This window comes from Mesoplodon bidens, assembly GCF_964165515.1.
Source record: "Mesoplodon bidens genome assembly, chromosome: 4".
NCBI lineage: Eukaryota > Metazoa > Chordata > Mammalia > Artiodactyla > Ziphiidae > Mesoplodon > Mesoplodon bidens.
The window spans coordinates 149,773,978-149,888,083 of NC_138160.1; the positions used below are offsets into that span (position 1 = coordinate 149,773,978).

General features: G+C 57.0%; 5 protein-coding genes across 10 annotated transcripts; 1 reads left to right on the forward strand and 4 right to left on the reverse strand.

The window, feature by feature from the left end:
• Positions 1 to 17,634: 17,634 nt before the first annotated feature.
• Positions 17,635 to 88,930, forward strand: NFIC (nuclear factor I C). 5 transcript variants are annotated; one of them, XM_081234037.1, is made up of 11 exons: positions 17,635 to 17,757; positions 33,460 to 33,991; positions 60,594 to 60,665; positions 64,352 to 64,426; positions 65,223 to 65,346; positions 65,980 to 66,104; positions 73,097 to 73,222; positions 75,271 to 75,455; positions 76,039 to 76,186; positions 78,193 to 78,278; positions 82,493 to 88,930. In XM_081234037.1, exons 1-11 carry the CDS (start codon positions 17,755 to 17,757, stop codon positions 82,508 to 82,510), a joined length of 1,494 nt encoding a protein of 497 aa, XP_081090163.1. In that variant the 5' UTR covers positions 17,635 to 17,754; the 3' UTR covers positions 82,511 to 88,930. The 5 variants fall into 5 exon arrangements, with proteins under 5 accessions (XP_081090163.1, XP_081090162.1, XP_081090166.1 ...); XM_081234036.1 differs by lacking the exon at positions 17,635 to 17,757 and adding an exon at positions 24,001 to 24,138; XM_081234040.1 differs by lacking the exons at positions 17,635 to 17,757; positions 78,193 to 78,278 and adding an exon at positions 24,001 to 24,138.
• A 2,120-nt stretch (positions 88,931 to 91,050) lies between these two features.
• SMIM24 (small integral membrane protein 24) lies at positions 91,051 to 93,649 on the reverse strand. The gene is made up of 3 exons (XM_081230782.1): positions 93,497 to 93,649; positions 93,294 to 93,405; positions 91,051 to 92,126 (listed from the first exon to the last, which is right to left on the reverse strand). The coding sequence occupies exons 1-3, from the start codon at positions 93,573 to 93,575 to the stop codon at positions 92,027 to 92,029; spliced, it is 291 nt and encodes a 96-aa protein (XP_081086908.1). The 5' UTR covers positions 93,576 to 93,649; the 3' UTR covers positions 91,051 to 92,026.
• A 1,291-nt stretch (positions 93,650 to 94,940) lies between these two features.
• Positions 94,941 to 97,890, reverse strand: LOC308615387 (small integral membrane protein 24-like). The gene is made up of 4 exons (XM_081230781.1): positions 97,636 to 97,890; positions 96,913 to 97,024; positions 96,586 to 96,651; positions 94,941 to 95,392 (listed from the first exon to the last, which is right to left on the reverse strand). Exons 1-4 carry the CDS (start codon positions 97,700 to 97,702, stop codon positions 95,260 to 95,262), a joined length of 378 nt encoding a protein of 125 aa, XP_081086907.1. The 5' UTR covers positions 97,703 to 97,890; the 3' UTR covers positions 94,941 to 95,259.
• A 1,785-nt stretch (positions 97,891 to 99,675) lies between these two features.
• On the reverse strand, positions 99,676 to 100,619 carry SMIM44 (small integral membrane protein 44). Its single transcript, XM_081232949.1, has 3 exons — positions 100,525 to 100,619; positions 100,121 to 100,331; positions 99,676 to 99,979 (listed from the first exon to the last, which is right to left on the reverse strand). Exons 2-3 carry the CDS (start codon positions 100,320 to 100,322, stop codon positions 99,741 to 99,743), a joined length of 441 nt encoding a protein of 146 aa, XP_081089075.1. The 5' UTR covers positions 100,323 to 100,331; positions 100,525 to 100,619; the 3' UTR covers positions 99,676 to 99,740.
• Positions 100,620 to 103,585: 2,966 nt separating this feature from the next.
• Positions 103,586 to 112,872, reverse strand: DOHH (deoxyhypusine hydroxylase). Of its 2 annotated transcripts, none has more exons than XM_081231163.1 (5): positions 112,572 to 112,872; positions 108,296 to 108,620; positions 106,590 to 106,666; positions 105,216 to 105,456; positions 103,586 to 103,961 (listed from the first exon to the last, which is right to left on the reverse strand). In XM_081231163.1, exons 2-5 carry the CDS (start codon positions 108,567 to 108,569, stop codon positions 103,642 to 103,644), a joined length of 912 nt encoding a protein of 303 aa, XP_081087289.1. In that variant the 5' UTR covers positions 108,570 to 108,620; positions 112,572 to 112,872; the 3' UTR covers positions 103,586 to 103,641. The 2 variants fall into 2 exon arrangements, with proteins under 2 accessions (XP_081087289.1, XP_081087290.1); XM_081231164.1 differs by lacking the exon at positions 112,572 to 112,872 and adding an exon at positions 112,197 to 112,519.
• Between the last annotated feature and the right edge of the window lie 1,234 nt (positions 112,873 to 114,106).

The following is a 114,106-nucleotide window of genomic DNA, read 5'->3' on the forward strand; positions in this document are numbered from 1 at the left end:
TTGGCTTGAGGCATCACCTCTGCAGATATCCGAGGATGCACCTCTGGGCTCTCATATCTCTCTGATGGGCTCATTTGATTATTTTAAACATCTTGCCCCATTGGATGCCGTTGGTGAGGTATGGACACTTACTCTATTTGACAGTTGGGGAAACTGAGGCTCGGGGAAGGGAAGAGAACTCCCAAAGTCATACTGTGGGAGGATGAGGGTACAGTCAGGACCAGAAGCTGGGGCAGGTTGAGTGTTTTCATTGGTTCTGTTTATATATAACCGTTAGTGTAAAGAAGGGGGTTGCAAGTTTTTTCTATAAAGGGGTAGATAATCAATATTTTTAGCTTTGTGGGCCAGTCAGCCTCTGTCATGGCTATTCAACACTGCAGTTCCAGCATAAAAGCACCCATAGATGACATGTAACTAAATGGGATGGCTGTGTGCCAATAAAACTTTATTTATAAAAACAAGTGGTGGGCCGGACTTGGCCCCTGGGCTGTAGTCTGCTGACCACTGGCCTAAATGTTTAGCAAACCGTGCTGGGTGTCAGGCTCTGTTCTGGGCACTGGAGATACAGCAGTGACCAAGACAGATGTGCACAAACACAGAAATGAATAACTTCTAACAATGAGGAGGCTGTGAAACAAAAAACAGGATGATAGGTGGGTAGCAAGTGGGAGGGGAGAAGGGAGGGAAGGCCTCATAAAGAAAGTGTCCTGAAAGATGAGAAGCCAGCCTTGAAGAAATTGGGGAAAGATGTCCCTGGCCAAGAGCACAGCCCATGCAAAGGTCCTGGGGCAGGACTGGGCCTGGAGTTTTGGAGGAACAGTGAGGAGACCCGTGTGGCTGGAACAGAGTGAGCGAGGGGGAGAGAGGGAGGAGGGGAGAGCAGAGAGAGGACGGGGCAGGTCGTGCAGGGCCTTGTGGGCTGTGGGGAGGACAGTGGGATTTTATTCTTAGGGTGATGGGAACCATGAAGAAATCAAGGGCCTTTTTACAGATGGGATGGGGTAGGGGCAGGAGTGAAATCCAGGAAACCAGAAAGGAGCTGCAGCAGCCCCCGTTGGGCAAATGGCTTCACCTTTCAGATTCTCAGTTTCCCCATCTGTAAAATGGGACCCATGAAACCCACTTACTCCACAGCAAAGCAAGAGCCCACGATATGTTCACACGCACAGGTCTTGGAGTCGGATGAAGATCCGAGGTCTAACTTGAGCTGCTAGAAACCACCTAGGCCCGGTCAGTGCCCCACACACAGTAGGCCCGCAGGGATGCTACAGGGTGTGAGCAGTGGAGGAAACTGGGTAAATGCCCAATTTCAGGAAGATAGAGGCACGGGATGGGGGTGCAGGGCAGAGGGTGAAGGGTTGAAGCCGTGCCCTGCTTGGCAAGTCCTCGGGGGCAGAAGCCCTCCTGTCCTCTCCCATTTCACTCTCCTTGGGTCTGTGCCAGTCACGGGGTGGGGGGTTCCCCAGAACTTCCTAGTAGATTCAGTTACTATGATGGGTGTGGTTCCTGAAAAGGCTGGGGACTGGTGGTCGGGATGGGAGGGAGTGGATCATGGGGTAAGCCAGCACAGGGACCACCCTGTGGGACGGCCTGGGCCATATAAGGAGCCTCTACTGCCCCCTCCCTGCCTCCGGGGACATCAGACACCTGCAAGGGGCAGCGGGCAGCCAGCCCGGGAGTTGGGAGGAGCGGGAGCTCCAGCCTCTCCCTCATCCAGTCCAGTTACTGCTGCCAGCCGAGGCCCTGACCTTTCTCCCAGATCCCGGAGCTGAGTAATCGTTACGGGAAAAATAAGTCAGGCAGCTGAGTGGCTGCAGCGCATCCTCCTGGGGTTGGGGTCACTCTGGGTCCCCAGTCTGGTTGCTGGGGACCAGGGTACCATGGCCATGATGTGTATCGGGTCAAGGTTCCTCCTCCCCTCCCCCTGCACTCTCTACCCCCTACTGTGCTCACACTGCCCCCAACACAGGTTCCCCACCACCCCGAAGTGACACTGCCCACCCCTCTCACAGCTCCCTGCAAGGTCTGACAAGTGGGTGCAGAAAAAGGCCCAGGCATCCCTGGCCGCCCCAAGCATTCTTGAGCCTCGGTCCCACAGACGTCTGGATCCAGGAGGAGCAGGGCAGCAACTCGGCTGGGAATCTTGGACATCAAAGGGAGCTGGATTTGAACCTCAGCTCTGTTTTTTCTTTGCAGGGTGACCTTGAGTGGGTGAGCTTGGGCAGTTGACCCTCCCTTTCTGAGCCTCAGTTTCCACCTCCGGGAAATGGGAACAATAAAACAGCCCTTCCTGGTTTTGTGAGGCTCCCGAGGGATGCCCACGTGAGCATCCCAGAACAGAGCATGGTCCTGAGCGGCTATGCAGTACACACGAAGAGCTCCCTAAATGTGTGCAGGGTGCTTCCTGGGTGCCAGGTCCCTGTGGAGCTGGAATTCCAGGGAGAGAGAGAGACCACAAAGGAAGAAGAACACAGTGTTGAGGGACACTGAGTGCCATAAGGAAAACAGAAATGATCGTTAGACTTTACTTTTATTTCAGCTGGTGGTGTTGATAGCCAATGGACAGTATGGACAGCCCATGTTCCACACAAGGCCTCCCAAGGCCTGGGATTATTTAGTGTCAACTGCGTACCATGCTCCAGTCGCGGCTTAACCCTGCAAAACCCATTTCCCAGAAGAGAGTGTGAGGTCTCGGGTTTGTCCAAGGTCACGAGCCAGTTGTGCAGGCAGGGCCTGGGAGCGGACCTGCTGGGCGGCACACTTCCTGGACCTGCCTGCCCTCCTTGGGCAGAGTTGGCATCCTCCCAACTGCACCGGCCCCACCAGCCCTGAGCTTCCCCCAGCAGGGGTCCAGGAAGGCTGGACTGGGGAGGGGCATGGCCAGGGCGGACACTGGGGCAGGGCAGAGAGGGAGCAGGGTGCCACTACTGACCCCCAGGGCTGCCTGGGAAATGCCAACGCCTAATCCTGGCTCCAGAGGACACGTACTAGAGATTATATAAACCAGCCTCTCCATTCGTTGGCTTAATTCTTTCAGGCTTTTCCCCTCATCTGTCATTCTTTAATCGCCCTGTTAACAGAGCTCCCGGCCAGGCCTCTCTCTGCAGCCCGACCCCAGCCACTCATGTCTTTCTCCGTGAAGATCCAAGTGGGAGCCTCTGCCACTCCCCAAGGCCAGGTCGAGGTGGTGGAAGGGGTGCCGGGAGGAGGGGCGGGCATGGCGGATGCACCGTGTGTGAGAGACGGGAGCATAGGGCCCAGAGCAAGGGCACCCAAGTCAGGCTCTGACCCCACTCTCAGTTTCCTCCTCCAGAAAGTAGGTGTCCTGACCTCCAGGTTGCAGAGAAGGCCACGAAAGGAGCGAGCACATAGTAGGTGGTCAGTTAACGCGGGCCAGTCACCATTCTGATGAACCAAGAGGTGGGATGCCCACCCCCACCATGGGGCAGTGGGTACAGGACAGCCCGGGACTGGCCCTGGGACCCCATCCCCATGACCCTGGTGGCCCTCGCCAAGACTCGGTGCATCCCTCTGTGAAGTGGGGAGGCCACCTCCCCTCAGCTAAGCCTGTCAAGAGAGTAAATCCTGAGAGTTCTCATCATAAGGAAAAAATTTTTTTCTATTCCTTTAATTTTGTATCTACATGGAATGATGGATAAATGTATGGTGGTCATCTGAAAAATTAAAATAAATTAAAAAGTCTCTTATCGTTGAGAAAAAAGAAAGTTAGAACCTAGAAATAAGTCAATAAATAAATACGTAAGCCAGGCCCATTGCACAGATGGGCAAACTGAGGCTGGGTTCCCCTGTGCGTCCAGGACAGGGCTGGGAGTTGGCACCCAGTGGAGGGGAGGCTGAGATGGAGAACTGAGCTGAGGGCATCAGTCCCCATGGCCCGATTCCAAGTCATGGCCACACCTGCTCTGAACCTCTGTTTCCCTCCTCCAACAGATGGGCCGGGTGGGTGGCGATGTCAGGGTGCCCGCCCTCCCCACCCTGCTGCTCTGCCCCTTTACGTAACCCAGCAACACAGCCGGAAATCACGGTGCCAACGACTCTCTCCCCCTGTAACCGACTTCCTGCGGTTATGGCCCACCTTGGATGCCAGCTGCCCTCTCCCCACCACCCCCACCCCCGGGGCCGCAGAGCCAGGGAGTCCAGTCCGTATCCAAGACTCCCACTCCCAGGAAGCCAACCCCCTCAAGTGGCATGTCTACCTGGGTGACCGTGGCTGCCAGGGGCCATCACCAGGCTCCTTTTGCTGCTCGCCTGGGAAATCGCTTACTGGCTGCCTCCTAACCCACAGCTGCAGGTCAGAGGGCAAAGGGCAAAGGCCAAGGAGCCCCCTTTTCAGATCTAGAGGAGCAGGCATTGCCTCCTGATTTCTGGAAGGGAAAGAAACCTCCCATTTGGCAGGACTTTTCTGAGCTGCTGGCAGGAGGTGGGAGGGAGCACCCACGGTGGAAAGAGGAGACCCCAGCCCTGTTCAAGGGACATGAAGGGGCATCTGTGGGGACACTCCTCCAGCCAGCAGGGCAGCCTGCAAATAATGGCAACCACGGCCATCATATGACTGTGTCCATTTTACAGATGGGCAAACTGAGGCAAGGATGCCTCCTGCCTGAGGCCACGCCGTCTGTGAGCAGCAATGCTAGGGTCTGAGCCTCCAGACCCTAGCAGTGCCACTCCCGCTCCCATTGTTGCACGGAACTGGATGCTCTCTTCCCTGCAGTGGCCCCTACCAGGCACGTCAGTGAGTTCCTCCGGGACAGATGGGGAAACTGAGGCCCAGAAACCGGAAGCAACTTGTCCGAGTTCCCACGTGACAGTGGGAGACGCCTAAGCTGGTTAGTACTGGGGGCCAGGTGGGCAGTGTCCCCACGCCTGCCCTGGATGGCTCAGCAACTCCCACCCCGTGAGATCCGGCCTCAGTTTCTCCAACTGAAGGAGAGATGCCAGAGAGACATGAGCAGGACCTCGGAGGCTGGGCCCAGGGCCGGCGTGTGTGGGCAGGTTTCAGAGTTCCAGGCAGTGCCCGAGCCTACACCCAGGTACCTAACCTGCGCCAGGCCCTCCGGCAAAGGCGCTGGGTGGAGGCCTTCCCCGATCGCCTCCGTGGAGGGCTGGGCTTGACTCCGGCCGCCACATTCCATGGTCTTCTCACTGTCCCCAAACATGGCAAGCTGCCCCTCCAAGTCACCGGGCAAGCATGTGGCAAAAGCGGGATTCCAACCCAGCTCAGCCCGACTCCAGAGCCAAGGCGTCTGGAGAATTTCAAAGCGTTCAGGGATACAGCTCGCCAGCCAGCCAGGAGTCCCCCTGCCCACAGGCGAGGGCTCACATCTTCTGGAGCCACAGTCTCCCTGCCTCGCCCAGAAGCGTCATCATTCACCTGCTCTTTGCTCCACTTTCAAGGGCGTGAAGTGTGTCCAGAGGGGGAGAAATTTGGGGTAAATTTCCTGTTCCCTGGGTCTCCAAACCCAGGAAGTGCTACCAGGTGTCTAGCCCCAGTCTCTCTTGCTGCTTTGCTTCCCTTCCCTGCTCTTTGGAGGGCTGCAGAGATGAGCCCAGAGAAGCCGGGGGTGGGGGGGGTGCTGCACCCTGAGCAGGTCGACAGCAGCACCTCCCACATTCTGGGAGGGTTGGGGTGAAGGGCTAGGGAGGGCCCAGGTCGGCAGAAACAGGGGTGCAAGTCTGAAGTGACCGGGGAACTTGTATGTCGCATGGGGCCACAGAGCCCTGAAACAGAACTGCTCTTCTCTGGGCCTCAATTGCCCCATCTGTAAAGTGGGGGCAATAGTACTACACCCCCTCATAGGGCGGCTTTGAGAATCCCTGCACTGAGTGTGTAAAAGATTTAGCACAGGATCGGGCCCCCAGCAGGCGCTGGTTGATATCGGCTATTGATATTCCTATTATGATACAAGTGAGCAAGTCTGTCTACACTGCAGGCAGCAGTGCTACCCAAAGCATTTAACGAGTAGCAGAGCCCAGGCTGACTAATAAGAATAGATTTCAGCTATGGACGCTGGGAACAGACCTCTGGATAGGTGAAGAGGAGGCTCTGTGTCCCAGGGAAGCGACCATTGTCGGGGGCGGGAGGGTGAACTGGACCACAGGCCCGCGAATTGTGCGCTCTTGTGAAGCCCAGGGCAGCCTGGAGAAGCAGACCCAGTGGTCACAGGGCAGAGGACAGAGAGCCCAGGACAGGACCAGGGCAGTGAGGCGGAGGGAGCCTGAGCTGGTCTCGGGCTCAGTGTGTGATTGTGGGTAGGTGCCTCGGTTTGCACTCTTGTGAAATGGGTTGAGGAGAAATGGGCCCATCGATGGGGGATGTGTGTGTACAAGATGGAGTCACATGTAGAAGAGGCATGGGAGGTACCTGGCACAGAGTAGGTGCTCGATAAACCTGTCGTGCTTTTGTTGTCCATGCCTCCCATAGCTGTCAGAAGGATCAGTGAAGTCCACCCTGTAAGGGCCTGGCCTGCGGCAGCAGGCAAATACATACTTGTTGAGTAAATCGTGATGTTCAGGCAGCCACTTTCTTACACACAATGTTTTTCAGTTTCCAAAATGCCTAGACCTCTCCTGCAGAGATTCTACCCCCGTGGACCCTGTGGATATTTGGGGTCGCATCGTTCTCTGTGGGGTTGTCCTGGGCACTGTGGGTGATAAACAGCATCCCTCTCCCCCGACCTGTCATGACAACCACAAATGTCCTCAGACATGGTCCAGTGTCCCCTGGGGGGCAGAACCGCCCCCTTGAGAACCTCCATGGCCTCATTAGCACCCTCACGTTCAGAGATCTCCTTTAGCAGAAGAGAGAATTCAGGCTCAGAGAGGGCGCACAGCACGTTAGGGTGGAGCCAGCCCCTGCTGCTGCCCCAGGCGCCCGCGCTGCGCAGGACTCTGGTCCCACCCGGGGAGAGGTGGACAGTCAACGCCACCGGCCATGCCAGGGTTCCAGGAACTGGCAGAAGGAGCCCAAGACATGCCACAGTTGCAAAATCTAAGGGCGGCATGCCTGGGCAGTGCCACTGCCTCGGCCCCGTGGGCACCGCCAGGAAAGAAAAAGCAACTCAGAACTGGGCACCAGCACAAACGGTGGAAACCGAGGCATGTGGATGCGGCGGTGGAGCGGGTGGGGGGGGGAGAAGAAGGGCCCAATCAGAGACTGCACCTTGCTGTGTGGCCTATCAGGACACAGCTGGGTACGTGCTGACCAATGAGAATGTCACAAAGAGTCAGGCCCCATCTCCAAGCGAAGCCCATTGGCCCAATGAAGGGGTGGGGGTGGGTCCATTTGGTCCCCCATATCTAACACTCTGGGTCCCTTACAGACATCCCTTTGCTGGTGCTTCTTAATTTGGGGGCCTCAGGGTTGGTTTGAGGGAGCTCCTTGCTCAGATATGTGCCCCAGGGCTGTTATCACCTTATCAAAGCCAGAATTATACGTAAAAGTTCAGTAATTCATTCACTAAACACTTATTGATCAATTGCCACGTGCTGGGCAGTGAGCAGGTGAAGATGAGCAAGGCAGATGGGGAGGAAAAGCCACACTGAAGGAGAGGAGTCTGAGAAGAGGAACAGCCCGTGCAAAGGCCCTGGGGCAGGACCGGGCCTGGCATGTTGGAGGAACAGCTGGGAGGTCCATGTGTCTGGAGCAGAGTGAGCGAGGGGGAGAGAGGGAAGAGGGGAGGGCAGGGAGGGGACGGAGCAGGTCGTGAAGGGCCTTGTGGGCCGCGGGGAGGACTTTAGCCATCCTGAGGGCAACGGAGCCCTGGAGATCTTTAGACAGTGGGAAGATGTGTTGTGACACCAAAGGACTGGGATTTGGGGTATGGTCCTTCCTTTCTCTGGGCCATAATCTCCTCATTCATCAAATTGGGGAGTGATAATATCTACCTAGGGAGCTGATATGACGGTAAAGGAAGGTTCCAGCAAGGTATCTGGTACATGGTGGGTACACAGCCTTCACCTGATCCAGCCCAGCCCCCATTACCACCCACCTGGACCAGCACATCCCCTCATCCTGGTCCCCAGCTCCCACCCGTGCCCTCAGTCAGTCCTCCACGCAGTAGCCAGAGGGCCCCTGTGAGCACCTGAGTCAGGCCCCACCCCTCCTCTGCCCACAGCCCTCCAGGGCTCCCACCTCCCTCCCAGTAAAGATCCAAGTCCTCCTGGGACACACAAGGCCCTGCACGACCTGTCCCGTCCCCTCCCTGCCCTCCCCTCCTCCCTCTCTCCCCCTCGCTCACTCTGCTCCAGACACATAGGCCTCCCCGCTGTTCCTCCATCGCACAAGGCATGGCCCTGCCCAGGGCCTTTGCATGTGCTGTGCCCTTTGGAACACTCTCCCTCCAGACACCTACATGTCTCCCCCTCCACCTCCTTTAGGTCTCAGCTTATTATATTGCACCCCCAAGCTTGACCCCCCACTTCCCCTCCCCCTCTCTCCCTTTCTTTATTTTTCTCTGTGTTGTCACCACCTGACATCTCCTTCCACATCTTGCTCCCCATCTGTCTCCCCCACTGCACCATCAGCTCCATGAGGGCAGGAATTTTGCCTTTTTTGTTCCCTATGGCAACCTCAGTGCCCAGAACAGCGCCTGGCACACAAGGTACTCTATAAATGTTAACGGATGAATTAATGAAAGAAGACTTTAATTATCTTTACCCCCCTCCCTGCACTGTTCCAGCTCAGCCCCTGTCCATCCCCTCCAGCCCACCCCTTCCCCACCACTGCCAGCCCTGGGGGCGCCCCCGGGGTTCGCTGGGCCGAGAGAGGGAATGGCAGGTGTGGCGAGAAGAACCAGGCAGGGGCCCCCCAGCGCTCCAGAGTCTGGACAGGGCCCCCCATGCGCTGGCAGCAGGGCAGCCCCCTCCAGCAGCCATCAGCCACTTCCGCTGTCCACAGGATTTGCTTTTTGAATTAGAGGAGGGGGAGTAATCGGGGAGGGCCGTGTTTGTGTTTGTGGGAAGGCTTCGTGGCCTGGCGGCCTGGCGCGGCCTTGCTAGGCGGCTGGCTGGGACTCAGTTCTGGCCCGATTCCCGGGAGGGAACCGAGGAAACGGGTCCATGTGGGTGTGTGCAGACGTGTGTAGGGGTCTCGACCCCCCATCCGGCCCAGAAGCCCAGCGTGGCTCATGCTGGGGGGCGCTGAGGCCGGGGCAAGCCCTCTGCTCCTGTATTTGGGCCCACGGTCCCTGCCCCGCAGCTCTAGAATCTCTGCCAAGCAAACCCCGGTGCTGAGGTTTTCGATGATGAACAGATGGTCTCAGGCCTGGCGGGGAGTGGGGTGCTGGGCTGAGCCTTGGAGGGGCACCGCAGCCCCCCTGGAGGGATCGCCGGTGCAGGGAGTGCCTCTGCGTCCGGGGTTTGGGGGGGTGCCATCCTCGGAGGGTCCCCCGGTTTGGCCACGTCATGGTTGGCAGAAGACAGCCTTGTGGGGAGGGTGGAGGCCTGGGCCCGCTGCCACGTCAAATTCCTCCCGGCAGCAGTTGGGGGGTGGGGGGAGGGAGAGGTTTTTTTGTTTTTTGTTTTTTTTCCAACAGAATCCAAAGGAGGAGAGAGAGTTTTTGGCAGGAGGAAGGGATTGGAACTAAGCCTGGGCCCGGCTCACTCTGAATCACGCTCCTGGCCTTGCGCTCGGCAGCTGGAGGGGGCTGGCGGGAAGGGACGATGGCACTTATCCTCTGCCTGCACCACCTTCTCAGAAAAGGGGGTGGCCTCCTCGAAGGACAGCAGACCTGGCCTTCAACCAACCCCCAACCCCGGCGGCTGTCCCATCTCCCACTAACTGCTCAACGGGCTTTGCTGTTTCCACACCTTTACTTAGGCTGTTCCTTCTGCCTGGACGCCCTTCCCATCCATCTCAGGGTCTCCCCAGGCCACCTCGGATCTGGTCTTCTGTCCCCCTGGGCCTAGAGGCCTGAGGTTGGAGCCTGAGGCCAAAAAAAAAAATCAGTAATATCAATCCTGACTTTATTTAAACATGACATTTTGTTTGTCACAGATTTTCTGCAGATGCTTTAACAGATTAGTTTTCTTGATGACTGAGCTTTTGGTGCCCCCTTAAATATTGCACCCCTCTATAAGTGCCTCTACTGGCCTCATCCACATTTCAGCCCTGGGCATCTAGTTTGTGCCAGGCTGAAACCAAGGCCTGGGGATGGAGACAAGGCAAAGAATACAAAGGTCAGGCGTCTGGCCCCCATCACTGGAGACACACACTGAACAGGAGAGAGCCACATAGGCGCTAGCAATAATGGAAAAGCGCCAGCACTGAGAGGCCCACTGGTCACTCAGCTTACCCGCTGTGTGACCCTGGGTAAGTCATTTCCTTCCCTAGGTCTGAATGATGCCTCTTCTATCACACAATCTAATAAGGGTTTTCCTGCCGACCCCGAGGGCTGTTTGTGCGTGAAATAGCATAATAGCCGGAGATGGCTGCCTACAAAATGTAAGCTGTAATTAGGGCTTCAGGGCCACCCTTGGGCCTCAATTTCCTCATCTATAAAATGGGCATAATGATACCTGCTATGGCTAACCTCCCAGGGTCCTGGAGGATTCAAAGGGGAGTAATGATGCTTTGCAGAGGGACCTTGTGAAGGCTGAGAGAGTGGGGACAATCGCTTCTGTTGGGAAGTCTGGACCCCTCGCCCCTCCATTAGAATAACACCTCCTGCAGAAACATTGAAAAGGAGCACTGGCTGTGTGACCTTGGGCAACTCCCTCAACCTCTCTGGGCCTCAGCATCCTCATCTATACTATGGGAATGATGACAGTACCTTCCACTCGGAGCTGTAACAATGAGTTAATGCAGAGATCTGCAAACCACATCCCAGGGGCTAGATTTTTCTGTTCAGCCATTGAGCTAAGAATGTTTAAGTGGTTGAAAGAAATCATAAAGAATAATATTTTGTGACAATTATGTGAAATTCTCATTTTGGTGTTTGTCAATAAAGTTTTATTGGCACCCAGCCATGTCCATCCGTTGACATGTTGTCCAACGCAGCTTTTGAGCTACAGGGGCAGAGCTGAGTGGGTGCAACAGAGACCCTCTGGCCCGCAAGGCTGAAAAGAGTCATTCTATGGCTCTCTGCTGAAAAAGTTTGCAAGCCCTGGCTTCCTTTGAACTTCAGTGGGCACACAATGAGCTTGGTCCAGGTGTGTCCACTACTGTTATTAAATCTGGGCTATTTTTCCCCTGTCAACGTCTAATATCCAGCTTTTTCCCCACACCACTGAGGATTCTTGAAAGTCTGCCTTACTCCCCCATCCTGTGCCATCTCCTCCACAATCCCCTGCGGCTGGGCACTTAGGTTGTTCCTATTTGCTAAGGCAGAGCTGCAGTGGACAGCCTCATGTCTCAAGCTCGTTTGTTTTTATGCAACAAACGCCCTCCATCATTCACTGGGTGCTAGGTTCTATTCTAGGCACTTGGGAAATATAACTTATTTCATCCTCGGTATGACCACTGTGTTCCCCTCCCCCATTTTACAGATGGGCAAACTGAGGCTCAGCAAATATGAGGTGACTTGCCCAGGGTCACACTGCTGGGATTTGAACCCAGGCTAGGTGACTCCTGTCTGTGCCTTGGGCCGCTCTCCTTGTTCCTTGAGGTAGAGACCCAGAAGCCCAGTCCTTGCAGCAGAGGGGACAAGGATTCAAAGATTCCATTGGTTCACTGGCAAACTGTCCTCACTGGATGTATTTGAAGATCACTTAGGGCCAACGTGGCGTTTGATGCTTGAGCCCCACCTAAGGCCTCCCAAAGGCAGGCCCTGGACTCTGAGATTAGCCAGGAGAACTGGCCATTTCTGCCAAGACAGGGAAGTGACAACCCTTGGGTAGAATCCAGGTGTGGATTTGGGGGCCCTGCCCCAAACCAGTAGCTGCTTTTCCCTTGGGCCTGGGAAGGGGGGAGGGGCCAGCAGGGCTCTGCAGAATCCAGCAAGCTTTGGATTTATCCCTCACCTTCCCCGCTCCCCCACCCTGCTGCCATCTGACTGGCACTCTCCCCATCGCTCACCAGGTCTGCAATGATGCATCTGCTCCTCTGTTTGTTCAGTCTTGGCCACCGGATGTGGGGCAACTGAAATTCCCCATCCTTCTAGAGGGCGTGTGAGATGGTGCAACCACATTGGAAAATAGTTTGGCAGGTTCTTAAAAAGTTAAAACACACACCTACCACCGTGGGATCCAGCTTTTACTCCTAAGTCTTTGTCCAAGAGAAATGAAAGCCTATGGCCATGAAAGACTTTGACATAAATGCACTTAGCATACGACTCATTCCACTGCCAGACATTTACCGCCACGAGGAACAAAAGCAAATGTTCCTAAGAAGGCTTGTGCACGGAGGTTCGTAGCAGCTTGATTTGTAATAGTCTGGAACTGGAAACAACTCAGATGTCCCTCAGCAGGTGAACGGATACAAGGTTAACACATCTGGACAAGGGAATACTAGCCAGTGATAAAAAGGCATAAGCTATTGGTACATGGAACAATATGGATGAGCTGCAAAATAATTATGCTGAGTGAAAGAAGCCAGACACAAAAGAATGTTATTGACACTTGACCACGCCCATTGGTTTACTTACTGTCTGTGTCTGCTTTTGTGCTAGACACAGAGCTGAGTAGTAAGTGACTTTGGGTAGCCAGTAAGTAACTCTCTGGGCCTCAGTTCCCACATCTGTAAAAATGGGGCTAAGCATATCACCTACGCACAGGTGTGGCTATCTGTGTGGCTTTCTTCATGTTCTTATGTAAATGTTGGACGCATGTCTTTATCATGTCTTTATCATTCAGCAATTTGGGTTTTCTTTTCTTTTCCTCTGCATAATAAAGGATCTTGGAGATTAGCTCATATCAGTGTGCTGTGGTTGAGGAACACTGGTGCGTGTGTGTTGGTGATTCTTTTAAATATACATTTAACATATACACATATTATATAATGTACAAATATAAATTATATAATATTTAATAATTATACATGTGTTCATAATATATAATACATATTTAGTACACATAAATTTTATGATTCGGGCCTCCCTGGTGGCGCAGTGGTTGAGAGTCCGCCTGCCGATGCAGGGGATACGGGTTCGTGCCCCGGTCCGGGAGGATCCCACATGCCGCGGAGCAGCTGGGCCCGTGAGCCATGGCCGCTGAGCCTGCGCATCCGGAGCCTGTGCTCCGCAACGGGAGAGGCCACAACAGTGAGAGGCCCACGTACCGCAAAAAAAAAAAAAAAAAATTTATGATTCATTTTTATATGTATATAAAGACTTAAGATACACACACATATGATTCTTTTTAAAAATGGGATTTTAAACAGGCGTTGTCCCTCTGAGACTTTCACTTATTCAACAAATATGTATTGAGCACCTACTATGTACCAGGCACTGTTCTCAGTGTCAGGGACACAGCTGTGAACCATACAGACAGCCTCCCCTCCCCTGACATGGAGTTGACAGTGTTCCCAGAACATCCTAATTTTGAGTTCGTGATTTAGCTGTTTATTTGGGCTTTAGATGCTGGCATGAGTTTAATCCCAGTCTGACTCACGACTTGCACTTATCATTGTTCCATTTATTAGTAAATTTAAATGTTTGCTAAAAGAATAAATACCCAAATCCTCAAAATAAATACCACCAGGGTAAACAGAACTTTCACAATAACTCACACCTCAAAGTGCTTCTCCCCCATCCTACTTTCTGGGCTCCTCTCCCCAAAGTTAACCATACTCCTGAATCCTCTCTTTTCTTGAAAATAATTGTATCTCAAATATATATTTCCCCAAAATATTGTCTCATTTTAGTTACTCTGAATTCGTAAAGAGGGACTCATGTAGTGTCCAATATTTGGGAGTTTTTTGTTCCACTCCATGTAATGTTGCTAAGTCTATCCTTACTGTTTGCCTGTGGCTGAGAACACCACTGTGGCTACTGATTAACATGCCACTGGATGAATTTCCCACAATGCACTTCTCCATTCTCTCAGCGATGAGCACATTTGGGTTGTTTCTGGGTGTCCGCCTTCTTCACAGCGCAGTAATGATGATTTTGTGGCATGTTTCCTGGGGCAAAAAGCCAGGGTTTCTTGTGGATATGTAACTAGGCGAGGAAAGGCTATGTTATGTGGCACATGAATGTTCGGTGTTGTCATTAATATCAGTCTGTTTTCCAAAGTGGTTGCACTGTGGAAGAGCCCTGTGTACCCACAGCCTCTCCATCATTTGGTATTGTTGGACGTTTTAAATTTGGGGCAATGATAATGGGGCCTTGATGTGGCTTTGTCATGCATTTCCTTGATCCTTAATGAGGTTGGACATCTCTTCATGCACTTATTGGCCACCCGTGTTTCATTGTTTGCGTGCTTTTTGTACATTTTCTTTTGGGGTAGCTGCCTTTTTCATACTGAAACTTCTTTTTAAAGGATTGTATAATCCCATCAGAAGGCTACACCATTATTTATAGCATGCATTCTCAGCAAGGACAAAAATCAGTTCTTGGGGCGGTGAAAAAAAATCTTACTCTTTTAATGTACAAAACGCAGATACACATACAGTATATAAACAAATATTCAGTATATCTGGGTATTAAAATTTCATAAGGGGTGATTAGGAAAAAAATGTCTAAAACAACTTGGGGGATAATGAAAAAAAGGCTGAGAAACACTGATTTATAGCAACTTTCACAAGTCTATGGCGATTAGGGGCATACATACCTTTTCCCAAGTTCAGGATAGACTCCTGGAAATTGGACCATAAGGTTTGAACTTGGCTTAGGCCTCTGCCATGCCTGCCAAACTGCTTTCCCAGTTCATATACACATTTACCTCCAGGCAATTTATGAAAACGCCTGTTTTACCACATCCTCACCAGCACTGGGTTTTATCAATTTAGAAATCTTTACTGATTTTGATGGCTGCCAAAGCATGGTAGGTTCTCATTGTTCATTGTTCATTATCCTTTCTTTGGTCTCTGTAAGCCTGGACATTTTGACATTTTTTATATGTTTACTAATCAGTCTGTCTTTTGGGAATGTTCTACGGTGGAAGAAATGTAAGCCAACACATCTGGAAGAAAGGGGATCTTTTATATACAGTGGCAGTAACTTAGCAGAGTTGTGTCCTACAGTTATACAGAAAGCAGAACTTGTAAGTGATGAACTTGGATATTTAGCAGAGGGGACTTTCCAGTCAAGTGTCGAAGGTGCAGCCCCGTTTCTTCTGGCTGCTTATAGCAAAATGTGAGAGGAAAGAGATAGATAGATAGAGGGAAGAACCAGGACTTGATAATTTGGGAGATTCTCGCAAAAGAAGCCAAAATCAGGAGATTCACTGTCAGGAAAGTGTCCTCCGGACCATCAATCATCACTTACCGACTGGGTAAAATTGGGCAAGAGTCTAAACCAGTCTGAGCCTCAGTTTCCTCATCTGTGAAATGGGGATACAAAGGTAATAGCAATCAACTACATGCCAATAAAATTTTTTTTAAAAAGGTAATAGCACCACCCACTTCATGGGGCTGCTATGAGGGTAAATGCGTAGCCTCGTGTAAAGCATTTAACTCTATGCCTGCAGGCCCAGGGGTGGCCTTGTGGGGAAAATGATGGGTGGGGGCAGCTTCTGTGCCCCCACTACTGCCATCTGGACCCGAATCCCTGCCTGGCTGACATCAGTCCATCCCCCCGTCCTCGCCTCTCCTCCCAGGTACCTAATTCCCTGAGGCAGGGGAGGAGCTGAGGGTTCAAGCCGGGGATTAACAGAGGCCGATTAGAGTCGAGCTGAGAGCAGGGGGTCTCTATCCTCTTGACCCTTTCTTCTCCGGAGCCAGAGCCGGTGTATCCGCCCTGGCTCCTTTTGGCTTCAGGTTTGTGAGAGGGGAGGCCACCTCCAGAACCTCCCCCTCTCACCTGCAAAGCACCCTGGAAGAGCCGTTAGGATTAGGACCCTTGGGCTTCTGACGTGCTGGTTGAGGAGCTCCCCCTCTCTGGGCCTCACCTTTCTCTTCTTAAAAATGGGGAAAGGAATGTGCAGACGAAGCCGGAAAACCTCAGCGTCCCAGAGCGAACGCTCCCTGGACGCCTGAGATATTGGCTACATACTGAACACCTACTATGTAGGCAGGGCTGCTGTTAACCACCGTTTGCCTGAGATTTTCCGGCCCCCGGGGTGCCCAACAACACACAGAATTAACTTCCAGAAGACCCCCGAGTCAGCCATGGCTTCAGAAGGGCGGTCCAGGGCCTGATTCTGCTCCCGGGGTGCTGCCTGCCCCCGCCCAAAACCCTGGCGTCCTCCCTGGGGGAGCTGAGAACCACCTCCTCAAAGGGGTCCCTGAACCCTGGAGCCCCAGTTGGGGGGAAGTGAGGTCGCAGGCAGGGGGAAACCCAAACAGAAGGATGGCAGCAGAACCTCCTCCACCCCACCAGGTCGTGGCAAGCCCCCCTCCCGTCGTCCCCCAGTTGCGCCAGACGCAGAGCCCGAGAGGGGGCGGGGAGAAGGGGGCGGTGCCTACTCTGCGGCTGCCGGAGGAGGGGGGACTGCGGGAGAGCGCGTGGTGGGGGGCGGGGGCGCTGCGGCACGGCTTCCCAGCCCGCAGCAGCCCGCGCAGCAGGGGCGGGGGCGCTGACCCTCCACGGCCCGGCCCCTCCCCCCGCTGCGGCGGCTTCTCCCTTAATCCCGACCCGGGGAGGGGGCGCCCGCTCCCCCCCACACCTACCGAGCCGCCGCGCGCGCTCCCCGCCCCCCGCCCCGCCTGGAGCCCCTGCGGGACCCCCAGGGAACCCCTGCCCCCCAGGTCTGTCACCCTCAGTGTCCTAGTCTCTGTCTGTGTCCCCATCTGTCCCGTCTCCCCGCTGTGCGTGTTTGTGTCTGTGTATCCGGGACACCTGCACTCAGGGGCCAGGGTGGCTGCTGCGATGGCCTGGGGGAGGGGTCCTGGGGGGGTCGGCGTGTGGCTCAGTCCGCGGTCTGAAATGTCTTTCTACGATTGTCAATCTGTGTGCGTGTCTGAGTGACACCCTGCTGGCTGTGAGTCTGTATGTGACAGCGTGGAGGCTGTGGGTGTCTGGATGACGCCCCAAAGGCTGTGAACATGTGGGTCCCCGTGTGTCTGTCTGGGTGACACCGCAGGTTGTGAGTGTGAGTCTGTGTTCGTGGCATCCTGCAGGAGGTGTGCGTCCAAGAACCGCAGCGGCTGTGAGCGTGGGCCTCGGTGTATCTAGGTGACACCCGCAGACTGTGTGTGTCTGTAACACGCCGCAGGCGCGTCGGTGTGCGTTGTGTGTCGGTGTCGGAGCCGAGGAGGCCCGGGCCGCGAGTGTCCCCAGCTGTCTGCGTGTGTGTGTATCTGTGTGTGTGTGTGTGAGCGCGCGCGCGCCGTGAAGGTGGATCCGCTCCCTCCGCAGCGAGCCCGACCCGGGCCCCACGACCCGCCGCCGCGGCCGTTCGCCTGGCCTCCCCTCGCGCGGGCCGGGCCGGGGATGGAGCCGCAGCCAGAGCCGCCGGAGCCGGGGCCGGGGCGCGGAGCGGCCTGAGGCGCGGGCGGCGCGCGGGACCGGGGGGAGGGCGGGCCGAGGGGAGGGTCCTGGGCCGGGGGGGCGGGCACGGCGCGCCCCCTCCCTCGCGCGCTCGCTCCCTCCCCCGCGCGCCCTCCCTCGCCGCCTCCTCCCGCCGCCTCCGGCCCCCCCTCGCCGGGGACCGAGCGCGCTCGCTCCGGCGCCGGCCTCGCCTCCTCGCAGCAGCGCCATGGTACGTCGCCGCCCCCACTTTCGTTTTCGCCCGGGGAGTTTTTGGGGTGGTGCGTGGGCTCCGGGCGAAAGTTGAGAGGTCTGGGGGGGCAGGGGGCGGGGGCCGCCCGGGGGAGGGGCTCGATGCGGGGACCCCCACACACACCCGCCGCCCCGGGACCCCCGCCCGCCCGCCAATCCAACCCCCCCGCGGCTGGGGGCGGAGCTGGCGCGCGGGGCGCAGCGGGGGACCCCAAGTGGGGGGCCCCTCGCGGGCACCGTGGAGTTGGAGGGGAGGGCGGGGCTCCCGGGAGAGGGTCCCCCCCAGGCCAGGCCTCCGCCCCCTCCCTGGCCCGGCGGGAGAAGGTAGGCGGGAGGGTGCGGCTCCGGGCGCAAGACCCCCAAGCGCGCAGCCGGCTGGGAAGCCGGGCCCAGGGAGGGGGCGCCCGACGGGGCCGTGCGGGGCGGGGGTCGCGGCGGCCCCCGCGGGCTGCCCCGGCCCGGGCGAGCGCGGCGCGCCAGCTAGCGGAAAATGGCCGCTGCGGAGAGGGGCGGAGAGCGCGCAGCGGCCGCCGCCGGGCGCCTTGAACTTGGAGCCGGGAGGGCGGCCGCTCTCAGCACCGCGCAGGGGCAGCCACCCGGCCGTCCCTAGCGCCGCCTGAGCCCCGCCCCCCGGCCGACCCCAGCCCCGCCGCGGTCCCAGCCGGGAGGGGTCACCGGGTCTAGGCCGGGCGCGCCCCAGGCCCGCGAGTGCCGGTAGCTGCACTTGAGGGTTCCGGTGTCCGGTCCGCCGGTGTCAGTGGCATCTTCACTCGAGGGGTGCGTTTGGGGGCCCCTGTGCTCTCAAACGAGTCAACACGGGAATCCGGGGGGTGCATTCGCGGGTCTGTGCAGCTAGGTGGCCCCATGCCTGTCCGTGGGTCCGGGGGTCCCCGGGCGTGGGGTCCTCTCCTTTATGTATCTGTGGCTGCACATCCACGTGGCTGTGTGTGTGTGTTGTGTTGCGTGTTATTAGAGCATTGTGCGGCTATGGGACAGTGTGTGTGTGTGTGTGTTAGGGTAACTGGGCGACTGTGCCACGGGTCCCCGTGGGGCGGTGTTGTGAAGCTGTGTGGCTGAGTTGGATGTCCCGCGGGACGTGATGTCCCTGGATGACCATGGGGGTGTCCACGTATGAGTGTGTGGAGGTTAGGGGATTGCCAGTGAGTGGGGAACTGTGTCGCGTGGCTGCGTCTCAGGGGGACAGTTGGGTGTCGCTGTGTGCGTTTGACGCGCTGAGTGACTATTCCTGGGGATGGGTCTACACTCTCCCCCCCCCCCCCCGCCCATTTCCTTTTTTCCTGTAACCCGGGCTGCCGGATGGGGAACGGGTGCTTCCTCCACCTCGCCAAAGCTCTGTCCTCTCCTCTCACTCCCTACCCCGTCCTCTCCAATTACCCCTGCCTCGGGGTCCCCTATCTGCATGGCCCCAGGTGGTCCCAGCTTGAGGTTCGGGCGCGAGGTGGCGCCGGGACGCGATCACTCGGCGCCGATGTCTCCCGCCAGGGGCTGCGCGTGCGCGTGGCCCAGAGGGGGGCGGGGCGGCGGGGGGGTCCCCCCCTTCCCCCCAGAAGAGGTCTCGAGGGATGGGTGGTTACCGAAGCGCGTGGGTTAAGTCTGGACCAAGGGGGTGGCCAAGGAGACCCCCTCGCCCGGACGGGCAGGGAGACGCGCCCCCAGCCCTACCTCCCAGCGCTTGCCCGGGACCGGGCCAGACCGGGCGGGCACTCAGGGTTGTTTTCTCCCCTCCAGGGGAATCCCCGTCGCGCCCCCATCCCCACCCCAGGAAGCTTTATATAATTTTCTAAATATAAAAGCCCCAAGCCCAGGTGGGAGTCTCTGCCTTCAACTTTCAACCTGCATTCCCTTTTGGGGGGCTGTTTGGGAAGAGGAGAAAAGGGGTCCCACGTTGACAAAGGGATGCATCCATACGCAACACTCAGGGATTCCAGCTCAGGTAAGATCACCCATCCTCACGTTCCTCCGTTCCCCGTGCTCACCCTGCCCTACACCCACTGCCAGTGCTCAGACGCAGCGCTCCCCCACCCCACGCCCGGGCACTGCCCTCCACCACACTGGCCTCTATCCCCACCTGTCACCTGGTGCACAGTCAGCAGCACACGCTCCTGACACGCTCTTAGGCCTATCTGTTCACAGCCACACGTGTACAGAATTCTGCCCCCACACAGGTGCACACACAGAGGCACGCAGACACACTCGTAAACAGGCACCTGCGTTTGTGGGAGGGGGAGGAGCCAAGCCCATCGCGCCCTCCCCCCACCTCCACGTCCGAGCCAGGTCCCTGCAGGATCTGGAAAGCAAAGACCCCAGCTGTGGGCAGCTGGGGCGCATTTGGGGGGAGGACAACCATGAGGGGGAGCAGGAATGCAGGTGCTGTGTGTCACCGTGTGTGTGTATTGTGTGTGTGTGTGCCAGTGTATAAATAGTGGGACGGGTTCTGTCCATGGGTTCGTGTGCTTGTAAGTGTATACTTGTGTTCTGGCGTGTGTGTTATTGTGGCTGGTTGCACGTGTGTTGTGTTTGGGCTGTGCATGACCTCGTGTGGGTCTGTGTGTCTCTGTGTGAGTCTGCATGAGTCTGTGTGTGTCCCCACGGGTCTGGGTGTCTGTATCTGCTGGAGTCTGTGTGACGTGTGAGAATCTGTGTGTCTCCGTGTGGTGTGTTTCTGTGTGTCTTTGTGTCTCTTCGTGGCATGTTGTGTGTGTGTCTCGGTGTTGTGCCTGTACCAGCCCATATGTCATACCCCGTTACTTCTCAAGGCTGAGGACCTTAACATCCCCTTTTGGAGGCTCAATTTCTCATCTGTAAAATGGGAACACACAGGATACCCCACAAGGTTGCAGGAGGGGTGGCAATGTCAGCCGTGCATGCATAGGCCCCCTGGCTGTGTCCTCTATTCGCTGGGTACGGCCGCTGTGGAGTTCCCTGGTGGTCTCAGGCTTTGATCATCCCTCCCTGAGCTGCTCTCACTTTTGAAAGTGCTGCTGTGAATTCCACTCACATGTTTTAAGTTTGCTTTTTAATAACATGAGTGACTCATGAACATCTAAAGAGGATGCAAAAGTACCCAGAGTAAAAATCAAACCTTCCTCATCACCCCCACCCCGCTGGCACCCCCTACTCCAGAAAAGCCCTATTTCATCCAGCTTTGTCTGAGCAACTGCACATGTAACAGATACACATTCTTATAAAGGATACACATATATTCTTATAAAGGATATATGTATATTCTTTTTTAAAAAATCCCAAATGAGATCTTGAGTCTACTTGCTGAGTCTACAGCAAGGGTTCTTAACTGGGGTGGTTCTGTCCCAGGGGATACTGAGTAATGTCCGGGGACACCTGTGGTGGTCACACTGGGGGGCTCCTGGCATCCAGGGGGTGGGGACCAAGGATGCTGCTCCACCCCACAGTGCCCAAGACGGCCCCACCAGGGATGGTCCATAATGCTGAGGGGGGAGGAGTCCTGCGCTGCAGCATGCTTTCCCCTGCGCGTTTCTTGGAGGCATCTCCATGTAGGGGTCCCTTGTTCTTTTGTGGAGCTCCATAGTATTGCAGCCTGTGCCCCCGGGTGGCACTGCTGAACTGGTCCCCACAGATGGACACGGTGGCTGGCTCCAAATTGTTGGCATTAGTGTTACAGGATGACAGTCAACACCCTCATGAGTCCGTATCTGGGACAGTCACAGATACAGTCCGTATCTGAGCCTAAGAGAGAGTGATGGGGAGAGTGCATTTTTAAACTAAAATGAGCTAAACTGTGCGCCAGAGTGCCAGGAGCTAAATCATGCGGCCCCTTTCTGGGATGTTATACACACAGGTCCAATCCAGCAATTGCTTTGTTTAGAAAACACTAGGTGCAGTCCAAACACTGGCTGGTTTACCCACAACAGCCCAGAGGGGTAGCAACTATTATCATCCCATTTCACAGAGCGGGAAGCTGAGGCACAGGGAGTTTTAGCTCTTGGATGGAGAAGACATAGACCCAGGCTGCAACCGTGCACTGCAACTGGCCTGCTTTGGACCTACTGTGTACACTGTAGGGACCCCTCCTGCTGAACTGGATGATATATATATATATATATATATATATATATATATATATATATATGTATATGTATATATATATATGTAACTCTTCACTGATGTTTGTGAACTGGCACCTGCCACCACTAATATATTAACACAGTCTTCCCACACGTTATCTTAAGGATTCCCATCCACCCAGACTTCCAAAATGCGAGATGCGTCTATTGTTGCCATTTTACAGATGTGGAAACTGAGGTCCAGAGACAGAGAGAGAGAAAGAGACAGAGTCTGTGGTCTCCAGACTGTGCCTTCCAGGGTAACCTAAACTGCCTTGAGAAGGCTGCCTGTGGGGCAGGCGTGGGGGCAGTTTGGGGGTCACTGCCACCTGGGAGAATGCTCCGAAGCCAACTTGAACTTGGAAATGTCTGTGAATTGGGGATTCTGCCCTCCAGGTGTTCATGGCGTTTTTTTTTAAATAATAAAATATTGCTTTATGTTACGTCGGCATTTGGATTCCTAGACACGTGCCTCTCCCTTTCTTTCTGGGGTTTAAATGCCCCCCATGGCTGCACAGTGGGTTTTTTTAAAAAACCATTTGTGAAGTGCTATTTGAATGACCGTTACCCACGTGCAGGGGGAGCCGGCGGGACGGAGGGCATATGTGTCCTGTATGAATCCTGCTCACTTCTGGTCCAGCCCCAGGGCCCCAGGTCAGTAGCATCCGTTCCTGGGGCGTCGGTTTCCTCCCCTGTAACACGGGAGAATAACAGAGTTGCTGGCGTCTTCCATGCCCCTGGGCATGGGGCAGCTGCCCGAAGTTGGCGAGAGGTTATCATTTGTACTCGGAACACACGGGGCAAAATGGCCAAGCTTTCTAAGAATGTCTCTGTGCATATTTGACGGAAGGTCAAGGCGCTGCTAAGTGCCAGTATTCTTATGCTGATCAACCCCATGGGGTGGGCACTGTTCGTCCACTTCACAGGGGAGGACACCAATGGGGGAGCATCCTGGTCTGCTAGGTGGCCGAGGCCTCTGAGCGAGCCTGGGAGGATTCTCGGAGTGAACTGGGGGAGGGGTGAGGCTAGTTCGTCAGCGGCAGGTCTGTGCCCATCTATTCCAGAGGGAGAACAACCAAGCTTGCAGAGTGTGGGCCCTGGGGCCAGGTAGCCGGGCTCCAAGCCACTCTGCATGCCTCAGTTTCTGGATCCGTGAAATGGGCACACTGCGGGGGTCAGTAGGAATTACCAGACACCCGGGAAGAGGCTGCGAGGTTTTATCTGGCCAGCCTGAGGTACTGCCTCCTGGGGTACGGGGGCGACATATGGGGGAGGCCGAAGCCCCCCCAACTCCCAGTTCCCCTTTGATGCTGGCTGAGGAGGAGACAGCAGATTTCTGGAGGCTCCCCTGTTGGTTGAGGCCCTTCTGGCCACGGAAGGGCAGCTGTAGCCAAGCTCTTCTGCCTGGGAACTGCAGCCCCTGTCTGGCTCTCGGGAGGAGCAGCGGGAGAGGATGCCGTGGGACCCCTTCTCCCGCCAAGCACCCCGGGTTGTACATCTTTAAGGGGAAAGAGGCGCGCTCGCGCCGGGCCTCTGCACACGTCACTTCTTCGTTCTTTCCCAACCCCCCCACCCCCACCCCGCTCCTTTCTCCAACTTCCCGGCTCGCTCGGGGCGGGTTGGGGGGGTCTTCAGAGTCCACCTATGGACCCCAAATGTCCTGCAGCAGCCCACCCCCTGCCCACTCGACTCGGGCTGGCGGTCCAGGGGGACCCGCTGTGGTCGGGGTGTGCGCGGCCCGTGGGTCTCCGTCCGGTGGCCTGGCCCAGGGCGGCTGGAAATTCGTAATAATAAGCAACGATGGGGGTTCAGGAGGCATGGAGAGGGGGAGCGGCTTTCGTTCCTCGCTCGCGCTCTTTTTTCCCTCGTTTGTTTGAAAGTTGGATGTTGAGAAGTGGGAGGTTCGGGGTGGGAGGGGAGAGAAATTGGGGGAGGGAGAGAGGAGGTTGCCAGAGGGAGGAGAGACAGAGACACAGAGAGAGACAGAGACAGAGGAGGAGGTGGGGGGGGGACAGGAAAGGAGGAGAGAGAGACAGAGAGAGGGAGAGAGAGAGGGAGTCGGGCGCAGGAGGGAGGGAGAGCGCGGGAGGGAGGAGGGAGGGAGACCGAGGGAGGAGGCGGCGAGGAGCGCGCCGGCCGCGGCCGCGGGGGGGGGGGGTTTGGAAAAATGACTCAGTAAGTTCAGCGCGCCCGCTCCGGCCGGCCCTGCGCCTCCCGCCGCGCCCGGGATGTATTCGTCCCCGCTCTGCCTGACCCAGGTACGCCCCCCGCCCGGCCCCCGGCCCGCGCCCCACTGCGCCCCGGCCCCGCGTCCCCCGCAGCCCGGCCCCGGAGTTTGGAAGCCCGAGGAGGCGGGACGAAAAAGGCGCGCGTCCCTCCCGCCGCCGCGGCCGGGATGCCCCCGCCGCCGGCCGGGGTCCGGTGGGGGGTTGGGCTGGGCCGGGGACACCTCCCCCCAACCCGGGACCCTCACCGGGGACTCCCGCCCCGCCCCCCGCGACCTCTCCCCCTGGCTCGCCCTACTGGCTCGCCCTACAGCCTCGCCCTCCCCGGACGCAGGACGCGCTCCTCCACCCCAGCCAGGAAGGTCGGGGGGCGCCCAGGAGAAGGCCAAAGGTGGGGCTCTGCGCGAGCCCCAGGCCTGGACTCAGGCCTGCTCCTAGGAGGAATCGAGGGAGTCCTGGTTGGACCCTGGACGCCCGGGGACTCTTGAGACGAGGACCCCCGGACCGCCCCCCCAAGCTTGTGCGCCGCCACCCAGGCCCTGGGCAGCCTTTCCCCCCATTATTGGCCCACGTGTGCGCGGAGGGGGAGGGGGCCCGCAAAGTTGGAGGCGCCAGGAGTGGGGGGAGGGGGGCCCCCCCGACGTCCCGGCTCGGTCTCCGTCTCCCCCCCTCCCCCCGTCCCTCAACCCCATCCCCATATTTTCGCCGCATCGATTGTGAGTTATTGAGCCGCCGCCGCCGGGAGGAGCCGGGAGGCCTGGCGTTCCGGGGTCTGGTCCGGGCACTGCGGCGCTGCGGACGCCCTCGCCAGCCCGGCACCTGCCCATGCCCCCGCCCGCTGCCTCTCACCCCTGGCCGAGCTCCCAGACTGCCCGGGGCTCGGCCCTTGTGCAATGACCCAGGGGATGTGTGGGAAGGGGGCGGCTGCCCCTATCCCGGGTCGCCCCTGGGGGACCCCTTCCCTCCCCCAGCTCCATGGCAGGGAGGGGGGGCACCCTCCCAGGTTTACTGGTTCCACCCTCCAGCTCTGCCCCCACCCCGGATCCTTGTGTGTCCTTAGGCCATTGGGGTCCCGGCCTCAGTTTCCCCTGAAGTGACACGGAGCTAAGGCAGGTCCCGGAGAGGGGCAGTGTGGCCTCCAAGCTGTGAAGTGCGGGGCACAGGGAGGTGGGAGTCCAGCGGGTGGCTGAGTGTCCTGAGGACCACTGTACAGAGAGCACATGGATGCCAGTCTCCAATGGGGGTCCCCCATTCATGATCCTAGGGTGCCCCTCACTCATGGCAGGCTCCCTCTCACCCGCCCCCTCCAGCTCCTCCAGTTTCTGGCTCCCCATGGGGGAATGTGAGGGCCGGTGCTTAGGGGGTCTCAGGGCCTGTCCTACCCATCATCCCCGGGTGACCTTGGGCACGTCCCTGCCCCTCCCCAGATCTTCCTTCCCCTCCAGAGCAACTTTGGGGGTCCCCCGACGCAGTCATCACTGGCCCCCCTCTGCCTCTTGTCGCCCGAAGCTCCCCCAAGAGCCACGAGGGTCCTAGTCAGGGTTGCCTGGTGACCTTGGGCCTCCCAGTCTCTGGGCTCAGGGGGTGGCCTGGGTGGCCCCGGGGTGCCCCCGCCTCCTCCACCCTTTCCTCGCGCTCGCTCCCAGAGCTGCCCAAGGGGGCTGAGCCCGGGGAGGCTATTCCAGGCGAGGAGGTTGGACGGCAGCCTATTGTCACTGGGCCCTGGAATTCCCCCATCAGGACTCCTCGGGAGACAGGCCTCCGTCCACGTTGCCCAGAGTGGGTGGCAGTGAGAACCAGAGCTGGTGTTCCGCTCCCCGGGCCTGGCTTTCCCTGGGGCGCAGGGCAAGGATCAGCCAGGCGGGCTCTTGGTGGAAACGTGACAATAAAAAATACCTGAGGTTGCTGTGTGCAAGGGACAGGGCGACCAGGAGACAGAGACAGGCAGAGAGAGGACCAGGGAGCTCCCAGGCTAGGATGGGGATGGGGTGGCCCAAGCGCAGGGGGCTCCCCCTCCTCTGCTTTTTCTCCTATGGGTGCCCCCACCCTGGAGGGGAACCCAGGTCCCCCTCCCGGGACCCCCTCAGTGTAATCCGCACAGCTGCTTGCAGGCCCAGCCTAGTCTGCGGTCTCCAGCTGGGGAACCCGGAAGGACCCAGACTACCCGTGCAGGACCCCCACTCCTGGCTACCTCATCGCGCCCTACCCATTTCTCTCTGTCTGCGTCTCTCCCTCTCCTTGTCTCGCTCCTCTCCATCTCTGTCTCTCCCTGTCTCTCCATCTCTGGGCCTCCATCTCCCCCCTTGACTAATTTTACAACCTGAGCCCATCCTAAAATAGCTCCCTTTTAGCCGATCCGACCCGGATCCTGAGCCGAAACCGGCTCGGGGTGTGTGAAGGGGGGTGGGTGGGCTGCTCCCATGCCAGCCCGCCCTGTGCCCCCGGGGTCCTGCCCACCGAGGGGGTGGCAGCCGCGGCCCCGGGTGGCCCTGGAGGATTCTGGGAGCCCCGTCCCTGTTTCAGTGGTGACTCAAGTGCTTTTCACTTTTACTCTGAAGAGGAACTGTGTGGGGCAGCCGTTACTTCCATAAATCCTGCCGCCGGGAAGGCCGGCCTCCCTGCGCTTGCCCCGCTCTGGGCCTCCCTCCCGCCCGCCTCCACCGCCACGTTAGTTATTCCGGGTTTGGGGCCAAATCCCTCTTGGCTGCAGTGCCCAGGATTCCCCGGGGCCGCAAGCTGGGCCTGGGCTGCAGCCACGGCAGTGCGGCCGCCAGGGCCCCCTTCCTCATTCATTCATTCTTTCCTTCATTCCTTCACCTCATTGCCTTGCTGGGCAGCACTCTTTTTACCCCATTTCTCCAGTGGGGAGACTGAGGCTGCGAGAGGGTCCCCAACTTTGGCTTGATTTAATATAATAGATCTTCATTAAGCGCCTCCTATGGGCCAGGTGTCTGTTGCGGGTTTGGGGGGGAAGGCACGAGGGGCCAGCCTGGTGTGGGTTCTGGGAGGCTCTGCTGGGATTGAGGGTCCCCCAGCACCTCAGGGCTGGGACAGGGGCCAAGACAGAGAGGGCTAGGGCCTGCCTGGGGTGGCACAGCATGGCTGGTGGGGCTGGGGATTCGGGGCCACTGCCCACCTGGCTGTTTGGCCAGGCTGGGCAGGTGGGTGCTCCCTGTGGCCCCCCCACCCGTGGTCTGATGGCCTCTGATTGGCTCCTGTATGCACAAGCTCGCCCCACATCTCTCTCCCTCTTTCTGTCTCTCTCCGTGTCCGTGTCTCTCCCCCATCTTTTCTCTGCGGCGGAGGTGCCTCTGTGCGTCAGGGTCGGGCGCCTTGTAAATCACGACGCTGGGATTCTGGCCGAGTCAGCGTTCTCTCCCTCCCTCTCTCCCTCTCTCTTTCTCTCTCCCTCTCTCCCTCCCTCCCTGTCTCCCTCCCATATCTCTCTTCTTTCTCTCTCTCTCTCCAATATCTCTTTCTTTGCCTGAACCTCCTACCTCCCTCACACCAAATGGATGGGACACGTCGAATGTCCTGGGACCTCCTGCCCCACGAAAGCACGTGTTCACAGCGACCCGCACGCGCGTGCACTGCCTCCTCACCTGGGTGTGTGTAGACCCTCGGCACGTAGTGCCTGCACCCCCCCGCTCCCACACGTGTGAGCATGCAGACATGCACACGTACGTGCCCTGACGGGTCACCGGGCAGAGACCCAGGGCGGCCTTGGATCCGCATGCAGATCTCGCCCAGGTGGCTATGTGTCTCTGGGCAGGTGACCTAGCCCTTCTTCAGATGTTTCACCGTTAGCACAGGGCCTGGTATACAGTAGGTGCCAAATAAGCTTGGCTGTGATTGTGGTTGTCTCTAAAGTAATAACTGTATTAAACATCCCATAGGCATTTTCCAACTTGCCCTCCTTTCCTTCTGTCGCTATCTGCTCAGCTTGGGCCGGGTGACAGGGACAGTGGCGACTCCCCCAAACCTTGAGCCCTGACCCCCCAGCCAGGGTTTTTCTCTTGGTCTTTCCTCTCCGCCCGCCCAGCCCTGTCCAGGGTCTCCCTGAGTTTGGCGAGACCCATGTGGGTACCAGCATCCTTTGTCTGTCGGGGTGTGTGCATAGGTAACGGGCAAAGGATGAGATTGCTCCTTTGCTGATCTGGATGCTGAGGACGCAGCAGTGGATGAAACGGATCAAAGCCATGCCCTCGAGGGGCTACAGTGTAGGTGAGGGGCTGTCAGGACCGTGCTGCCGCTTTGGCACGTGACCCAGGGCTGAGCGGGGAAGTGGGCCACATGGGATTCAGAGAGAGCCGGTGGGGTGCAGAACGGGCGTTGCTGGGAAGTCCTGAGGATGGGGCCAGACCCTGTACTCAGGGAGCTGGCAAGTGGGGCCAGGGAGTCAGGAGGCACCCAGGTCCAAGTCCCAGCTCGGCTCCTTCCTGTCTGCGTGACTTTGGGCCGGTGGCTTCAGTGCTCAGTGCCTCAGTCTCTCCCTCTGGGCAGTGGGCACAACAATTGTTCCCATTTTGTAGAGTTGACAGTTCAGTACATGCTCCGCCTCGCTCCCTGTCTGTCTCCCCGACACCGTGGCCTTCTGGCTCAGCCCCCAGCATCCACCCAGGACACCACGGCACGGAGAGGGAAGTCAGGAGACCCAGGGCTCAGACTCGCTCCTCACTTTGTTGGGGACTTTCTACTCCCTGGACTTAGTTTACCCAAAGTCTTCCCAGGGGTCCTTACCTTCCTGCCCTCACCACCTCCACTTTCCCTACTGTTCACTCTGCTCCAGCCTCACCGGCCTCCTCGCTGTTCTCCCCAAACATCAGGCATGGTCCTGCCTCAGGACCTTTGCATGTACTGTGTTCTCCACCTGCAAAGCTCCTACCGTGGAGTGTCATCTTTTAGGTCTTTGTTCAAGTGTCCTCTCCTATGAGAGACCCTCGCTGACACCCCCCAGCTGAAAAAAAACAACCCCCAGCCCCCTCCTCAAACTCCTTTAAATTTCTCCAGAGCATTTTGTTCAACCTGGCATTTTATTCCATGTTTATTAGTTTGTTTAATATCCATCCCTGCCCACGTCAGGATCTGGGTGAGGGCCGAGCCGAGGACACTGCTGGGTCCCCAGCATCATGCATGGAGCTAACACAAAGTACATACTTAGTAAATGTTTGTTGAACAACCAAATGAATCTCTCCCTCATTGGATAAGAGCTGTTCATAAGCTATGATGCTCTGAGCTTGAGGGGAGGAACCACTCTAGGTTAGGAACACTTACTCTGGCACCAGATGGGCCTGCGTTCGAATATGTGCTCTGCTGTTTGACACTTAACTTGGAGGAGGGGACATTGGAACCAGGACTTTGAAGGGTGCCTAGGGGTTTGGGATAAAAGCTTAGGGATGGATAAGAGATTCTCAGTAATGTTTGTTGAATCACTGAGTGAATGAAGGAGAGAGAATCCTTCGTGGAAAACTTTTGGTTTGGGAATTGGAGTTTCACGTCCTGGTTTGCTGCCCTGGACTGTCAGGATGGGAGGGCTACAGGGAGGCCCAGAGTGGGGCACAATCCAGTGTGCAGTTGACCAGTCCATAGTGCCCAGCAGGGGCTTGGACCTCCCAGCTGCTGCTGTCCTCTTTGGCCAGGAAGTCCCAGCAGGGAGAGCAGGCAAGGCTGCCTGAAGGAAAGAACAGTGAAGACAGGGTTTTGAGGGATGTGTAGGAGTTCAGGAGGATTCTTGGCATCTAACTTGCCTTGGCCAAGTGGGGTTTCTGCGAAAGGCCTGGTCTTGCTGCCTCCCCTCACCTTGCAGCTCTGATTACCAGGGCAATGGATAAGCCCCCCCACCAACCCCCAAAAGGGTGCAATGTCCTTTTCTGCCCTTTGTACAGAATGAGAAACAGGCCCAAGGTGGAACAGTGATTTGTTCCTGGATCATACAGAAGGTGAAAATGGAGGCTGTTGTCACCCAAGCTCATTCCCTCAACAAGTCTGCCTGGCAGCGAGTGCCTCAGCCCTGGGCCTCAGGACTGGGGGAGAGCAACTGAGCTGGACTCAGAGACCCCAAGTTGTGTGGTCCAGGCTGGGTCTGGGAGAACCCTGAGGAGAGCAGGAAAGACTGCCTGAGGAAGGAACACTGGAGAGAGGGCCTTGAGGGATGTCTAGGAGTTCAGGAGGATTCTTGGCATCTAGCTTGCCTTGGCTGTCTCCCTTGCCCTGTCAGCCAGTGAGGGCATTGGGAAGTGCTTGGGGAAGAGGCGTTGGTTGTCACAGGTCTTATGGGACAAAGAGAGTGACAGGCCTGCCTCTCCTGGGTTGACCTCCCCAAGAGGATGTGGGAGGCTAGGGCAGCAGGTCCATGACCCAGTTACAGGCTGTTTGTCTTCCTCCAGGACCAGCTGGGGTCACCAGTGACGTGGGCTCCCGCCCCTGCCCGCCTCCCTGGCATCTTTCCCCAGAGAGGGCCCGGGGAGGAGGGGGTAGGGATAAGGCAGGGACATGGGGGCTTGGAGAGGGGAGGAGCCAGAAGAGGAGAGGAGCTCGGAAAAGAGGGAGGGGGCTCAGAGACAAAGGTGTTCAAGGGGAGGAAGAGTCTGGGCCCAAAACAATTGTAACAACAACATCAATAATAATAATAGTGTAATGCAGGCTTTTGAGAGCCGGGCAGATGATGGGGTTCATATGCTAGGAAGAGGTGGCACCCCGTTCAAGAAGGCCTGCTGGCTGACGCTCCAGCTGCCCCTTCCCAGCTACCTCTTATTACCGCCCCAATAAGCTCCAGGCCTCGGGTGGCGGCCACAGCCATTGCCCAGGCCTCCTGCCACCCTGGCGTCCCCTCCACAGGGGACAGTGTCCTGCGCCTCCATCGATTTTCCACCCCAGCTTCTCTGGCCAGACGACCTGGGCTCTGGTCCCAGCTCTGCTGACCGGCTGTGTGACCCTGGGCGAATCGCTCCCCACCCCTGGGGCTGGCATGTCAAGTGACATGGTGACACAGAAAAAGCACCTCTGAGGTTGGATAGGACCTGACAGGGGACTGGCCCCCTCTATCCTCCCTCTGCCTCAGCAGGTCAGCTGGGGCGGGGACGGGATGGGGGAGCGGCGGAGAAGGGCCCTGAGGTCCGGTCCCCACCACAGCTGTTACGGTGACTCCCACGTTGGGGGCCGTTGGCATGGGGGAGCTGGGCTGGCACAAACGGAGCCCCGTTCTGCCCCACCCCGCGAGGGCAGGTGGCTATTTTCAGAGCCTCAGTAATAGGGGAGATGTGAGGTCATCCCCCAGCCCCAGCACCCGATGGCCAGAGGTGGCCCGGGGGAAATGGAGCTCAGGGCAGGGAGGGGCGCTGGGTGGGAGGTACCGTGTGCATCCAGGCCTGGAGGTGGGAGCAAGCCTGGCCACATCCATTTAGAAAAACCAATTCGTGGCCCAGAGCAGCGGTTTCCCTGTCTCCCCGAGAGACCCCGGCCTCACAGAGAGTAGGCTGCTCTGAGAAAGGGGCTGATGGGGTCCTGGGTTCTTGGTCTTACGCCGACTCTGAGACCCTCCAGGACCTTGGCCAGGTCTCTGCCCCTCTCTGAGCTTAGTTTCTCCATCACACAAGGCGTAGTGGAGCCTCGGGCCTTTTCCTGCCCCTGGGAGATTGTAAGCAACCGAAATAATCTTTACAGCAACAACGATGTCAATAATAATAATAATAATAATAGCATAAGGCAGGCTTTTGAGAGCTGGGCGGATAATGAGATTCACATGCTAGGAAAAGACATCACTCCCATTCAAGAAGCCCAGCACAGCCCCCAGACAAGAGCAGGGAGGGGGGACCGAAGTTTCTCTTCTCTGTCTTCCTTTCTACTTGAATTTCTCATCCCTAGAGGCTGAGAAACCAGGTCCTGGATGTTACACAGACTCAGTTTCCCTTGCTGAAAAATGGCGAGAATGAGACAGCCCCCTCCCACCCCTGTAGAAGGGGATGGGGGCCTCCCATGGCCCCACGTTATTCTCTGAGGGGCCTGACGGCGGCTGCCGTAGTTTTCGTGGGGAAGTCAGATGGGTGTGGGTTCCTGTCTCAACTCTGCCCCTCATGATTGGGGCCCCTTATGATTTGGTCCCCTCTTGGGGTCTGTTTCTTCATCCATAAAATGGGTGTTGTGGCCACCCAGCAGCACCACTCAGGCAGAGGGAGGGGGATGTTCAAGTCACAGCTCTGGCCAGGTCGCTGAGCCTCCCAGGCCTCGGTTTTTCCATCTGTGGAATAGGTCTATGGGGGACAGGGTAGGGTGAACTGGCCCCCAGGGGCCTCTCTCTCCAGCTCTAAACCTCCATGGCTGAGCTCCCCTTTCTCTGGTGCATTCTGCTCTCTTGCCTCCTTGGGCCTCAGCTTTCCCCACCCCTGTAATGGGTCTATGCAGGAACCACCCCCTCTATGCAGGAACTGCCTCCACCCCTTCCATCAGCCCCTGACATCCAGGTGGCTCATCTTGGCCTGTGGACCTCAGCCAGTCCTGTCTGTACATCTGGGCTATAGGAATGATGTCTTGTCCTCATTTTTTTCATCACTGCCAAGAGCCGGTGGAGGCAGCCCTTGGACCCTTGTCTGGTGTCAGCTTCCTCTGCTGAGCAGTGTCTGACAGACAAGCCCCAAGTGACCCTCTGAGCCTGGTTGCTCCTGGAATCGTGAGCATCCAGCGTGTGCTCAGCCCTGCTCTGGACATTTGAGCTCACACTCTAGTTCAGTGGTTTGCAAACTATAGTCACAGGGCCCAGTGCCCACCGTCTGTCTTTATAAATAAAGTTTTATTGGAACACTGCCATGCCCATCCCTTACATCTCCTCTGTGGCCAGTCTTGCACTACAGTGCAGAGTGGAGCAGTTGAAATAGACACGAAAATACTCACTATCCGGTTCTTTATGGTACTTTTAAAGTTTGCTGACCACAGTTCTAGAAGGCAGAGAATGGATCCGTGCCACCAGCATTCCACCATCCTCAGTTTTCCCCATCTGTACAAAGGGTCCCCATCAGCCTCCACCTGGGACCCCCGGCTTGTCCTGCCTGTACCTTGGGGTTCAAGACAGTCCTCCATGAATGGCTGCCTTCGCCTGTGCCTCCCACGTGGTCCAAGCCTCAGTTTCCCCATCTGGGCAATGGGTTCTCAAACGACCCAGTGAACCTCTGCTGGGTCCCCCACTGGTCTCCACTTTTTTCCCCAGGATGTGGAGGAGTCTGCAGCAGCCCCCTGCACACCTCTGCCTGACCCTCTTTCTAGCGGGTCTGCCTGGGGCCCCTGCGGCCTCATTCTTACGGGCGGGGCAGTGGGTCCACGGGCCCCAGCGCCTCCTGACCTCTGGTCTCTCCCGCCCCGCAGGATGAGTTCCACCCGTTCATCGAGGCGCTGTTGCCTCACGTCCGCGCCTTCGCCTACACCTGGTTCAACCTGCAGGCGCGGAAGCGCAAGTACTTCAAGAAGCACGAGAAGCGGATGTCGAAGGACGAGGAGCGCGCGGTGAAGGACGAGCTGCTGGGCGAGAAGGCCGAGGTCAAGCAGAAATGGGCGTCGCGGCTGCTGGCCAAGCTGCGCAAGGACATCCGGCCCGAGTGCCGCGAGGACTTCGTGCTGGCCATCACCGGCAAGAAGGCGCCGGGCTGCGTGCTCTCCAACCCCGACCAGAAGGGCAAGATGCGCCGCATCGACTGCCTGCGCCAGGCCGACAAGGTGTGGCGGCTGGACCTGGTCATGGTCATCCTCTTCAAGGGCATCCCGCTGGAGAGCACCGACGGCGAGCGCCTGGTCAAGGCGGCGCAGTGCGGCCACCCGGTGCTCTGCGTGCAGCCGCACCACATCGGCGTGGCAGTCAAGGAGCTCGACCTCTACCTGGCCTACTTCGTGCGGGAGCGAGGTGAGGCGGGGCTTGCGCGTGCACGCGGATCTGGAGGCCCAAAGGGGGTGCGTTGGAAGGTTGTCGAGGGGGGGAGGTGGGCGCACGCTAAGGTAGGAGCCAGGAGGCGGGCCTTAAAGTCCGAGGGCGGGGACAGGTGCAGTGGGAGGATCTGAGCCCTGTGAAGGGCCAAGGGGAAGAGGTACGTTTCAGGTAGAGTCTGGGGTCGGGGGCAGGTGCGTCCTGGGGCTCTGAAGGTAGAGGCAGGCCCTGACCTTGGGGGTGTCAGGGGTCCCAGGGGGTGGCAGGTCTCAGGAGGTGAGACCCTGTCCCAGGAGGTCTGTTGGCAACAGGGGTGAGGATAGGCCAGTGACGGACGCGCGGGGGACAATCTTATCCCTCCTGGGAAAGCTGGAGGAGAGCTGGGGTTTCACTTGGTGACTACTGGTTGATCGACTCTCGGACTCCCCCCAGAGACCTGACAGGTCCCATATTTCGGCAGAGTGGGAAGCTGGGGCACTGTGTGACTTTGGCTAGGTCACCAGTCTCTCTGGTCTCCAGCGGCCCCCACTCTGGCCCTTCGAGCTGGGTGTTTGCTGGCTCTGTGGTCAGATGGCCCACATAGAGACTTAGAGGGTTTGCGAGAATGGGGAAATCCACGGCAGCTTCCCAGAGGAGGGGGCTCCACTGAGCTGAGCTCTGCAGAACGACTGGGCAGTGATGAGTGTGGGAATATCCCAGGAGGTCAGCCGCCTAGACAGAGATGTGGAGGCTGACTGTCAGCAGGTCTTGGTGGCCAAGGGCAGGCCCTGGCTGGGAGGGCAGTAGGGTCTGTCGCCCCGCTGTTCCTGGTGGTGTGGCCAGTGGAGCTGTCAAATGGAGGGTATCAGCATCCTTACCTGGATTGGGCCTGGGGAGACCCTGGATTGGGCCTGGGGAGACTCGCCGAGATCGTGTGTATGTGTGTGTGTGTGTGTGTGTGTGTGTGTGTGTGTGTGTAGCGCGTTGGACTCTGGCCTGCCACGTGGCGAGTGGCAGCTGTGACTGTCTTCATGCGGATGGAATCAGGTGTGCCCGGAGACCCTAACAGGCACATGTCCCATGCCCCACCGTGCCCACCCAGGCTGGTACACACTTGGGTGCAAACCCGCACACACCCGGGGCTGCCTGAGCGTGTCAGGTGGGTGCACTCGGGTTGCAAACCCAGCCCTAAGACCCCGTAGACCCCACAGGAGCCCATGTGATCACAACCAGAAATGACGGAGGAAGACTGGGGGAGGGGTGGTGAGAAGAGAGGGAACTCCGGGGCTGGACTGCAGCCCTGCCATGTGGTGTGCTGGCTGTGTGACTTTGCCTCAGTCCCTGTCCTGTGCCTCAGTTTCCTCCTCTGTACAGTGGGGTTAACAACCATGCCAACTCTTAGCGATGCTCTGAGGATTCCATGAGGTCTCCTGGTCTCCATTGTGTGTGGGAGGGAGAGCTGGGGCAGAGTTTCCCAGTCTTGACCTTGATTCCTTGACCTTGACCCCATCTGCCCCTCCCCCGCCCCCACCAATTAGCACTAAACGCAGGGGGCCAGAGGCAGAGGGGTAGACAATGTGACTGTTTGCTGCGGGCGGGATTGGGGGTGTGGACAGGGGCAGCCTTGGGGGCTGCAGTGCCCATTACCATGCAGGTCCTGGTCTCTCTCACCATATCCATCCTCCTCCTCCACGCTGAGCTGATAAAATTTTGAAGCGAGTTTTCTGCCAGCGTCAGCACAATCTCCGGGCGCCTCCCCTCCCCCATCGGCCCCCTCCCCCCTCAGCTCAGCAGGCAGGCAAGGCCTCTGGGCCTCCCCAGACACCTTCGCATCCAGACTGCCATGCATTTGCTGGCCGGTCTGGTCAGCATCCTCACGTGAGGGCTGGGGAAGGTCAAGGCTGCTGCGCCCTCCCGTGCAGGCTCCATCATCCCAGGGGACCACTGCTGCTCAGACAGGCCCCAGCTGACCCAGCTTCAGCTGGCTGGGAGTGAGGGTCGGGCATGAGGGCCGGGCCAGGAACCCACGCCCAGCTCAGCTGCCTGCCTAACGGCTGGGTGATCCTAAACAAGTCACTTAATCTCTCTGTGCCTGCCTTCTTTGTTTTTAAAATGGGACGCTCAAAAATAGCTGGCTGGTAGGAATGTTGTGTTCTCATGGTAAGCATTCAACAAATAACCCCCATGCGGTCATGAACACAGGTGCCAGGCACAGGGCTAGGGCTTTGTGGACCGTTGTTATCAACGTTACCATCCTCATTAGGATTATGATTTCCCACCTCCATGCCATTGCCCATGCTGTTCCCTCTGCTTAGAATGCTTTTCCCGTCTGGAAGACTCCTACTTATGCTTCAAAACCCCAACTCCCAGCTCCACTTTCTCTCCATCAGGCATTTTTTCTGAGGACTTAGCAATTCTTTTCCATTCTCATGGCAACCCTCCAAGGCAGGGATCATTGTCCCCATTTTACAGATGAGGAAACCAAAACCCAAAGAAGATAACTGCCCGGCACAAGGTCACACAGCTAGGAAAGGGCAGTTAGGGTTTGGGCATGGGCAGGTTCTGTTGCTGACACCCCTGCTAGCCTTCTACGCTCGGTGGCAGAAGGGGATGGAAGTGAATCACAGTGTAGGTTGTGGGTATCCAGTCAACGTGGCTTGACCACCTCTGGGCTGGGTCTGTGTTCTAGGCTCCTACCAGCTAGGGCCTCATCTGGGATTCCCAGGCCAAGGCTGGTCCCCAGAACCCCCCTGCTGAGCTTCAGCTCCCCAACTTCCACCGCAGGACCCCCGTCTTCATCTGGGCCAGAGTTATGTCTCTCTTCTCAGCCAGGTAGTCATCTGACCTCAGAGACAACTGGTCACCTCCCTCTTCTCACCTGGTGGGTCCCAGGGCTGCAGGGGATCCAGGCCAAGGCCAGAGTGCGGTGCCCACTCAAATCAGCCCTGCTAGGAGGCCATGGTATTGATGGGGAGTGAGGGAATGGGCCTCAGTTGGCTTCTGGGGGCGGGTGTCACAGGGTGGATGGTGGGACAGGCACCCGCCATTCGGCTGAAAGGAGGTACCACCTCTAGCGTCAGAAGCGGGGCCGTGGAGTCAACAGAATGACAGTGAGAGAGAGAGACAGAGAGACCCAGAGACATGGGGAGACACAGAGAGACCCACAGACGCATCATACACTCGGCCCTTCCCTGTCCCAAGACAAGGGGACAGAGTCCAGCTCCCCCCATGGCCTCCGTCCTTATCTCTCCCAGAGGGTGTCAGGAGGACTGCTGGAGCCGCACCCCAAAGGGGAATCCCAGGCCTCCATCCTTGGGTTTATTTTGGAGGAGAGAAGGGTGGGGACGAGCCGTGAGGCGGTCCCTTTAGCGCCAGGGCTGCCAGGCTGATCAGAGCCCAGGGCACCGCCTGGGGCCGAATTTGGCTGCTCCAGGCATCCACCTGGCACCGTTGTGGACACAGGGGCCTGATTCCAGGGGTGGACTCTGTGTGTGCCCTGTGGGTGGGCTAGGGGACAGCTGGGGGGCCGTGATGAGGGGGAGACATGAGCTTCACCTTGGGACATTGGGGCTGCCCGCTCAATGCGTGCACTTTAGGGGGAGAGATGTGTGCAGTCAAGCAGGGCATGGGCAACCTGACAATTCGCAGTTAAATTACTAAAAACCTAATGACAGGGAGGGGTGTGGAGAGGGATGGCGGGGCAGGCACTCTGGCCAGGGAGGGCCTGAAAGAAGTGAGGGAGCTGCAGAGGGATTTGAGTGAGAGTGTGCGGGGCAGTGGGGGGACACAGTGAGTGCAAAGGCCCTGGGGCTGGAATGGCCCCGAGCACAGGTGCCAGTTGGGGAGGTGAGGCCCCGTGCCTGGCGATGGGGAGGCCAGGAGCGGGTGAGCCGGCTCTTCTCTCTCCTGCCTCCCATTTGAGAAGGAGTCTGGAGAAAGCAGGGCCCAGAGAGGGAAGCCGCCTGCCCAGCCCCGAAGCCCAGCCAGGCCTCCCCGCCCCCTCTGGCGGCCTGAGAAACCTGAGGCGCGGGCGGGCACCATGCCAGGGCGGGAGGGGGAGGGGCTGCCAGGCCCGCCCGCTCCAGCAGCTGCCAGCCCGCCCCAGCCCCGCCAGCCCAGATGGTGCCCATCTGCTGACGCTGCCGTGGGCTGGCCTCCCGTTCCCGCCTCCTGTTCCCGCCTCCTGTTCCCGCGTTGTTCGGTGCCAGCCTCCCGGAAGGGCGCTGTGGGCAGGGGCTGGCTTGGGAAGCTCGCAGCTGCTAGAGGAGCTGCCCAGGGTGCCCAGGGAGGGGTCAGGAGGAACTGGGGGCAGGGGTCCCCGTCGCCTCCTGGATGGACCTGGGAAACAATAACAACAACAGAGATAATAGTAACAGCAAACACATATCGTGTGCCCGGTGCTGAGCCCATCCTACATCTGGTTTCATTCTCTCCACCACTCTGGGAACGAGGGACTATTACCTTCTCCCCTGTTTCAGATAAGGAAACAGTCCCAGGGATGGTCAGCCACTCGCCAAAGGTCACACAGCTCCTAAGAGGTAGGGCGAAATTAGAACCCACAGATCCTGACTCCTTGAAGCCATCAAAGGAAAAAACCTAAAAACCGCTTTTGAGGTTATCAGATGGAACCCACTCCTTCCTAGTTGTACAGATCATGAAAAGAGCTGGCCCGGAATACACAGTGAACAAATGAATGAATATCAGTGAACGTTTCCGAAGTGCCTACCGTGCCCAAGCCTGGGGGCTGGGGTCTCCATAAAGCGCACCCTGGGCTCGGATGGCAGGAGAAAGGGCCTGGAGCAGGGGGCCTGGAGCAGTCTCAGCTCTGCTCCTGGCTTGCTGTGTGGCTTAGGGCAGAGCCCTGCCCTTTCTGGTCTGGGGTTGGAGGAGAGCCGAGGCCAGGAAGGTAGGGCCTTGTGGGGCCACAGAGAGAAACAAGCCAGACCCTGACTGAGGGTCCTGCCGTCTCCTCCAACCCCTGTTAATCTTCATCCCAACACTGGCCCTGTGCTGGGGAGACAGAGGGCGGATGTGGACAGGAGGGCGTGTGAGGGCACCCGTTGGCTTGTGTAATGGATACAGTTTGTGTCCACACGTGCTCCAGGCTGTGTGAGGTGCATTCCCCTCTCTACGCCTTAGTTTTTCCATCTGGAAAGTGGAGAAAATAAGAACTATGTCCACTGCATTGATGATTGGAGTGATCCCTGGACAGCATACAGGAGGCCCTGGATAAACGCTCAGTCCCTTCCCGGATCCTCTTCTAAGCCCCAGGTGGCAAAGGGGAAGAACCTCAGTTCATCTAGTGAACCAGAGGGGCACCTGTGACCCAGGATGGGCGCCCCCCACCACTGGAAGCCGCCTCTCCAGGTGTCCGGGTGGCGGAGGGGTGAGGGGCTCTTGGCAGCCTGGACTCCCGCGGGGCTGAGCAGCCAGGTGGACCAGCCGTCTGTCTGTGCAGAGGAGGTGGCTGCCTGGGGGGTGAGGTCCAGACACCAGCTGACGATGTATTTATAGCGGCAGCAGGAGGCCTCTGCACTCCTGGTTAGTGGTGCTGAGGGAGCCGCTCACCCAGCAGGTGGGAGCTCAGTGTCCGGAAGAGGTAGGGGTACGATCTGTAGCCAGATGGCCCAGGTTCAAATCCCGCTGCTCGTGAGCTGTGTGACCTTGGGCAGGTGACGTCACTGCTCTGGGCCTCAGTTTCCTTCCCTCTGAAATGGGCATGATACAGATGGTGCCTGCTTCACCGGGCTGGGTAGGGTTAAATGAGTTACTGCGTGAAGAGTGCTAGGACAGGGCCTGGCACACAGTAAGTGCTCAAACATGATTTGGTGCCTTAAAAAGGAAGGCGATTCTGACACCTGCTACACCATGGATGGACCCGGAGAACATGATGCTCGGGGAGAGAATCCAGACACAAAAGGACAAATACTGTTTGTATTTGTGAATTCCACTCACAGGAGGTCCCTAGAGAGTCACAACCACAGAGACAGGAAGTAGATGGTGGGGGCCAGGGGCTGGGGGAGGGGCTGGGGAGTCAGTGTTTCATGGGGACAGAGTTTCAGTTTGGGAAGATGAGAAGGTTCTGGAGATGATGGTGAGGATGGTCGCTGGACAGTGTGAGTGTACTTAATGCCACTGAAGTGCACACTTAAAAATGGTTAAAATGGGGGCCTCCCTGGTGGCGCAGTGGTTGAGAGTCCGCCTGCTGATGCAGGGGACATGGGTTCGTGCCCTGGTCCGGGAGGATCCCACATGCTGCGGAGCGGCTGGGCCCGTGAGCCATGGCCGCTGAGCCTGCGCGTCCGGAGCCTGTGCTCCGCAACGGGAGAGGCCACAACAGTGAGAGGCCCGCGTACCGAAAAACAAACAAACAAACAAACAAAATGGTTAAAATGGTAAAGTTTATGCTACTGATATTTTACCACAATCTAAAATATTATTTGTTGTTGATAATAATAATTTGTAAATCAACTAGACTTCAATTTAAAAATTCAAAAAAACCGATAATAATAGTGAATAATAGTACATCATCTATTATATTGCAATGATAAATAATAAAAATAAAATCAGTGATGGCGATATAATCCTAGTTATTATTACCACTGCCTTTATTATCATCATCATGCCTTTGTTTCTAGCCCCAGCTCTGCCCTCTGGCCAGCTGGGCAACCTTAGGCAAGTTAGTGCCCATCTCTGTGCTTCTGTTTCTTCATCTGCAAATTGAGCAGAGGGAGTGTCCAGCGATTGGAGTTAAGATCAAATCGTATCTATGAGAAAGGAACCTCTTAGCACGATGAGTGCTCAGAAATATTTGGAGTTCTTTCCTGAGTAGCCTGAGTAGGTCCTCCCTCCCCCATGGACACCCCTGCGTGGGCGCCCAGCTTGCACGCCTGCACCTGCCAAGGCAGGGCCGCAGAGGCTCCTGAGGATCTGAGAGGTGTGGAGCCCTCAGAAAATGGGAGGCATCTCGATGCACCTGTGGCGGCCACCCTGGCGTGGCGGGGCTGCAGTTGCCACCCTGGCCCTGTGCCCAGCGAGCCAAGGGGAGGCTGAGGGCAGCTAGGGACATCTCCGGGCCCCCCCACCTTCCGCAGACAGCTGCCAGGCTGGCCCCTCTCCCTCCAGCTGGGTGTGGGCAGGAAGTCACAGATGGTCAGGGTCGGTGAGGGACAAGGGAGGGGGCACGTGGGAACACTGGATGTCTTGTCCAGATCAGGAAACTGAGGCCCAGAGAGGGGCGGGGCATTGCCCAGGGCGGCCCAGTAAGGGACCTTCCTCTGGTCCATTCTGTCCCATCTTCTGTCCCAGGCTGACTTGGATGGGTGCCAGGATGGGGGGCCTGGGTACTTCAGGGTAAATGGCTTGCAAATGGGAAAGGGGTTTCAAGGCCCGGGGCGGGTGGCTGGCAGTGCTCTGGATTGCCAGAGCTGAGGTCTGCTCTAGATCCTCCAAGGGACAAGTTCTGGAATTTCCAAGGCCTGAGTTCTAGACGCTTCAGAGCTGGGATCTTTACCATCTGACAATTCTAGAATTCTCCCGGGTGGGTTCAGAGCAGCACAATTCAGTAGAAATACAACTCAAGCCATACAGATAATTTTTCTGGTATCCACGCTTAAAAGTAGAAACCCTGGGGCTTCCCTGGTGGCGCAGTGGTTGAGAATCTGCCTGCCAATGCAGGGGAAACGGGTTCGAGCCTTGGTCTGGGAAGATCCCACATGCCGCGGAGCAACTAGCCCCGTGAGCCACAATTACTGAGCCTGCGCGTCTGGAGCCTGTGCTCCGCAACAAGAGAGGCCGCGATAGTGAGAGGCCCGCGCACCGCGATGAGGAGTGGCCCCCACTTGCCGCAACTAGAGGAAGCCCTCGCACAGAAATGAAGACCCAACACAGCCATAAATAAATAAATAAAATTAAAAAAAAAAAAGAATCACTAGACTTTGAAATTAAAAAAAAAAAAAAAAGTAGAAACCTACAGGGAAAATTAATTTTAACAGCCTATTCTGTTTAACCCAGGACATCCAAAATATTGTCATTTCGACACATAATCAATATGAAAACATTATTGAGATTTTTCACCTTCTTTTTTGTCCTAAGTCTTTGAGATTCACTGTGTGTTTCGGACCGGCCACATTTCAGGCGCTCAACGCCACACGTGGCCAGTGGATACCGTGTCAGCACTAGAGCATCTGCGTTCCAGAGAATTTCAAGGCAGATCTCAAATCTCCCAAGTTGGGTTCTTGAGAATGTGAGGACAGATTCTAAAACTCCCAAATCAATCATCAATTATCCAATCAAGTATTGGTTTCGTCAATATCCAAGAAGCCCTTTAGTGTATTCATGACCATGGATGATAGTTTCCAGAATTCCACTCGTTGGGTTTTCACAGGGCCGAGGACAAGCTCTAGAATGTTCTCGAGCTGGGTTCTAGAACATCCAGGGCAGGTTCTAGAATTCTCTGAGGCAGGGATCCAGAAAGTTCAGGTCAGAGTCGAGTAAGCCTGTCCTCAGACCCCGGGTGACTGAGCAGAACATTACAGAAAAGATGCCTACAGGGCTTCCCTGGTGGCGCAGTGGTTGAGAGTCCACCTGCTGATGCAGGGGACACGGGTTCGTGCCCCGGTCCAGGAGGATTCCACGTGCCGCGGGGTGGCTGGGCCCGTGAGCCATGGCCGCTGGGCCTGCGCGTCCGGAGCCTGTGCTGCGCGGCGGGAGAGGCCACAACAGTGAGAGGCCCGCCTACCGCAAAAAAAAAAAAAAAAAAGATGCCTACAGAGGGAGAAGGAGGTCGATTTTCATTTTTTTGAGGCTTTTTCCAGACTGGCTGAGTCAGGGGCTGCATGCTTGGGGGCAGCAAGGTGGATGGGGGCCCTGTTGTGGGAAAAGGTTTGGGAGCAGTTTGTGAGGATACATGACTATGAGAACCTGGGACTAGGGGGGCCCAGGAATAAGAATCAGGACTTTGTTTAATCCCCAGTAAATGTCTGTTATTTATTAGATGTTTGGACATGGAACCTTGCGTGTGTTGCCAGAGGCTCTTGTGGGGCTGTTTTGGGAAAGGGCGCTTAGTAGGTCCTCTCTGGAAGGCAGTGGCTATAGTTGGGGATTGTGACATCTGGCAGGAGGCAGGGGTTGTCTGTCTGTGTTTGGGGTGTTGGGGTGCGTTTATGGGGGAACTGCAGGCATATTGAGGGCTTACTAAATTAAATTCTCAGTAAATGTCAGGAATTGTTAGTACCATTTCGTTTCACCTTAATTCCACAAAGGTAGAGATTATCATGAACCGCATTTATCACATGGGAAAATTGAGACCCAGAGAGGTTAAGACACCAACCTGAGGTCACACAGCTAAAAGGTAGCATCTGGATTCAAACCCAGGTCTGAGGGCAGATCTGAGGGCCTACAGCGGTCCCCTGGGAAAGGGCTGTTTGGGGTGTGTCAGGGACCTCCCCCAGAATGTCCCAGGATCCCTCCTTTGGGCCTAGAGGATTTTGGTGCTGGTGAGTGGATGCCAGGTTCAGCTGGATCAAGGAGCACCTTTGGGGGCTGCAGCCTGGCCGGGGCCCGGTGAGGGGGTGGCTAGCCTCAAACCCTCGACATGGGGAAACCAGGAAGGCAAGAGATGCAGCCAAGGTCACGTGTTCACTTTCAGTCTCTGTCTCTGGACCTCTTTTTCCATCTCTTTGTCTCTCTCAGCCCCTGTCTCTGCCCAGTCCCAGTCTCTCCTGGTCTAGGCCAGTCTCCTCCCCTCACCGCCTCCGGGCAGCCTGTGGGCTGCCCGGAGGCGGCAACAGCAGCTGAATGGGCCCCTTGTTCCTGACCACACCCTCCCCTTAGGGTCACCCCAGGACGAGCTCTGGCAGCCTGCTGTCTTAAAGAGCCAGCGCCCAGAGAGAGGGGAAAAGAGGGGGCCGCTTCGCTCCCAAGCCCCACCCGCCAGCCTCCCAAGGATGGAGGAACTGAAGTGCATACATGCGGGGGAGCACCGCACCTGGACATCCCAGACCCATGTGATCAGACGGTGGCCCTGGGGCTATGTGTGCATGGTGGGGCTTGGGTTTCATCTGGGACAAATTCCTTCTCCTGTCTTGGCCGCCGTTTCCCCATCTGTATCTGCAGCTCCTTGTGCCCCCCCACCCCGGGCGGGTCGTTGGGCAGATGGAATAGTATATGGGCCAGGTTTGGTACACAGACGGCGCTCTTCTGTGCCCATCGTGCATTATGTAGCCCCATTTTACAGAGGAGCTGAGCGGTAAGGCTCTGGCCGGGGCTACGCAGCCCAGATTTCACCCAACTCTGCCACCTCCACCCTCCGCTTGGGGCTGTGAAGCTTCAGGTTGCTCGCTTGCCGTCTCTGGGCCTCAGTTTCCCCTTCAGAGCAATGGGAACCGCCCCTGCCCACTTTCAGGCTAGAAGCCTTTCACTTCTCCCGCCCCGAGGATGCTGTGGCTGGGAGTTCTGGGCATCCCCCAGATAGGAGCCAACCCAGAGGGCCTCGAACGGGGCTGCACCCGGTAGCCACTCTGGGCGGCCTCGGCGCTCCTGTGCCCCAGGCCGGCCCCACAGACAGCCCGGGACAGGTTGCTGCCGGATGGACAAGCCTGTTCCCTGCTTCCTTATGTAACCAGGTTATGCAAGGGCAGCTGGCCTGCTTACATAAGGGGAGGCCGGGCCAGCCCCAGCTGGGGAGGGGGAAGCTCTTAAAGGGGCTGGTGTCTCCCAAGTCTCCCCTCCAGGGCCCTTTGCCAACCCACGGAGGGGAGCCTTATAAACTCTGGCCGATTCTGTACTCATCAGTGCCATCATTGCCATCATTATTATTATTGCTGTTGATGTTGTTTATCATCGCTCTGTTCTTTCCCAGGAGGCACAAAGCCCACTCTGCTTCTGATCCTCAGCTAGTCCCTTTTCTCCCTGAGCCTTAGTTTCCCCATCTGGGCAAGGGGGGTGGTGTCAGTGAAGGAAGGCAGTGGGGCGTAACGGGGGTGCTGGCCCCGCCACCTGACCTCAGGCAAATGGCGATCCTCTCTGGGCCTTGGTTTCCCCATCTGTAAAATATGCTTGCCTCTCTAGGTTACTGAGGGGGAACTGAATTCAGACACGCGAAGGGTTAAGACGGCATCGAGCACACATTCAGCCAGTACAACTTCTTGGTAGTCAATAAATATTTATTAAACGCTTACTGTGTGCCAAGCCCTGTACTGCGAACAAGACAGACAAAAATCCAGGCCTTGCGGGGCTCACAGTCTGGTGGGGGAGATGGACAAAGAACAAGTTCGTGATAAGGGCTACTGAGAAAAATTAAGAAAGGCAAGGAATAGAGAGTGGTGGGCTATTTGGGGAGGGACTGTCTGAGGACTTGACATTTGAGCTGAGACCTGAGGGTGAAGAGGAAGCAGTTGTGTGAAGAAGTGGGGAAGGGCACCTTAGGCAGAGGGCACAGCCTATGCAAAGGCCCTGGGGCAGGACCTGGTGTGTTGGAGGAACAGAGTGGCTGGAGCAGAGTGAGGGAGGGGGTAGAGGGACAAGGGGAGGGCAGAGAGGGGACTTGGGCTTTTACACCTAGGGAGGTGGGAGCCCTGGAGGGCTGTGGGCAGAGGAGGGGTGGGGCCTGACTCAGGTGCTCACAGGCGCCCTCTGGCCACTGTGGCGAGGACAGACTGGGGTGGGTGGTGAGGGTAGGAGTTGAGAGACCAGGGCTGAGGCCACTGCACTGGTTCAGGCTTAGGCGGGCGACAGTGGGGGCCAGCCAGGAAGAGGCTGATTCCAGAAGTGTGAGAATTCAGTGGCAGTGGTCAGCCTGGGTGGAGCAGGACAGTGCACGTTGGTCACCTGGATTACGGGGCCCCTTCGGAGGCTGGCGCTGGCCCCCTTGCCTCCTGCTTGGACCTAGGCAGGGAAAGGAGGGGCGGGCAAGCGCAGGGCCCCCGGTCACACCCAGGGCCCCTCCTGGAGTCAGGACGTTGTTTGCGGGCAAGCTGGGGTAGGGCTGTGATGCCTGGGTGGCCCGCGGGGCTCTGGGCGGGCTGCGCGGGCAACTGCCGGGTGCCCAGCCCCAAGCTGGGTGTTCCACCTGCATGGCTACATTGTTCCTGTTTTTATTTCCCATCTCGCCAGGTGAGCTTGGGCTGGCATCTGCCCCGCCCTGCACCTCAGTTTCCTCATCTGTGAAATGGGAATGATCATCTGTAACTGCTCGGTGGGTTCCAGGAGCACTTCAGTGACCAGCAGCAATAGTGCGGGAGGCTTGGGAGTGAGGGAGCCCCCAGCAGGGGAGGCAGGCGTGTGGAAACCCACGATACTCACCGAGGTGGGCCACTGGGCAACTAACTGAGTCCCCGTGACTGAGCCCCTGTTTTGTCCCTGCAGAATGGGACCATGGTCACAGAACCCCTGTGACACCTGGTCAAAGGCCAGCACAGGAGGGCATGCAGGCTGCTATCACACTGTCCCAGCCCCGTGTGACACCTCGAGAAACTGAGATCCAGAGAGAATGGGGGTGCTTAGCCTGGAGTCATACAGCCAATCGGGCAAGGAGATGCCCCTGGAACAGATGGCCTGGCTTCAAGCCATTCAGAGGGCCTCAGTTTCCAAATCCGTGAAACAGGCACACGGCGGGGGTCAGTAGGAATTACTGGACACCCAGGAAGAGGCTGCAAGGATTTATCTGGCCAGTCTAGACACCTTCTTCTTGGGGTACTGGCATGACCTATGGGGGGTCTTTGGTCTCCCCCCATCCCCCTCACCCAGTTCCCCTTAGGTGCTGGCTGAGGAGGAGATTCCTGGAGGCTCCTGGGTTAGCTGGGGCCCTTCTGGCCAAAGAGGGGGCAGTGGGAGCCAAGGCCCCTCTGCCTGGAAACTGCAGCCCTGTCTGGTTGGAGCAGGCCTGTCCTCCTCTGCCCTGTAGAAGGGCTGGAGCTGCACAGTCTGGCCCACCCCAGACAGACAGGGCTGTCTGTCTTTGTTGCATACCTACCATGTGCCTGCCTAGCCTCTGCCAGACCCAGACACGTTCAGTGAGGCAGCAGGTGGTGTGGCCAAGTCTCTCTGCGTGGGTCCAGTACCAGCTTCGTGCACTTGGCCCAATTGCCTAACCTCCCTGAGGCCTCCTCTGCCCCTCTGTAAATCTGTATGTAGCTCCTAGGATTATATGTAGCTCCTGGCAATATAAGCACTCAATAAATGGAAGTTATGATTATTATTATCATTTTCATACACTGTTCTCTCTCCCTACAAGCCCCTTCCATGCCTGGCAAACTCCTACTCAGACATCAAGGCCCCAGCTCCAATGTCCCCTCCTCCAGGAAGTCCTCCTGGGCCCCCAGGCCAGGTTTCTGTTATTTTCTTGGGTTCCTCCTGCCCAGAGGTCCTGCCCTCTGATATCCAGGACATGGAGCAGTTGGGTGGGCTTCCCAAAAGAGGATTTCTGCTGATCCTCAAAGAATGAAGGGGGCCCGAGATAGGCAATGCTTAGGTGATATTCCATACCCCACCCTCGGCTTGTTGTAGAAATCCCTTGTATCACCACTGGTTGGAGTCCACGCCCTTAAACCTGGTCTTTCCCTCTGAATATCCCCCAGTTTTCCCAACATTCCTCAGATTCCTTTGTCTGACAAGCATTTATTTTGCACCTGTTGTATGCCAGGTCCTATCAGGACCATCCCAATTATTCATGCAACAGGCATGTATTGGGTGCTGTGTGCCAGGCTCTGCTGGAATAATCGCACTCACTTGTCTGCAAACATCTGTCGACTGCCAGCTATGTGTAAGCATTGCTTGAGCACCGACTGCATGCCAGGCTCTGGGAAGAAAGGAAGCCCAGGGGAGGAGAAAAGGCTCCCACTAACCTTCCCTCCAGGCTTGGGCCCTCTAGTCTCCACCCTCCTCCTGCATTCCAGGCAGCGGGTTAAAAATGTGGGCGCTGGAACCAGAGTAACTGAGTCCCCATCCGCTTGTCCAATCACTGGCGTGAGACTTGGGGCGAGCCCCTTCCCATCTCTGATCCCCTCTGTAAAACGGAGCGCCCAGCAATCTGCTTGCAGCTCAAAACCTACTTTCTGCAGAGAAGGGAAACTAAGGTAGTAAGCAGGCAGGCTCCCCAGAAACCCCTCCGGGCAACACTGGGAGGGAACCCATCTTAGCCCAGAGAGGGGCAGGGCTGGCCCGAGGGCACACATCTCCGGTTGGGACCCTGCCCTGCTCTGGAGCCCTCCCCTTGGTGCCCGCCTCCCTGGCCTGGCTGCCAGCCTCCGGCCTTCCCCCCACCCCACCCCACCCCACCCCACCCCCGACTCCCGCGGGGCTGCCGCGTTGGTGACGCAGCCGGAGAAACTTCAGAAGGAAGGGAAGCTGGGAGGGGCCGGGCTCCTCAGCAGACCCTGGCTGGCCGGCCGGGTGCCCCCACCCCGTCCCTGGCAGGGGGGATGCTGCGGGCTTCCGCCGCCTCCATCCACCGCGTGGCCGCAGACGGCTTCCGGGGCCGCGTCCCCTCCTGCGGCCACACGTGAGCGCTTAGCCCGTGGGCACATGTGGCTCCCCGGCTCCCACCCCCAACACCGCCCCCCCCCCGCCCCCGGCCGGGCTGCCAGGGAGGCAGGCCGAGGCCTTGGCTTGGCTGCTGGCAAAGCCAAGAATTTGCTCCAAATGTAAACAGCGAGTTATTTTAAGTCTGCCCCCCTCCCCGGGTGGCGCTGACACATTTGACATTGGAGGGGAGGGGGGAGGGGGGCCGAGGTTGCGCGTGTGGGTATTTTTAACCTTGTTTTTCACATCCTTGGTGCCACCCGGAGTCTGGTTTGTGCCGAGCGGCGGTGGTGGTGGGGAGCGCGGGGCTCGGGTGGCAGCGGGCGGGCGCCTCCCCCCGCCTGGCACGGCTGCCGCCCTCCTGGCACAAGTGCCTTTAACCCGCGCAGGCCGCCCCAGCCCCCCCTACCCCCAACCATGGCCGCCCCCCCACCCCACCCCGGGAGGGGAGCCCGGGCTCCAGGCCCCGCCAGCCCGCTCTTCCCGCGCCTACAAAATGGCCGCCAAGGCCAGAGAAGCATCTGGAAGCCGGGAGGGAGCATTGAGAAAATGGCCGCCAGAGCGCTGATGTCATCGGTGGCGTGGCCGCCAAGAGCGGCCGGGGTGGGACGAGTCCCGGCCTGCAGGCCTCAGAGTGGGCCCCGCGGCCTATGGGGCCTCCCCGCCGGCTTTTCGGCCCGGACGCCCCCAAACCACCTGTGCCAAAGCCCCCCTGGAACCCGCCGGACGCCCCAAGTTCAGCCCAAGGCCGCGCGTTCACCGCCCGGGCCTGCGCTGGGGCCGGCGGGGGGCGGTGGACGGCCGCTGCCCTGACCCGCTGGCCCGAGGTGTCCACCAGTGCCCGGCAGGGCCCGCAGCCAGGCCGCGGAGCAGGCGGGGGCGAGAGCCAGGCCGGGTGGGAAGAAAAAAGAAACTTTTCTTTGAAAGTGATTCCGAAGCAGGTTGGCTGGGGCCCAGGCGGCCGGCGGCAGGGCAGAGGGAGATGGAAAGTGTGGTCCAGACTCGAGGAACGCGGCGGGTCAGGAAGGACAAGGCTGGGGAGGCCCGGGCGGGGGCCGGCGTCCGGGAGGTCACTCCGGCCGTGGCCTTCTGCCTCTCGGCCCTGACGCCTTACCCAGATTTCCCCCGGGGGCGGATGAAGGCCGTGAACGTCTAGCATCTTGCTTTTTTCCCTTGGATTTGTCCAAACAGCCCCTGGAAGAGTGTCGCCTGGGGGTTTTAGATCCTGTGTACCAGGATGTGGAGGCTCAGAGAAGGAGCGTACTTTTGCTGAGGTCACACAGCATTGGTGAGACTGACATCCAGTTCTTGGGATTGCTGGCCTTGGGGGCCTGCGGTCTTGAGCCTGCAGGGGCAGGATGAGGCGTCCCCAGTGAGAGTCAGGGTTTGTACTGGAATTGCTTGAAGCTCAGGGCAATTTCGGTTCTGGTCCTCCTGCTACACTACCAGGGAAGTCCAAGTTCAGTCTAGCCCGAAGCCTTCGTGCCGTGACTCAACTCCTGGCCCTCCTCAAGATGACCAGGAGAAAGCCTTGACCATGAACCTCATGCGGCAGAACTTTGTGTCTGTTTTGTTCGTTGCTGTGTCCCTGCATCCTAGGACAGGGCCTGGTACACAGTAGGTGCTCAATACATGTGTTGAGTGAAAGAATCACCGTTTCCCCTTATGTTTGGGTTTGCACAGTCATATGGGATGGGGGTAGAGACTCAGGACACAAAACAGGTTGTAACATAGCTGGACATACACGGGAATCCCTTGTCACACTTCTTAGAAGGGATACGAGGACATGAAACCCAGACTTCCAGAGCGTCAAGCCCAGGTCCTGTGGACACATAATCCCCCCCTTGGCCTCTTGGGCAAGAGAGGGAGCTAGACCAGGCGGGCGTTTGCAGGAAAGGCGTTTCAGGCAGGGAACAGCATGTGCAAAGGCCCTGGGGCAGGACTCTGCCTGGCATATTGGAGGAACAGTGAGGAGGCCCATGTGGCTGGAACAGAGTGAGTCAGGGGGAGAGCGGGAGGAGGGGAGGGCAGGGAGAGGACGGGGCAGGTCGTGTAGGGCCTTGGGGAGGACTTGCGACTTTCATACGTTTAAAGACCCAGACTCAGTCCAGTGTGATGAGAACTAGGACAAGGTTTGCACAAGGGGCCGGGGCGGGGGGGGTGTTCCAGAGAAGGACACATTAGAACCGGGCTTGGAGAGATGGTTGGAGTTTGCCTGAGAGTGAGAGGGGCAGGGAAGGTTCATGGCAAGAGCGAGAAGGATGAAGGCCAGGGTCGCGTGTACGGCGTGGCCTTCCAGGACAGAGAAAGTTGAACCTCAGCTGGCGATGTTTAAAAATGGCCGGTGACACTGGGGAGCTGGGAATTCCAGGGCCTGGCTTTGGTTCTCTCTCTAGCTGGCTGGGGTTGGGAGGTGGACGTGGCAGCAAGGCAGAGCCAGCTACATTTGGAAGCCCGCTAAGGTTGGAAGAGAAATCCTGCGGGCGAGCTCACCGTGGCAGCCGAGGCGGGTCCAGCAGACGCACCGCTGGGCCCCAGTGGGAACCCTAGGCTCTCCTGTATCCCGCCAGGTTTAAACAAGTGCGATTATGGTATCAGCAAGTCCTGTCCTTTGTAAATCCCAAAGATAAATTAAATATGACGCCTCTGTACACCCCAGGCCGTCACCCTGGGCCAGGCTGTTATGCCCACCGGGATGTTTGCCCACCCCTCCCCCCGGACTTCCAGTCTTTGAGAATCCAGAATTCACTCAGCAGCCAGACTTTTTTAATGTGTGTGTGTGTGTGTGCGCGTGCACACGCACTTTATTGTGGTAAAATATATATAATATAAAATCCACCATTTTAACCATTTTTAAGCACACAGCTCGATGGCATTAAGTACATTCACACTGTCATGCAACCATCCCCACCATCCATCTCTAGAACTTGCTCATCCTCCCAAACTGAAACTCTGTCCCCATTAAACACTCCCCAGCCCCTGGCCCCCACCATCTACTTCCTGTCTCTATGGATTTGAGTCCTCTAGGGACCTCCTGTGAGTGGAATCAGTCAGTATTTGTCCTTCTGTGTCTGGTTTATCTCACTGAACATCATGTCTTCAAGGCTCATCCATGCTGTAGCGAGTGTCAGAATTTCCTTCCTTTTTAAGGCTGAGTAATATTCCACTATAGGGATGGACCACATTTTGTGCATCCGTCACCTGCTGATGGATATTTGGGGTGTTTCCACCTTATGGCTACTATGAATCACGCTGCTGTGAACATGGGTGGGCAAGTATCTGTTTTCAATTCTTTTGGGCGTATACGTAGGCGTGGGTCACATTGGTGATTCTATGTTTAACTTTTGGATGGACCGCCAAGCCATTTTCTGCTATGGCTGCACCATTTTACATTCCCGTCAGCCGTGCACGAAGGTTCCAATTTCTCCACACCCTCATCACCAGAGACGTTTTAAAATGTAACATAGATCATCGCCCTTGAGACTAAAACCCAAGCTTCCCACGCATCCCACGGGGCCCTTAGTGGTCTCATGTCTCCCCGCTTTGTATACGTGTTGGGGCCACGTGCTCTCTCTGTTCCCCAAACATCCCATGTTTGTTCCTGCCCCGGGGCCTTTGCACTTGCTGTGCCATCTGCCCTCAGCTCTCCCCATGGCTGGCTCCGTCCCATCCCTAGGCCCTTAGAGAGGTTTCGCCTGACTTTTCCGTCAGAAGTCACCTCCCCCACCCCCAGCCACTGTCTGTCCTCTCACCCAGTTTCATTGCCTCGGTGGAACTTAGAACCACCGAAATTATCTCGGGCTCCTTCTGTCGGCTCGTTTCCTGTCTGTCTCCCCCGCCTTGGCTCCCTGCCATTTCCCCAGTGCCTGGCAAGTGGTAGGTGGTCGGTAAACATCTGGGACATGAATGCCGGGGCGGTGCCTGGATCTCCCAGTTAGGAACTGCGGGAGCCTCAGCAACCAGGATGGAGGGAGTTGTCTGGTGCAAAGGGGGCGGGTGCTCTGGGCCGGGAAGGGCTGGACCGGAGGCCACGGCGGCGCCTTTGTCATGGGCTGGGACAGACCAAATTTGGGCTCGTGGCCACGGACAGGAAAGAACAGTTTGTACACTCCGTCAATGGGATCCAGTTTACATTTCTATTGTCGGTATGGTCATGTGTTTGTTTGAGGGAAAGGCCACAGGCGGTGGTGACGTTCCGGCTGCCTGTGAACACCCGGCGGACCTGGGAAGTCGAGAAAACTGGTCCCAGGCCAAACCAGGGTGTCACTTGAAATACAGCCGCTGTCCGGGGCTAGTCTCACTTATACTAGCATGAGTGTGGTTAGCTGTGCTTCGTGCATCGTGCTGGAGAGCCTTGTGTGTGTCTTGGAAAAAAAGACCTTTCAGGAAGTTCCCGGCGTGAGGGGAGAATGTGAGCCACATACATACAGAAGGAACCGTGTTGTGGGCAGAGGGAACCACATGTGCAAAGGTCCTGGGGCAGGACCAGGCCTGGTGTTTTGGAGGAACAGTGAGGACGCCCATGTGGCTGGAGCATAGTGAGCGAGGGGGAGAGAGGGAGGAGGGGAGGGCAGGAAGGGGACAGGGCAGGTCGTGCAGGTCCCTGTGGGCCACGGGGAGGACTTGGGCTTTTACCCCCAGGGAAGTGGGAGCCCTGGAGGGCTGTGGGCAGAGGAGGGACAAAGTTCGTTTAACTTCTGAGTTTGGAAAAATGCTGTCACCCAAACAGTATTTATCCCTTTGTGATTGGCCCCTCCCCTCCCGGGGCTCCTCTGATTTCAACCTCACACCCGTATAAAGTAAGGCAACAATAGAGAAAGCCCACTTTACAGATGGGGAAAACTGAGGCTCAGAGGGGAGAGAGGCCTGACTAGTCCCAGGTCACACGCCGGGTTGTGCCAGGGCTGGGGCTTCAACCCAGGTTTCAGGGTATGACTCCAGCTTCTAAAAGATGCCCCAAGGTCATACGAGTTTGGAACCTGGAGCCTCTTCTTCACGACCCCAATGCATTTGAAAGACTTTGAGGAGTCCAACAGCTGCCCTGAGAAACCCGCAGCGATGCTCATGCTTTTTGACCATGAACCCCATGCTCGGGTGGAGTCTGCAGACACCCCCGAGGCACGCCCATAAAAAATCCCCCCAAATCCCCTACTCGGCAGCTAAGAGCATGCATTTTGGTTCCATGGTCCTGCTCTGGCCTGTTCATGTTTTCCTCGTGCGGTCGGGAATGTATTCTGAGGAGCACAAAGCACCAAATCGAACGCCTGATGTAAGCAGGGCTGCAGAAAGCCACGTATTCAGGGATGGGCAGTGGGGATCTGGGGGACAGCGACCAGGTCAGGAAAGAACTCATTAACAGGCAAACGTTTTAAAGCCGCTGATCGACATGATATAAAATTCAATAAGACATTCAAGAATATTCCCCCCCTTTTTTTAAAGTAAATCTTATTGGAGTATAGTTGATTTACAGTGTTGCATTAGTTTCAGGTGTACAGCAAAGTGATTCAGTTATACATATACATATATTCATTCTTTTTCAGACTCTTTACCCATATATAGATTATTACAGAATGTTGAGTACAGTTTCCTGTGCTATACAGTAGGTCCTGGTTGGTTATCTATTTTATATATAGTAGTATGTGTATGTTAATCCCAACCTCCTAATTTATCCCTCCCCACCACATTTCCCCTTTGGTAGCCATAAGTTCGTTTTTGAAATCTTTGAGTCTGTTTCTGTTTTGTAAATGAGCTCATTTTTATCATTTTTAAAATTAGATTCCACGTGTGAGTGATAGTGTATGATATTTGTCTTTGTCTGACTTACTTCACTTAGTATGATAATCTCCATCCATGTTGCTACAAATGGCATTATTGCATTCTTTTTTATGGCTGAGTGATATTCCATTGTATAGATGTACCACATCTTCTTTATCCATTCCTCCACTGATGGACATTTAGGTTGCTTCCATGTCCTGGCTACTGTGAATAGTGTTGCAATGAACACTGGGGTGCATGTATCTCTTCGAATTATGGTTTTCATGGATATATTTTTGAGAGGAGCAGATAAAACCTGGTCAGCCCATCAGCTTTCCTTGCTGTGTGGCCTTGGGTAACTTACTTACCCTCTCTGGGTAACCCATGGTTGTCAGCCTCGATCAAGGATTACTGGAGGGTGTTAGACAAAACTGTTAAATACGTAGCCTGACATCTGGTGTTCGGTAAGCTGTCTGTGCTTAGCAGTTGCCATTATTATTGTTGTTATTGTTTATTATTATCATCATCATCATCCCATATCTTCTCACTCTACACCTCAGCTCCCACCTCAGTGAGGTGGATGTGCTCTGAAATTTCCCTGGCCTGTGCATCAGGGTCTGGGGCCGCTGCTCCCATGGACAGTAGGGTCTGGGGGCTCTGCTTCCGTGGGGTGTTTTTCAGCCCAAGTGAAACAGAGATATGCAAACAATTTATCTGCCCCCAGCTGTCCCCAGCACCACAATTAGTGACAGAAGGGACCTTTGGCAAACGCAGAGCAGCAGGGGACCCCCAGCTGGGGCCTTTATCTGACTGGTCAGACAACAGGGTCCAAACACAGGGGGCCACTCCAAACCACTGATAAGAAAGGGGTCCTGCAGTTGGGGCAAGACAAACTGAGCCCCCCTCCAAGGGCCCACTGGACACCTCCTAGTCAAAAGCACAGGACCCAATTGTGAGGCCTTGGGGTGTCTGGGGGTTGATCCCAGGCCCATCGGTGCCACCTGGTGCTGCCTGAGTTTGAATATGTCGCCTGCCTCTCTTTGTGCCTCAGTTTCCCCATCTGGAAAATGGGGATGATAATCGCATATCCCTCTTGGGGGAGTTTCGAAGATTAGATGAGTCAGTGGAGGGAAAACTTGTAGCTCGACATAGTCAAAGGAGTGACTCACCACGTATTAACTATTGGAATGTACCATTTCACACGGTGTGACCTTGACGACCCTCCCAGGAGCTCCAGTCACAGCCCCTCACTCACCAGGGGCTGCCACTCACATCTCTGGGTTGGATGGCCTCCCTTGCACCTAGCACAGCCTGGAATTATACTCCTGGTTTATTTGCTTACTTGTTCATTGCCTGTCACTCCACCATTAGGATGTCAGTGCCACGAAGGCAGGGAATTGTGTCCATCTTGGTTGCTGCTGTGTGTTAGACACATGGCACCCTGGAGGTGCTCAGCAATCAGTTTGTCAAGTGATCAAAGTAGAGAAGTAAACGGTAGTGCAATTCAGCTCTAATTTATGGATGAGGAAATGGAGGCTCAGAGATGTCAAAGTACTTGCACAAGGACACACAGCAGAGGTTGGCAGACTTTCAGTGAAGTGAATGCTTTAGACGTGGTAGGTCACCTACAGTTTCTGTTGCATACTCTTCTTTCTCTTTTGACAGCCCTTTAAAATTGTACAAGACCCTTTTCTTTCATTATTGCCTCCCTCTAAAGAGCCCTTTTAGACAGTTTTTTTCCCTAATCACTGCACCTCATGAAATTTTAATAGCACAGGTATATTATATATGTATATCTATCTATCTATGTTTTATAAATAAAAAGAGCAAAAATTTTTAGCCCCCTCCATTGCCCCAAGAACCAATTTTTGCCCCTACTGAGAATGGATGGATCTGGAACAGAGTCCCTCAGCCTCGGCACTGCTGACACTGGGGGCCGGATGACTCTGTGGGGCTATCCCAGACCAGCCTCCCTGTCCCCGCCCCCTCGATGCCAGAAGCCCCCCAGTTGTGACAAACACAGATGTCCCCAGACATCGCCTTGGGGTGCAGGATCACCCCAGTTAGGAACCTCTGCGCTAGGCAGACCATTTCTTTGAATTGACATCAGCTTTGGGATATAGACTCCCTGAGCTGGTCCTCAGTTTACCAACCTCATCAGTTGGGTAAATTTAATCAGATGGTGCTGTGGAGCTCCTAACACAGTAAAAACTCAGCAAATGAAAGCTGCCCACTTGGGGTCTGGGGCATCTTGGGGCATTGGACATTAGCTGGCCTTTAGCATTATACACTCTAGGTCCATCTGTTCAGACCGAAGGAAGGTCCATTTTAGGACTGGGCCTCTAGATGGGAGGAGGAAGAATTATCGGTGTCTTTTTTTTTTTTTTTCCCTTGATTTTTCATGGAAACATCCAGAGCAGCTCAGTCCGATAGAACTTTGTGTGGCGATGGTGGGCGTATTCGGTGCCGTCCAATTCGGTCGCCACCAGCCACGTGTGCCTGTCGAGTATTGAAAGGTGACTGGTGCGGCTGAAGTCCTGAAAATTTAATTTCAATTTAGCCAATTTAAATTTCAAGTTGCATGTGACTCGGGGCTCCCATACTGGGTTTCCAGGAGCCAAATGACAGGCAGGTGGTCAGCAGGTGGATGAGAAATAGTTCGAGGTTTTAGAGGTGATTAAAGATAAGATTGCAGGGACTTCCCTGGCGGTCCAGCATTAAGACTCCGTGCTCCCACTGCAGGGGGTGGGGTTCAGTCCCTGGTCCGGGAACTAAGATCCCACATGGCCTGCGGCATGGCCAGTAAGATGGCACAATAAAAGGGAAGGACGTTCTGACACCTGCTGCAACATGGATGGACCCTGAGGACACGATGCTCAGTGAGAGAAGCCAGACACAAAAGGACACACAGTGTGTGATTCCACTCACAGGGGGTCCCCAGAGGAGTCACATCCACAGAGACAGGAAGTAGATGGTGGGGGCCAGGGGCCGGGGGAGGGGGTGGGGAGTCAGCGTTTCATGGGGACAGAGTTTCAGTTTGGGAAGATGAGAAAGTTCTGGAGATGATGGTGGGGATGGTCACAAGATACTATGAATGTACTCAGTGCCACTAAACTGTACACTTAGAAATGGTTAAATGGCAAAGTTTATGTTATATATATTTCAACACAATCTAAAAATCAAATTAAAACAATTTTTAATGAGATGGCATATAATTACAGCATCATATTATTTAGAAACGACATTTATTTAAATTTAAAAAGAACTACCAGGAGTATAGGAGAAAAAATAGAGAGAGCTTCTTCAGCCCAATAAAGGGATCTGCAGGAACCACAGCTAACATTATCCTTAGTGGTGACAGACCGAATGGGTTCCCCCTAAGGTCAGAAGCAAGACGAGGACACCTGCTCTCACCACTTCCAGTCAACAGGGTTCTGGAAGTCCTAGCCAGTGCGATAAACCAAGAAAAAGAAATCAGAGGCATACAGATTAGGAAGAAAGAAATAAAACTTGCCCTGTTTGCAAGCAACATGATGGTTTTCGTAGAAAATCCCAAAGAATCTACCAGAAAAAGAAAAAGACTCTTAGAACTAATATGTGAGTTCAGCAAGGTTGCAGAATACAAGATTAACACCCCCAGACTAATCGCATTTCTAAGTGCTAGCAATGATCAATTAGAAACCAAAATTAAAAACACACTCTCATTTACAATTGCTGCCCAAACCTACCATGTATTGAATGTCAACTTGGCACCAACCCTTTTACACTTGTTATTAGCTGACTTGGAGACCCAACAAACCCTGGGAAGTGAGTTTTATTATAGTCCCATTTTACAGATGAGGAAACTGAGGCTCAGACAGGTGATACGGCTGGCCTGAGGTCAAGAGCAGTGAATAAGGGCTCCAGAGTAGAGCCAGCCGTAGCCTAGGGCCATGGCTTTCAAGATACAAAGTAATAGCACCCAAGACAGAAACAGCAAGGAGATAGCAAAAATAGTAATAAAACCCTCTCTCCAGTTGCTGAAGTGCTTACTACATGTCAGCCACTGTTTGGGGCCCTTGATTGCATTCATTGTCACCTTTTCCCTCCTGAACAGCCTCGAGGGAGGTTCTGTAATTGTGCCCATTTCACAGATGCAGGGAGTGAGGCACAGAGAGATGAGGGGTGGCGTCTGAGGCCCACAGCCTGGGCTGCCTGGTTCCAAAGCATAAGCACACAGGCGGCGCTCAAGAAACATCCCCCTTCTCGGGTAGGCCCCTGAGTGCCAGCCAGCCACTGTTGCCCGCTGAGTCTGTGTGGGTGCCGGTTCCGGAAGAGGGTCTGTGCCCAAGGCCTGGAGCCCAACGGCTGGCTGCCCGGGCTGGGCCCTTCCCAACCCAGTGGCCATCCGTGCCCAGCCATGCGGCCATCCAAGCAGGACGGGCCGGCTCCAAGGGGCTGCTGGCTGCCCGAGCCCGGGAGCGGCCACAGGGCGCGGGGCCGAGCCGGGCACAGCCCTCTCACCACTGCCCAGCCTGCCCCGCCTAGTCGGCCACGCGGGGGCTGCGCAGCCCAGCCAAGGAGGGCTGCCTGCATCCGCTCCTATCGTGGATGGGGAAACTGAGGCAGGTGGGGCCGCTCCTGTGCTGTTTACAGCATCCCTGGGTCTTGTCCGCCAGTAGGTGCTCAGCCCACAGCGTGTGTGCAAAGGCAAAAGCGCGATGCCAGGCAGACGGCGAGGGCCCAGTGACTGTTGTGCGAGGTGTCATCATTATTATTATCCCCAAAGCAACCCTGGGTGCACTGAGGCCCCAGCAGGGGAAGTGACCCCCGCCCCCCGGGACCACGTGTCCTTGGAGGTTCCCAGAGCTGGGATGGGAACGCGCGCGTCTCATCGCAGAATCCAGGCGGCTCACGAAAGCGCCTGCTGGATGTCGGGATGTAAGCACTAGCTACCGAATTAAAACAACAAGGGGCCGGGCAATTCCCTGGCGGTCCAGGAGTTAAGACTCTGCCCTTCCACCGCAGCTGGCACGGGTTCGATCCCTGGTCAGGGAACTAAGATCCCGCAAGCGGTGTGGACAAAAAATAAATAAATAAAATAAAATGATACACTACTGTGTAAAAAACAACAGCAAGGGTGTGGGGCGGGGCACTTTTTCGTCATTCTAACCCTCCCTTTTCCTTGTGTACAAAATGGGTACACTAACAATGCCAGATTTGTGGCTCTCTTCATGACTTAAGGGAAAGTGTGAAATGAGAACAAGAAAAAACATCTGTAGTCACGTTAGGGACTTAAAAATAACAGTAATAATAATAATGGGGTAGATGTCACCATGGGTCTAGAGCTCAGTATGCCCTAAGCGCTTCATATGTATCAGCTCCTTGCCACCTCCTGGCAACCCAGCCAGGCCTGTGAGATGCTTTCGCACATTTGAAGGAGAAAACTCTGAGGCTCAGGGAGGTTAAGCAACTTGCCTAAGGTCACACAGCAATTAGCTCTGGGCTTTGGAGTGTGGCAGGTGGGAGGGGCCTGATTCTCTTTCTCTGGCATTTGATGGTGATTCCCACCACCTTTGTCCTTGACCTGAGAGGCAAATGGGGGGGGGCTAGGGGTCCTGTCTGGCTGGGCTTGTCCATTTCCTCCCCCCCGCAGTCTGGGGTGGAGGGTGTGAGGGCTGCAGAGGGGGCTGGCTCTACTCGCCCTCCATCTAGGCCTCCGGAGCCAATAACGCTGAGCTCAGCGTCTGTCTGCTTCACCCGGCTGCCAAGGAGCCTGATTATTTTTAGATAAGATGGAGGGGCGGGCGCCGGGGTGGGAGGGAGCCCCCAAGCCCGGCGGGTGGGGCCGGAAATGTCACAGCTGCAGAAATATGCCCCTCGGCCCCCTCTCCGGGGATCCTGAGTGGCAACCCAAGACCACAGGCTGGGCTCCCAGGACTCGGAAGGCAGAGGCGGTGGGGAGGGGTCCTGAGGGGCCAGGGACTCACCTCTCTGGCCCTCTGTTTTCCTGTCTGTGAAATGGGCATGAGAGTTCCCACCTCATATGGCAGAGGCAGGATTAAATGAGTTAACCTCACTTGACAGATGAGGAAACTGAGGCTCAGAGAGCACTTCCCCACGACTGAGCCAGCCCCTCCACTCGGGTTCTCGCCATGGTTCAGGACACAGGCAGGCTGGCGCTTAGTGACCTCAGACGTCCATGACCCCCTGGGGCAGCAGCCAGGGAGGGGGCCATGCCATGCTCCAGACCACGGCGCTGGCCCAGCCTAGCACTGGGCTGATGTCTCCTCCCCTCATGAGTGGGGGTTCCTGCGACGTCACCAACTCCCCCTCCCTCTCTTTGCAGATGCAGAGCAAAGCGGCAGTCCCCGGGCGGGGATGGGCTCCGACCAGGAGGACAGCAAGCCCATCACACTGGGTGAGTCTGGAGGTGGCGGGGGTGGAGGGCACGGGCTCATCCCCATCTTTTATTTAGGAATCGTTTCCGGAGAGCCCCCTGTGGGTTCTGTGTGGTCCTGTGTGAGCACCTGAGTCACTCCTCCCAGCCATGCTGTGGAATAGGTGCTGCTGTTGTTCCATTTTGCAGAGGCAGGGACTGAGGTCCGGAGAGGAATATGGGCCTTCCCAGGGGCATCCAGGGAGCTGGGGTTGGAACCCCTGACCCTGAGCTCCAGCGTCTGGGCTCTGAGGTGCTCCCGCCATGGGAGAGGCCCTGGTGGGCCCTGCAGTCTCATGGGACATTGAGTGGACAAGTAGGACAACTCAGTTCTGTGTTGCCGGTGTGGGAGCAGAGCCAGTAGGACAGAGAGGATTTGGAAGTTTCAGAGCCCCTGCTTCTGCTCTGGGTCCCTGACTACTCCCTCCCAGTCTGTCCTCCCTGAAGCGGTCAGAGGGTACCCATGAGCACCTGAGTCAGGCCCCGCCCATCCTCTGCCCACAGCCCTCCAGAGCTCCCACCTCCTGGGGGTAAAAGCCCAAGTCCTCCTGCCCTCCCCTCCTCCCCTCCTCCCTCTCCCCCCTCGCTCACTCCGTTCCAGACACACAGGCCTCCTTGCTGTTCCTCCGGCATGCCAGGCACCACCTGTCCCAGAGCCTCTGCACGTGCTGTGCCTGCTATCTGGACAGCTAACTGCTTTCTCTCGCTCCAGATCACCCAGGTCTCAGCTCGAATGCCTCCCTCTCAGAAAGATCTTCCCTGAGCCCCTCAGCTCAAGCAGCCTCAGTCAGTCTCAATCTCAGCCCTCTGTTTTATTTCCTTTCGAGGAAGTTAGTGATTGCATATGTATTTGCTTAGTTGCTTAGTGATTGCAAATGTGTTTGCTTATCTCACCTAGTGGAACATCACCTCCTCAAGGGCAGAGGTGTTTGTTTTGATCACTACTGTGTCCTCAGTACCTAGAACAGGACCTGGTACACACTAGGTGCTCAAAAAACATTTCTAGAAAGCAAAAAAGGAGAGAAGGAAGGATGAAGCAGAGGGAAAAAGAGAAACTAGAGGGATAGTATATTAGGGGCAAGGAAGGAGGAGAGGTGAAAAGGGAGAAAGGAAGAAACAGCCAGCGGGTGAGGGCATCCCCGTTGGAAGGTCCGTCACAGGCATGCACAGGGAGGCTGGATGGTTCCAGGAGGTTCACAGGCCCCCAGGCCACACCTCACTGGCCATCTGTGACCCAAGTCCTCCTTGACCTCCTGTGATCCCCAGGCGCCTCCCTCCAAGCCAGATGTTCAAGGCAGGCGGCGGGGGCCATGGCGCTTGGCCTGGTCCCGTGGGGAGCTCCAGCGTCTGGTAGAGGAAATCACTTCCTCCCCGCCCGCCAGGGAGTCCCCTGGAGATGGAGCTGGGCGAGCACTGCACAAACAGGAAACCCCGGTGGGGGTGGGGCGGAGGGGCGTGCTGACAGCAGTCGGCCAGCTGGGTCAGCAGGAAGTGGCCACGGCCACTTCCCCCTGGACACTGGGAGCCACCGCCCTGTCCTCCTTGGGATGTTGTGGTCCCGAGCCTCCCATCATGGGCCTGGGCAGGTAGTAATTGCTCAATGAATGGTGGACACAAAACTCATAAGCAGGAGGCTCGGGTGGCAGACAGCTGAGGAGCTGGGCACTGCTGTGAGCTCCCTGCGGCTACTGCTGCCCCCTGGGGGCCTGGACAAGAACTGCTCCCACCACCCCCCAAAGCCAAGAGCTGCCATTCTGTGGGTCCCACCTCCACTCTGACCACTCTCTCTGGCTCCTTCAACTCCAGCCCTGTTGCCCTCCGATTTGCCAAGTGCATCCCAACCCCAGGCCCTTTGCACAAGCCATTCCCACTGCCAGGAACATCGTAACCCACAGGGAGGTGGCAAAACGTCGAGTTTAATATCGTCCTCATTGGGGCAGCCAGTTTTCACAAGGCAGTTTCTCTGTGCCTGGCGCTGTCTGGGCACTACCCAAATTTTAACTCACGTGTTCGCCTTATCCACCCCTACCTTGAGATCTAGGTTGAATGTCACCCTCCCAGGGAAGCCTTCTCTGAGCCCTTCGTGTAAAATAGGTCCCCTCCCCAGCAGGCTCTCCCGACCTTGACTGCCTCACCACTGCCTGACACATCTCACATTTAACTGAATCATCTTTAATAACTTTCTTTTTAAATTGTGGTACACATAAAATGTAGAATTTTAACCCTATTAAAATGTACCGTCCAGTGACATTAAGTACATTCACAGAGCTGTGCACCCATCACCTCTGTCTAGTTCCAGAACATTCTCATCAACCCACAAAGCAACCCCATCTCCATTAGTCACTCCCCCTCCCCGAGTGACCAGGAACCCACTCTCTGTCTCAGTGGATTTGCCTGTTCTGGACGTTTCCCATCAATGGAATCACACAGCGTGTGTCCTTCTGTGTCTGGCTTCTCTCACTGAGCATAGTGGTCTCGGGGTCCATCCACGTTGTAGCGAGTGTCAGGGCTTCACCTCTTTTCACGGCTGAGTGACGTTCCCGTGTGTGGAGGGACCACATTTTGTGTATCCATCATGGTTGATGGACATTTGTCTCCAATTTCAGCTACTGTAAATCATGCTGCTGTGAACATTGACGTACAAGCAGGAGCTTTTATGTGGCGTCCTTTGCCCACCCTGGGCTGTGAGTCCAAGAGGGCAGCTGCTCCTGTACGTCTTGTTCCCTACTGTGTCCCCAGTGCCCAGCTCAGGGGGCGGACACTGGAGGTGCCTGGTAACGGGTCCAGCCTGTGAGGGTCTCCGGGTGGGACAGGCCTGCTCCCAGCTGTCTTGGGTTGGCCAGTGCTCCCACCCTCTCGAGGTCAGCCTCAGTTTCCAAATCCATGAAATGGGTCTAAACCACCCCAGCCCAGAGAGGAGGGTCCCTCTTCCTTTGACATTAGGCGGGAATGGGTCCGGGCACACTGGGGATTTTAACTGCTGCCTGTGGACCCTCCATTCACCCCATGGTTCTGAGCCCCTGCCATTTGCCAGCCTCTGGTCCGGGTACTGGGGACACCACAGAGCTCACAGCCTGGAGGCAGAAGGCTAAGAGTCTGCAGCATTGCATGGGGTGATGAGTGAGGCAAAGGAAGCAAGCTGGTCCCTCCTAGGTAGTAGCATTCATAGCTCACAACCACCCAAGATGACAGGGTGTATGGTCCCCACTTTTGAGATCAGGGAGCATCAAAGCTCAGGGAGGTAAAGTGACTTGTCCAAGATCCCACGCCGAGTGGGCAGCTGAGCTGTGAACCCAGGTCTGGCCTCCACTTGTGTGTGCAGCCTGCCACAGCACAGGGGCTCCCAAGGAGGGCTGGGAGGCGGTGTGAAGGCCCAGGCTGGAGAAGGGGAGGCTGACTGAGGCTGCAGTGAGAAGGACAGAGCAGAGACTCAGGAAAGGAGATCCGCTCCAGCTGTGTTAGGGCGGAGGAGTCCCCGTCGGCTTGGAGGGGCTGAGCTGGCCATCCTCCTGCTGCAGGGCTGTGATGGTTGGGGAGGTGGGTAGACAGGGTGACTGGCCAGGCTGGGTCCAGCCCCCGGAGTCTGGGCAGCCTGGAGGTGTCAAGGGGGGGAACAGACCCAGCTCAGCTGGCCGCCTGCTGACCCCCATCCTTCCTCTCTTTTCCAGACACCACCGACTTCCAGGAGAGCTTCGTCACCTCCGGTGTGTTCAGCGTCACTGAGCTCATCCAAGTGTCCCGGAGTAAGTGTCCCCGCCCACCCTGTGCTGGGACCCGAGGTGGGGGGTGGGCTCATACAGGGGAGGACTGTCAGAAAGGAGAAGTGGCTTTGGGATGGGGGCTCTAAGAGGGAAAGGGACTCGGGGAGGGAGGAGGAAGGAGCCCATCACCCTGCCCCACTCCCCCACATCCTCTCCAGCCACCCTTGTCACCAAGCCTAAGTCCCTAGGAAGGGCGGTATCCAGGCCTTTCCCAGAGTCCAAGGTCAGGGTGACATGCTCTTCCCCAGAAAAGACTCCAGATGCTGGGTGGAAGGGCTAAAGAACCTTCTGCCCCAGTATCCCCCATTTCTGGGACCTCCTTCACCCCTCCCAGTAGACCCCAGAGGGCTCCCCCCCCACCTATTTCACCTCTTGTCCTCTTGCCTTACCTATGGACCTGCTGGGGACCCACCCCCATCCCCAGACACCCCCATTTGAATCCTACCCCAGGGACCTCTGGGCACTATCCTGCCTTAACCCTAACCCTTGCCCTCCCCATCCAGATCAGCAGAGCCTGGCCTCTGAGAGTTCTGGGAAGCTTGGCCTCCAGCTCTGGCTATGCTTCTGCCTCACAGTGTGACCTTGGCCTTTCTCAATGGCCTTGTTCTTCTGACCCATAGTATAAGGCCAGTTTCAGCCAAATTAGGAAGCAGGCCAATTTGGGAAGCAGTTCCTTTTCGTTCTGCCAGCCCCCAGATGGCTCTCCTCACCCCTCCAGCACAAAGTGCAGCCCTGGACCTTGTTCCTCCCTCATCCTCCTCTCTGTCGCCCTCCACAGCACCTGTGGTGACTGGAACAGGACCCAACTTCTCCCTGGGGGAGCTGCAGGGACACCTGGCATATGACCTAAATCCAGCCAGCACCGGCATGAGAAGAACGCTACCCAGCACATCCTCCAGCGGGTATGTCCCCGGGGCCCCACCTCTGGGCACCTCACGCCCCCCCCCCACCTCCATCTGGCCCCAGCTGGTTCATTCCTCTCCCTGTTTTTACGTTCTACCTGGGAAACTCTTATTCATCTTTCAAAACCCAGCCCCCAAGTGACTCTTTCCCCAGCCCTGACATCCCACGCTGGGCTCCCACAGCCTCGAGTCCTACAGGCCTAGCCCCTGCGACTCCATGAGAACACAGACATCGGTTCTTGCTGAGATATGCTGTGTGATCGTGAGCCGGTCACATTCTGTTTGCCTCGGTTTCCCCACCTGCTAAGTGGGATCATAATCCTACCAGGTTGTTCTGAGGATTACAGTAGGTCAAGCGATCAGCCAGGTTTTCAGGGCTTTAGTCTCCACTCTGCTAGCTTGCTAGCTTGGCCCTCTGCTGAGTCCCTCCGGGCCTCTGGCCCCAGGTGTCCCACCCAAGTGATGGGCAGGTTAAAGCGGATGTCATCCGAGAAACAGCCGAAAGTCCGCGGCTCGCGTGACGTCTCGCGATAGCACCCTCCTCGCCCTGCCCCCTAAGAACCGGAAGTAGCAAAGCCCGCCGGGCCCGTCTCCGTGGTAACTGGTCTGCTGGCTTCCTTCCTCGCCCCTTAGGAGCAAGCGGCACAAATCGGGCTCGATGGAGGAAGACGTGGACACGAGCCCCGGCGGCGATTACTACACCTCGCCCAGCTCTCCCACGAGTAGCAGCCGCAACTGGACGGAGGACATGGAAGGAGGTGGGGCTGGCGGCGGGGGCTGACTGACCTTCCGGTCTGGGTTACCGCGGCGGTGACTACGTGTTCCGGCAGGCACTGCGCGGGCGCCCCGGGGCAGAGAGTCGGCCTGGAGCCGCGGGGCCTCCTGGGAATTGTAGTCTCGCAGGATGCGCGCGGTTGGAAGTAAAGTCCGGGTTCGCGTTCCCAGAGCTGTTTGGTTCCGCTCTGGCCGGGGAGGATGGAGATTAGCCCTTGCCCGACTTTCCTGCCCTCTGCCTGTTAACGGCCCATCTCTGTGGGGTTCCTGCTATACAGAATTGACTCAGTAGCGATTCCGATCAACAGGGTGCTTCATCCTCGGGTCTGCCGTAGACCCTCAACTAGAGCGTCCTGATACGTGGGTTCCCTTTCCACTGGGGTTCTCCCTGGAGTCCTTTTTTTTTTTTTTTTTTTTGCAAGATTCCCATCTCCATGGGATCTTGCTCTCTGTGAGTCCAGTTCCATAGGAGCCCCGCCTCTTTTCTTATAGCATCCTTTTCCTGGTAGATTTTCTTGTTGCTCCTCTGTCTTCATAGGGTCCTCTCCAGAGTGTCTGTCTCATGGGGCTCCTGTTCTGTAGGGTCAGCAGTTCCGTTGTGAACGCTGGCTCCTGATTCTTTGTTTACTTACCTTCTCCCTAAAGGCATTCTCCAAAGATTTCCCTTTGGAGTTTCCATCTCCATCACCGTTCTCATCTAAAGAATCCCTTTCTGGGAAGTCCCTGGTGGTCCAGTGGTTAGAACTTGGTGCTTTCACCACTGCTGTGGCCTGGGTTCAATCCCTGATAGGGGGACTAAGATCATGCAAGACGCGCCGCGCAGCCAAAAAAAAAAAAAAAAATCCCTTTCACCTTAAGATTCTGCTCTCCAGCGGGCCAACGTTGCACTTAAAGGAAATGGTTTGCAGAGTAGCCTGTGGGGAGGACGCCCCTGGCATTCCTCAGATTCTCAACGGGGTCTGTGCCCCCCAGTTTTAGAAGCATGTCTCTACCCGCTCCCTTATCCTTTAACAAGGGTTCACCCCACTGTATAGCCTAGTGGTTATGAACGTGGACACTCGAGCCCCCCAGCCCTGACAGCTTCCTGGTGACCCCACCTCTCTGGGCCTCGGTTTCTTCATCTATAAAATGGGGGTGTTAATACCTGCAGTACCCACCCCATAGGTTTATTGTGGGGATTAAGTGAATTAATGCATTTGATGTCCCTAAAACAGGCCTGGCACATAATAGGTACCCAGTATACCTTAGGATTTGTTTTCTTCTCTCCCCCTCCTCCTCTTTCCCTCTTCCCTGTAGAGTCTGATTTCTTATAAAGATCTGTCTGTACAAAGTGCCATACCTATAGGATTCTTGAAAAGCAATATAACATTACAATTAAGAGGGCAGGTTCACTATAACAGAAAAGAATCTGATATATATATATATATATATATATATGTACACACACACATATATATACTTATATATATGGAACTGAATCATTTTGCTGTATACCTGAATTATTGTAAATCAACTCTTCTTCAATAAAAGAAAGAAAGAGATAGGGGGCTTCCCTGGTGGCGCAGTGGTTGAGAGTCTGCCTGCCGATGCAGGGGACATGGGTTTGTGCCCCGGTCCGGGAGGATCCCACATGCCGTGGAGCGGCTGGGCCCGTGAGCCATGGCCGCTGAGCCTGCGTGTCCGGAGCCTGTGCTCCGTAAAGGGAGAGGCCACAGCAGTGAGAGGCCCGCGTATCGCAAAAAAAAAAAAAAAAGAGAGGGAGAGAGAGAAAGAAAAAGAGGGCAGGTTCAGGCATCAGAGAGACCAGGGTTCAAATCCCAGCTCTGTCTTTGGCTCACTGTGTGGGCTGTGTAACCTTGGGCAGGTGACTTAACATCTCTGAGCCTCGGTTGCCTCATCTTCAAAGTGGGAGTGATGAGAACCATCATTCTTTTGGAGAGTTGGAAGGAGGACACGGTAGAATGTGACTTAAGCAACCATCTGGCACATAAGTGACCAGGAAACAGGAGAGTTTCTTTGGTGGTCATGTCTTTATAAAATTCCCATCTCTTGGAATTGGTCTCTAACACAGCTGGTTGTGACATTTGAGGTCCCAAGCCTCCTCCCTCTTCCTCAGTGTGGGCTCCCAGGTATCTAATGCTGGGAGGACCTCTCTATTTATTAGGCTTTAATTTATGGGTCAGAGTGTCTGTACGGTTCTATCTCTGTGGGTTCCCTATCTTTCTAAAGTTTGTCTCTGTAAAGACCTGTATTCAATAAGCTTTAAGTCTGATTGTAGATAACAGAAACTACAAAAGGAAGTGCATTTCTCTCACAGATAAATGTCCAGCCATCAGCCGCCCTGGGCAAGTGTGATGTGAGGGACTCAGTCTCCTGCCTTATGCACCACTGAATGTGGTTTTCATTCCTACCTCATGGTCCAAGGTAACTGCTGGAGCTCCAGCCATCATGTCTGCTTTCCAGCCAGCAGGAAAGAAGGGTCAAGTCTGGGCATGTCCTCTCCCTTTAAGAATAATTTTCAGAAGATGCACTTACCCCTTCTGCTTATCTCTGGGCCCCTGAGTTAGTCCTAAGGCCATACTCCGCTGCAAAGGATGCTGGGAAATGTAATCTTATTTGGGTCAATTATGTGCCCATCTCAAATCAAGGGTTCTGTTACTAAGGAAGAAGGATAAAGCAGATATTGGGAGACAGTTAACTTCTGCCCTATCATTTACTGATTGGGAACTCAAAAGCACTTCTCACTAATTCTGTGATTGAAGAGGTTGTCTACATATAAAGTGAATACTATTTAGAGCTGAAAGACAGCCTGTGCTGATGTAGCCACAGCAGCCCTGAGAGGAAAAATTATAGCTTTAATTGGAAAAAGAGAAAGGCTGGAAATAAAGAACCCAGCATTCAACTCAGGATGCTCAAAAAAGAAAAACAAAATTTTAAAAGGAAGGAAATGCTAGAGAGAGTCACTGGGGCTTGATCCAACCTTCCTACACTGAGAATAAAGTGGCCATGATGGGAGAGGACAAGGAGGAAGCCTGTACCAGCTTCTGGTGTGCGATGGGGAAATCACAGAGCTGGAAGGGAATGCCAGAGGGGGTCAGTCCTCCTATAGCTCCCATTGGTTGCCTCAGGTGATGGCAGACTCCCTCCCTCCTGTGGGAGTCTCAGTACAACCCTCTAATGTGTGCCTGCCCCTGCCCTCCGGATGCTCACAGGCTCGTGGGGAGATGAATTCTATCTTTTCCTCCCCCTCCTCTTCTCCCTCCCTCTTCTTCCCCTTCCTGCCCATCCTCCTCCTCCTTTTTCTCCTCTTCCTGGCTTCCTCCGGCTTCCTGTCTAGACAGCCCCCAATTAGATGTTCATTAAGCGGGTTAAGCTGATTAGAGTACTCTCTCCCTTCCTCCGCTGTGGCCGCCATGGGCAGCGCCTAGCTAACCCCCCAGCCCCAGCCTCCTCACTCCGGTGCCCTGGAGGGGCAGAGGCCTGGGTGGGGGGCAGAGGCCTGGGGGAAATCTTGCCAGCCCCGCCCAGGCAAGACCTCTGCAGCCACATCTCTCAGACCCCATACACCAGCTTCCAGCCCTTTGCCCCTTCTGTGCCCGGGCCAGGAGGACCAGGAGTGCCCTTTCTCCTCTGGCCACCTCCTCCCGAGGCCTTCCCTGATTATCCAGCCAAGCGGGGCAGAAAGGGGGTCCCAGAGTGCTTTGCTCTTGCTGCTTCTGTGGCCCTCCCCCAGGGGACATGGGCCTCCCACAAGCAGTTATTATATGGAGTGAAGCAGGGAACTCCCATCTCTCTCCTCTTTGAACTTGGGGGGCAGGAGGGGGTGGCAGAGTGTGGCCTGAGGAGTTATAGAGTTGCCTTTGAATCCCAGCTCCACCACTTCTTGGCTCCCCAGGACCTCACAGAGGGTCAGTTCTGCCCCCAGAGGACACTGGGCGGTGTCCGGGACATCTCTGGCCATCATGACTGGGGGGCTCCTGGCATCCAGTGGGTGGGACCAGGGACGCTGCTCCACACCCCCCAGCGCCCAGGATGGGCCCGCTGAGGATGACCGGTGTCAGCAGTGCTAGGGGTAGTGGGGGAGGTCATCCCACGTGGTAAGTGCCCAGTGAGTGGTGGCCGATCCCAGCAGAACTGCGCTCCGTCCGCCCACGCGTACACTCCGCACACTCTCTGCCCACCCTGTGTTCCGGGCCCTGGAGGCCCAGTGGTTGGATGCAGTGGGCCCCCCAGGGGAGCTGGCACTGCAGGGGGACGGGCTAGTTTGTCAAGCAGATGGGTGGGTGCTCAGATGGGGGATGTACAGGCCCACCTGTTAGATGAAGCGTATGTGCTTAAACGGGGGACAGACAGGCACGTGTGACAGGCAAGTGGAAAGATACTTGGGGGTGGGCACCTACGGGCACGTGCGTCCGTTAAGGTTTGTATCTTTGACGGGGGACGTAGGGATGCTTGATGCTTATGTGGAGATATGTATGTTAAGCAGAAAGATGGCCATGCGGATCGGGGAGGTCAAGGGCACACCTGGTAAATGGAGAGACACGTGCTTTGATGGGGCATGTACGGGCACTGTGTTAATAACCAACATCGGTTGCTCACGTGGGACCGTTCCCAGCATGTTTGTTCAGATGCAGGAACGCAGGCAGGAGAGTGACTCTTGCAGCGCCGGGCGCCCCCCACCCCTCTCCTGGACCCTGGCTCCCAAAGGCCCCATCTCAGGAAGCTTTAGAAGGGCCTACGGAGGTGCAGCTGGGGGCGGGGTCCACGCCGGGCTATTTCCATCCAGGACAGGCTGTTCTAGGAGCGTCTGACAGCCGTAACCTCATTCCCCCTGCAGCCCTGAGCCAGCCGGGAGCCCAACACAAACACACACACACATACGCACGCACGCACGCATGCACGCGCACACACAGCAGGGCCATCCTCCTCCCTGCCGGCCGCCCTGGATGCCACCAGCTCCTCCTGTCCCTGGGAAAGCCCGGGCCTGCACCCAAGGCCCCGCTTGGCTGCCAGATCCCTCTGGGCCACCAACCGCATTCCAGGACACGCTCCCCCGCTCACACACTGATGCGCACCCAGGGCCGACTAGGGCAGCAGCGTCTGTAACAGCAATAGCAGATGGTGGCCTGAGTGCCCATCGGGGGGCTGGTTCCCAGATCTGGCTCACCCCTGGCCGTGCCATTGCAGAGGATGAAAGCACTCCACGTGGAAATGCCACAGTAGGGGTGGGGGGAATGCAGCAGCATCCCAGGTGGGACAGCCCTGGGGACCCATGCAGATGCCCACTCACAGAACCATCAACCCGAGACTCCAGAAACAGTGGTGGCGGGCCTCGGAGGAGGGTGGGGGTCCTAACTGGGGCTGTTCTGCCCCAGGGGACACTGAGCCGTGTCTGGGGACATCTGTGGTTGTCATGACTGGGGGTGCTCCTGGCGTCAAGTGGGTGGAGCCAGGGAGGCTGCACCACACCCCATGGCGCCAAGGATGACCCACAGAGAATGACCCCGGCCTTGATGTGTGCAACCTGAGAGGCCACCTTTTGTGGGGTGGCAGGCAATGTGTCCCTAGAGACTGTCATACTGGGTGAAGTAAGTCAGAGAAAGACAAGTATCACATGATATCGCTTATGTGTGGCATCTAAAAAAAAATGGTACAAACGAACTTATTTACAAAACAGAAGTAGAGTCACAGATGTAGGAAAGACTCTTATGGTTGCCAGGGGGCAAGGGAGGGAGAGGGATAAATTGGGAGATAGGGATTGACATATACACACTACTCTGTATAAAATACCTGGCTAAAAGGGACCTGCCGTGTAGCACAGGTAACTCTACTTAGTACTCTGTGGTGACCTATGTGGGAAAGGAATCTAAAAAAGAGGGGATATATGTATGTGTATAACTGATTCACTTTGCTGTGCACCTGAAGCTAACACAGCATTGTAAATCAACTAGACTCCAATAAAAGCTATTAAAAAAAAAAAACAACAACCCTCACCATGTGTGAATCCACTCTGGGCCTCAGTGGGTGTGTTTCACTGTAAAATGGATTTTAAAACACTTCCTAAACATGTCTATCTCCAGATCCCCACGTCCCCCAGAGCCCAATTCCAGAAAAGGGGCCACAGGCCAAGGACTCTGCCTTTTTTCAGACACGTCGTCATCCTTTGCTATCACTAGAGAAAGCCTCTGCAGAGGGGGGTGGGAGTAGGGGGTGGGATGCAGAGAGGCAGGCGGGGGGCATTCATGGTTCTTCAGGGCGGACGTGTGCCCCGCATCTCTGGGGTCTGTCTTCCATGTCATGACAAGGCTCCTCCTGAGCCGGCGTCCATTCTGTGCCACGGCCTTCACGGAGTCTGTATGTGCCCATTTTACACCTTTTATTCATTGAGGCTGAGCTGGAGACCGTCTGGGTTCCCCAGGGCCACCGGGGTAGGTAGTGAGACCCCCATCTGCAGAGGAATGGCAGCAAGTAATTCCAGTGCGTGGGTGTGTGCCAGGCCCTGATTTACGGCTTTACATGTTTTATCGCATTTAATACTCACGATGACCCTACAGGGAAGGTTCTGTCCCCCGGGTAAGGATCGGTGGTGGGGCACAAGCACAGAGCCACTTGGGCTTTGGGGCTTTGGACCAATCCTCTGCCCACGCTGCCGCCTTCTCCAGGGCTCTGGTGTCCCTGGGGGTTGGGGGGCAGCCCTGAGCCGACTTATGTCTGGAAGGAGAGAAGGTGGGGGCCGGACTCTGTTGTCCAGGGGCCCGTGTGGCGTCACACTTCTCCTCCCGTGGGCCGTGTGACCCTGGGCGGCCCCCTTCCCAGCTCTCAGCCTTGGTTTACCCCTCCTTACAATGGGCTCCCAGCCCCTCGTCCATGGGTTGCTGGGAGAAGGGGGGGGCAGGGGCTCTGCAGGGAGGTGCAGGGGTCCTGGGAGTGGAACAACCCTGCCTGCCGGCCCTTGACCCTCTGGCCCTCCCTGCAGGCATCTCATCCCCGGTGAAGAAAACAGAGATGGACAAGTCCCCTTTCAACAGTCCGTCTCCCCAGGACTCGCCCCGCCTCTCCAGCTTCACCCAGCACCACCGGCCCGTCATCGCCGTGCACAGTGGTAAGCACCGCGGGCCCTGGGCGGGGAGGGGCGGCTGAGCCCTCTAATCAGGCCCCTTATGGCCAGGGAAGTCCCACCGGCCGTCTGACCACGAGTCCTATTGCTGTAGCCTCCCACCCGGGCAGGAAAGCCTGCAGGTGCCATGGTAGAGAGCACCTGGGCCTGACTCTTTTGGGGCCTCAGTTTTCCCTTCTGTACATGGAGGTGCAGCCAGGGACTCACCCCTCAACCTGCTCCCCATGTGTCATGTTCAAGCGACCCACACTGACAGACCCCTGGGCAGCATGGCCGCAATAGGAGGCAGACACCCAGAAGGACACACACAGGCCACACAGGGGTACGGGAGCTCTCAGCCACACAGACAGGAAGCACCACGCTCACAGTGTGGGGTGTGAGCTGAGCCCATCACCCGTCCACTGGGGTCATAAACATCCCCCTCCCAGGGCTGTCCGTAGGACCGAATGAATTAAATCAGAATGAGTTAAATAAGAACTTGAATGCCACCTGTTGCCCCTTGGTTGTGATAATGATGATTTAGTTCCATACAAGGGCAAATACACATACAGGGCAGAGGCAAACATCAAAATAGCACAGCAGGGGCTTCCCTGGTGGCGCAGTGGTTGAGAGTCTGCCTGCCGATGCAGGGGACACGGGTTCGTGCCCCGGTCCGGGAAGATCCCACATGCCGCGGAGTAGCTGGGCCCGTGAGCCATGGCCACTGAGCCTGCACGTCTGGAGCCTGTTCTCTGCAGCGGGAGAGGCCACAACAGTGAGAGGCCCATGTACCGCAAAAAAAAAAAAAAAAAAAAAAAAAAAAAAAATAGCACAACAGTTTAGACTAGGAGCCAGCCAAGCAGGCCCCCCAATTGCCACCGTTCTTGTAAATAAAGTTTTATTGGCGGAGGGCCACACCCATCTGTTTACATGTCATCTGTGGTGGCTTTCAGGCAACAAGGGCAGAGTTGAGTAGCTGCATCAGAGACCCTGTGGCCTGGAAAGCCAAAAGTATTTACTGTCTGGACAGGGGCTAGAGAGAGAGGAAGGGGGAGTGACCACTAGTGGACACAGGGCTTCTTTTGGAGGCAGTGAAGTGGTTCTGGAATTGCGAAGTGAATATACTAAAAGTCACTGACTTGTTTAGAAAAAGAAAAAAAAAAACAAATACCACACTAGAATATTACTCAGCCATGAAAAGGGGTGAAGCATGGACACTCGCTACAACGTGGATGGACCTTGAGACCATGATGCTCAGTGAGAGAAGCCGGACACAGAAGGACACACAGTGTGTGATTCCATTGATGGGAAATCCACAGACAGAGAGTGGCTTCCTGGTTGTCAGGCTGGGGGAGGGGATGGGGGTGGTGCTAATGGGGACAGGGTTTCCTTTCAGGGGGATGAGAATGTTCTAAAAGGGATTGTAGTGATGGTCATACAGCTCCGTGAATGTGCTAAAAAAACACAGTGAATTGTATGCTTTAGAAGCATGGATTTTATAGTGTGCAAATAATATCTCAATTAAAAAAAAATGTTGACCCACCAGCCATTTATGGAAAGAGCTAGCCGAGCCCCAGGTCAGGGTGTGGCCAGTCAGGCTGGGCTCGAACCCCGGGTCTGCCACCTGCTTGCTCTGTGGCTGGGGCAGAGGACATACCCTCTGAGAGCCACCGTCATCCTCTGTCTTAAAAAAAGACATGATGGGAATTCCCTGGTGGTACAGTGGTTAGGACTTAGCAGTTTCACTGCCGAGGACCCAGGTTCAATCCCTGGTTGGGAAACTAAGATCCTGCAAGCGAAAAATAAATTAATTAAAAAAAATAAAAATGCTCAAAGGGGTGACACCAGAACTCTGTAGGGTCACAGTAGTTTCATCGAATCTGGGCGTGTAAATGACAGCAGGGCCTGGTCATGGCAGATGCCGCTGGGTCTCCACATATTCGTATTAAAGGTGCCGCAGCGTGGGCGTGACGCAAACCCACAAACACAGTCACTCGGAGCCAGGGCGGCCTGGCGGGAGCCCCTGGTGACCACGGCCCCCCTCCTCTCCACAGGGATCGCCCGGAGCCCTCACCCGTCCTCGGCCCTGCACTTCCCCACCACGTCCATCCTGCCCCAGACGGCCTCCACCTACTTCCCGCACACGGCCATCCGCTACCCACCTCACCTCAACCCCCAGGACCCGCTCAAAGATCTTGTGTCGCTGGCCTGCGATCCGGCCAGTCAGCAACCTGGACCGGTGAGTGTGGGGGGCACGACCTCCCTGGGGCCCTGGCGCGAGTGTCAGGCAACCCTTCCTCTGCCAGGGCGGCTTCTATTTTACAAACGGCGGGGTCCACAGCTCCTGGAGCCAGACCGGGTGGGAATTCAGGCTTTTTCAGATGTCTGAGCAGACGGTATTCTAGGAAGCCCCCAAATCAAACACAGTTACGGCTGAGCTCAGGCCGCCTTTGGCCAGACTTCCACCAAAGCTTTTGGTGTTCGGAGCCTTTCAGATCTGGGAACCGCGGGCGAGGTGGTGGATGAATGAATGCGTACTCGCGGCAAATGCGGGGAGATGCGTCTAGGCCGCCCATGAGGTCCAGCGATGTTGTTTAGGAGGCGTGGAAGAAAAGCAAGTGGGTACACAGTAGCCTGAGGAGGCAGGGAAGGCATGGCGATCCCAGGGTGCTGGAGGCCTGCGGGGTCAGGCGAGCACCGGGCACCCACCAAACTCGTCCTGGCCGTGCCCACCAGGCCGGTCCACAGCCCCCGGGTGGACGGCAGCCCGAGGCGGAGGGGGCGCCCGCCGCCTTAACCACCTGTCTCTCTGTTCCCCCCAGTTAAATGGAAGTGGCCAGCTCAAAATGTCCAGTCACTGCCTTTCTGCTCAGATGCTGGCACCCCCGCCCCCCGGGCTGCCGCGGCTGGCGCTCCCCCCCGCCACCAAACCCACCTCCGAGGGAGGAAGCTCGTCGCCGACCTCGCCCTGTAAGCACCCGGGAAGGCGTCCCCGAGGGGCCCCTCCCCTCCCCGGCCCTGCCTCTGGGGTCGGGGTCTCAGGCCCAGCCCGGTGGGTACTGGCGAGTTTGGTGGGTCCCCAGACGGAGGCCTGGGGCCCACGTGGTCAGGTCCGCACAGGGCCAAGGCAGCCTGAGGGGATGGCCAGGGGCAAGTCTGGGGTCCGCCCCCGTTGGCCGAGTGGCCTGGGGCCCCCGTGTCTCCCCTCTGGGCCTCTAAACCCTCTTCCGTGCAACAAGCAGCTGGCAGTAGGTGAAGATCTCAAACTGGAGGTGGGAGGGCCCGACCCGGCCCCCAGAAGCCTTTTGTCTGAGGAAAATGAGAATCTGTTGTGGTGATGGTGGTTTTAAAATCATGACATCTCACATAGAAATTCCAGAGTTCTGGATTTTCTGGGGAAACTGGCCCCAGTGGGCCCTGTTCCTGCTGGTAACCTGGGCTGGGCCACATCTTTAGACAGGACACACCCTGCCTGCCCACCTGACCCCAGGAGGCCCTGGGTTGGCTGCCTCGCCTTCTGCAACTTTCTGCTCTCTGGCTGTGGGTCCAGGTGGTAGCCTGGTGGGAGGCCCTGGCTTGGTCTCCTAACCTTCTAGAACTTTCCACTCTCTGGATGTGGCTCCAGATTACGGCTCGCCAGCCCCCAGGGCACCTCCCCCCCCGACTGCCACCCCCCACCCCAGTCCAGGGCTGCTCCAGGCTGGGAAGAGGTTCCTAGAATCCCCATCCTGGGGTCTATCTACCCCATCAGTGGTAGATGGCATCAGAGGCCGCTCCCAGCCTCTCCCTAAATCCCCTTTCTCTTTGGGTGTCTCTCTCCCTTGCTCCCCAGATGAGATTCCTCACCCCACCCAAGCAGGAGGGGCCAGCCCTTCCATCTGGGCCCCATTGGCCCCCCTCCCCGCATGCAGCACCCCAGTATTTCTTCCCCAGCATCCACTGCCTGCCGAGACCCGGGGCAGCCTCACGTGCAGACGGACTTTCTCCAAACACCATGATGGAGTGCAGGACACTGGGTTGCAATCCTGCTCCTGCATCTCGCTCCCTGTGTAACCTTAGGCAAACGTCCTCCCCTCTCTGAGCCTCAGTTTTCTCAGCCGCAAAATGGGAGAGTCACCAGAGGGTGGTGGCGAGTGAGTCAGTGCAATAGATCAGGGAGAACTTTTAGCGGGAGGCCGGGTGCAGAGGACAGAGTTGGCATGCAGCGCTGGTCTTCACCTACTCTCCCTGCTTTCTCATCTGTGAAATGGGCATAATGTTCACGTCTGCCGCGTTGAGGCTGCCGAGGGTTAAAATGGGATGGTGCCCAGTGCCTGGCTTACAGTGACGCTTAATAGATGAGGGAGAAACATGGATTACTTCTCCTTCCCCTGCACCGGCTTCTGAACTGCAGGTGCAGCCTGCTTCCCACCCCCCCTCCCCCAAATCCCCCAAGCCTCACCACCTCCCACTTATCTGCGCTCTGGTGAAGACTACGTGGGGACCCTCCCGCCACCCCCGTCCCCTCCCCAGCCTGGGTTGCGAATCATTCACTCACCGGCAAAACATAGTGCGATTAAAATATAATCACATATATATGTGCACACACACAGCCTTCCCCATGCCCTCTCCAGGAGGGAAATTAATAAATAAAACGCCCTCAATAATTCATGGCACCCCACGCAGCGGGATGCAGGACACAGGAGCAGGATGGACCAGGCAGTGGAACACTCTGAATAATTCACAGGCGGCTTCTGGATTATGAAACTTTCATCCTGCGCCTTCCCTCTCAGCAGACACCTGCCCGCGTGACCCCGGGGGCCCGAGACCGTGGGCTTTTCGGGGTGCCTGGACCATCGGGGGAGGGCGGCAAGCTCGGAGGCACCGGGTGCTGGGTGTGAAGGCCTGGCTGTGTGACCCTGGGCAGCGGCCACCCTCTCTGGTGCTCCCGCGCCGCCCCCGCGCTAACGGGCTTTCGGTCTCTCTCCTCCCCGCAGCCTACTCTACGCCCGGCACGTCCCCTGCAAACCGTTCCTTTGTGGGATTAGGACCAAGGGATCCAACGGGCATTTATCAGGCACAGGTAGGGGCCAAGAGGCCGGCTGGTGGGGGGGTGGGAGGGGCAGGGCAGAGGGGCCGGCCTGGGCGCGCAGGGAGAGGCCGGCCTGCTGGGTCCCGTGCCGCTCCCGCCAGCCGCACCCCTGGCATGGTGGCCAGCCTCCCAGCCCCTTCCAGGGCCTCGAGCCCATGCCCGGGGACGTGGTATGGCCCCAAATCCTGCCAGGGGACACTCCTGGCAGAGCTGCTGTGGGGCTGGGATTTTCACCGCCCTGGCCCCATTTGTACCTATGGGAAGACTGAGGCTCGCAGAGGCAAGGGGATTTGCCCAGGATCACACAGCGCGTCAGCCCAGGCTTTCAACCCCCCCAGCCTTCATCCCCTCCCACGCCGGCCGGAGGGAGGGACCACCGGAGAGGGAGGGTAGGGGGTGCCAGAGGACCCCAGGACACCAGGGGCAGGTAGGAAACTGAGGCAGCCCATGGCAGGGGGTGGGGCCTCCTGGTAGGACATGCAAGCCCCCACCCCTGGCTCCAGCCTGCGAAGTGGGAGTGGGGCGGCAGAGGCGGGGTTAGGATCACTGCAGCTGAGTGTGCACCAGGGTGGGGGGCATGAGGCTGGCTGAGGACGAGACAAGGAGGCTCAGAGAGGAGGAGTGAGTTGCGTGAGGCTGCACAGCAGTGCAGGGCAGAGCTTTGATGGGTCTGGAACTGAGACTCATGGCTCCCAGCTTCTCTCGGGGTGGGAGGTGGCCTCAGCCCCTGCCCACGTGTCCCCGACACCCGCCTTTGGGCCGGGGTCCATATCTGTGTTGCGTGCAAGCCAGGAGTGTGTTGGCAGGGGGTGTTCAAGGGTGGTGGCTGGACCCCAGAGCCGTGCTCCCTGGTGCGTGTTGGGGAGGGGGTCACGGGATATAAAACAGCCAGAGGGCAGCACCAGCTGCTGCAGGCCCACTGAGGCCCAGATGCACAGAGAAACCTCTTCAGGGCTCCCCAGCATCTCCAAATTCCCAGAGCCATAGAGTATGGGGAGTTGTGGGGTCCCCAGGGGTCAGGTTCGGATCCTCAAGCCACTTTGGGAGGGTCCCCTGCAGTGGAGTTCATGGGGAGGCGTGGGGAGGCGGTGGAGTGGTAGCCACATCCCCGGAGATGAGCATGAGACCAGAATCAGCCACGCTGACCAGGCCCAAGGAACCTCCCGCCACAGCCTGGACCCCTGGCGACTGACTGAGGCTGGCCAGGTCGCTGCTGGCAGCTCAGGGGGGCAGAGTGGGTGGGCAGGACCTGGCTACCCCCTCCCTCCCTGCCCAGACTTTAGCTGGGGGTGCTGGGGTCAGGGCACCAGGGCTAACCAGGGGGAGCTCTGAACCTGTCTCTTCTTCTGGCCTTGGGCACCTCCTGGGAGTCTTTGAAGGGTCTGGAGCATTAGGGGACCAATTTTATCCAGAAAGGGCGCTGAAAGGCCAAGACCACCCCACACACCCTCGCCCACCCAAAATATAAGTGTCCTGCTTTACAGAGCCCCAGCCAGGATCCAGACAGAGGGGTCACTTGGTCAGGGTCACCCACCGAGCTGGGGTGGCCCCAGGATTCCCCGCCTTGGGTTTTGGGTTCTGTCCCGGCCTAGACACCCCTGCCCCCCGGTGCTCAGGAAGCCAGGCGTTTCCTCTCCCACCCCCACCTGACAGCCCTCCCCGCTGGAGGCTGGGAGTGTCCTAATTGCTGCAGAAAGCAAAGCTAATAAAAATGACAGGGAGGGGGCCCTGGCCCCTTAACCCTTCCCCAGCCTCCCCCCCACCTCATTGTCAACCCCTGCATGGGGGGACGGGGGACCACCCGGAGCCAATGGCCTGCAAGGGGAGGGAAACCAAGGTGCCAGGGAGGGGGGCATCTTTGGTCACCACCCCCCTTGGCCAGCAGGCCCTGCTGGGGACCCAGAGAGAGTGGGTCTGGGGCTATGGAGGAACCTGGGGGTCGGAGGGTGCATCCAGGGCCCCGCCTGGGTGGGGAGGGGTAAGAGCCTGGTGTCAGGTAGAGTAGGGTGTCCAGGCAAGGGGATCAGCACTGCCAAGGGCTGGAAATGATGGGGAAACAGCCTGAATGTGGAAGACCTCAAATGTGGGCTTTGGCCCCGGGGCCAAAGGGAGCCACTGAAGGGATGAGAGGGAGGGAGGAGCGCAGCCAGGGCTGGGAGTTGGAAAGAACTTTGTGGGGCTGGTGGGGGAGGGTGGCACAGAAGGTGACAGACGGATCAGAGACCCCAAGACTTATGGGAAAGGCGAGGCCCCCCCATCTGGGTCTGGTGGAGGACCCCGCCAGCACCATGCAGGCTGGACCACGGGTCCCTGGACTAAGGGCGCCCAAGTTCCCCAGTGGGTTCAGGCTCCCCCCCGCCGGCAGACCCCAGAAGGAGGGAAGGTGGGGAGGGAGGGGCCGTGAGACCCGCTCCCCCCTCTTGGAGCCCCTTTGCAAAGGGCTCAGGGCCCAGAGGCCTCTCCTTTCTGGCCCAGTCAGCACTTCCTCCGCCTTCATTATTCCTGGCTGGTTGGCTTACCTCTGCCCCCACCCCCGGCCCCCGCCCCCAAGCCTGCAGCAGCTTCTCTCCCCGCACCACCTGCCCTTCCATCTCCTGCCCTCCCCACAGTCAGTGCCTTGCCCCCTGATCAATATCCTCTCCCCCAATCAGCACCCCTCCCCCAATCGATGTCGGTTGATCCCTCCCTGATCGATTGCCCACCTTCTTCATCCCCTCCACCCCCGTCTCTCACCATCAGCCTCCCCAGTCCTGAGCCATCCATCACTTTGGCCCCCAGAGTGGGGCTCTTGTGGGCTCTGACACCCCCACCCCCTCCGCTGTGTGAAGGGGTCCACGCGGCCGAGCATTTTACACCAGAAGCTCTTTGCCCATCACGCCCATTCAGCAGATGAGCAAACCGAGGGCCAGAGGAATTTAAGCCACATGCCCAAAGCCACACTGGTGGCTCCAGCCAGGCCAGGGGGATGCCAGAAGAGCCCAGAACTCACTATTGGCACCGCGTGGCCTCTGTCTCCCCCTCAGCCGATGGGAGGGGACAATGTTGAGTTGAGGGTGCCCCCCCACCCCCGCTATGGGCAGAGAGCCTAGGAGGGGAGGAGGCAGGGAGGAAGGGCCTAGGGGAGGCCAGCCACCACCAGGGAGGGTCACGCCCAGAATCTGTCTGGTTGCCAACGGAAACCAGACATGAGGTAATGGCCAAGATGAACTTGAACTTGGCTGGAGGTGGGGGGCTGGGAGCCATGGCGCCAGTTCGATGGGATGGCCCAGCGGCTGCAGGGTGGCCTGGTTGGAGGGGGTGCGATTGATTTACAGCAGGGGGCGGGGGAGCAGCGCTGCTGTGACCCCAGTGGGGTGGGGATGGGGGTTACCTACCCCCAGGCCCGCCCCACACAGGCGAATTGGATGCATTTCCAGGGGAAGGATCTGTACAGCGGCTTCCCTGTGGAGACCCAGGCCAGAGCTGTCCATGCAGACCTGGCCACCTGACCTGGAGCCTCAGTCTCCCCCTCTGGAAAGTGGGAGTCATGACCCCCTCAAAGGCCAGGCTAAGGGGTCAGCCCCAGGCAGGGGGACAGGTGAGGACTGAGGCCTCTCAGGCCTGAGTTCGAATTCTGGCTTCTCCCCTCCCACGCTGGTGGACTTGGGCAAGTTACTTTACCTCTCTGAGCCCCGGTTTTCTTCACTGCAAAACGGGGTTGGGGGGCAGTAGTCCCTCTTTCATGGGGGTTCTGGGGGAACCGTTAAATGGGAAAATGTCACCCTCTGCGGACAAGGTGGGCAGATCCCCTCCCCTATTTTATACTCAGGGCAATGAGGTGCAGTTGCCGGATTTAGCAAACAAAAGCACAGAATCCTCGGGTAGATTTCAATTCCAGATAAAGGATTAAAAAATTTTTTAGCATAAGTATATCCCAAAAGTTGCATGAGATGGACTTATATTAACAGATTTATCCATAGTTTATCTAGAATTCAGATTTCACTGTACATCCTGAGGTTTATCTAGCAGCTCTGCTTAGGGGCAAAGTCACTTGCCCAGGGTCACCCAGCAGGTGATGCCAGGTCTGGGATAGGGGAGACAGAGGTCCCAGGTCCCAGGGCTACGTAGGGGGGGCCTCAGTGGGTATGGGCAGTGGCTGGCGGAGCCTGACCCCCCTCTCTCTCCTCTCTCCTTCTCTTTCTCTGTGTCCCCCTTGGGCCGCCCAGTCCTGGTATCTGGGATAAGAAAGATTTCTTCCCACGCCCTGCTCCTTCGTCCCGGGAATCGCGGGGAGCCACACAGCCGGCCCCCGGCCCACGTTTTTGGTGGCAAGCTAGAGCAAGCAAGAACACCCCGCTGACTCCCAGCCCGGCCGAAAGACAAAACACACAGACACATAACACACAGGAGGAAAAGAAAAAAGAAAAAAAAAAAAGGAGAAAAAAAAAAAAGACAAACGGGAAAAAAAACAAAAACAAAAGAAAACCACACATAAAAATAAACCCACCCAACCAAGAAGATAAAAGGTAAAGATGGCAACGCTTCGGACTCTCGGGATGCTGCGGCCAGACGGACCGGACCGGAGGGCCAGGCCCCACCGCCCCTGGGAGCGGGCGCTCGGGGCGTCCTAAGTTATTCATCTCCTCTCGCTGCTGCTCTGGGAGGGCTGGCTGCCCCCACCTCCGCCCTGGACCAGGTGAGCGCAGCCTGGTGCCCATGCCCAGCCGACGGGGCAGGACACCCAGCGAGGCCGCCTCTCCCGCGCGCCCCCATCGCCACTGCCACCGGGACAGTGTTTGCCAAGTGGGGAGGCAGCCCCCGGGGGGCCGGCGAGGACCCCGGTGGCAGGCAGCAGAGGCCACCGCAGAGGCTGGGGTGGGCAGGGGTGCGACGGGGGCAGAAGAGGGTTGCGGGGAGACCCCGGGCGTCGCCAGGGGACAAGGACGCATGGCCAATACTCTCTCAGGAGTGCCCCGCAGTTGTGGACGTCTCCGCCCCCCCCCCCCAGAGCGCGCCGGGGACTTGGTCTTTGGTGAAGCCCTGTGCGCAGGCCCGGTTTGGGAGACATCTCTATGCAAATGACCCCCAGCCCGCCCCGCCCCAGGCATTGGAGGCCACCCTAGCGCACCCCAGCCCCCGGGGGAGGGCCCCGCGTTGCACACACTGTAAGAAATGCACTTTCCGAGGAGGGGGCTGGGGGCGGTGGAGCGGAGGGGCCCGGGGCTGCTCTGGACTCTCCATCCACCCAAGCCCTGAATGGGGAGGACCCCACCACCCCGCTTAGCCCATGGAGGTGTGGGAGGTGAGAGCGAGTGGTTTAAGTGCCTGATTCCCACCGCCCGCCCCCCCTCCCCTTGGTCCAGCTGGGAAGCGAGTGGCTGTGGGCATCCTCCAGCCTCCCCCCCACAACCCGGCCCCTCCAGTTGCTGACCCCTCATTGCTATGCCCCCCCCTCAGAGCTAGAGCGATGGGACCCCACCCAGTGGGCCCAAGGGGCAGAGCTGGGCATCCCCCCAGCGTCCTGCCGTGCTGGGGCACGGGGGTGGGGTCTGGGGAGGGCGCTGCGCCCCCCGCCAGCGCCTACTCTGCCAGTGCCTTACATCCTGGAGCGACACCCCCTCCCTGGTGCCTCCCGGCCCAAAGGGGGACCACGGTTTGCACTTTCATCCCCCCACCCCCCGCCGAACACAGCCGGGAGGTGCATCGCAGCTGGGCCGCCCGAAGGAGAGAAGGCCAGGCCGGGTGCAGTCCACGTGTGCCTGGACAGGGCAGGGGGCTCTGGCTGGGGGCAGGGAGGGTCAGCGCCTTGGGGCTCCCTGCAGCCTTGTAGGGGGCCTCCCATCTGCTAAACATTTTCCGTTGAGCCGCTCCAAAAAACACTAAACCTGGGGCCACCGGGTGCCCCCTCACCCCAGCTGCCCGGCCCCATCCATGCCTCCACCCCGGGATGGCCATCTTGGGTGGGGAGCCTGGGAGGGGGTGTTAGGTGTTCTAGGGTAACCAGGCCCAAACACAAGGACCCCTCCCGGCCCACCCGTCTGAGCCCCAACTGGCCTCCTCCATGCCTGGCGCTGGGGAATCCTGACCTCCATCCCTGGGCCCAGGCCAAAGCCATGGCCCTGGGCAGGCCTCCGCTTCACCTGCTCCCAGCCTGGCCCTCCCCTCCCTCTCCCGGTGAAACCCCGGTGCCCCGGGCCCGGCCAGCACCCCCCCACAACCTCCCCAGACACCAGACTTTCCTCTTCCCAAACCAGCCCAAGGGGCTTGGCGAACCCACTCGATCATAAATAAAGAGAAACAACCCCTCCCCCTCAGACCCTTCCCCACCAGCCCCACTCCCGCTGTCTGGAGGGGTTCAAGAACCCTTGGTCCGTCCCTCTGTCCCCAGGGCCCCTCCACCAGGTGGCTGTTGGGGACCAAAGCATGGGCCGCTCTCCAGGAGAGCAGGGGGTTGTGTAGTTGGGGTATCCGGAAGCTTCTCAGCCGGGAACCTTAGGGTGTGGGTAGGTGGGGGAGGGGAGGGGGCACCTGGCAGCCCCCAGCTACCTAACTTTGCATGGTGCTTAGTCGAGGATTCCTGTGACCTGGCTCCTGACGTCAGCTCGCGGCGGCTGAAACTGCATGGCGAATGATACTGGCTCTATCTCCCTGTCCCAGCCCTCCCCCAGCCCTCCCCCCCACCTACTCCTCTTTAAAAGAAAAAAAAAAGATACAAAAAAAAAAAAAAACCTTAAAAAAAATTCCATGTTTCCTAATTTGCACGAAATTTTCTACCACATGATGTGCCTTGCCTTCCAAAAATAAGTATTACCTTTAAACAATATCAGCGCACACAGATAGCTGCATGCACTGCTCGTGTAGTTAAAAAAAAAAAAAAGACAAAGCAATGACATGAAATAAAAAGTAAAAATTGAAAAGGGATGTATTTCTATTTGTAAAAAAAATTAAGAATTAAAAAAAATCACATTGCTAAAAAAAGAAAAATCACATGCTTAAAAATCACATTGCTGAAAAAAAAAGCAATCCACGGAACAATCGCCCCACGGTTTGCCCTACCCCCAGCCCACCCTTGGCCGCGTCTCCATGTCTCCTGCTGCATTGGGGGTGCCCCCTGGTGCTCTGCGACCCCCCCCAGCCCCACCCTCGGTCTCCAGAGGGGTTGTTTCCGAATCCCCTGCCCACAGAGGCTGGCGGACAGACCTCAGGGGTGTCCCCTGACACCGGGCAAGGGCTTCTCCCCTCACTGGGCCACAGGCCAGCCCCCCAGACGCCACGCATGCACCTGCGACCCATGCGGTCCGCCCGTGGGGCGGCCGCCCTACCCACAGCCAGACTCCCCCGGTCCCACCTCTCCCTCAGGCTGGCGTCCCCCTGGCTCAGGGTCAAATCGCTGTCCCGCCCCCAGCCCCTTCTCCCCCTGTGCAGCCCCCTGCCTTCTTGCCAAAGGACCCAGCCCACCCCACCCCTGGAGACTGGCCTTGGGTGGCAGGAAGGACCCTCCTGCTCTCCCACCCAGCTCTACTACGTCTTCCAGCTGTAACTGTGGAGGGGGGTCTGGTGTGAAACAAAAAGACAAAAACCGAACCCAATATATGCAATATTTGTCTGTCTGTACCTGTAGGTCTAGTTCAGCCGTCAGAGGCCCGGCCGGGGGGCCAGGGGGCAGGGGCAGCCAGGGGCACAGCGTCGCAGGCCCTGGCAGGGGTGGGCAGCGGGCTGGCCGTGCTGTTGTCTTCTCCTCGGCTTTATTTTCTCGTATTTTCCTTCCTTCCTTCCTCTCTCTTTCTCTGTTTTTCCCCAATTTCCTTTGCCTTTCACTCAACCAAAGCTGAGACAGTAGCAGTTGGCGGGGTGTCCAGGCAAGAGGACCAAAGGGCCGGGTCCTCCATCCCTGCCACCTCTGGCTGGCCGTCCCCAAGCCCTTCAGACATGTCCTCTGGGGATCCACCAGGCAGACGGTCCCCGTTCATTCCCCAGCCACCACCTCAGACTTTAGAGTTGTCTCCAGAGCTGGCTGGGGCCTTGCAGACAGGCCTGGGCTTTCATCCACCATACGCTCATGTCATGTTTTCTTTTGAAAAGTCACCTCAGCAAGCCCCAGGGGCCAGAGGGAGAGCCCAGACCACGGCCTCAGCTGGGCCTTGACACTGCCCTTGAGAACTGCCCTTTGGCCTGAGAGCCCAAGGCCATGCTTGTCAGTTTCCGTGGGGGCTGATTTCTGGTTTTCATCCCCGGCCCGCCCCAGGGAAGTGGGAGCAGCCAGTGGCACAGGGAGTGGGTGGCCCGTCCCTGCAGGACCCCTCCCCCAAGGGCTTCACCGGGACCACCTTGTCCCTCACGCCCGCACTCCACAGCACCCGGGGCCCCAGAGCTCCACCCTTCCTCACCCCCAGCTGTGCGTCAGGATAAGGCAGAAACACTAGGAACCGGCCAGCTCACCTGCCTTTGCAGTTTGGGTCGATGCCCGGGGAGGAGGGCGGGCAGGGGGTTGGGTGCTGTTGGTTTTTTTTTTGAACATGGATGAAACTGACATCTCAAACCTGTGGCGCAGTGGCCCATTGTCCATGCCATACGGAGTCCCCCAGCCTGACCTTGGGGTCCAGCCCTTGCTGTGGAAAAGACTAAGGAGACCTCCCCAATATATGCAAATTGCCCCCATCCCTCTCTTTGGATGAGGGAGGGCACCGGACCCCAACCTGGGTGGAGAGGGTGGTGTGGAGAGGTCAAGCTGAACTGGCCCTATCTGACTGGGGCGGGGGTCCAGGGTGCCCCGTGCCCAGGTCTGGAACCCCGGTTCTGGCCGAGTTCTGAGCCCAGATTCCCACCCTGAGCTAGACAATCAGACCGGAAAGGAACCCCAGAGGAGACATGGGGCGGGGTGGGGGGCTGCTGCAGCTCCCTAAGCAGCAGTTTCAGCCTCAGCACCCCCCTCCCTGCTCCGGAACTTTCTCTGTGTCCTCGGAGACAGCAGTGATCAAGAGTTAGCAGCTTTGGCTGGACAGCGGCCAGTGAGGCAGGATCCCGGGGCCCGGAGCAACCGTCCAGCCCCCTGGAAGAGACAGCACACAGGACACCCACACGCCCCCCTCCTCTGGCTTCTCTGACGGTACTTTGACCTCCAGCGTAGGGCTATAACTATACATTATATATATATATGTGTGTGTATAATTTTGGAATTTTTTTCTCATAATACAGATTATACAGTGGCTACTTTTTATTTTGGCCTGGATTCTCTCTCTGAGACCCTGATTTTTACTTTTTTGTGGGGCGGGGGGGAGGGAGGGTGATGGGCGAGAGGTTCCAGAGACCCATCCTCAAATCCAGCATCCCCTGCATCCTCCCATCTTTCCCTGTTTCTGCCGCTTTGGACACTTCCTGAGGGTTTCATCTCCACACTGACACCACCTCTCCGCCATCCATGTATGCCTAAGCATTTCAGAGTGCGTGGGGTCCGAGCTGGCCCCAGAGGCCCACACTCCCCCCCAGCCCCTTCCCCGGGCAAGGCAGGGAGACAGACCCAGAGCGATCCCAGCAGGACTTGTTGCCAGCGATACCAAAACAGACTTTTCCCAAGCAGTGCCTCACATGTCTGCTGGTGTGGCTTTGGGGTTCTCCTCCCCCAGTCCCTGGGGGTCCCCTAGGCCTCAGAAAAGAGGAGGTGGGATCCAACAGGAATAAAGGCTCCAGGAGAGGAAGGAAGTCCCATACCCCCCAAGCTCCCACCCTCCCTACCGCCCTGCCTTCACGCCACCTGGCTAGAAGGGGACCCACTGGAAAAGGGACAGGAGCTACCTCAGCCCCCCCTCTAGTGGTGAGTCCCCAAAGCCCATTCCCAAAAATGCATCGACATCCCATCCTCCCAATCTTGGGCCCCAGCCAGGCCCCCTGAAACCAAAGCCCCTTCACACCCAGGGGTCCTGGCCCCTACCCGCAACTTGTCACCCTCCCACCCCCCAGGACCGCACGTGGGGGCGGGACAAGCCGTGTCTGACGGACAGAACACGTGTCGTGGGGGGAGGGACGACAGAGAGAGGGGAGAGGGACCCATTTTCCTCTCTGAATTTTCTTTCCTTCTCTCTTTTTTCCTAAAATTTTTGGTGGTGTTGCTGTTAATTTCCTTTTCCCTCTGAGATGTTTTTTGAGGGTTTTTCCCCCCGTTTTGTATTTTACCGATATTACCAGGATAGTTTACTCTGCTTCTCGCTTGCTGCCGCGCACACCGGATACAACACACGCGCGCACGCACACACACACACACGCACACACCCCATGCTCATGAACCCATGTTGGGAGAAGGTTCGGGCCGGGCTCACTGCCCTCCTCCTCCTCCTCCCCAAGGTGGGGACAGAACGGGGGACAAGGGGACATCTGAGCAGACCCAGGCCCAGCCTTCTCCTTGCCCGGCTCCCCTGCCCTGCGCCCTCACATCATACTCTGATCATAACCTTGTATATTACGCAGTCATTTTGGTTTCCGCCGACGCGCCTACCTAAGTACCATTTACAGAAAGTGACTCTGGCTGTTATTATTTTGTTTGTTTCCCTATGCAAAAAAAAAAAAAAAAAAAAGAAAAAATGAAAAAGGGGGGTTCCATAAAAGATTCAATAAAAGGCAAAAAAAAAGAAAAAATGTATAAAAATTAAACAAGCTATGCTTAGACTCTTTCTAGCTGTCTTGGGTCCTCCTTTCTGTGTTCCATTCGGGCTCTTCTGTGTTCTGTACCAAAGTGAAGGGAAGAGGCTGGAGGGCAGGCGGCCTCAGGAAACCAGTTCCGGGATTCTTCCAGAGTCCTTGATCAACAAATTCCACGGGCATCTATGGAGCACCTGCTCTGTGCCAAGCACAGGGAACTCCACCTCCTACCTGGCTTCAAGGACAGAGCCTGGCACACAGTTGGTGCTCCAAAAATGCACAGAATGTCTTCCCTCTTTTTTTTTTCTTTTCCACCTAGCAAACTCCCATTCATTCAACAAAGATTTCCTGAGTACCTGCTGGGTACCAAGTGCTGGGGACACAGTGGAGAACAAAAAAACACCCCAAATGATCTGCCTTCATGGCACTTACAGTTCCAAGTTGGGAAAATGGACAATAAACAATAAAAATAAGTAAATGTCGGAGGACGTAAGTGCCAAGGAGACAAATGAAGCAGAATAAGGGATAGGAGAGTCGGCCTCACATGAGGAAGTAACGTTTAAACAGATTTGAATAGGGAGAGAGAAACAGCCCCCTGAAAATCTGGCAGAAGAATTTCCCAGGCAAAGGGCACAGCCCATGCAAAGGCCCTGGGGCAGCACCATGCCTGGTGTGTTGGAGGAACAGCAAGGAGGCCCGTGTGTCTGGAGCAGAGTGAACGAGGTGGAGAGAGGGAGGAGGTCAGGGCAGGGAGGGGACGGGGCAGGTCATCCAGGGCCTTGTGGGCCACGGGGAAACTTGGGCTTTTACCCCAGGAGGGAGGTGGGAGCCCCGGGGGGCAGTGAGCAGAGGTAGGACAGGACAACTTGGTGCCAATACCCTCTCCTCCAGAAAGCCCTCTCTACCTGCCTGGGCAGAGCCCCTGCTAGCCCTCCTAGCACCCCAGCACCCCCGTCTCTTCCACACCACCCCTGACCACTCAGAGCTGGCAGTATCCATGTCCAGCTCCTACCCCGAAGCCACAGGGGCTCCTCAAAGGCTGGGGTCAGGGAAGCATCATGGATGTGAGGGGCAGTCACTTCTCCTCCTTGGAGGCTGGGGTCTGAAACCTTGTCCCCCATCCTGGTCCCCATTCCAAGTCCCCCAGGGACCCCCAAGACGTGCAGTCAAAGCTTTCCACTGCACAGGCTCCTTCCATCCTACCCACAAGCCTCCCCGGGAAGGACGTTTATATCCCCTTTCACTGGTGGGGAAACTGAGGCACGAAGCGAAGGCAAGACGCACCGAGAGGGACCCAGGTGCAGTGCGCCGACGCTGACGCGCAGGTGCGCAGCCCCACGCTGCTGCCCAGTAACAGGCACAGAAGACACAATCGTTGGGGGGCAGGGGTGGAGTCCGAGACCCCCTCCAAGATGGACACGTACCCTTCCCATGCCCCACCCCCAACCGGGGTGGGCTCTTCTGCGCTCAGCTGCGAGGTTCTGGCGCCCCCCTGTGGGAGGACCTAGGACCTGGACCCAGAAAGCGGATCCCGGATGGAGGGGTCAGCTGACCCGCATCCCCACAGTCCGGCTCTCCTGGCGGAGGGGTGGAAGGGGAGTTCTAGCAGGAGCTTCTTTGCGGGGTGGGGATCTCATCTTGGGTGAGGGGCTCAGGCCGGGGGTGGGCGTTCAGCTGGGATGGAGGGTTCAGCCAGGGGCTGGAGATTCATCCTGGGGCCGCGTCTCAGCCGGGCTGGGGGCTCAATCTGTACTTTTATCTCAAGGAAAGCCTCAGTGTTTTTCAACCATTGGCCCCTGGGGTGAAGCAGTTTTTGGCTTTGAGGGGCTGTACCAGCCCTGGCTCCCCACTAAACGCCATAAAAGGGGCAGGCTTGCGACAACCAAAGGAACGCCCCTCCAAACGCCCCTCGACGCCCCCTAGTGGGGAAGTCCCGCTCCCTGAGGAAGGGGAGGAGCCCCGATAGCCCCTCCCTTCTCCCTTCCCGACCCCCTCAACACTGCCACCCACCCGGAAGCCCCGGACCTCGCACAGAGGAGACTGGAGAGCGGAAAACTGCCCTCCCAGAGCTGCCGTCGGAAAACACCCTCTGACCTTCAGGATCCCCCGAGTCTGTGGTGGGAGGCCCATTTGCCCCGCTCCATCTTCACCATTTCAGCATAACAAAAAGCCGACATTTATTAGACGCTTTTGGGCTGCTGGGTTCTGCGCTCAGGATTTCTGTAGACCGTATTTCATTCAAACCTCATGACGACTTGTGAAGAATCTATTATCCTCCCCTTTTACAGGACAGGACACTTAGGCACAGAGAGGTTAAGTTACTTGCCTCGGGGCTACACAGCAAAGAAGTGGGGACTCCAACTCCTTCCCCTTCTCCATGGCGCCTCCCCACAAGGAGTGCAGGACTGGAAGAAGGGGTGGTGCTGCTGCTCCCCCCCCCCACTACTCTCACTCCTGCACCCTCACCCCAGGCCCTGGGAGTCCCAGCCTCCAGGACTGTGCCCCGAAATCAGCACAAGGTAGGAGGAGCCCTCATCTCCCAGGAAACGGCCTTGCTCTGAGCCAGCTCAAAGTTCACGTTCAGGAGTAACAAGCCGAGGCCAGGAGGGGGGCTGGGAGACAAGTGACTCCTATGGATTCGTCGAAGCAGGCCTGGAAAACTCTTGGAAGAGCTTGCAGGTGGGCAAGAGGAGGACCTGGCTTCTCCGATGATATCCAAAGGGCAATAGAAATGGGAGGTGGGAGAAGAAATCAAAAGGGCCAAAAGCTGCCAGCGATGCAGACTGGGTAGAGATACGAGATAGCAGGGGGTCTCGGGGAGGTGGGTTGTTCCTTGTACCAGGGGTGTCCTCCAAGCTCAAGAAGAATCATCAGGTGGAGACCAAGCTTGGGAACGGGTACGGGGCGACCAGGTAACGCGCAGAGAGCCCTCCAAGAGGGACTTGGGGCAGGTCCTCAGTCCTCTGCACTCAAGGGCCACTTTACCCTGAATCCCAGATGGAGTTATCTCACTGGCCCCAAGGCCGGGTCCTTGCTGATAGGGTATGGAGAAGGCACTGGGGCATCTTTGGGTGGCTGCCTGGAGGAGATGAGTGGGAAACCTTCACGGGGAGGAGCTTGCCATTGCTTCATGGTTCGGAGGCCCCTCTCTCCTCCATTTCCAACCCCCAGTCGCCCTCTCCCTCCTTCTCCTCATTTCTCACAGTCTCCTCTTCCTCCTCTTTATTGCTGTGGAGACAAGAAGGGCCCAGGTAACCCAAGTTAATAAGGACAGACAGTGTTCCGGGCTTCTTACAATGCTCACAGAACCTCTGAGTCCTGCAGGCACCCTTGTTGTTCCCATGGTAAGGAAGGGGACAACGAGGCTCAGGCAGCTTAGGACACCAGCCCCGTTTGAACACGAAGGAAGTGCTTGAGCCCATAGGTGAGCTGCATGAGCCAAAACCAATAAGGGGTTTCAAAACCGTGGGTTAGTGGACAGGCAGAGAGATGGGGGATGGACCGACGGATGGGTGGATGGGTGGTGGGAAGGTGGGTGGTTGGATGCTGGAGGGAGGGAAGGAGAGAGAAACAGAGGGAGACAGGGAGGGAGGGCTGATGCATGGATGGATGATGGACGGCTGGAGGGAGGAAGGGAAGGACAGGTGGATGGATAAATGGATGGGTTTCGCGTGGGGGGTGATAAAGGCTTTACAGACCCCCTCCCCCAAAAAAGACTTTACAGACCCCCTCCCCCCAAAAAAGACTTTACAGACCCCTTCCCCCCAAAAAAGATTTTACAGACCCCAACTGAAACACATATTAGGGATGGGCTTCTCTGTGAGGAAGCCACCCTCATTTTGCAGGTCGGCAGTCAGGACAGAAGAGAGTGAGGTTATGTGAGGCCCCCATGGATTCTGAATCAAAGAATTACCCCCTGGGGCTTCCCTGGTGGCACAGTGGTTGAGAATCTGCCTGCCAATGCAGGGGACACGGGTTCGAGCCCTGGTCCGGGAAGATCCCACATGCCGCGGAGCAACAGAGCCCGTGAGCCACAGCTACTGAGCCTGCGCGTCTGGAGCCTGTGCTCCACAACAAGAGAGGCCGCGATAGTGAGAGGCCCGCGCACCGCGATGAAGAGTGGCCCCCGCTCTCTGCAACTAGAGAAAGCCCTCGCACAGAAACGAAGACCCAACACAGCCATAAATAAATAAATAAATTTATAAAAAAAAGAAAAAAAAGAATTACCCCCTGGTCCTGCCCGGCTTCCTTGGAGGATGTTCGCAGAGGGGAGGGGCTAAGAGGGGGCCCGACACGGGGAGGGGCTTAGGGGGCGGGACTCATAGAGGGGAGGGGCTTACAGAGGAGAGATTTCGAGATTTCGAGAGGGAGGGGCTCAGAAAGATGAGGACCCACCTGTCCCCGGGCTCGCTGCACCAGATGGCATAGACCAAGGTGAGGACAAAGATGAGGAACAGGGAGGCCAACGCAGCCCCTAGCCCCACCAGCCACGGCTTCCGGTGGGCCACTGCGGGTGGGAGCAAGGCGAGGTCAGCAGCCTGGCCGCCAGCTTGGGACTTTCTTCCCCACCGCACTCCCACTCCCTCCCAGAGCCTTACAGGGTTGGGCCTGAACCAGCCTCGGGACCAGAGCTGCGAGAAGGGAGAATTGGCCAGGGGTCGTCCAGAATCTATCCATCCTTCTCCGTCTGTCCTCGCCCCTGTCCAGCAGGTTGCCGCCCCAGCCAGAGGGGGAAGTGGCCTGCGCAGGGCACCCCAGGGCAGGATGTGGCCGGTGCCGCAGGAAGTCGGGGGTAGGGCCCCCTCACTGGGTTCCGGGCACCATGGGGAGGGGCTCAGGGTCCCAAGCGTCCGTCCTAGCCCCCATCTCCCTGAGGCCTATCCTGACCCTGTCACTCCCCACGGCCAGGGACATGGGAGGGGGGGCTCAGGAAAGATGGGGAACTCATTTCCTGAGCGCCTGCTATGTGCCAGGTCTTGCAGTGGCTCTTGAGCTCCGGCACCTCCTTCAAGCCTCACACTCTGACGGTCAGAACTCTTGTCCTCACGTTGCAGAAGAGGAGACAACTCGAGGCTCAGAGAGGTCAGGCCACTTCCCCTTGGCCACACAGCATCCCCAAAGAACATAGTTCTCCCAGCTAGGAACGCCCCCTACCCCAACCCTCTCCCATCCTGGGACATGAACCTCCAAATTTGACCTTAGCCAGAGCCTGCACATGCCCCATCCTTTGGGCAGCCTGGGCTTCCATCCCAGCTCTGCCAGCAACAGCCAGGGAGAGCTGGGCCAGTGGCTTCCTTCTTTCTAAGTCTCAGTATTTTCAGCCGGAAAATGAGACTAATTGCAAACTGACCGAGACGGAGACCATAAGGATGCTAGGCGTTCAGTGGGAGCACCTATTAGGGAGATTATTACATTTTTTTAATTTATGGTTTTTCTGCCCCCTAGTGGACAATCCTGGGATGTTCTCAGACAGAAGCTCCCCGCCTTCTGGACTGGATCCTATCAACGGCAGCTACCTGCTCCAAAAGGGAGCCCTAAATGCCAGCCTTTATCAAAGTTCTCATTAGGAAATGGTTAACATCCAGGGCAAGGTCCAGGGCCCGTAGAAAGTGAGGAGAGGGGGGAGGTTGGAAACAGGGAGCACCTTTCCAAGATCCCTTTCCAAGGTCGCGCACGCGGGGGCACCGCACCCTCCAAGACCCAGTTCCCAGAAATGGAGTCACGTGACCCAAAACCCTGGGTTGGGGCGGGGGGAAGCAAGGCTTTCCTAGGAGACGGCCCTCGGGGCTCGGGACAGCAGAATCGAGATTGCAGGGGGAGCGCTTAATCTGCCCAGGGTATCTGGGCACCGTGGAGTTTGGTTTCCCACCCTTGCCTGGGCGTTACCCCCAACCCCAAAAGCTGTCTCCTCAAGGGGAAACTAAGTCCCACGGGCTGACAGTAGCCCTTCTGAAGGGCTCTTCACCAAGAGGCAGTCCCTGGCCAATACTGGTCCTGAAGCTGAGTGGGAGGGAGGAGGCTCTGGCAGATAGATATCAGGCAGAGGGCAAAGAAATCAGGCAATGGGTAGAAGCAGGTGGGGCCATGAAATTGCAGGGGTTGGGTTTTCTCAGTAACCAGGAGTGCTCTCCGAATGCAAGAAGAATCACCAGGTGGTACAAATCATAACACATATAGACCACATAACGCACAAAGATCCCTCCTTGAGCGGGGAGGGGTGGTCCCAAGCCTCTTCATTCAGGACGCTGTACTCTCAACCCCAGATGGAGTCACTGCAGTGGCTTCAGGTTCAGGTCATTGCTTCTAGGGTGTGGAAGGGGCACCCCTGGGGGGCTGCCTGGAGGCAGCGGCTGAGGAGTCTTCACATAGCCATGTTCTTGACTTTCTCCTGGTCTCTGCGCTCCTCTTTCTCCTCCAGCTCCAGCCCCAAGTTACTCTCTCCTTCCTTCTCGGCCTTTTTCTCCTTCTCTTTCTTCCCCTTCTTGTCTTCTTTACTGTAGGGACACAAAGGCCCCAGACCACAATAAGAAACAGTCACTCCCATTTAACGAACACTTACCTGTGCCAGGTCTTATGATGAGCGCTTTACAAAAAGAATCTTTGTTGAATCTTCAAAACAGCCCTAACAAGGCAGCCTTGTTATTTCCATTTCACAAAGGCAGAAACTAAGGTTCAATTGTCCCATGGAAGGGTGGGTGGGTGGGAGGAAGGAAGGAAGGAAGGAAGGAAGGAAGGATGGGAGGATGCATGGATGGGAGGATGCATGGACGGATGCATGCATGGATGGATGGGTGGGTGGGTGGATGGGTGGATGCGTGGATGGATGGATGGATGGATGGAGGAATGAATAAGGCAGGGAGGAAACTACAAATTAGGAGCGCCTGTGGGATCTGGAACCTCCAGCACATCCTGGGAGTAGGAATCACATTTTACTGGGGCTGAGCTGGGTCGTAGACAAAGCACAGTCTGGCCCACACCTGTCCCTCAGGCATCTTGGGCTCAGCTGAGAATCTCCCAGCCAGGATAGTGTCCTCCCAGCTCCTGAGCTCCTACTTCTGTCCCCAAGCCTTTGCCCAAATTGGGATCTTGCCCTGAAAGAGCCCCCAGCCCTGCCTGCATCCCTGAGCCAGGATCATGGGAGACACTGAGCCCAGGAGAGTCACCCACACCAAATCACACACTTGTGCACAGTCCCTACACAATCCCACACCACAGTCTTGTTCAACAGGTATTTATTAAGTGCCTACTGTGTGCCAGGCCCTGTGCCAGGCCCTGGGGCCAGAGCCAGGACCAAAGCTAAGTTCTGTTCACTTACTGGAAGCCACTATCTAGTGTCGAGAAACCGGTAAATGACTAAGATAATTTCAGCTGGTGATACATGCAAAGACAGATGCAGGGCTGTGGCGGAGAGAGTGTGAGGAAGGCTGGTGGTCAAGGTGGGCTTCTGTGAGGAAGAAACATCTGAGCAGGGACTGAAGGAGAGATGGAGCCAGCCAGAAGATATGGGGAAAGGTGTACAAAGTAGAACCAACAGTAAGTGCAAAGACCCTGGGGCAGGAACGTGCTTGAGGTGTTCAAGGACAGAAAGAGGTCATCCGCGCACACCCACCCCTCCCCTCCTCGAGGAGGGGCCTCACGCAGACCCCCTGACCCCCACACACGTCTACACATGCTCACACGGCAGTACCTCAGGTCCACCTCCTCGTTCGAGCAGGGATCCATCCTGAATGCGGACTCCTCTTCATCCTCGGTTCTGCAGAAGAGATGGAGATGGAGGGGTGAGGGCGGGTGAAGGGTGGGAAGTGGGGGCAGCCTCAGCCTCAGTCTCCCCCAGGCTGGGGGGACTCCAGGAAGCAAGAGAGGGGGGCTGCATGGCTGTCCTGAGCTGTGGGAGCAGGGGGAGCAGGGAAATGGGGAGACAAGAAAGGGACCAGAGAGGGTCATGAGGTAGGAGGGGGTGCCCAGCGCTTTGGGGTGTGGGGAGGAGCTGGAGGGTGGGGAAAGGGGCTCCCACCTCTCTTTGGAGCACCAGATATGGTTGGCCAGCATGAGGATGAAGACGATGAACAGGAACACCACGACAGCAGCCAGGCCCACCAGCCATGGCTTCAGATGGCGCTCTGAGGCTGTTAGGAGGTTGGGGCAGAGGAGACTCAGAAATGGGAAAGGTGGGGGGCCCCCGAAAGGACAGGGGGCGAAGGGTGCAGGGGATGCTCAGACAGAGGAGTCTTGGAAAGGGGCTGGGTTTCACAGGTGGTTTTGTTTTTGTTTTTTGACTGCGCCCTGCGGCATGCAGGATCTTAGTTACCCGACCAGGGATCAAACCCGTGCCCCGTGCCCCCTGCAGTGGAAGCACTAAGTCTTAACCACTGGACCGCCGGGGAAGTCCTTTAAAATTTTTCTTTCTTTTTTTTTTTTTTTTTTGGCTGCACCGCAGCTTTTGGGACCTTAGTTCCCTGACCAGGGATTGAACCCAGGTCCCAGGCAGTGACCCAGGTGGGTTTTAGAGAAGGGGACGGGGCTCTGAGAGGAAGGGGTGCTCAGGGATGAGGTGGGAGGCCCAGAGGGAGTGGGAGAGTTAGGGAGGCTGCCTCCAAGAGGGGCCTGACCCCATTCCTCTTCTGCCTGCCCACTCGGAGGCCTTGGTTTTTCATCAAAGGGGGAGATGGCGAGCCTGTGTCCAAGCCCATCCCCACAACCCGTCCTCCCGCCCCCGCCCCAGAGGTCGGAGCCCTACCCTGCTGGGCCTCAGCCGGCGACAGGAGCAGGGCGCTGAGCAGGAGAAGGGTCTCCAGGGTCCCCATGGCACGGAGGATCCAGCAGTCCAGGGATGGGAGTGCGCAGTCTGGTCAGGATCAGGGGAGACCCTGCCCAGCCCCTGATAAGGGGGCAGGCAGGTCTGGGGGCGGGGCAGGCCCAGATCAGAGGGCCCCTCCCTTTGCCCCACCTGGTTGGCATCCACCCCCTCTCCCCTGCCTTCCAGGAGGGCAGACTCTGGACCTGGTGTAACGATTAACACGGGAGTCCGGCCCCTCTGCCCTGCACCCCACCCAAGACCGCCAGCCTCAGTGTCCCCAGGCTCCCCGCCACAGGCGCCGGGCTGAACTGGCCCTGAGCTTCCTTCCCGACTCAGTGCTTTTACACATCATTACGATCCTTTCTCTGCATGCACCATGAAATTTTGCCACCTGCGTTTTACAGAGAAGCCAGGGAAGCCAGGAGCATCAGGCTGGGCAGAAGCAGCCAGAGCTAGATGTAAACGCGGGTCTCTCCCACCACCAGCTTATACTGGCTCCTCTTGGGTCCCCGACCCCTGGGGACCCACAGCCAGCTCCAGGGGGAGCAAACAGGGCAAGAAGGGATGGGCCACCATCCACCTCCAAACCCAGTTGCTACCGTGTGGTCGGAGAACGGGGCCCCTGGGATAGCTGATGACTCAGATTCCTGGCTCTCCTGCGTGTCAACCTTGATCCCCAGGTTGATTAGATAGGGGGCCCTGCCCGGGCGAATGGGGACCCCACCCCAGCTGCCACGGGACAGCCACAGCCCAAGCACATGGCAGGAAGGCTGGGATGGGGAGGCCTGGCCCTTCTCCAGGCCTGAGACCTCCATCGGACGCCTAGGGGCAGGGGGAGCACCAGCATCATTGCCCACACATGTACGGAGTGCCTGTGAATTCCTGGAGCCCCCTCCCTTCCCGAGGTCTGACCACGGTCGCTGTGCCCGAGGGCCACTCAGTGGAGCCCAGGACAAGCCCAGTTCGACCAGCCAGGCAGGCACAGGTGAAGCTCCTACTGTGCGCCCCAGCCCATGCAAAACTCAGGAGCGAAGGAAGCCCTCAGTCTAGTTAGGAAGTCAGGACCCCCAAAGACAGACCCATCCAGCTGCCGAACCAGGAATGAGGTGAGAGACGGGAGCTGAGAAGATTCTGAGGTGGAGGAGCCCAGCGGAGCAGGCTTCTGCTTTCCGAGGCAGGTCGCTGGGCCAGCCTCTTTCCGCAAAACGTTCTCTCTACTCTGACCGAGTCATTTCTGGGCTGTGTGCCTCTGTTTTCCCATCTGATAAATGGGTGCAATAAATCATACCTCAGAGGATTTAACGAGATAACGTTAATACAAGGAAAAGGGTTGCTTAGCATACAACAGCAGGCACATTCGAAGCTCTAGCTAAGGGTTGGCTACTATTATTGTTGTTATTATTATTTTTAATCTTCTTAGTATTTTTTGGTTTACAGGTTGCCAAGGGCTTGGTGGAGGCCGGGTGGAGTTAGGCTCTGGGACTATGGGGGAAACCAGAGTGTGGAAATAAATCAGTGTCCAGGGCTTCCCTGGTGGCGCAGTGGTCAAGAATCCGCCTGCCAATGCAGAGGACATGGGTTCAAGCCCTGGTCCGGGAAGATCCCACATGCCACAGAGCAACTAAGCCCATGCACCACAACTACTGAGCCTGCACTCTAGAGCCCGCGAGCCACAACTACTGTGCCCACATGCCACAACTACTGAAGCCCACGCGCCTAGAGCCCGTGCTCCACAACAAGAGAAGCCACCGCAATGAGAAGAAGCCCACGCACCGCAATGAAGAGTAGCCCCCACTCGCCGCAACTAGAGAAAGCCCGCGCACAGCAATGAAGACCCAACACAGCCAAAAATAAATTAAAAATAAAATAAATTAATTAAAAAAAATTCAGTGTCCAGCCACTAGAGTCCACCAGCCAAGAAAGAGAACGTTCTCTGTCAAGACAGCGCAGATCAAAGGTGAAAGGGGTCCGATGGGCACAAGTCCGGTTTATACAACCGCCAAAGGGGCTGGAACCGGCTCCCAGGCTGGAGGGCAGGGCCCGGCTCAGCCCAGCTTCCAGAAGGAGCTTCGGGCTGGTGGGTCTTTGAAGGCGATGGAGGGGTGGTGGCAGGGCCGGGCGGTGGCTTCTGCGGGGGCCCCCTCGCTGCCCCAAGCAGCGTCCTCGTCAACCCGCCAGGCCAGCGCCAGCTGCAGGTCCAGCTCCTCCAGACTCTCGTCCTCGGGGCTCTCGGGCAGCTCCCGGGGGGCATCCTCCTGGTGCGGCTTCGGGCCGAATGCCCAGTCTGAGGCAGGAGGCTGGTGAGGAGCATCCCCGGGCCCGGCCACCCTCTGCCCCCTCCCTGGCAAGGAGAGGCCCTCGGACACCCCCCCACCAAGTGGCCCAGCACTAGCCCAATCCAGGCTCGTAGTGGGTAGTGGCTCACCGGCCAGGTCGTGGGCGAGGTCCTTGATGAGATGCCCGACAATGGCATAGGCTACGGCCACCACGACGAATGCAGCCAGAAGCAGGTACAGCGCGTACCTGGGGAGGCGGATGGTGTCCAGCGGCGGTGGGCGGTACTCCTCGTAGAGTGGCGAGGCCGGGCTCCAGCCCTCCATCCCCTCCTCGACTGCCAGCACTGGCATGGCAGCCACCTGGAGCAGGGGTCGGCCAGGTGGTGACCCGCCGGGCGGAAGTATTAAGGAGCTTTTGGGTAAGAGGATTTGGGGCTCCCCCACGGCCTCCATCTGCCTGGATGGATCACGTTGCAAATCACTTCCGCCCACTGGCCCCCTCCCTTGCTCAGCTCCAACCATGCCAGGTGCTACCCTGCACGTCCATCCCCACCTCAGGGCCTTTGCACAGGATGCTCCCTCTTCTGGGAAAATCCCTGCTCTCGTGGAGCTGACGTTCAAGATGGAGAGATAGACTCTGAGAAATGCATAACCTTAGAGTAAATGATATATTGTGTTAGAAAGCAAAGAGTGGTTTGAGGGTACTGTGGGGGGAGACCATGGTCTAATAGAGCAGCCTCTCACAGTAGAGCAGCCAAGACCATGTTCAGATGACATTTGAGCAGAGACCCAGAGGAGGAAGGGAACCGGCCATGGGAGTACCAAAGCTTTCCAGGCAGAGGAAATATTCAGTGCAAAGGACCTGGGGCAGGACTTTGCTGGGCTTGCTGGACGGGACCTGACTCAGGTGCTCACGGGCGCCCTCCGGTGGCTGCTGAGGGGAAGACAGACTGTAGGGGCGACGATGGACCCGACTCAGGTGCTCACGGGCGCCCTCAGGTGGCTTCTCTGGGGAAGACAGACTGTGGGCTGAGGATGGGAGCCAGGGATGGGGAGGAGGGATTGAGCTGGTCCAGGTGGGCAATAATGATGCTGGACCAGGTGGAGGCAGAGGCTTGGCGGGGGGGGGGGCAATGGACAGAGCTGGGGTAGATCTTAAACTGATCAAACCCCGATGTTTGCAGGCTGAGCACCTGAAATGATAGAGGTTCCATTTCCTGTGGGAGGAGCCACTTTGGGAGGTAACGACGAATTCTAAGGACATACTAAGTTTGGGATGCCTCATCGATATCTAAGTGGAGATGTCCAAACTGGACCCCGAGTCAAGAGCTCAGAGGAGGCCCCGGGCTGGAGTCAGGACAGTGGGCGTCATTGGGACATAGATGGGGTTCGAGCCCCAAGAGTGGATGAGACCGCCCGGGCGGGGTTGTGGGTGGGGCCGGAGGACTCAGCCCTGGGCCAGTGAGGGAGAGGAACGGGAGATGGAGGCGGGCCCAGAGGCGGAGTCCCTGAGAATTTCCCAGGAACAGGGTGGCTGGCCGGATCAGAGGCTGCTGAGAGGGGGAGGGCGCAGACTGAGATGTGACCACCATATTTCGACACTGGGAGGTCACCTGTGGGCAAGGACGGTTCTGGGGACAGGAGGGGCGGTCCTAGTTGGCGCAGGTTTGAGAGAGCTGCAAGTCATGGAGTCAGGAAGGGCTGTGGATGGTGGTGGTTCATGTTTTTAAGAAATTACAGCTTGAAGGGGGGAAAATGGCGGAGGGGGTGGTGATGGGATGAATTGGTAGATTGGGATTGACATATACACACTAATATGTATAAAATAGATAACTAATAAGAACCTGCTGTATAAAAAATAAATAAAATTCAAAAAAGAAAAAAAAATTACAGCCTGTCTATGCTGACGGGCAGAGAGAAAACTGGAGAAGGGAGAAAGGCTGAAGTGGTGGCCGAGTTGGCGAGAGGGGCTGGGGGCCAGGGGATAAATGGGGGAGGGGGCCCGCAGCTAGCGCCCGAGGGTGACGCTGTGAGATAACAAGAGATCTGTTTGGTCTTCGTCCTGGTTCCTGGCTTGGAGCTCCCAGGACCGTGTAATTTCCTGAGTGATGGGGGAGAGGGGAGCCTCCTTTGTGGTTCATAATCAGCCCCTTTCCACCACGCCTGCGTGTATGCTAATGAGGGCGGGGGCGTGGCAGCTTCGGGATGGGGGCTGGTGGCCAGGGGAACTGACCCTGGGATTAGAGAGATGGAACTTTCAGCCCCACCCCTCAGGGAGAGGAGAGGGGCTGGGGACTGAGCTTATTGCCAATGGCCAGTGATTTGCCAAATCATGCCCACGTGATGGAACCTCCATAAAAATCCTACAGGAAGGGGCTTGGAGGGCTTCTGAGCAGGTTAAAAGCATCCACCCCAAACTCCACGGGGACAGAAGCTCCTGTGTTTCCGACCCTTCAGACCTTGTGCCTCTTCATCTGGCTGTTCATTTGCCTCGTTTATGATAAACAGGTTAAGTAAAGTGCTTTCCTGATTCTGTGAGCCATTCTTGCAAATCATCAAATGTGAGCAGGGGTGGTGGGAACCCCAATTCATAACCAGTCTGTCAGAAGGATGGGAGGTCCGGACTTGGGACCTGCATCTGAAGTGGGGGTAGTCCTGCAGGACTGAACCCTGAACCTGGAGGGTCTGCACTGATCCAGGGTAGATAGTGTCAGAACTGAACTGAATTGCAGGACACCCAGCTGACATCCACGGAGAAACGGAGAATTGCTTGGTGTGGAAAATGCCTCACATGTAAAATTAGGTTCTCTTGTTAACACCCATTTTATAGAGTGGTAAATGGGCTGCTTGAGACTGCATGAGGAGGAAGTAAGGGAGGTAGGTAGGATGGGAACTCATAGCCCGGACTCTTAGTCATACCACTAAACCCCTTCCCCTATGCCCCCAATAGGAGTAGGTGAGGATGAGGTTTGGAGAGGGCCAGGATACAGGGCTGTTCCCCCTCACCCCCTTTGGGGGATCTGGCTGGGCAGATTTTACCCCTGGGAACTGATGTGAAACAGGGCCACAGGCTTGTGTCGGTCATACAGTGTCTGGGGCAGGGCAGATCCCAGAGCTGAGCTCTCCAAACGCCCTGGCCCCCCACACTTAGGATATGTTCCTTTAGAGCAGCTGACCCTCACCCCAGAGGCCCCCCAACACACTCTGAGAGTCATCGCTTGGCAAAAATAATTTAGTAGTCCATTGGGGAATGTCCTGAGACCTGCTTGTCCCTCCCTGAGCTCCAGCCCAGGCCACCCCAACCAGGGACCACCTGCCCACCCCAAGGACAGCTCTCTGACGCCCCCAGACCCTGCCCAGGCCCGACGGGGACAGGCTTGCCCACAGCACCTTTCCCTGCACCCCCTCATTCCTAGAGAAGCTGGGCCACAGCACCCCAACCCCCCAGAGCACAGCCCTGTCCCTGGACCCCCTAGATACCCCTCCCACGCCAACACTGCAGCCCTGCACTCAGAGGGGCAGAGAAGAGACTTCAGCCTGGCCCCGGGGAGCCTGCAGTCCACTCGGGGGTTCAAGATGCGAAAGCGGCTGGGAAGCAGGGAAGCGAGATGCAATTCATTCCAACACGGTTTATGGGCAGAGTCCTCAAGGGAGACAGCCGGGCGCGGCCCTAGGAGGGGGGTGGGCGCAGGTGCTCCAGCGCGTCCGCGTACTGGAAGGCCGGCCCCGTCTCATACTCGTACATGTCCAGGGCCACCTCGCAGCTCTCCCGCACCACACGCTCGGGGTCTGCTGCATGGGCCCGCAGGGCGGCCAGGCAGGCGGGCCGGGCGATGGCCCCCAGGGCCTCTGCGCACTCGTGCCGCACCATGGGGTTCTCGGCGGGTCGCGCCAGGGCTGCCGCCAGCTGGGGCACGGCCGCCTCGTGCTGCAGCTGGCCCAGGACGTAGCCGATCTCGTGGCGGAAAAGGGCACTGCCGCAGCACAGGCCTGCAGGAGAGAGAGTTGCAGGCTGGGGGCGCCATCGGGACAGGAGGGGACCTGGGGCGGGGCAGCCTGGGGACAGAAGTGTCCAAGAGGGGTGGAAAGGGTTCCCCGTCTCCAGGACACCCCGCCCTAGTGCTCAGCGCTGCCCAGAGGGAGGGCCCGGAGACACGGGGCAGGAGAAGCAGCGAGGGGCCAGCCAGGCACTGGGAACTCCGCCCTCCCTCCGGCCGGACTGGGCGTGGCCTCCTCCTTCCCAGGCCCAGGGTCCCTCCCGGCCTCTCCCTGGACTTCTGTACTCTGCATTGTCCTCACACCAGCCAGTGCTATTTGCAGGCACGTTGTGCATTTGTGCTTCTGGGTTTCTTCCCACACGACTCCACACACGATAGAGTCTTATCAGTGACACTGGGAATCCCGGGCCTTTCACCCCACCACAGCCAGACAGGCCACGCTTCTCCTGATGGGGATCCGTGGCCGGACCTGGGAGTGACCTGCCTGCGATCAGATGCCACTTTTCAGGCAGAGCTGGTTTGAAGCAGGCCCGCCAGACTGTGCGGCCCCTGCTCCGAGCATGACCCAGGACAAACCCACCACCCACCCACTCTGTGCTCCCACCCGGCATCCCCTGGGTCCCGGGTCATGGTGATGGCCGGGCATCTCCTCTGCCAGACAGGAAGCTCCAGGAGGGCAGAGGGGGCCTCTGAGTGCTCTGTAGACCAGAAGCAGACCACCTCAGGCATGGGGGCGGGTGCCAGGGGACCCCAGGATTCCCCGAGTCCCCCCGCCTTTTCAGGTGGGGGAACCACAGCCCCGCAGGCTTGCACGGGGCTCCCTGCAGAGCTGGGATGCAAATGACACAAGTAAATGATGACAGGGCCTCTGGGGAATTCCCTGGTGGGCCAGCGGTTAAGACTCCGCTTCCAATGCAGGGGGCGCAGGTTCGATCCCTAGTCGGGGAACTAAGATCCCGCATGCCTCGCGGCATGGCCAAAAAAAGTTTTAAAACAAAAACGAAAAACAAAAAAACAGGGCCTCTGGGGATCAAATCCCAACTCTGCTGCTCGGACCACTGTGTGATCTTGGGCAAGTATCTCTGCCTCTCTAGGCCTAGGCTTCCTCCACAGAGAAGAGGGGATAATGAGGAGTACCGGCCCCAGGATGCAAGTGCCCTGGGACGCTGGGCTGCCCCGTATGACAGATGTGGCCACTGGGCCTCCCCAAGGGGCCCCGACCCTGCCCCCCGGGGCCCCTCCTCACCCTCGGCCAGCGCCAGGGCAGCCTCCTCCCCGCCAGCGTCGCGCAGGGCGAACATGGCTCGGTATCGGTCGAAGAGCGGCCGGGCCTCATCCAGCAGTGCCACCCGCAGCCGCCCCACGTCGCGCTCCTTGGCAGATGGGGCTGGATCCACGGAGAGGTAGGGCCCCTGAGCCACCGGCTCCCCGCTGTGCTGCTGCAACCACTCCAGCCGCCGGACGGCCAGCTGGCACGTCTCTGCCACCTGCGGGGACAGGGGGGTGGATGTGCCAGGCCCTCCCCCAGCCCCCAGGGCTCCCGGTTTAGCAGGGGTGGAGCCAACAGACACAGGACCAACTGATCCTTCCAGACTGGAGACAAACCAGCAGGGGCTGCTGTGATTAGAGAGTGACCAGGGGCAGAGGGCCAGGAGGGGCTAGCTTGAAGGTGACATCAGAACCAGTGGGAGAGGCATCAGGTGGAATCAGCCAGTGCAAAGGCCCCGAGGCAGGACGTGCCAGACCTGTCAGGGAAAAGCCAACAACAGAGATGACCTGAGGTGGCTGGGCCAGACTACTTGGGGCCTGCGGGCTTGGGATTTTGTCCTAAAGGTGATGACAAACGGTGAGTCTTTAGGCACAGAGTAGGTTAACAGATGATGGATAAACAAATGTGGTCCCTCCACACACAGGAGCATCACTCAGCCATGAAAAGGAGAGAAGCCTTGACACTCGCTACCACGTGGATGGACCCTGAGAACACGATGCTCAGTGAGAGAAGCCAGACACAGAAGGACCCACGGTGTGTGATTCCATTGATGGGAAACGTCCAGAACAGGCAGATCCACAGACACAGAGGGTGGGTTCCTGGTTGTCAGGGGCCAGGGAGGGGGTGGGGAGTGACTGCTGATGGGGGTGGGGTTTCCTTTTGGGGGGGATGGAATGTTCTGGAATTAGATAGTGGTGATGGCTGTACAACTCTGTGGATGTACTAAAAACCATCCAAGTGTACACTTTCAAAGGGTGGATGTTATGGTATGTGACATATCTCAATAAAGCTGTTATTTAAAGAAAAAAGAAGGAAGGAGGAAGGCAGCAGGGAGACCCTGAACGAGGCTGGGTGGCCCCAGGCGGCAGAAGTGGAGAAGTGGGTGGGTTGGGGGATCTCCCACAGGTGCAGGGACTGCCGGTGGGAGTCCGGGAGAGGGGAGAGGGGGACGGGGCCGGCCGACCAGGGCAGGTGCTACATGTGAATCAAGAGTTCAGGTTTGCCCAGTGGGGCAGTGGTCCTCTCTCGGCATCCCTGGGCTGGGTGGTTATCCTGGCAACCAGGCACAGGGTCTGAGGCTGGTTCCTGGACCCGAAGTACAGAGGGGGGGTGGGGGAGGGGCCACGTTACCTCGATGACAGGGTCAGTGGAGTACTGCTTCAGGATCTCCAGCACCTCTGGGTTCCCAATGGCCCCCAGGGCCTCCCCTGAGAAGAACAGGGCAGAGAGCTCGTGTTGGTTGGGTGGGAAACGCCCTGAATGCCTCGGCGGGTGGAGGCGCTAACCAGCACCAATGCCTCCTCCGTGATCCCCCTCCCCATCACTCTGCCTGTATCCTGTGGGCCGCTCTAGCCACTGAGGTTTGGAGCTGGAGCCGGTCCAGCCCTGAAGCTGTGACAGTTAGAGTCCCTTCCCCAGAAATCAGGCTTTGCTGGAACCAGACTCAGACCCCGCCCCGGCCCGCACCCCCAGAGCTCATGGCCTAGAGGGGAGACACAGACAAGCGTGTCATTACAACTTGGGGACACAGGTGGCAAGGAGCCAACAACAGTTGGCTGAGTCAAGCCCATCAAGGGGAGCCCTGAAAACCCGGAGAAGGTTTTTAAGTTGCGCTGTGGGCAAGGACGGTCAGCAGACCAGCACCATCCTGCCTCAGGGCCTTTGCAAAGGCTGTGCCCGCTACCTGGAGCACCTCTCCCCAGACATCTACCTAGATAACTCCCTTACTTCACTCAGGTCTTTTAATTGGTAACCACCAATTAAAAATGGCAACACCAGACTTCCCCTGTGGTCCAGTGGTTAAGACTCTGCGCGTCAAATGCAGGGCGTGCGGGTTTGATCCCTAGGATCCCACATGCCCCGTGGCGAGGCCAAAAAAAAAAAGGGCAACACCTCCAGCACCCGAATCCCGCCCATTGCTTTATTTTCCTCCTTAGCATTTACATAAGTGTTTCCACCGTAACATGACTGGGTGTTCTACAAAATCACACACTCAAACTAACAGCGCTTATGGGACAAGAGAGGTTTGGGGTCGAACATTCTTTGTAAGGAGAGCTCCAACAGCATCGGTGATTGGGATCTTGAGAGGTCCCCAGGGCAGCCTGGCGTAGCTGGAGATTATCATGGAGAATATGAAAAAGGCCCAAAAACAATCAAATGGAAACAATACCCCCTGCTGGCTATGAGCTCACTGGATATATCAATACAAACGCAGCCTTGGCTGCACAGACCCGCCAAGGATGTTCCTATTCCATCTTGTTTGCCGTCTGTGTCCCTTGTGAGAACAGGGCCTGGCCCACAGCAGGCAGTCCATAAACATGTCTGGTGAATGAACTGAATGAGTGACCTCAGGGGTTGACCATCCATGGCCACCATCGAAAGACACCATATGTCTTTGTATGAACGAAGAATGTTTTTTCCATTTTTAAATGGTTTTTTAAAAATCAAAAGGGGACTTCCCTGGTGGTGTAGTGGTTGAGAGTCCGCCTGCCAATGCAGGGGACACGGGTTCGATCCCTGGTCTGGGAAGATCCCACATGCCACGGAGCAACTAAGCCCGTGAGCCATTAAAAAAAAAAAGAGAGAGAGAAAGAAAAAAATCAAAATCAAAAGGATCACATTTTATGACGCGTAAAAGTGACGTGAGATTCAAATCTCAGGGCCCATAAAGTTGGACTGGCTGGCGGCCACACGCCCATCTGTTGACTGGGCTTTAGGGTGGCTCTTATGCTGCAGTGGCAGAGTTGAGACCCGGGACAGAGATCGTGGGAAGATATTTATCGCCCACCCCTTCCAGAGCCAGCCTGGTATAGCCCACACCCTCACCCGCCGCTCACCTGCCTCGTGGCGCACCATGGGCTCCTGGCGGGTGTCACGAAGCACGTCCACCAGCACGGGGATGGCGCGTGAGTCCTGCATCTGACCCAGGCAGTAGGCCAGCTCGTGCTTGAGCAGGGCCGAGTCGTCGCTGAAGGCCCGGCTGATCCAGGAGATGGCTGCTGGACCCCCGAGCCCGCGCAGTGTGAACAACGCCCGGAAGCGGGCCTGCAGGGGCTTCTGGGGGTCCACCAGCATCTGCCCCAACCCCTCCACCTCCTGCTCCGTCACCATGGCGCTGCCGCTGGGCTTGGGCTAAACCAGGGGACTCGTGGGCTCGAGAACCTGCGGCAGAAAACCAAGAGGCCAGGTGAGAGGCGCCCTTCGCCGCTCGCTGACTTGTTCGTTTCAGTGTTAGGACCTCGGGGGTGGGGGTGGTTTCCTAACTGCTGACCAGCCTGGGCATCTGGGTTCAAAGCCCGGCTCCGACCCTGCCTACTTGCTGTGTGGCCTTCCCTAAGGTACTTTCCCTCTCTGAGCCTCTGGCCTATACAGGAAGTCCCCTACATACAAACGAGTTCCCATTCCGAGAGCGCTTCTGTAAGTCCAATTTGTTCATAAGTCCAACAAAGTTAGCCTACGTACCCAACTAACATAATCGGCTACAGAGTACTGTAATAGGTTTATAATACTTTTCACACAGATAATACACACACAAAACAAAAAAAACAAAAAAATAAATAAAGGACATTGAGAAGTTTCTCTATCTCCTCCATCACTTTTCCACACTTCTTTGGTATTATCGTCGACATCATTGGTACAGCAGATTTCACATGTTCCATGATCTTGTCCTTCTTTAGAATTGTTCTGATGGCTGAACGATTCATGTTACAAGAACGAGTGACGTCTACCATGTTTTCACCTGGCCCCAGTCTCTCAATTATTTTCACTTTTGTTTCCATCATTATTGCTTGGCGGTTCTTAGCAGTACCAGCTACATCACCACTGCTTTTACGCTTGCTTCCAGACATCCTGGGCTTGAAATAAAGATACTGTACTACTGTACTCTGTACAGTACTGTAAAGAACACAAAAGCACAACCACTTGTAGAGGATGCACACACGTGACAAGGTACGCCGGACACATGAACTAACTTACTGGACATGTGAACGCACGTCCACATCTTTGAAAGTTCGCAACTTGAAGGTTTGTATGTAGGGGACTTACTGTCCACTGGCAATGACCTCTGCTGGTCTGCTCTCTACACAGCAGCCAGAGGGAATGTGGTAGCTGGTCCCCAAGATGACCCTCAATGACCCCCACCTCCTGGTATCCATGTCCTGTGTGGCCCCCCTCCCACACCAAATAGGGCTGACCTGGATGAATAACAGGATATGGGAGAAATGGCACTGTGACTTCTGAGGGTCATAAGAGACACTGTGGCTTCCTCCTTGCTGGCTCTAGCAGAAGCCAGCAGCCATACTGTGAGGAGGCTCAACCAGCCATATGTAGGGGCCCACGTGGTGGGGAACGAGGCCTCCCACCAACAGCCAGGTGAGAGCAGCGGGTTGAGAGCAGCTTCTCCAGCCTTCAGATGACGCAGCCCTAGCCAGTGTCTGCACTGCAACATCACAAGAGATGAGAGCCAAAACCACCTGGCTAAACCAGGCCCAGATCCCTGGCCCACAGTGTTTACTATTCTTTAAAGCTACTAAGTATGGGGTAATTTGTTACAAAGCAAATCAGGTAACTGATACAAGAATCCTTTCAGTATATAAACTGGACCCTGTGACTCCCTCACAAAATCCTCCTATGGGCCTCAAGACTCCAAACTCCTTAACTGTCCCAATGGCCCTGCACAACCTGCCCCCATCACCTCCCCACCCTCCCCTCCTCCCTCTCTCCCCCTCACTCACTCTGCTCCACCAACCAGGCTTCCCCACTGTTCCTCCAATACACCAGGCACAGTCCTGCTTCAGGGTCTCTGCACGGGCTATTCTAGCCCTCAAGAACACTCTTCACCAAATGCCCCCATGCTCACTCTCTCATTTCCTTGGGTCGCAAATGCCACCTCCTCGGGGAAGCCTTCCCTGATCCCGGTCTTGTTCTGCTTTATCTTTCTTTGAAGCAGTTACCACCACGAGATATCATATTTGATATTTCGGTTTAGCTGCTTATGGTTGGTCTTAACCCTCGTTTGAGAACTCTGAAGGCAGGGACTGAGTCTCTCTTGGTCACGGCTGGACTCCCAGCCCACAACTCCTCGGTGAGAAAAATGACCATAATAATAACAGCATCTGACATTTACAAAGGATGTGCTATGTGCCACACATCTCTTCTAAGCCCTTTACATTCCTGAACTCATTCCATCCTCGCCATAACTCTTTGAGACAAGCACCATGATTGTCACTGTTTTACTGGAGAGGACACACAAGCACAGAGAGGTGAATCACTTGCTTAGGAACCGCTGAAGAGTTATAAATCCAGGCAGCTGGACTCCCGAGTCAAGCTCTAAACCACAAACGCCATGTTGAATAGATGGATTAAGATTAAAGGACACAGCTGAGGCTGGGCTCCATCCTCCAGACCAATGACATGCTTCGTGAACCTGACAAGCAGGCTGTAGCTCCCAGAGGCGTCAGTAGGGCTGAGCAGGTATAATGGGGGAAGTGCAGCTGCCTGCGCACAGGTGACCATCAAAGGAGGCGACATGCAAAAGAGTGATCATCAGAAACCACAGAAGCCAGGGGTGAGCAAGCTGGCAAGGCATCATGGACCATCGAGACCCAACTCTTTCTTCTACACAGATGAGCTGTGACCTGTCTGGGGTCACACAGCAAGTCAAGTGCAGACAGCACCCAGGACTCATGAATCCTGGTCTGTGCAGGGCCTCCCTCAAGACACAAAGGAGAGACACACACTATTTTGTTCGCTGTTGTATCCCCAAGGCCCAGCACAGTGTCTGTCGCTATGGCAGCGGGCACTCAATAAGTATTGTTGAATGAACTGGGCACCCACTGCCTGCCAGGCACGGTATTGAGTGGTTTATACACAGTATAAATCTGTATCATTCTGTAAATAAGCGTAAAGGGCACATGGACATCACAGAGTTGCTGTGAATGGAATGATGCTCATAGAGCACTTAGTACCCACTGCTGGTACTTAGTAGGCACTTGATAAACCAGAGCTGGTATTAAATATTTCCACAGGGAGGGCCTTCCCTGGTGGCGCAGTGGTTAAGAATCCGCCTGCCAATGCAGGGGACACGGGTTCGAGCCCTGGTCCGGGAAGATCCCACATGCCGTGGAGCAACCAAGTCCGTGCGCCATAACTACTGAGCCTGCTCTCTAGAGCCCGCGAATCACAGCTACTGAGCCCGCGTGCCACAACTACTGAAGCCCGCGCGCCTAGAGCCTGTTCTCCTCAACAAGAGAAGCCACCGCAGTGAGAAGCCTGCGCACCGCAACGAAGAGCAGCCCCCGCTCGCCGCAACTAGAGGAAGCCTGCGCGCAGCAACGAAGACCCAACGCAGCCAAAAATAAATAAATTTATTAAAAAAAAATCTCCACAGGGAGCCCAACACCCACCTCTATACGCAGGAGGACAAGTAAGGGGGTACACCTGGAAGCCCGCTACCCATATATTAGGCCCATTTTTCAATGGGAAGGGGGACAGGGGTATGGACATGGGGTTGAGGGCATCAGCCCCCAACCAAGGCAGAATCTGGGAATCTGCTCACCCCTGCGAAGGCGTGTCTTAGAAACAGACACGTAGAATTAGTAAGGGAGGGATGGAGTACGAGACGTTCTGGATGCTGGAAATCCGCCCCCTTGAGGATTCTCTAAACCAAGAATTCCCAACAAAAAGATCTCCGATAACTAGACGCGCCCCTCAGAGAGGGGTGGCCCCGACACGGCATACCTTGGGGCTGCTGGCAGGATCCCCCAGCGACGACCAGCTCCCCAACGCTCCTTGGAAGAGACTCCCAGGAACTGGGTGTCTCTAGCTCTGTTTAAGTGGATCCCCCAGTACTGGATCCCTCACAGGTTGGTTCTCCCAGAACCCCAAGAAAGGGGTTGCCCAACATGGGACCCCACGTGCTGACTCTTTAGTGAAGAGATCCCCGGAGGCAGAGTCTCCAGAATTCGTGGGGAAGAGCTCGCCGGGATCTGTCAGAAGGAAGCCCTCCGATCCCCCCAGCCAAAGAATCCCAGAGCCGGGACCCCCAACGAGGCGTCCTCCACGTTTCCCCCGCCGCCGGAACTCCCCAGCGAGCTCCCGGATCAGAGGACCTACCGGACCGGCCTGCTCCCGCCGCTGCCACCACCCGCGATGCTCCTAGAGCGCCCTGGGGGCCGCCATCTTGCCGCCCACGTGATAGGGCCGGACGGTACCAACGCAGCACCGAGGGGGAAATCTAGTCAAAGGCTCCGCAGCGTGAGGAGGCCCGGAAGCGCGAGTTAGCACCGGTGCCATAGCTCACACTCACACATCAGGCGGAGTCTAAGGGCATTTCTCAGGGAAAGGGAAGGGCAACTTCCATCCTTTCCCTGCAAGAGATTTTCTCCGGCCTCCCCAGCCGGTACGACGAGTGGAAATGGTTTGTGCCTATTCAGCCCGGAGGTGGGGCCGGATTGCGATAGAGCATGCGTAGTGTGCCTGGGGCGTGGTCAAGTTTCAGGGCCGCGGCCAATGGACTCCCGTGGCTAGACGCGAGATTGGGAGGGATGAAAACAAGGACTTGAGCCAGTCGTTCATTTATTCATTCATTTAACAAATAGTTTATGGGCGCTGAGGACAAGACGGCCTGCAGCCCTTACCCTTATCAACCTCACAGTCTGGTTGTCTGAAGGAGACAAACAGTAATAGGATAAGTAAAAATACTTATTAGGTGGTGACAGGCTAAGGAGGAAAATATAGTCACGTTGGTGCATGTATGGGTGGGCAGTTTTAGGAAGGACTTGGCTTTACTCTGACAAAATGAGAAACCACTGGAGTGTCGTAATCAGGGAAATGGCGTACTCTGACTGTTAACAGGATCCTTCAGGCTGGTGAGTAGAAAACAGACAGGAGGGACGGTGAAGGGAGAGAGAAGTATTCAGATTCTGGATTAATTCTGAAGGTGGAGCCAACAGGATTTGTGGCTGGATTGGATATGGCATTTGGAAGAAAGAGTTCTGTTAAGGCTAAGTACAAGGTTTTTGACACGTAGGAAGGATGGAGCAACCATGAACCATTAGCCTCCCCATCCTAGACCTCCAGGGTCCTGTTAACTCTACCTCTGAAATAGAGTCGGAATTCAGGCACTTTGCTCATCTACCGCCCCCATGAAGGTCCAAGCCACCACTGGCTGCCACCAGCCAGAGAAAAGAGAGCTTGTAAGTGATTGTGTCAAAAGAATATAGCGGGGGCTTCCCTGGTGGCGCAGTGGTTGAGAGTCCGCCTGCCGATGCAGGGGACACGGGTTCGTGCCCTGGTCCAGGAAGATCCCACATGCCGTGGAGCGGCTGGGCCCGTGAGCCATGGCCGCTGAGCCTGCGCGTCCGGAGCCTGTGCTCCGCAACGGGAGAGGCCACAACAGTGAGAGGCCCGTGTAAAGAAAAAAAAAAATGAATATAGCCGTTCCTCAAAAACTTAAACATAGAACAACCATATGATCCAGCAATTCCACTCCTAGTTACACCCAAGAGAAATGAAAGCAGGGACTCGGAAAATTGTACATCCATGTTCATCAAAGCATTATTCACGGTGGCCTCAGGCCCTGGTAACCTCTATTATATTTTCTGTCTCTGATTTTGACTACTCTAGGAAGCTTAGAAAGTGGGATCAAA

Excerpts from the sequence above, each read along its gene's own strand:
- NFIC (XM_081234040.1), top strand. The coding sequence starts at position 24,109 with ATGTATTCGTCCCCGCTCTGCCTGACCCAG. Across the intron at positions 60,666-64,351 it reads CAGCAAGCCCATCACACTGG|ACACCACCGACTTCCAGGAG; the intron begins GTGAGTCTGGAG and ends TCTCTTTTCCAG. Across the intron at positions 65,347-65,979 it reads CCCAGCACATCCTCCAGCGG|GAGCAAGCGGCACAAATCGG; the intron begins GTATGTCCCCGG and ends CTCGCCCCTTAG.
- DOHH (XM_081231163.1), bottom strand. The coding sequence starts at position 108,569 with ATGGTGACGGAGCAGGAGGTGGAGGGGTTGGGGCAGATGCTGGTGGAC. Across the intron at positions 106,667-108,295 it reads CATGGTGCGCCACGAGGCAG|GGGAGGCCCTGGGGGCCATT; the intron begins GTGAGCGGCGGG and ends TGTTCTTCTCAG. Across the intron at positions 105,457-106,589 it reads CCACTGACCCTGTCATCGAG|GTGGCAGAGACGTGCCAGCT; the intron begins GTAACGTGGCCC and ends CTGTCCCCGCAG.
- LOC308615387 (XM_081230781.1), bottom strand. The coding sequence starts at position 97,702 with ATGGGGACCCTGGAGACCCTTCTCCTGCTCAGCGCCCTGCTCCTGTCG. Across the intron at positions 96,652-96,912 it reads ATCTGGTGCTCCAAAGAGAG|AACCGAGGATGAAGAGGAGT; the intron begins GTGGGAGCCCCT and ends TCTCTTCTGCAG. Across the intron at positions 95,393-96,585 it reads AACGAGGAGGTGGACCTGAG|TAAAGAAGACAAGAAGGGGA; the intron begins GTACTGCCGTGT and ends GTGTCCCTACAG.
- SMIM24 (XM_081230782.1), bottom strand. The coding sequence starts at position 93,575 with ATGGATAGATTCTGGACGACCCCTGGCCAATTCTCCCTTCTCGCAGCT. Across the intron at positions 93,406-93,496 it reads GCTGGTTCAGGCCCAACCCT|TGGCCCACCGGAAGCCGTGG; the intron begins GTAAGGCTCTGG and ends TCCCACCCGCAG. Across the intron at positions 92,127-93,293 it reads TGCAGCGAGCCCGGGGACAG|CAATAAAGAGGAGGAAGAGG; the intron begins GTGGGTCCTCAT and ends TTGTCTCCACAG.
- SMIM44 (XM_081232949.1), bottom strand. The coding sequence starts at position 100,322 with ATGCCAGTGCTGGCAGTCGAGGAGGGGATGGAGGGCTGGAGCCCGGCC. Across the intron at positions 99,980-100,120 it reads CCTCGCCCACGACCTGGCCG|ACTGGGCATTCGGCCCGAAG; the intron begins GTGAGCCACTAC and ends CTCCTGCCTCAG.